Source organism: Pituophis catenifer, unplaced genomic scaffold, assembly GCF_029215685.1.
Source record: "Pituophis catenifer annectens isolate HBS135680 unplaced genomic scaffold, rPitCat1.0.hap2 SCAF_2, whole genome shotgun sequence".
In the NCBI taxonomy this organism is placed as follows: Eukaryota; Metazoa; Chordata; class Lepidosauria; order Squamata; family Colubridae; genus Pituophis; species Pituophis catenifer.
Genome location: NW_027256882.1, coordinates 77,237,302 through 77,381,480, shown reverse-complemented (window position 1 = coordinate 77,381,480; position 144,179 = coordinate 77,237,302). Strand labels below are relative to the sequence as shown.

The window sequence follows — 144,179 nt, the reverse complement described above, 5'->3', positions numbered from 1 at the left end:
CTGCAGAGGTAGTGCCGCAACAACAGCCCGACCAGGTCGACCACCACCAACCAGACGGGGTAGACCAACGCCAGCCCGACCTAGCAGGCCAACACCACCCCTGCGAGGTCGGACAACGCAACACAAGCCAGCACCACCCGCAGCTGGCGGGCCGGTCCAGAGGGCACCAAACAGAACCACCACCCACCCGGCACCAGGCCGAACCGCAACCGAACCGCAGCGCCCGGGAGACCAGGGAGGAGCAAACGATGGACTTACCGAGACTCAGACGCTCTTCCCGGGTCGGAACCGAGCCACCGAGACGAGGCGACAGATCCACAGGCCAGGAAGAAGACCATCAGAACCAGCCATCCAAGGTTTGCGGTCCGGCCGGAGGCGCTGGGGGTGACCCCGCTCACTCGACAGCCGAACCAAGCCCGGTTCCGGAGAGGGAGCCGGGAGACGACAGAGCCCCGTCCATCCAGGTCGGAGACGGAGAACAAGTGAGACTGCGCAGGTCAGCTAGGGTGCCGAGGCGTCCGACGTACCTGCGCGATTACGTGACTTTTGTGGACGAGATTTGACAGTCCAGACTAAGGGGGGAGGAGTGTTATGTCCTTATAAGGACATCCGCCCTGATTGGCTGCCAGCCATCGGGCGGGAGATTTGAATCCCTGTCTAGGGGCGGTGCGTCTGCCACGAGCAAATATAAGGAGAGCTCCGGCAGCGCGCCAGCAGTCTTCTTTTACTTGTTACATTGTAAATAAAGCTGTTACATGTATCGAGCTGGTCACGTCTTCTGTTCCTGCGCCTGATCTAACAATAAAGCTTAATGATTACCTTTCAACCTTCTCCTCTTGCTCACATTTTAAATACACATGGAATAAAGCTGCAATAATAGGCAACATTCTGCCAAAGCCAGAAATGCCATAAAGCCCACTGAAGTACTAGATCAATTTGAAATGTTCTAAAGTGATTTGCAGGCATATTTTTCAGCTCACAGCTTTGCATCTATTTCCAAATTCCAAGTTTCCAATTTCCAGGTTAAGAAATCCACTATGATTCAGAAACGTAATCAACTTGCCTTCACATTGAACCTTTGTGTAGAATTTACATAGCTTTTCTAGGTTAACTAGCTCTTCTAGGTAGATTAGCATTTTATTCTGGCAGGAATCTTTCAGATCTCTATGAGAAGTTCTTAAGATGTGAGTGCAATCTGAATTCCTCCATGAACAATATTAGGAATATTGCCATTGAGACAGTGGTGGGTTGCCCCCGGTTTGCACCGGTTCCATAGAACTGATAGTAAAACCGGTGGGAGGCTCCGCCCACCAACCCCGACATCATCAGAATGCTTCATTCGCGCACGCGGCCCCATTACGAACCGGTAGTAAAAGTAAGTAGAACCCACCCCTGGATTGAGAGGTATGCTGTTTCTGATCTTGGAGCTAATCTATAACCATCATGCCTAATAGAACTTGATATGGTCTATTTTCCTCTTAAAGCGATCCAGATCTACATTTCATTATACTGAATTGTACTTGGCAAAAAATGCTGATGTCTCCTGTGAATAAAAGCAGAATTCCAGAAGCTTATTTCCATACTGAATCTCTCTCTTCATTTATCTTTTATTTACTTACTTACTTACTTACTTAATTACTTACTTACTTACTTAATTACTTACTTACTTACGTTTGATTTTTTAAAATTAGATTTTGAAGCCTTCTGATTCCATAAAATAATTTATAAAAGAATTTAAGAAAGGAATATGATTTCAAGAACAAGAATGTATAATTTAAGAAAGGGTTAATATAACAATAACAAGAGTTTTAAAAATCACCAGTGGCTTCACACACATTCTAACCCAGGGACTGAGAAACAACCATGTTTTAAAGGACTTCCAGAATATTTGAAGGGTTGTAGCCATGGTTATTTCCAGGGGATACTGTTCTAGAGATCAGGAAGCATGACAAAGAAAGCATGTTTGCTCAGTTTAGCAAGAGGACATTTAATTGAAGGGACTTGTAACAGACCAATGCTATCCAATTGTACTGGAAAAGTAGAAAGAGACAGGCTGTGTCTCAAATAACTAGGCCCTATGCCCATGATGGCGAACCTACGGCATGCGTGTCACAGGTGGCACGCAGAGTCATATCTGTTGCCATTCAAGGGTTGCCCTAGCTCAGGTCCAGCGCATATGTGTGTGCCAGCCAGCTGATTTTCAGGCCTTCCGGGCCCACCAGAAGTTGGGAAATGGTCTGTTTCTGGCCTCTGGAGGTCATCCAGGGGGGTGGGGGTGGGAAGGCCGTTTTTGCTCTTCCCGGGCTCCTAGAAAGGCTCTGGAGGGTGAAAAATGGGCTTTCCGGTCCCACCGTGCCATTGCGTGCCAATAGCTGGGGGAACGGAGGGGGTCACGCACACACGCATGGGGGGGCAGGGCACATTGAATTATGGGTGTGGACACACATGCACGTGACCCCCCTGCTCTCCCCCCATTTTTGGCAAGCGATGGCAAAAAGGTTAACCATCACTGCCCTATGCTATAAAGTATCTCTCTATAAGTGATGACCAGCATTTTGAACTGTATCTGGAAGTTATTTTCATGTTTATCATAATAGCTGCAAGGATTTTATATGTTTTTTATTGGAAAAGATGTTTGATCTCTGTGGAAGAATGGTTGATTAATCTATGGGAATATGGTTTGATGTCTAGAACAACTCATATCTAAAGAGTAAATCTGACATACAATTCAATCTTATTTGGAGACCATTTCTGAACTGAATTGTGTCACATCCTATGTACATGATTTTAATCAGGCATATAGTCTACACACTATATAAGGTATTGTTTCATTGTATTATTAGTTATGGCTTTTCTTTTTTGGCATATTGATTCTAATTATGTTAAACAAATATTTCTACAGTTCAGTAAAGATATGCCTAGACTAGAAATTTGGTATGGAATGTCTTATAGTACTCCAAATTGTTAATGGTGTATATTAATATATTAGCTATATGATATTTTAGATCTGATGGTTATTTAACAGTTGTTGGCCAAATATATGGAGAGATATGGAGGAGGTGTTTAAAATAGTTTTCACGATGTTTCTTTTCTCCTCTGTTCAGTTTTAATTTCTTTTACTTACTCTTTCTTACGACTTTCTTACCGCATAATATTGTTTATCCTGAAAGGGAATAACATAATGATCATTTACATGTATATCTAGGTATTTTTTGTTTTGTGTTTTGTTGTCAATGGGAATTCACAGCAAAAGTGTATGTTGCACTTCTTTCACACAAAAAAAGGTTTCCAGCCCCTATGCTTTGGGTGTACCTTTTCAGTAGTACCAAAGTCCTTTTATTTTTCTACCATCCTCAGAGTAACAACATTAGAAACAACATTCCACTCACTGAATATCAGGGAATATTCCATGCTGCTATGACTACTTGATCAAAAGCGAGATGCATCTTACCCCCCCCAATTAATAATTTTTGCCTGTTATACACAGAAAATACAGAATGGAATATGAGACTGAAGAATATAATTTAAATGATAATATAGATCTGGGGGGAATGCAGAACTTACTATCCATTTGCAGAAAGAAGTGAAGGGACCTACTTCTTTGAAGTGAAAACCATTGAGACTATTAATCCCTTTCCTCAGATAAGTTAGGAATCATCCATAACTCATCATGAGACTATATCATTCTCTGTAGTCTCTAATATTACAGTAACAAAATATTCTTATCCCCATTTCCTTCTCCCTCCCTAGAAACGTCATACTTTTCATGTAACAAAGGAATAAAAAGCAATTTATTGTTCAATTTTACTTTTATTTCTAAAGACTTTTTATTTTTGGGTTCATTCATCAGAATTAAGTTCTTCCTTATTTTTTTTTTGGGGGGGGGGGAGGGGGCACATTGAGAGGAAATCTTTCTTATAACACAATACCCAGAATCATCCAACTAAACAATAAACAACATGGGGCAGATTAAAGGAAGTGCTATTTCCTACAGCACATACAGTAATTAATCTATAGAATTTGCTACATCAGAATATAATGATGGCCACCAGTTTAACAATATGTGGATAATAAAGTGCTCCAAGATTGTATATGCTATCTCCAGTAAATATTCTGAATAATCAATTGCTGGAAATGACTGCTATTGCTTTCCTACCTTGTTTAGGCTTCCAACTTGCATCTGATTACTTATGGAGGGAACATAATAGAAGAAAAATCTCGGTTCTTCTCCATTAGGCCCTTATGAATTTGCTATGCAGTTAAGAACACAAGCACACTTAAGCACTGAAAAATCCAACTTGCTTTTTGGTTCAGGAATTAACTAATCTTTTTCCAAAATAGTTTGGTATGAAACAATATCAATCATAATAGCTATCTGACAAGATCAATTAAGTTACCTATGTCAGCTGCAATAGTAGGGTAGAAATGCAAAAAATAGATATCAGGAAGAGCTTTGAGAAAATTTATTTTTCCAAATATCTCTGTTATTGCTATATAATGTAAGTTCTTCCCTCTCCTATTTAGCATTCGTACCAGGGATGAAATTCAACATTTTTCCCTACCGGTTCTGTGGGCGTGGGCATGGCAGGGAAATCATATTGCAAAATCTCCATTCCCACCCCACTCTGGAGCCAGCCAGAGGTGGTATTAGCTAGTTCTCTGAACTACTCAAAATTTCCACTACCGGTTCTCCAGAACCTGTTACAACCTGCTGGATTTCACCCCTGATCCACACACATCCACATCCACAAATATGTATTTAATGAACTTCATGTAAGAGATTATCAAGCTTAGTCCGAGGGCAGGGTCAAACATGTCATTAGTTTGGAGTCATTACCCTCCCATAAGAAACCTAAGACAAGCCCATCTGTGACTCTTTTCTAGCACCAATTTCCATTGACTGTTAGTAAATAAGATTCTTGTGTATAGGTAGCATGAAATAAACTCATAGTACTTGTGAACTCTATTCTACCTCCTGGTTTCTTGCACCTGACAAACAATATTATGGATTTAAGCTTAGATTTTGATTCAAGTCCCACCTATAGGACATTCTGCAAAGTCCCTTAAGCTCCTCTGGAAGGGGGAAGGAAATCTACATTCTCCTTCCAAAAGCAACAATCTCAACAGGATAAAATGCCCTTGCACATTTTTTTTTTTAAAAATCCTTCTTTTCTTAGAATGGAAATTCTGGGTCAACACATTAATGTGCACATTTATTTTCATTAAACTCATATCTATATATTTGTTACTAACAATTCTAGTACTTCTGGATTATCTACTGTGAACCAGAACATTTCCATAATCTATTTCACTTTTTGTTGTTGTTTTAATTTTCATAGATTTCAAACACACTTCTACTTAATAGATTCTGTTGGAGAAGAGCTGAGTTAGTTTGTGGTCTGCTAATATCTTTTCCAGCTAATGCTTTTTATAAAAAAAGTATAAAGATCTTTAGGAAGTGAACTGAGTTAATCAATGATAGCAAACAGGAATCTTTTGAAGTGAGCTGCAGCTCACAAAAGCTTATACCTTTTAGCAAAAGGTGTTACCAGACTTCTTCTGATTTTTGCACTTAATAGTTAACCCCAGTGTATGCATTTCCTGTATACTCTAGTTTTATGTCTGCTTTTTATTCTCCGAGCGTCCTTGTTCTCGCTTCACTTTAATCTTCTCTTGCAGCTGTTTGCAATGTAACATTCCCCTCCAGGTGTCTCTCACTTTCTCTCAAGTGAAAGCCTTCCTAAATTTCATTTAACGTAGCTTTTATTCCTGACTCCATTGCCAGCAGTAATAAAACTGCCCCTTTAGAGCTTAAAATTGCAGTAGTACAAGAAGACACTTCACAGGACTATACTATTCTGTTTTTTGTTTGTTTGTTTAAAATAACATAGGTTTTTTTTAAAAAAATATTTATATCCAGAGTTTGAAAAAGTATTCTGAGAAAAGCTTTGCATATTAGGGTAGTCATAGGGGCAATAATGCTGGGCGTACAGTGAATAATGTTGGTGTAATATCCTGGGTATGAGGTATTTTTCTGTAGGGAAGAATGTATAAAATATTGTTTTCTGATCCTACTAGGTTCCTTGTATAGCAGTTCAGTCAATGGAGAAGCGGTCCTTATTTAAAGCCAGAGGTGGGTTTTGGCAGGTTCTGACCAGTTCTGGAGAACCAGTGGCGGAAATTTTGAGTAGTTCGGAGAACCGGTAGTAAAAATTCTGAGTGGCCCCACCCCCATCTATTCTCTGCCTCCCAAGTCCCAGCTGATTGGGAGGAAATGGGGATTTTGCAGTAACCTTCCCCTGGAATGGGGTGGGAATGGAGATTTTATAGTATCCTTCCCCTGCCACACCCACCAAGCCACGCCAACCAAGCCATGCCATGCCCACCAAACCACACCCACAGAACCGGTAGTAAAAAAATTTGAAACCCACCACTGTTTAAAACGTAAGATATTTAACCATGACTTGTTGAACAAGGAACATGACTACTTCTGCCTTTGTCATTTTTATTGTTTGTTTTAGATCTTCAAACCAATTGCCAAGATGGTCTATAATAACACAATTCCTAATATAGTAAAAACTACAAGAATTGGACTAGTCATAAAACCAATAGAAAAATAGAAAAAAAACTATTCAGGTGTAGTCTTCAACATACAACCACAACTGACCTCAAAATTTAAATTTGCTAAGTAAGGTGATTGTTAAATAAGTTTTGCTCCATTTTACAAGTCAGGATTCCAAGTAACACCCCCAACCATAAAAGATTCTGGGGCTTGAGATTCCTCAAAGTTCCAATTTATTAGAGATGTTGTATTGGCACATCTGGGAAAACCTGAATCTGAACATTTCCAGGTTTTCCCCACCCAAGTGAAAGTTCAAGTCCCTGCCCAGCACCCACATGTCCAACACATGGTCCAATCATCCACCATCCAAACTGGAGACACCTCCCAGTCATCCGACTCCAGGTGCCAGGGCAAGGTGTCCTTGACTCTCTGAGAAAGGAATGTTATTATGACTATATATCACCCATACTCCATACAATCCCATTTTCCCACAGTAAAAAATGAGGCAGGCCTGAAGGCCCAACGTAAAAGGTGGCTCCTTTCCTTAGTAACCATACTCCTGACCTGACAAGGTTGAAAAATTTAGAGACTCCTCTTTTAAAAGCAACACGTAATATACAGGTAATCCTCAATTTACAACTGTAACTGTGCCTGGAATTATGATTGTAAATCATGCTGATCTTTAAATGGGTCTTCATGTGACCCTGCCCAGTTTGGATGCCAGCGACATTTACAAGTTGATAATTTCTAGCAGATGAGTGACTTGGTCAAAGTATGCATTACAAAGGAAAAGGGCTTTGTAATCAATGGCCACATTTACCATTTTAGCACCTTTATCTCTCTCCATCACTTCAAATGCTCCTGGTTTACTCATTCTATATGGAAAAATTTGGAGACCTATAAACAGACGGTCAACATATCTGAATTCTGAGAGAATTCTACAACTAAGCAAGTTGATAGATATTTGAAAGGAATTTAAATTTTGTTTTGCTTCACCAATCTTAGAATATTGTTAATTGCTGATTTTTATTGTTAATTAGGGGTCAGGGAAGGCAAACAAATTATTTAAATAATCCTATTGATCTATGATGCAATAGAAAATATTCAGAAATTTAAAAAAAAAAACTTCAACAATATCTTTAATTTATTCATTAGAATGGAAGTCTTGGTGAGTTTATACATCCACCAAATTGTTACAGTACTTCGAATATGATTCATTCATTAGAATGGAAGTCTTGGTGAGTTTATACATCCACCAAATTATTACAGTACTTCGAATATGATTGACCTTCAACCCACTTTAAGACCCTCATATTAGCTTGTAGAATAGTTAGCATGCATGCAGAATTAGGACAAAAGTTTTATGAACATCCAGATGATGACATTTATTTAAATGTATTTTTTTCTTTTACAATTTCCACAACTGAAGGAGCTGCTATTAATTTTTAGATTCCACCAAACTGACAAAAAAATAATCTATGGTCCTGTTGGTGCTTTCTTTTGTTGCAAATTAGAGGGAGGTAAAGGAGAATTAACCATATCAGAGGCACATGGTATTTCCCTGCTCATATTACAACACAAAATCTGGGCAGTTCCTTTGGACAGGGTTGGGAAAAAGAATTTGTGAGCAGAAAGGAGGCAGAACAGCAGTAAGATGATTGGAGACAAAGGTTATAAGAAGCTAACTACATTTACAGGTCTGTAAATCTACATGTTAGTTGCAGCTAAATATTTCTGGTGACTAAGCATGCTTATAGTTGGTTTAACTTTAGTTTTCTAAAGTGTGCTTTGCTGGTTTTGATTCTATCTTTGATTCTGTTCTCAAGGTTTAACTCTCAGCTTTTCAAATTAGTAGTAGTTTTATCTTTGGCTTGACAAAATTTTAAAACTGGATGTAACAGGATTTAAGCAGGACACTTAAAAGTACTGAGCTCAAACTGCAGCTATGTTACACAAAGTTTCCTTGCAGAATATTTAAGGTTTTTTTTCTTGAAAAATGTATTATTACATGTCTCTCAAGGAACTGCTTTAGCTCTTTGCAAATGGAAAACATTTTTTTGCAGATGCTGCTTCTGGCTTTTTAACTCATGAATTAAGGAACATTTTTACCTCTCAACTTTAGCTAAAAAGTTTGTTATTCTTAGGACAGATCAGGAGGGAATTGTGATTCAATGTGGCAAGTTGAATGCAAGCCATATGAGGCTGTTCAGAGTTAAACCTCTATTCAAGCTGATGGTATGTGTTACAGAATATTAGGGAATAATATAAAGTCTATACCAAAGTTTTCCTCCCTGCACAAACTTCTTTTCAGTTTCCTTATCTTATGTGATGGAAAAATGCCTAGTAAGCTTTATATGCAATACATGCAGAATTTTCAGATCTCTTAAGGATTTTTGCAAACTATAAAATGTTTAATGAGCAAATTTTTATTGTTTGCTGTACAGTTAATTATAGAAACCATTGCCCCTAACTTCTTAATTGGTTCAAATAAACAGTGTTTTAAAATGATATATACAGATGATCCCCACCCAACAGATAATAGGTCTATTTTTTTTTTTAAAAAAAGAAAGAACGTGAGCTGTGTTTTGCTCCAAGCATCTGTCGTCTTTTAATAAAGGATTACATTTTTTCTATGCATGTGATAGAATGTAATTTCCACAACTCCTATTAACAGTACTGTACTAATAAAAAATGCATGCTCATTTGGCTGAACAGTTGGTCCTAAGCAGATTGCAGTCTTACTCTTGCTTTTGGGCAAGATCTTTTGGTTTTTCTTTTTTTAAGGAATATTTTGATGAATAGATTCTTTCCAACCTTATACTTCTGTTTTGGAACAGAGGTTCTGTCTCCCCACCCCTTGGCTATATAGAAGACAAATGAAAGCCATAAGAGAATTGTTTAGTGAGTCCTATTGTCAGTAAATTATGATGTCCCTGAGATAAATTTAAAATGCATCTGAACACATTTTTGTTTCCATACTTACCTAATTGATACAATCTGCTTAGGAGTGATGACTGATGAAGTTTTTATGTACACAGTGAAGAAAAAGTGCAAAGTGGGTATTTTGTTCATCCAGATGTAGTTTTTAAACATTTAATATCACAATATAAAGTGATTAATGACATCATGATAATGGAGATGATAATACTGAAACTGCCCTAGATTTAAAAGTAGTTTCTGCTGGCTATAGGTTCTCCAGATGTTCCTGGAAGATCTCTGTTTCTTTTGGAGGAAAGCAAAAAATGAAGATTGAAAGGCATCCTTAGGGCAGTAGTTCAGACAATTGTGGGTCTAGGAAGAACTTAGAATAAAGATAAGAGAGCAGAGGTTTCTACAGGATAGCGGGACTATGATGAGAGCACCCTTGCCCCTTTTGTATATGCATTAAGACATTGCATGGACCTATGAAAGAGATAGTGCTTGAGTCATAATAGTGTGATGTTATTTCATGATGTTGATGTGAACCTTTGGTCCTTTGGGTATCTCTACAATATAGATAAGCCCAGGGGTGAAATCTAAAAATTTTCGCTACTGGTTCTGTGGGTATGGCTTAATTAGTGGGCATGGCTTGTTGGTCAGGTGACTGGTGGGGGTGGCTTGTTGGTCAGGTGGGTGTGGCCAAGTTGATGTCACTTCTTTGACCCTTTTTAACCTACAAAACACAACACAACACAACAGGCTCACCCACAATGTAAAAGCAGTTGTGCTAGACCCAAAATAGCCCCTGCAACAAGCAGGAACCTCACACAGGCACAAAAAGTCCAAAAAAACCAACTTTCACACTTACCACACACAAAATTCCACATACAGCTTTGTGAGATTTTGTGTGTTTGTGTAGTTAGAGTGAAACACTACAGAAACACACAAAATCTCAGAAAGCTGCACAAATATTATTTTATTTTTTTATTTTTTTTATATAAAAGCAGCTAAATTTAAATGGCTAGATCTAAAAAAAGAACAACTAAAAAAAACCCCAATTAACTATTTTTTTAAAGCTCCCAAAGGGGAAAAAACATTACCCAATTGAAGGGACAAGGCAGGCAGATAGATAGAGCTGCTCACCGGTGAGCTTGATTGCAGGCAGGGAGATTCAGTTGCTTGCTGATGCAATGGATTGCAGGGATTACAGCAAGTGAAGCAAGGCAGGCGTTGCAACTAGCAGCTCAGGATTCGGTCCGAAGAGCGAAGGTAAGCAAGTTGGAGGCTGGGGGGGAAGGGTTTTTTCTACCGGTTCTCCAAACTGCTCGCCGCCATCGCTACCTACTCGCCCGAGCCAGTCCAAACCGGGAGCATTTCACCCCTGGATAAGCCTCAAAGAAAAATCTGGAAAAGAGAATAATACCAGTAGTAAAAAGATATGCACAAGATCCCATATATTATTCTGAAATGCACAGCCAATTTTAGGTATCAATGTTTAACTAAGGATTCAAATTGTAGCTCTTATTATAGATGGATTTTTATAATAGTAGCAGAATGTAATTCCAAAATCAGTAGCCAGCACAAAAGATACCAGAATGGGCAGGCTTTAATAATAATAAAAATGGCAGAATGAGGCACAGAATGGGCCCAGACGTAATCTTCTCACATCACAGAGGTCACTTCTTTAATCCTAAAACAAGATACAATTTAACTCAAACATAAAGATATCTCCTGTTTCAGGTACTGCTTCCTGAAGACCATTCCATCAGAAGATCCTATTATTAGATTTCAAATATTGTCCCTTACCTTATAATTATAGCAGAGGTGGTATTCAGCAGGTTCTGACCAGTTCTGGAGAACCAGTAGCAGAAATTTTGAGTAGTTTGGAGAACCGGTAATACCACCTCTGACTGGTCCCACTCCCATCTATTCTCTGCCTCCCGAGTCCCAGGGAAGAAATGGGGATTTTGCAGTAACCTTCCTCCCCGCCATGCCACCAACCCATGCCCACAGAACCAGTGATAAAAATTATTGAATCCCACCACTGAGTTATAGTTGAGGAAATTGTCTAAACTAAATTCTACTCTTTATTTATGTTATGTGAAATGGTTTCTGGTATTACTATTACTCTTTCAGAAACATGGTAGTTTAGAAAAATTTTTGGTTTGAGATGAAACGTTCTCAATCTTAGACAGGTCACATCTGTAAGGAAGATTTAGTAATTCTATGAAATAAATTAAATCTAATTAGAAGAATTTGAGTTCTGTTGTTTACAAACAAACAAAAACAACTAAATTAGAATTGTTCAGGATACAATATAGTCAGGGAATTCAGATTGTATACCCCAACTTTTTTCAACAGGCACGGTGAATATTAGAGGTGTTGCTTTTGTCAGCTAGGTGAAAACATCAGGTAATCAAGGACTGGAATGCTAATTGTTGAGAGTAAAGGGTAATGACTGCAAAAAGCTGACATCTGCCACCAATAAAAGGAAGATGTCTCTTTTTATACAAATACTACCTAATGAACAAGCACCAAGTGTGATCTGGGCCAAGCCAATCTTGGCTAGAATTTATGACCATCCTCATAAAAATTAAGAAAGGTGACAATATTTGTTCAATTCACAGTCCTCACTGTTTTGCATTCCTACAAACAAAGCGCTAATTGAAACAGAGTAATTGTAGTTGAATTTTTTGTCAGATGGCTGTGGCAGCTGGCACTCATCAGAGAGGTTGGAATAGAGGGCTAAATATCTCTTGGAGGAATTAATGGTTTGCTACTAATTTTACTTTACAGTAACATGTAAAAGTATTCAGAGGTGTTGGGATTAGCCAACTAGCCATATCTATCCAGGACCTCTGCTGCTCTGCAATTTTACACCAAGCACATCTGAATGGTTGGAGGGGCTGCCTTTCTATGCTTCTCAAGATGAGTTCATTGCTCAAAATAGGCCAAGTCACCTTCCGACTCAAAATGCAAAACAAAATTAGCAGAAGGATGAAAAGATGTACAGTATATAGCCAAACAGGAGAGGGAAAAACAGTTGCATTATGTTGGAAGCTGGCTGAGGTTTCAATGTAACATTATTAACTGTGACTGCTTAATTAAGGTACTTCAAATTGTCCTTTCCAATGTCTAAATTGAAAAAAAAACCCTTCAAAATGAAGTAGGACTCTCTTAAATGTTTATATAGAGCATAAAAAACATACTGATAAGGTTTTTAAAACAAACCTTGATTCAGAACATAGAATATGTGTTTTCCCAAAAGATGGAATTTCTAAAAATCCATAAAATAATAACATAGGAAACAAAGATGATTTAAAAATTATTTTATTTTTTAAAATTTCCAAAGAAGACATCCTGAATGTGTGTCATCAGCACATTTTTGTATCCCTGTTTTGCATGATAGTCTGTACTAGATTAGAGATCCTGGGGTGAACCCACTTGAGGTAAAAGTGTGCTTTGCCTTTGGGGCCATAATGGGTAGTAGAGGCCAATATCTACCAGCTGGAGATGATTGTGATTTAAGGAAGATTGTGACTTGGAATATGACAAAAGTAATTGATAAAGGGAGGAAGGAAGAGAGAGAAGATTGTGTGAAAGTAAGGGGAAGAGGAAGAATGTAACAGATCACCTGACCTTTAGAAATGGAATTTCCTACAGGGAAAAGAAGGTATAAATTCCATTATGAATGGAAGTGCTAAAACACATACAGTATGAAAAACAATGGATTGGTGCCATATAGGCTGTTGTGGGTTTGTAAAACAAATAGGTTGTTGATAAGTGCATGTTTACTCCAAAGAAGACCAATTCATACTCCCATGAATTGTGAAAATCGAAATAAGTTGGGAATAAAATATTCTATTTTCTAACAAATGTGATCCAGAAGAAAAATATTACTGTATTAGTCAACATAAACAGGTGGGTAAGACTGAGAAAAAGTTATTAAGTAATTCATAGACCCAAGAATGAATGAGAATGGTAATTAATGTATAATCTGATTAGAAAAAGGTATTTTTTCCCCAGATAAGGGTTTAAACATGTCTATTCATTCATACAGATGGTAAAGAAACTGAATGACACATAGTTAATTTTTTGTTATGAAAAATTAGAGAATGTAATGAAGAGTACAAAGGTGTAATAAGAGATGCTGACTGTGGGGCAGATAATTTTTTGCTAGCCCCAAGAAGCAAGTACTTTGATGTGCTTTCGTTATATAGTTCTAACTACAAAATAAATACATTAGGCGTATGCAGTAAACTAGGATTATTTCAGGTGCTCTTATATGTATTGTGTAATTCCATTTTTGAGAAAAAGTCCTAGGATGAATTTCCTATGTGATCATGAATTCTTACATGATTTTCATGACCCAAAATCCAATTTCAGCAAATGGGAAAACTCTTGTAACCATATGCAAAACATTATTTGTGAACATGATGTCTGAAATAGTATAATCTTAAAGGTTTCTTTATATCTGTACAAATATTTTCTAGATGCTTATTTCTACCGCATGACTACAGGTAATCCTTGACTTACAACAGTTCATTTAGTGATGGTTCAAAGTTAAAATGGCACAGAAAAAAGATGACTATTATTTTCACAATTACACTTATACTTACACACACTTTTACAACCATTGCAGTATCTCCGTGGTCATGTGATCAAAATTCAGATGCTTGGCAACTGGAGCAAGAAAGGTAGCAAAATGGGGCAAAATTCATGTAACAACTGTCTCACTAAGCAACATAAATGTTGGGCTCAATTGTGGTTGTAAATTGAGGATAACCTTTATTTTCTTCAATTTACGACTACAATTTACCCCAACATTTCTGTTCCTAAATGAGACCATTGTTAAGTGAATTTCACCCTTTTTTTACCACTTTTCTTGCTACAGTTGTTAAATGAATTTCTTTATTTATTAAATTAGTAGCCCAGTTGTTAAGTAAATCTGGCCTCCCCATTAATTTTGCTTGTCAGAAGGTCACAAAAGATGATCACATGACCCCAGGACAGTCAGGACACTGCAATTGTCATAAATATGAACCAGGTGCCAAGCATCCAAATTTTGATCTCATGACAATGGGGACGCTACAATGGTTGTAAGTGTGAAAAAGCATAGTCAGTTTTTTTCAGTGCCGTTGTAACGTTGAACAATCACTAAACAATTGGTTGTAAATCGAAGAATATGTTTATTCATTTTTTTTAATTAGTCATATTTCTATGACGCCCACTCTACGAGGACTCTCGGAGGCTTAACCAAAGACAGTATACTAAATAGCATATTGCCCCCTAACAATCTGGGTCCTCATTTTACCCACCTTGGAAGGATGGAAGGCTGAGTCAACCTTGAGCCGGTGAGATTTGATCCGCTGATCTGCTGAACTAGCAGTCAGCTGAAGTAGCTGCAGTACTGCACCCTAACCACTGCGCCACCTCGGCTCTTAATTTGCATTATCTTCTGTTAATGGATTATGCATAACATGCAGATGGGTTGATCATTAGCACATCTTGTAATAAATTATATGTTCTCTTGCCTAATTCATCTGTATTTATAATTTTCATTTTCTAGAAAATAATTAAGAGTAGCTTGTTTTCAAGTGGAAGAAGAATGGGCAAAAGAAAAAGATTCGTGTACAGGACTACTATGTTTGTATAACAAATATTTATTTTATTTTATTATTTTATTTATTTAATTTTATTATTTAATTTTTTATTATTTTATTTCATAAAATGGAAATGCTTTAGGACTCAACAAAACCTGTACCTGGGTTCAACAAAATTCAAGATATTTATCAAGATGAAGGATGTGCTGCTTATACTGTATATTTATGAAGATGTGCTGGTTTATATATTATCTCATATGTAGAAAGATAAAATGTTCACTGATGGTGATAATAATAAGTACATTTGGAAGAGTCATATCCAATCAATATTCTGAAAAGAATGAAGTTTATATATTTAAAAGTCAGAGATTAGGATTTTAAATTATTGAAGGACAAGATCAAGGAAAGTATAGGTGACTATATGGTTTTGGAAGGCTCTTTGGTTCTAAAAAGAGGAAACTCTCAGCATGGCCAAGTAAATACGGTAGTCAAGCTTTTGGTGACCACTTGTCAAATGATAGGTAAAAGTGGTAATATTTGCTTAGATAATGAGAAATATGTGATTTTTTTCTGAAATTTATCAAGAATTACTGCCTTGAGAATTGGATTTTTCTAGAAAACAGTAGCTTGTTTTTAAGTGGAAGAAGAATGGGAAAAAGGAAAAGATTCATGTACAGGAAAACAGGTTTTTTAAGTTTAAGTGCCAGTTTTTTGTCTTTTAATAAATTTGTCTTGTCTCCACTTGAACAGGCAAATAATACATATAATTTATATCCTTGAAGCTAACCACACTGATAAAATATTTGCAGAATTAGACCACAGCTTTATCCTTTATTTATTTAAAACCATCTTGATACAGAATTAGTTTATACACCACAAATTATTATAGAAAAGACCACAGTAATTTGTGGTAAAAAAGAGAATATAATCTGTAATTACCAAAAGAAACCAAAACAGGCATTCTAACATGATTCTGGGTTACAATGGAAACAAACTCCAAGGTCATTAATAACTTACCACACATATAACTCAAAGGCATCATCTGACTATGTGTTATCTGACTGCTCACCTGAAAGGCTACTATTTGAAGATAAGTGCTTATAAATGGAATTAAAGCTACAATCAACTCACTTATGTCTCTTATCATCCAAAATCTGGTGAATTTAGAACAAGACTGAAACTTTCTGCTTTTCTTCAATCTGTATTTTCTAGTTGAATCCATCACTTATTTGCTTATCATATTCAAGCATAAAATTTCCCCAGCATATGACAATCCGCTTTGAAAACTGAATCAACTTTAATAATCTGTTTATTTTATACAAAGCCTGCTGTTTAAACAAAAGCAAAAGTTAATCTTGTTTTCTATTTTCAAATCCTAAAGTGTTGTAGATTAGATTATAATTCAGTCTGCAATTGGTATCCCATTAAATACACCTGATGATTTAGCATAATAAATCTTCTCATTGTATGCTTACTTTTTTTGTCTATAGAGGTGAAAATTTTGCTGCATCTTATTTTATGAAATGGCACCTTATTTGACATTCCATTCAAGTTTTCAAGGTACTACCGTATCTGTGTTAGCTCAATCCTTTATTCATCTTTCCTTAGGAACATTTTTGAATTCGTAACAAAGCATAGAATATTTTCAATATTTCCTGATTTGGAAGTTTTTCAAAGGCAGCTTAAATCACATTTTTTTGCCAGATGATGCATATATTGTGATTTTAAGAATACACTCCAGTCCTGAGATAGTTCTTAACACCTCCTATGTTGAAATGGTGCCAAAGTAGGAAATTTGGATGCATGGAACAATTTCATCATACAACGTTTGAACAAAGGGTGCTAAGACCACACTTGGAATACTGCATCCAGTTTTGGTCACCACAATATAAAAAAAGATATTGAAACTCTGGAAAGAGTGCAGAGAAGAGTGACAAAAATGATTGAGGAGTTGAAGGCTAAAACCTATGCAGACCAGGTGCAGGAATTGGGTACGGCTAGTCTGGTAAAAAGAAGGACTAGGGATGACATGATAGCAGTGTTCCAAAAATTGAGAGGCTGCCACAAAGAAAAGGGAGTCAACCTATTTTCCAAAGCACCAGAAGGCAAGACGTGAAGCAATGGATGGAAACTGAAGAAAGAGAGAAGCAACCTAGAATGAAGGAGAAATTTCCTGACAGTAAGAACAACCAACCAGTGGGAAACTTGCCTTCAGAATTTGTGGGATGTCCAACAATGGATGCTTTTAAGAAGGGACTGGACAATCATGGTATAGGGTCTCCTGCTTGAGCAGGAGGTTGAACTAAAGACCTCCAAAGTCCCTTCCAACTCTGTTGTTCTGTATTCAGTTCTGCTGTCTTCATAATTATGTTATTTAGATAACAGTAAGAAACAGCTATGAAATAGAATAACTTCATGAAGTTTCTGATTTGAATTCTTTCTTTGGCACCTTTGGTATTTAAAGGAACATCTAAATAATCCAGCAAGTCCAGACAATATGCAATTCAGGAAATGACCAAAAATACAGTTTCAAAATGTTACACTTCTGTTGCCCTTTATCATATCAAAAATGGACATCATAAAAATCTAGTTACTCTAAGGTGGAAGTTACTGTAGGGTGGAAAGAACGTGCCAGTTCAAGGCTTGCTGAGGCATTAATTCATTCTGCTATCAACACTATAATTGAGCCTTATATTGAAATGTATCTTCTTTGTTCTCTGCATTGCAAGGAAGCATCCATGTTTTCATCCAATGAGATATTTTACAACAGATAAATATGTGGATACTCTGTTGGATCTTATCTCTTTTCTCCCAGGAGGGATATCTGATTCATTATTGACAGCTGACCATCTGACTGCTAAATGTAACAAATACAAGTAGGCTGAGGAATAAATCAGTTTCTTCTACAGTTGAATTGCTCTGAAAAGTGTTATTTGTCACTCAGGAAAGCTCACTTGTGAACTACAAAGGGAAGACAAAGAGGGTGGTACAATGAGGGATTACATTTTTAAAAGTGCCTTATGTACCCTTGCTGCATTACAAGATTACCAACAAATTTGAGAACAGGTATGATTGGCAGACCTTCCTCAGGAAATTGAATTTTGTTCAATAGTCTGAGTATTTGGAAGATCAAAGGCTAAAATACATTTATAGGAGAACATTATCAGTAGTGATCAATTTTGTGCTCTCAAAAATATGGAAACTGATAGAAACAGCTGGAACTAAACTGTTGGAGGCTGATATGGAGGAAACAAAATATGGCCCAACTGACATGTTACTGGATTGGCACAGCATTTAACTATTCATCAAAAAATTATGTTGCTTGGGTAATTTATTTTCCCCCACATAGACTCTTAAACTAAAATTTATTGTGACACAAATGTTCTATGATCTCTTCAGAATTTATTTTCAGCCTTGTATAAATCCTGTGCATTGTTTTGGAGATCTGACTAAAATAACACATGAATTCACTAGGTTTAATTGTAAATTCAGAGGAGACAGAAAAGAATAACCTTGAACTGGAGAGCTTCTATATATCCGTGTTAGATTTAGATTATTCTGTTTTAATTTAGTTTATGCTAGCATAAAGCTTAACAAATTTAGGAATACATTTTTAGTTTGAAACAACAACAACAACAAACAGATATATAGGCAGCAATGGCAAAATAACAGTTGTATTCACAATATAAAGTTTGATCAAAGTTAAGCAAGAGTGATTATCATATATACTTATAATGTATGATGCAGCATGGTAAATATAATCAGTTTGGCCTTTAGGAAGATCTTTAGAATATTAATTTAATTTATCAGCATTATATATCATCTAATACATAAGACATTTTGATACATATTTGATATATGTATCAAAATAACATACTGTGTAACTTTCAGAACAATATAATAATATATATAACTCTTCCACCTCTTTGTTCCAATAATTTAATCAATTTGATTTTTGTGTAGTTCATCTGGTGACACGTGTGTGTGTATATGCGTGTGTGTGTACATACACACACTACACACTACATACACACATACTGTACGTCATTGGGTTGCTTGAAAGATGTGTTAGCAATGAAGAAATCATTGGATTGGCAAAAATGGATAACTAATTCTCCAAATTATTTCTGTTTTCTAGGCAGAACAGAGCAACCTTTTTAGAATTTGCAATGTTAGCATTCCATTCTCCAACCACAAGCAGCATAAATGTGGATAACTGTCATATTAAAGGGTTATCCATGGCCCAATTGACCAATTTTTGGTCATTGATTATACTATATCCAAATACTACCTTTGCTGTATTTTTTCTGGCTATGAAAGCAATGGTATTTTTCTTAATTTTTCATGCCCTGAATAGTAAACAGTTTTATCTTCTGAGTGAAACTATCCAATTCCAGTCCATTTCAATTCACTGATGCCCAGGATGTCAATGCACAGTGAATTAATCGTTCACTGTGTTTCCTGTGTTCAAGCTTTATTATTTCCCATGTTCTTTAATTCTGTCTTTGCACTTTGGGACTTTCCTTTCCTGCACTGCAATATCAGCAACTAGACTTCCCAAAGGCTTTAATTTAACTGGATCATAAATGCCATTAATACTCTGAAAAACTCAGTACTTTCTCAATAACAAGTTGAGTTCCATCTGACCTAAGGGGCCTATCATCCAGTGCAATGTTGTCAATCACTTTTATCTTGTCTATATATGTGGCATCTTGCTAAAACCCAAGAATGTTTACTGTTGCTTTCTTCCACTCAGCATGAAACAATGCCTTTACCATTGTCACTAAAGTGATCATCTGCCTCTAGCATCTTTCTACATCCCAATTGCCCAGTATAATATTTTAGCTGTGCATCTGAGATGATCTTCAAGCCTTGGGTGATCCTGACAGAGTATATATCATTGGCATGTGCTTCTTTGCTTTTCCCTCCAAGGAACACCCCTCCCTTTCCCAGCACCTCAGGACTTGAAGAAGGATCCAAATACATCCACAGTTAAATCCTCACCAGCTTCTATGGATTTTATATGAGAAGGCTATCAAGTCTTTGTTTTATAGCTGCAATTTGCTCTTTCTGTCAACAATCTCATTCTTTTTGCTTTCCCCAAATTGTACTCTGCGGTCTCATTTGTGGTGCACTCAAACTTTTTGCTGAGAGGATTTATAGCTTGGGCAATTTTATTCACTTCAGGAAGAATACACCAGGTAACTATCAGAAGAGAATAATGGTGAGGATAAGAGAAGGGGCATGCGAGTCTTGGGCCCAGTTCAAGACTACATCTGATTTTCCATCATTGGAAATATGTATTTAATTTGAACAGTGTAAAGGAGAGGAAAGGAAGGTTCTCATGAGAACTGCCCAGATGTATGATCTTTCCAGTGACACCTTCCCCCAACCAGACTTTGTAAAACAACTGGCTATTCATAGAGCCTGGGGTAACATTCAAATGTATTACTAAGAAGCACTAAAAAAGAAGAAATGATTTATTTAATACAGCTCAGTCCAAAAGACAATATTTCTAATGGCATAAGAAAGCTATTCATTTTATTTGCATGCTTTCCATTCTCTTCCAAAGATTATAGCAAAGAAAGCCCATTGTAGACTGAAAGCATGGAAGGCCATTGCACAGAGATGAATCAATCTTGCAGCCTTCCAGAAAACAGATACAAAGGCAAATTCTTCAAGAGGTTAGTTTGATGCCTGTCAAAGTTATCAAATCACTTAGGGTTCATGTTCTAAATCAGGGGTGTAAAACTTGCATCATCATGGTGGCATCACGTGATGTATCGGGACTTCCCCCCCTTTGCTAAACCAGGCATGGGCGTGGCCAGCGCGTGACACATCTGGCCCGTGGGCCGGAAGTTTGACAGCCCTGTTCTAAATACACACAGGAACACATGAAATACTGCAAAAATAACTGTGCTGAACTCTGTTTCTTTTACTCAGTTCTGAAAAATCAACATGGAAAGATTTGTAAATTAAGGCATAGAGAGAGAAGGGGGGACAACATCATGTTTAATGGTTTTTCATGGTTGCTAGTGGTGATATTTTCTATTTTTTATGATGCCATTACCAACCAGCATCTGGTGAGCATCAGATTACAAAAGATGAATGTTTTCCATTTTCATCCCCATTGTAACTGAATGGTTGCTAAATGAAAGAGTTTCTGGTGCAAAGTAGTGTCATTAAGTAAGGACTACCTGTATTGTAAATCATTGGGAATATGTATAAATGCAATAAATGAAGATGTGATTATTAACAGTTAATTAATATTATTTAGCAATAGCAGTTAAGGCTTGGAAGAGGGAGAGCCAGGTTCTAGTCCATTGTCAGCCATGGAAGCCATCTGGAGACTCTGCACCACACATTCTCTTAGCCCAAAATGCGTGTGGGAAGAGTAGGGAAGGCTATCTCTTTAGCTGCCCAGTAAAAGAAAAAGTGTGAATCTAACAGACAAATAAGTAGTCAGATAAGCCTGAGCTCCAGAATATATGGAGACACACTAGATGTTAGTAAAGTTATCAGGATCTTTTTGCTATCATCTGTCATCTGGAGTTTAGAGTCCATATTTGACAGCCCTACTATTAATAGCAAGTTATTGTTAAATAGTGTTTTGACTGCTCAAGTTCAGGGTAATTGGGAAAAATATTTAATACTTTTCTTAAGGGATACTGTGCCAGTTATCCCACAATTACGAGAGGCAGCAATTCAGTGTAAGATCAAACTTCAACTACAACTCTGTTCTCTGGTAGTGAGATCAGAGAAATAAACTTGGAACAAATTATGCCACATCTGTTCAAATAACTGGGTTTCAATGCAGTGCAATTCCTATCAGATGCCTGGTCAATTGGGGTTCCTAAGGCTTCATCAATACGGCTTTTAACAATCATGTTCATTTTTCCGGGCTCTCCTCCAAATCGGTGCGGTTGCTGTGCCCAGCATTTCAGTTGTAACTGAACTTTGATATTTTGGAAGGATGTTTTAGCTTTCACAGGAGATTAGGTTTTGTTAATGCTTTTTTTTTCCTGATTGCTTGCTTGTGGTAAGATCAGATTTTAACTCTATAAAGCAAATGCTTATTTGTGTTGCAGTTTTGATGCACATGGCTTTAAGAAGAGAACAAAGCTTGTGACAGAGTCCCTCAGTTTGACAAAAATTTGGCCCAAATGATTTTACAGTATTTCATTTTGTCTGGCACAAGTGATTCTGGCTGGTGAACACAGTTGCAAACATCATACAACAATGTTTTATTGCTTGTTTTTGATCATTGACCAGCCTTGAAAGTTTTAACAGAATTCTTTAGCTACAACGGTTTTCAAACCAAAGCAGGGATCTGTTTCAAAGCAACAGGTTGAAGCAGATGGCTGCAAAGTGTTTTCTGGCATTTCAAAGAGGGTTATCAATTGAATGGCTTTTTGTCTGCTTCTGGGATTGTTAACAAAACTGCTGCCATTTTATTTCTATATATGGAGAAAGAGCAGGGAAGGCTGAATGGTATAAGGAGCTTGCTGATGAGTGGTGGGTAGTAAATTTTGTCACTATATTAGACTCTTCGTCTGCCAGAGTGCTAGGTTAATACAGCTGGGAGTCTACTTTGCAAGCTCTTTACTTTCTCAATGTTATCAGCCTTAAACCTGGTTAGAAAAAATGTAGTAAGAGAAAGGTTTTGTTTGTTTATTCACTTACTTCTGCATTAGTGTTGCCAGTGCATTGGGAATTCACCTTAGCTTTCTGTACATTGAATAAAGACACAAAGTGGACTAATCCGGGAACCACTCTTGGATTAACTGTTTCAAATGTGCATGAACGGGCAGCTTTAAAAGTCTCAAAAAATGAGAAAATGGCTGCTAGGCCAACACCTAGAAGTGCCAGGCCAAATTTTATAAATAATAGGCAATATCAGACTTATAAACTCCCTTTTTTTCTATGCCAGCCTCTTTCCCCATGACTTGGCACTCAGTGTTATTGTATTTATACGAGAGACTGCCACCTCTGCTACTATAAGTTATCTGTTGGAGAATATTATCAGTAAACTATACTACTGAAATACTCGGGTCTTGCTAGTATGCCAGGGATAGGGTTATCAGACCTCTGGCAAAAGGTGGATATGTCTTCTTACTCCTCATGTCCTCCTTTCAGAAAGCATAGCTTTAAAATCAAATATTGTCTGGCTGAGTGTGTGTTTTAGTGTCTAACAAACTTACTCTTCCTGAGCAGCTTTGCTCTGTGTGGAGCAGCACTTTTTTAAGTGCTAACCATAAGTTAACAAGCTCTGCTCTGTGTCTTTAATTAGTTGATTAGTAGCCTCCAGCCAGCTTGTCCTGCTGCATGAAAGGACAAGACCTTAATCAGTTGCAGACTGAAAGCTTTTGCATCTTAACTGGCTCTAGCACATTCCTGCAATTGAAAAACCAGTCTTTCTAATGCTGGTAAAAGGAATCTCATATGTATGTAGGCTTAAGTACATTTTGTTTGCAGCTTTCTACTGTAACTTGTGGATGTGGATGCCAAGAAACTTAAACAGTTTATGCTTCCTTCCCCTCATTTATTCTGCTTTCTAATTGTCTTTGTTTTACTTTGCCTGTTCAAACATCTGATAACCCAAACCAGGGGGTACTTTCCAAGATTGCCAGTCAGATGTGCCCACCCTCTTGTTACTCCACAACACAACTTGTGGACCACAACTTGAGAACCACTACTATAAAGGATTACATATATTTATTTATTTTGTCAAGTACGTATTAGATAATATAAATATAAGCATGAATTGAATATATAAAATGAATACAAATAAAGGGAACATTAGGATAGGGATGGTAGGCATGCTGGTGCTCTTATGCACGCCCCTTACAGACCTCTAAGGCATGGGGTGAGGTCAACAATAGCCAGTCTAAGGTTAACATTTTTGGGGTTTGGGGATGAAAACCCACAGAGTCAGGTAGTGCATTCCAGACATTGACCACTCTGTTGCTGAAGACATATTTTCTGCAATCGAGTTTGAAGCAGTTCACTTTAAGTTTGTATCTATTGTGTGTTCATGTATTGTTGTGGTTGAAGCTGAAGTAGTCATTGACAGGTAGGACATTGTAGCAGATAATTTTATGAGCTACGCTTAAGTCATACCGAAGGCGGCGTAGTTCTAAGTTTTCTAAGCCTAGAATTTCAAGTCTGGTGGCATAAGGTATTTTATTATATACTAATCCATTCCTGATATTTTTACCTCATCCTGTAAAAAATGAGGTTTTCTAGCTAATTCTAGCTAATGAACAAATATTCAAATCAAAGCTTGAAGTAGCTCAAATGAAACTCTTTTGCCCATTTTCAATTTTGTAGCTATGTATCTAATCAGGATTGATTTACAGAGACCTAATACATTATCAAGTGACATCTTTTATATCATAAAAGCATATTTTAAATAACTGCTGTTATACTACACCATCTTCAGAACAAACTTAAGAGTTAGGTCCATAATTGCTATACCAGATATACTTGGGTATAAGCTCATCCATGGATAAGATGATCCTTGAGTTTTTAACCAAAATTGTAAAAAATGTATCACTTGTAAATAAATTGAACCTTTGCATGTTTTAATTTGCACAATAAGATTGCCCATGGGTAATCCACAGATTATCATCTTCATGATATTTTGAGGGTCAATTTATTTGTAGATGAGCCTATACATGAATATATATAGGATATACATATTAAAAAATAATTGCTTTATAAACTCTCGGATAAACTGTCGGATATACAGGTACTTAAAAAAAGAGAGCTTTATAAACTCTCACAGGTAAGATCAATCCAATTTTGGGGGTGCATTTTGGTACATCAAGTTCTCAGGTTTTTGAGAGTATATGTAGAAGTGATATTTTTAACAGATCACTGTAATTGGGGTTTAAATCATTTCACAACCATGCATGGGAAATCTTTTGTTTATGACAAAAGAAACCTTCCTGTCCTTAGATGTCATAGGGTTTTGTTTTTAAAAAATAACATTGTAATATCATGAATAAAATAAGTTGAAATGTATTAATTGCATGTACAATTCAGTTCAAGGACTACTAAGTTTAATGAGAGATACCAGAAAATGGGAGAAGATAGATATTTCCTGAAAAAGCTTGCTACCGTCCTAGCTGAACCTTTGTGTACAATTTTTGAAGTATCATTTCGAACTAGTTCCCTGTCTGATCTATGATCATCAGCTATAGTTATACCAATTTTTAGTTCAGTCGAAAATTATAGACCAATTTCTTTGAGCTGTGTTACATGCAAAATTATGGGATCAATTATAAACCAATCCATCATTCACCACTTAGAGACAAATAATTTGCTATCTGAAAAACAGTTTGGCTTTAGGAAAATCTCATCCTGTAATTTACAACTTTTGCACTGTAAAAACATCTGGACTACAAGTCTTGATCAAGGTAAAGCTGTTGATGCAATTTACATAGATTTTTTGTAAGGCTTTTGATACAGTAGTACATGATAAACTGCTGTTGAAATTAAACGCTTACGGCATTTCTGGACCTTTGCACAAGTGGATTGCTGCTTTCTTGTCTAATAGACTGCAGAAAGTCAAAATAGGGAACTTGCTGTCTAATCTTGCATCAGTTAACAGTGGTCTTCCGCAAGGCAGCGTTTTAGGTCCCACACTTTCTTTGCTCTATATCAACGATTTATCTGATCAACTTAAAAGCAATTGCATTCTTTTTGCCAATGATGTAAAATTATTCAATTCTACAGATAATTCTGTTGTTTTGCAAAGTGATCTCGACTATGTGTCTGAATGGTCATCTATTTGGCAACTTCAAATTTCAATTAATAAATGCTCTGTCTTAATATTGGTAAACGTAATCAGAATGTCAAGTATAAGCTAGGTGGCATTGATCTAGCAGATGACTCTACATTTGTTAAGGACCTAGGTGTACTTATCTCTGACAATTTACGCTCCAAAGCTCACTGTAACAGCGTTGCTAAAAAATGAAGAGTTGTAAACTTAATTTTGCGAAGCTTTTTTTCTGGAAACATTGTATTGCTAACTAGAGCTTATAAAACTTAAGCTAGACCAATTTTAGAGTATTGTTCAACTGTTTGAAATCCCCACCATATAGCTGACATCGGTACAAATGAGCAGGTTCAGAAGTACTTCATGAGAAAAACCTTGCACGCTTCTGTACATAATAGAATTCCCTATGCTACTAGGCTTGAAATTCTTGGTTTGGATAACTTAGAATTGCGTCACTTGCGGTCAGACCTAGGTATTGCATACAAAATTATGCATAGTAATGTTTTACGTGTAAATGACTCTTTCTGTTTTAATCGCAGTAGTAGGCGTGCGAACAACTGCTTTAAACTCAATGTAAATCATTCTAAACTTGATTGTAAAAAATATGATTTCTGTAATAGAGTTGTCAACGTCTGGAATGCCCTACCTGATTCAGTTGTCTCAGGTACAAATTTTTACAGTTTCAGTCACAAATTGACTTCCGTGGACCTTACTTCATACTTAAGTGGTCAGTAGAGGGGGCATGCATAAGTACACTAACGTTCCTATGGTCCCTGTCATTGTATTTTTATTCTCTTATTCTTCTTCTTATTTTTGCTTGACAAATTCCAATAAAATAAAATAAATAAATAAATAGAAGTATTGTAAACATGTCAATGTGCGGATTTTGCTATGAGATTACCTTCATATATTCTTCATATGACTTTCAGAGAAGGACAGTGGTTGATATTGGTATAGCTGAGATTATGACTCTTGAATTCAGCCATCCTGGGTCTTTAGATCAACTAATGCTATCTAGACTTGGTGTCCAATTGTCCATGGAGATTTTCCATAGAATCCAGGTCATAGCTGAACTTTTTTTTTTTTTAAGCTTCACTTCTTATCCAAGTTCTGAACTGAAGAAGCTTTTTGGATGAGACATAAAACATTTCAAAACAAAACAAAATCACCCCAAGAAAGTCCAGTTGCCTTTTGGAAAAGCACCTTTGGGACAACCAATCCAATTTAAACAAAATTTGAGGGCATCCGGTTGAGAAACTTGTGCTGGAATGATCAGTGAATGGATGCCCTTTTGATGCCAAGTGTACCAATTCAATTCTTTTATATCGTCTTTATATCAATTTTGGTTTAACATGTTGATTTGGAAGGGGCTTAAGCCAGTATGTATCATCAGTACCTTCATGTACAAAAGTACATGCTAGAAAATTTTTGCTGTCACCATCTGAATTGTATTATCAGTTTTCTTTTTAACTCAGATTTTAATTTTTGCTTTTGTAATGCCATATTAGATGTACATACATATCTAATAAAAAACAGAAGTCTTTAAAGCAAACCAAAGTTGTTTGGTGGTATGTAAGGTTTGTGTGTGCATTTGAAGCTAGATGAATGTTCTTAGGTGGGTGTCCGATGTTTGAAAAGTGAAAGTTAAAAAAAATTATTGTTGCAAAGAATTTTAATAGTAAGTTTATATATTTTATGCGTGATAAAGGAAAGCAGTTCAGACATAGCCACTGTGTTCTCCAGAGCTAATATGCAGTGGAGCCAATCTTTCCTACAGGGATGTCCAGAACCATGAGGGTCAGGATTTTCATTTTCAACATCATAGCAGAAGTAGGTAGACAGAAATAATTTGTTTCCCTGACTCTACATGACATTTTGACCTCCTATTGAGATGTGTTGCTGTATGGTCATTTACTTTATTCTTCGGGTATCACAGGAAATAATAACAAATGTTCTGAGTAAGAACATAACAGTACCCAGATCTTTATAAATATAGTGATATTCCACTTGACCTACAAGATTGAGAAAGGACTCAAAGAAATGCTTTGTGTTCAACACTAAAGACAAATGATTTTTAGACCAAGCCAAATGAACTTTTGCTCTTCTGTGCTCCCAATAATACTTTAGTGATAAAGACTCATGTTAGGTGCAATAACATTGAGAAAATAGTTTCCTGATTTCTAATATCCCTACTTTCATTGCAGGTCTTTCTTATGGTTCCTGGTGACCACACATTGTCCCATTCTTGCTCATTGCAGCAGTTAGTGCTTCACAGAGGTCCTGCAATGGACATTTACTGCAAGTAAGTTAAATTGGAGGTGAGAAAAATTATTTTGGTGGAATGCAACTTTCTAAGTTGAAGTCAGACTTTATTGGGCCCAAATTCAAAACTAATTCGAATTAATATTTTGATGCTATTTTGCCATTCATACGTCCATCAGAAAACAGAACGCGATATAATGCTAAAACACATTCAGACTGTATCAGTATGAGAAAGAATTGTCTTTTTTTGTCAATAATTATTTTAAAAGTTAGAACTAAGAAAAATACACCCAAGAATATTAAATCTGTAAAAAGAAGTACCTCAAAAAAAACCTTGCTTTTTAATTTTACTTGGTGTTTATTTTATAAATAGATAAAAAGACACTTCTTAAATGCTTTTTTTTTAAAAGTAAGAGTAAGAAATTTAAGAAAGTAAGAGAATAAATTTTAAAAATGTAGTCTGAAGTTTGGTGTCTACACTTGGATGTGGGTTATGATTAATTTTATGTCGGTCTCCAGATGTTGGAGCTTTATCCATTTTTAAAAAATATCTCTAATGTTTACCAGGATATGTGTGAAGTATAGTCTTTAACAAAGTTCTCTTTCATAAACTTAGGCTCTAGTTCCAAAACAGAATCCAGGGAAATATTTCTGACCAAGAGCTGGATGAACAAGAAGTTCAAGGGAGTAGTAAAGAAAGGAAAAGAAGCCCATTAAAGATTAGAAAAACTGAATGCTTGCCAAAGATATTTAGGAAGATTATGGATAGGCACCAAATGTTCCATTTACATTGTATGAACACTGTCCTTTTGGTGCTTATTTGGACTGGCATTGCAACAGCACAGAAGGATTGTACAGGTGTGGAGTGTAAGCAGCCAGAAAATTGCATTGAAGAAGTTCTAGAGCCTGGAGAATGCTGCGCCTCTTGTCTGCACAATGGCTGTACTTGCGAAGGATACCAGTACTATGATTGTGTGAACGTAGGCTTTGTCAATGGAAAAGTGCCTGAAGGACAGTCCTATTTGGTCGACTTTGGAAGCACAGAATGTTCTTGTCCCAAAGGTGGAGGTAAAATCAGCTGCCAGTTTATGTTATGTCCAGATCTTCCACAAAACTGCATTGATGCTGTGCTACCAGCAGATGGATGTCCCGAATGTGGAAGAATAGGCTGTGTCCACGAAGACCAGAAATATGCTGCAGGACATACATTCCACATGCCTACATGCAAAGTGTGCCATTGCCCTAATTCTGGTGGTGACCTCATGTGCTATCAGCTCCCAGATTGTAATGAATCCACATTAACCTCCCCTAATCCATCTGATACCATGGAAGTAGAGCAGCACTATGATGATCCCTACAGTTATGACCAAGAGGCACCAGAAGGGGACACCACTCAGGTGGAGCCACCCAAAAAGTACTACAGTTATTCAACACAATTGGAACAAGAGAGCATAGGCCAAGAACAAAGTGAGGATTATGATTATCTTGCAAGCAGTGTTACTCCACCTTCACTGACTCAGTCTGTTTCAGACCCAGCATTGCCACAACAAACCAGCACAAATATCCCTCTCCTAAATCATCCAGAAAACAGGAGCAACAATGAAAATAGCAAGGTCAGGATGAATACAAGCACAGGATCAACAACTGAAGCACCACAAAGATATAAGATGACCACTACAAATAGTGTGTTAAAGGAAGAAGTCATGGCAACAACAGAGACACCCCGGAATGGGGCCGAAGTGGAGAGACAAAATGCGATCAACCATGAGAGAATTGAGCAAGGAGAAAATCCTCATTTTAGAATCAAACTAAACATGAAAAAAGACCAGAAATTAAAAGTACCCAAGTCATTGGATTTCAAGGAATCCAAAAGAGATAACTTCCCTGAAGTCAAATTTAATCCGACACCATCATCGCTGATTGCCTTGAAAGAAGACCGTAATTGGATAGCCCCCAAACAGTCTCAAACACTTTATCATTACCAGCCTGATGAAGACGTGGATCCCAACTCTGTTCATACATCCTCCAAATTATCAGAAGGTAAGATGTTGGTTTCAGTGCCTTAATGTTAAATTAATAATAAAATATACAGGTAGTCCTCAGCTTACAACACTTCATTTAGTGACTGTTCAAAGTTACAACAGCACTGAAAAAAGTGACTTATGATCATTTTTCACACTTACATCCATTGCAGGATCCTCATGGTCATGTGATCAAACTTCAGATGCTTAGCAGCTGGTTTATATCTATGATGGCTGCAGTCGTGATCTTGTGACCTTCTGACAAGCAAAGTCAATGGGAAAGCCAGATTCACGTAACAACTATATTACTAATTTAACAACTGAAATGATTCACTTAACAACTATGGCAAGAAAGGTCGTAAATGGGGCAAAGCTCACTTAATAAATGTCTGACTTAGCAACATAAATTTTAAGGTCAATTGGGGTCATAAGTTGAGGACTACCTCTAGTCTAACTAACACTTGCAGAGTCAAGGGGTCACAAAAAATTCTTAGCTCTTTATAGAATAGTGATGCATAGTTTTAGTGAAAGTGAGTGGATAGCTGGTCAGCTGTAATGCAATTTCCCATTTTTTCTCTTTCTTTGAGTTAGTTATCTAACATTTGGACTTTTTAACCATTTATGTGATGGAAAAGAAGCAATGTTTGGATTCTTTTTCTCCTAAAGAAAAAAAAATGGATGAAATTTTCATGATTGGGATGTGGGCACTTTGAATTTACATTAGTTCTGATTAAGAAAGGAGTGTGAGTATTTTGCTATCTTTTATTGCATAATTATTAAGGTTTTTCACCTTTCTAGCATTGCATAATCCCAAAACAAGATATTATAAGAATACTCCTTCTATGGAGAAGTAGAGGTAGCCAGGGATGAGCAATTAGCATTTTCTACAAATTACAAAGAGTTCATAACCACCCCCAAATCTCAGGAATTTCCCCCACCCTTTTTAATGAAAGCATACTGTTACTGTGAATACAACAACCAGGTAGCCTTTTCACAGATGAAGATACTTTTACAGGATTGTTAACATATCATAATAGAAATGTTAACATATCATAAAAATGCTATTGCTATCTATTTTACTTTAATTCATATATCTTCATTAAATATATTTGATTTGACTTACTTGCCATTGAAAAAGGAAAATTATAGTTTGAATTCAAGTGGCTTTAAATATTTGATGAAAATATCAGATTATCTTTATTGAAAAATTTAAGCACATAAATGTTTGGGCAATGTTAAGTAAATGTCTAATCCATATTTGTTACTGACAAAATTAAATATTAGTTAAATTTTGACCCAACTGACCTCAGTAACTCCTGCATATATTATGTAACATTAGCTCAAAAAGCAATGTGACCTGGTTTATGACCTGTGCTGAAAATGAAGCTGCTTGCTGCTTTGAAAGATAAATTCTTTGTTAATAATGGCTTTGCTAAATGAGCAGTGTTTATGTTAAATCCCTCTGTGCATTAATAAAAATATTAGTCCATCTCTTAGGACAATCTTTGTAGATTTGCTTGCTGTAGATTTGCTTTGTCATGTTAACAATCTTGAAATTGAAACAGAGGAATGATCAATGTTTCCACCTAATCAATGGGTACTTCCAGTGAGCCAGTCACCCATTGCCATAAGGACACTGAGGTTATGCTCTCATGGAAAAATTGGCCAGATGCGTCCATCCTATATGCATGAACTGAGTTAATACAATGTTATGTCAGTCTATGTTATGGAAACTCTAGAAGTGATATATCTATGGAGATTCTCAGCAATCCAGGTCATGGTTGTCCCAAAGGTGTTTCTTCAAAAGGCAATTGGACTTTGTTTTTTACTTGAAGATATTTTGCTTCTCATCCAAGAAGCTTCTTCAGTTCTGACTGAATGGTGGCGGATGGAAGGATTTCTATTCCTTGTGGTCATCTGGTTGTTAGCACTCTTTCTGAGAGTCGTTAAGCCCACTTGGAGATTTATCTGTGCCCTCAGGGTCACCTGAATAATGCAAATGAGTGTGGAACCTTCTTGGAACTGCTGAAAGGACTGTGTTGTAAACAGAAGATAGCTGGTGTCTTAAGAAGCTGGAAACATTGATCATGGCACACCCATTTGCACTATTGAGGACCACTGAAAAGAAAGAGTGCTAGCGACCAGATGACTTCAAGGAATATAAATCCTGTCATCCTCCACCATTCAGTCAAAACTAGAGAAGCTTCTTGGAGGAGAAGTAAAACATCTTCAAGGAAAAACAAAGTCCAGTTGCCTTTTGAAAAAGCACCTTTGGGTGTAGAAGTGACAAGAATGAGATTGCAGTTAGAGTAATTAAAAGACCACTATAGGACTATGGCGTTCCCGTTATAGTTACACTACTTATTTTCAGACAAATTGATATAACTTTTCTGGCATGAAAATATTTTAATATGCTGACCATCATATTCAATTATGCCCATGCCACATATCTGCAAAAACGTACAGGAAACCCTGATTGTTAAGGAGCTTGACTTTTGTTACATTTCTTCTCTATAACAATGAGCCATGAAATGATCCCTTCCTGTTCCCATTGTGATAAGATGAGAAGTGAGATCAGATCATAATGGATGTTGCCCAAAATAAACCATGCTTGTGATCTAAAGATTGCTGGGCTTGCCTCTCCCTTTCCTGTCACTCAGAGAGCCTCCATGCTTGCATTTCTCATGTGTTTTATTGCCAGGTCTAACTTAACTGGTCATGCTTGCCACCCTAATCAGAGGGAACCCTTATGGGTTTGTATTTCATTAAAATAATATCCTGACTCAGGTTAGAAAAAAGTCCAGTGCCAAAAGATAAAATCCATTTATTTGTACAGTAAATAGGCTAAATTCCTGGCTGCTGAGCATTAAAGTTGGGAAGCTGCCATCTCATGACCTAAAGCACACATGCAGAAGAAGAAGATATCTATGGAGAAAGAAAAAGAAATTATTCTGCATATCGGCATCATTAAACTCCCAGTGGAGTGAGCAATCGGTTCTTCCATTGTGGAAGGCATGTGGAAATAATTTCACAAGATAGCAACCCTTGGTTTTGAGAAAGAAGACTCTTGAGCAAGATATCCTCAGTGATTCTCCCTTCTCTTGACAAATCAACTCCCTGACAAAGTTTTCAGTAGTAATTCAGTCACTCTTGCTATTCAGAACAAGCAGGGGTGTCAAGCACCAGGGAAATCAAGCAGTTCAAACGTGTATAAAGATTTATTGTAAGCTTAAGCTCTCTACAAGAATCTGAACTAGTAATGGGAGTTAAGGATAGAAAGGAATTCAAGGTGCGTGTGACTTAGATCTCTTATGGGCGTGCAGGGACTCATGACTGATGATGCATTTGACCCATCCCTCGGGCTCAGCCTGGTTATCTCCTACAATGGGGAAACCATGGCCCTCCAGAGCTACATCTTTAAGCAAGCTTGGCCAGCAAGGCCAATGATGAGTACTGGTGGAAGTTGAACTCAGCAACAATTTCTCCATACTTTCTGTAAACCATACCTTCACTGATAGAAGAAGTAGTTGTTTGCTTTTGCCCCCTTTATTAATTCTGCCTTAAATAAGAGAAAGAATGTCTGGAGCAAGGAATATTAGAATTGAGGGCTTTGGTGACCAACAGATTCTGTCCTGGGCTGGGATACAAGCCTAAATCCTTTCAAGAAAACACACCTAATACATGTTCTGTATCCTAGGATAGATTGATGCTTTACCATGTATTGGTGCTTCCAGTCAGACTAGTTGAAACATTGTTTGTGACAAAGCTGGAACAAAATATAATAAAATACAAGTTGGCTGCTAGTAAAAGCAACTTTACATATCCTTCTGCTTCTCTTCTCAATGGCAATAGGAAAGCTGTGATGTCACTATACTGTGTCCGGTTTTGGCAAGTAGCATCCACTGATTATGATGGCATAATGATATGTATTACTAGAGGTTTATGTGTAGAGATGTTGAAAAGAGACCACAGTAGTTTTCATGGGCAGTTTGGCATCTTTTATCCTGCCTAAGAGAGCCACTGGAAATTCCTAGGCCTAAGCCACAGAGATCAACACCAAATCAAAGATCAGAGCTCAAATCAAAGCTAGAGAACAAGCTAAAAGTCATTAAAAAGGTAAAAATTTGTGAGGAATTACTTTTACAACTTAAACTAAGAATCCTTTATGTTTTTTTGGAAATTATATACATCTCCAACAAGAAAGTTTCTCACAGGGTTGTTGTTTTGGAGAAAAAGGAGGAAGGAATATTGGGTAAATTTGCTGTTTTGAGTTATTTATAAAAATAGTAAAGGGATATAAATAAATAAATTTGGCAAAAAAGCAATACTCATACATGCAAAATGTAAATAAATAAATAAATAAATAAGTAAATAAGTAAGATGTTAGAAGCATGTCACAATGGAAGGTTCTCCCTTTTTGTATTGCATCTTTATTAAGCTACAATTGAACATGAAGTTTTGTAGTAAGTGATGGCACTTAGCCAGCTTTGGACTTGGAAGAAAAGTAAGTGAAGGCGGCTTCTCAGACAGGAAGTAGGCTAAATTAGGAAGTACACATATCTGCAGTGTTGTCAAGAAACCTTCATGGATGTGTTCACAAAGTCATCAAGAACTTGGCTCAGACTGAAGGAAGGTTTTTTTTTGGTGTGTGTGTGTGTGTGTGTGTGTGTGTGTGTGTGTGTATTTTGTGTATTTTTGTGTGTATGTATTTCATTTGTGACGTATCAGAAGTATTCTGAGATGTGTAAATATGTTTTTAATGAATAAATGATTGTACTTCTTGCAATTATAAACCTTACTTGCACACTCATATTTAGAGGTTACTGAAATAGTTCTCAGTACTGTTTTAGGTGCTACTCAATTTCTTTAGTCTTTTCAATTATTTCATACTAAAGATCCCAGTGAAGGCACTGTGAGGATATTTGGCATAATTAAAAAGGTTGGCAAAAGTCTGTTGATGTTGGACTGAATAAAGTTTTGCAGTTGTACTAGTGAATTTTCTAAGCTATAGATTAACCATTTAGGCTCCAATGAGAGAAATACAGAAATAGCTAGTACCTCCAGAAATAATAATACAGATTTTTAGATCATGATGATACCTTTCCCCAATTCTGTCCTTCTAATGCTTAATTTCATTGCATCCTGAGCAATGGTCCCAATTCCACAATAAAATTTCAATTATAAATCCAGAACAGTGGAAATAAGACCCAAATTGGTGATTTAGAAATTAAAAAGAAAATTTTCTATGCATTTAAAAGCTTTTAAAAAAAAAAAAATCCACCCCTCATTAATCTCAAATTGGGTTATATTGATTAAAATAATTACGTAATTTCTGGAGTGAATCCACTTTTAAGAGCCTAAGTAACATATGAGAATTAGTTTTTAAAAAGGCCAATGTTTAAAATATACAGAAAGGCCGGAAAGTGACCTTAGCATCTGGCTGGATGAGGTGGAAGAAAGTAGTTAGGTTCTGGGCTCCAGGGAAGCAATTTTGAAAGGCCCCCTCTCTTAACATTTCAACTATTGCCCTCTGGAACAGCTGCAATTTTCAGGCCTACTTCAAAGGCAGCCCCAGGTAGATAAATGCTAGCAGTTGTCTGAATGGAGTTCTTGGAGCAAAGATAAGCTTGATTAGACTTGTTCTTGTTTGTATATCAGTAGATATGTGGCAACAATACAATGGTGTACATAATCAGGACTGCATACATTTCAGGATTAAAGCATTTGTGTTATATTTTCTTACAAAAACAGGTGATTTGAACACTTTATTTTTCAAAACAGGAATGTTACAAAGAATGTCATCATTAGGATTGCTTTTTCTCATTGTTGGGAGTGGAATCAGATTACAAGCCTGGTGATGCTTGTTCCTTTCCTTGGAAGTAATAGTGACTCATTTGACTGTATCCATATGTGTTTCATGATTAAACGCACATGTCAATGTTTCTTTCTTTGCAATTCCTTGAACCAGCACAATTGATAGCTGCTGCAAGAAGGAAAAATCAGTGGGACAGAATGGTCAGATGCTTTTCTTTCGGTGACATTTTGAGTGCAAGATAGAGGAAATGCTTTAAAAAAAGTGCTTTGTGGTGCTTTAGAAATCCAGAGTGATTATCCTTGCTGACAAGGAATGAAATTATCTTTTTAAAGGGTCAGTTGCTAAGTGCACTACTCCCTCTGTCTCTCACCTTTCCCAGTTTTGGCTTAAGTAAGGTGAAAGTGGTTAGCCATTTCCAGCTTAACAGGCCCTGACATTCCTGAAAAAGCAATCTCCTGAGTAAATTAATTCCCTTTTTTGACAGTTTAGAATTCTTACTTGGATTCTTATTGAGCCCAGCTAAAGAGGGCAATGCATTTCCAAAGCGGTAGACTTTTCTCAAATTCACAGGGTTTAAGGAAAGGTATTTAGCTCTGAATTACACTGGGCACAGCTTCTCCTGGATATATACTGACAAACTAAAAGCCACAACAAAACAGCTATTTAATAACATGACACTCTTTAGCTGAAAATGAAGAAAATTTGCAAGAGCTCATAAGAGCAGGAGAAAAAAAAAAGGGGGGGGGGAACCCCTAAGTCTAAAGAAGAGAAAAGCAATGCTAGGCAACATGAATGTTCATTATTTATTTAGCATAAGACATGATTAGTGAATGTGTGCTCGACAGGGAAGAATTGAAGGTGGTAGATACTTCTCTTTTCTCGGACTCAAGAACAATTAAAGATGAGGTGTTTCTTATTTCTTATTGCTCTGCTTATTTTTTTTAAATGAATAATAAAAGAGAAAAGCTGTAACAATGTTAGGATCAACAGATAAGAATTTTTTCAATAGTTCAGAATAGTTAAAACAATGGACTTTCCGATTGGTAAGGCATGTCTGTGAAAGCCACATATTAAAAAAGAAAGAAGACTGACTGTCTCCCTGAGGCAATTATTAGCATTCAGTTAGTGACCGTTCGAAGTTACAATGGCACTGAAAAAAAGTGACTTATGGCTGTTTTTTTCACACTTATGACGGTAGCAGCAATCCCCATGGTCACATGATCAAAATTTAGATGCTGGGCAACAGACTCGTCATGCGACCTTCTGACAAGCAAAGTCAGTGGGGGAGCCAGATTCACTTAACAACCGTGTTATTACCTTAACAACTGCAGTGATTCACTGAACAACTGTGGCAAGAAAGTTGGTAAAATCGGGCAAAAGTCACTTGAACAACTGTCTTCATTACCAATGGAAATTTTGGGTTCAGTTGTGGTTGTAAGTCGAGAATTACCTGTATTTGTTTAAGTTTCCTAGCCTCCTCAGCATCCAATCAGATGTGATTAGTAACATCGTGTCTTTAAACATCTGCTTGCATTTTCTTATGTCTTTTTACTGCCTGGTGTTCAAATTTTAGCTTCTGAAATGTGTAAGCTTTTAACTCATGAAGTTTCACATAATAATGTTGAATTTGTGTAGGGGTGGGTTTTTTGGTAGTTTCTATGATTTCCATTTTTCATTTGATTTTATAATTTTGCATTTCTTGGAAAGAATAACACTGAAGGGCATGGAATAACTTAAGATAATTACTAGAGGAACATTTTCTAACAATGTAAGCGTGATGCAAACTTTGAGTGTTACAACCCTTCAGGAAACTAATCATAGGAGCCAAAGAATGCAAATTGCCCTTTGTTAGTTCAGGTGGGCTAATCTGAAACAGACACCAGTCAAAGTGATTTATAATGAGTGGACTCTACTTTATAATTAAGTGGAATTAAAAGTTACTGCTTTTAATGCCAAGAAAGATGAACTATAGTCTATACATTTCAGAATAATAACTTATTGGTAGAGATACGAAAGGCTATATGATAACCCAACATCTTTTCAATGTTTATGCTTTTTGTCATCTTTACTAAGCAAGGATAGTGCATGTTGATTCTACCTTTCCATGGTTTGGCTTTATCATGTTGAATAGTCAGGTGTAAAGGCAGCACCTCTTCAGATCAGGTTTACAGTAGTGAGAATAAAATCTTCTGCCCAATCAGGAATACTTAACAATAACAGAATAACAGAGTTGGAAGGAACCTTAGAGGCTTTCTGGTTGAGTAAAGCTCCCTTCATTGAGAGACGAGGGGTATATGAAAGAAAAGTCACTCATGCTTTACTTGTTCAGGATTATTACATTTTTTTTAGCCTTGAAGAACAAAAACACTGTTATTTTTCAGTGTATACAGAAAAATAATTGCATTTAATTCAATACTTTTGAACTACACAAAGTAAAGGATTATTTTATTAGATTCAGATGCATACACATCAAAACTGGATTTATATATCACTCAAAAAGCATGGTTGATTGTGTAAGGGAAAATTGATAGCATTGTTTCAGTTTTTATACACAAATGTAGTCTTTATTCCAGAGGTGGTATTCAGCAGGTTCTGACCAGTTCTGGAGAACCGGTAGTGGAAATTTTGAGTAGTTCGGAGAACCGGTAAATATCACCTCTGACTGGCCCCGCCCCCATCTATTTTCTGCCTCCCGAGTCCCAGCTGGGAGGAAATGGGGACTTTGCAGTAACCTTCCCCTAAAGTGGATAGGGAATGGAGATTTTACAGTATCCTTCCCCTGCCGCACTCACCAAGCCACGCCCACCAAGCTACACCCACAGAACCAGTAGTAAAAAAATTTGAATCTCACCACTGCTTCATTCACATAACAAGTCACACAGCCACTGCAAAACAAATAATATTTATAGCATTTCTCTAATTAAACTATTTAAACCTGACTTTCAACATTTTCTTTTTTTTTTTAATTAAATTTTATTAACATAAACAAACGTAAAACACAAATACATGTAAACACTTATACATTAACAAAAAGTCAATCGACTAACTTCTAGAAAACCTTCGCATCGGTGATTAATGTCCATTTAACCAATTTTCCTTAATCATACTATTTACAAATTTACTTGCTTATACCTTAATACATTCATTGAAGTTCAGCAGTATCTTTCTACAATCATATTAACCATTTATTTATACAATCCTACGGCTCATCTCATGTATCTATTTCTACAATTCTTGAGTTATGTTCTCCTAATGTCCTATGTTGTTGGCCCTATCCTTCTTTCTAACCATGTGTACCATTTTTGCCAAACTAAATAAAAGTCAGTGTTCTCTTTATCTTGGAGCTCTTTTGTGAGCCTATCCATCTCTGCGCATTCATTTATTTTTGTTATTATTTTTTCTTCTGTTGGTATTATCTCGGATTTCCAATTCTGAGCGTACACTATACGTGCCGCTGTCAATATGTGGATGGTAAGATATTTTATCTCCTTGGTACACTGTGGTGTAGTCATTCCAAATAGAAAGAATTCTGGTTTCATTTCTACACTTTGCCTCGTTGTTTCTTCAATTATTCTCTTAATCTCTTGCCAGTAGCATTGTGCCTTCCTGCAAGACCACCAGAGATGGTAATATGTCCCCATTTGTGTCTTGCACTTCCAACACATTGGTGATGTGTTTGGAAACATTTTAGCCAAACGTGCCGGAGGAAGGTGCCATCTATAAAATATCTTGTATAAATTTTCTTTGTATGGAATCGACAGTGTCATCTTATAATTTTCTGCCCATAGCTTGTCCCATCTGTCCAACTCTATATTGTGACCTATATTTCTTGCCCAGCTTACCATGTTTTCTTTCACTGTTTCCTCCTCTAATTTATACCTTATTAAATATCCATAAATTTTAGATATTATTTTCTCATCTGTGCCTTTTAAAATTTTATCTAGTTCACTTGGTTGGCTTTGAAAATCATAATGTCTCCGGTCTGCTGTATATTTTGACTCAATTTGAAGGTATGGCCACCAATCAATCATAATGCCTCGTCTTTCCAGTTCTTGTCTCGTAAGTAGGTCTCCCTCACTACTCAACAATTCTTGATATTTCCGCATCTTTCTTATTTCTATAGTATTTGGATAAATTAGCGTCTCCATAGGCGACAACCATCGTGGGATTTTACTATAGTGTTGCCTTCTGATACCTTGCCACGTTTTATATAGTGCACCTCTTATTACATGTCTCTGGAAGTACGGATGTTGCTTGTCTGTGCCTTCCCACAGAAAGGCATGCCAACCTCGACTCAGATCAAATCCCTCTAAGTATAGCGTTCTCCTATTTGATAGATCTATCCAATTCAATGCCGCCGCCTTGTAATATAGCTCCCAGTCTGGTAGACCTAGGCCTACCTTCTCCTTTGTGTCCTGTAAGCATCTTATTTTAATTCTAGCTTTCTTTCCTTGCCAGATGTATTTCATTATTGTCTTGTTGAGATCCTTAAAGAAATCTTTTCCCGGACCAATTGGTATCACTTGGAAGAGATATAGGAGTCTTGGTAATATGTTCATCTTTACAGACGCTATTCTGCCAAGAAATGACAGTTGTACCTTATTCCATCTTTCCAAGTCTTTTCTAATTTGCTTCTAATTTTACAGTATCCTTCCCCTGCCGCACTCACCAAGCCACGCCCACCAAGCTACACCCACAGAACCAGTAGTAAAAAAATTTGAATCTCACCACTGCTTCATTCACATAACAAGTCACACAGCCACTGCAAAACAAATAATATTTATAGCATTTCTCTAATTAAACTATTTAAACCTGACTTTTTCAACATTTTCACAGCAGTTATTTTCTTTTCATTATTTTTCTTAGACACTAATATTCATAGCATTAGTTTCCAATTCACTTTTAAACATAGTCTCTGTCACTGAAATTTTCCAACATTTTCGTTCAACATTTACATTGAAAGTAATTTTCTTTGCATGGTGGCTCACAAGATTAGAACTTTGGATTGACGATTGACAGCCTCGCATTCAAGACCTGTTGCTGCCACGGGGCGGGGTGAGCTCCTGGCATATGTTCCACTTCCCACCTAGCTGGTGGTTTGAAAGCGGGTGATTGCAAATAGATAGATGGGTACCACTTTGGTGGGCAACTTCATGGGGATGCAAAGGAGCATCCTCCAGGCAATAGTGATGTCACTGGCAAATCCTTTCACCATGGAAGGTGCTTTTGACACAGAAGCATTAGTATTCCATTCAGTTTTCTGCTGGCTTCTAATTTAGCCCATTGATTTTCAGAACCATGTTTTAATTCCATGAAAACCACCTGGTCTTTTTTATTTTTTGGTCCTTTTTAATTTAGCTATGCAGTGTTTGGTTCTGAGGTTGAAAAGGAGTTGGTGTAGGCATATATACCATACCTCTTGATGCTTTCTTGAACTTGTATCTTTTCCTCCTCTTTCTCTACCCTGGGCTCTTATGATAGCTACACAATCCTAGGTAGACACTTGACCAAAGGTATGCCTAATAACCGATAAAATTATTCTGCTGAATAATTGGCGGAATTGTAATTCTGAATGTGTAACTATGGTCATCTGCTGAGCTGTCATGTTTTTTTCCAAGAAATCTTCAAGACTGTAATCATGTAGCCGCCGTTAGGTATGGTTCATTTATATCCTATTAAATAGATGAGATTTGTGGCTCATAATTTATTATAGGAACATTTATTCTGGATGAACAAAATATTTCAGGCCTTTCTGTAGATAACATATCTTAACTCTTTAGGGATTTTAAATAGCAAGTCAAAAGAAATTAATAGTTTACAATGATTTTTCAGGTGGAGGAGTATTTTATATTATATTGACTTTCACCAAGCTACTCTTACCAAGGTGATTTGTCACTCACTATTTTTTAGTTGAAGCCCTTCAGAGGTGTAAAAGCTATTATATTATCATTAAAATTAGCAGAGCTCAATAACATGTTGACCCTTCCTGCCTCTGTCAAGAAGTCTTAAGAAATCATTTTTTAGAGCATTTTTAAAAATCTCTGTTAATGGATTGCATGCTTGAAGTCTTTCATTATAGATTTAACACACACATACAGATAGAGACAAGGATTCGAAAACTCAAACTTGGCTTGCATTTTGCATTGTGGCTGCATAAATTATAAGGAGGAATGATAAATACTTTTTATGATTCAAGGACTTCCTAGCTTTCTGAGTGGAAAATTGAAATAAAGTGTTTGAAGGGAAATTTGTTGTGCCGATGAATTTGGTTCGCTTGACTGTGATGTTTCAGGTTGCCTTTTTCCCCCACTTTATCAACCACTTCAGTTTTCTAAGCTAAATTTTGAATGATAATTTGAATTTATAAGATTCAAACTAATATATAAAACACATGGAATGAATCCAAAATGAAAGACAGCTGCATTAATAATAATAGAAAATCCAAACAAGGCAAAACTTGTATTAGACCTACTCAAAGTCACAAACATATTCAGTGAGCTACTTAAAGCATCAGACTAGATGAAGTTTTTGTCAGGCTCCAAAAACCAAGAAAGACTCATTGAGATTTTTCTGAGCAGTTTTCTTTACTGTTCCTCATCTATAGACAGAAATAGGCTGACTACTTGCACCATACAACATGTACTCTGGGGACATGTTAGGAGGAATCATCTTCACCTTCTTTCTGTCACACCAGCTATTTAAACTGTGTTGTTTCTTGCTCCTCTGGAATTCACTCCCTCCCTCCTGGAAATCCAGACCAACATTCACAGTTTTTAAAAAAGATTAACAAATTTTTCATACAAAAAAAAGGATGCTAAAAAAAAAAGTGCTAATATTGAATTTGAGGTGACTGCATTGTCAGAGCCCAGGATAAATGTGGGAAGAAACAGCAGACCCTCAAGTTAGATGTCTCTGTAATGATTTTCAGATTGCAGACAAGATTGTTAACATATTTTCTACAATGAAAAAAGTGCCAAGTTGTCTTTAAAAACACAGCCAAAACAAACTAGGATGACTTAAAACCTAATCACCCAAGCACAGTGGTTTTGTACCTAAGGAGATGGGACATACAGTAGTGTATAATGTTATTTTGAAAAATAATAAAGTTGCATATAATTTGGACTTCCTGGATTCGTTTATAGATAAGAGGTGGGATATGGGAAGAACATTTTTTGTATTTTAAGAGAAATTGATAATTAAATTGTTTATACTTGTGATGAAGAGGGAAATCACTTCTTCAGATTTTTTTTTACTATGTTATTTTTTCTTTCTTTTCTACATCTGATTTTTTTTTTCAGAGCTGCACATATGATGGCATTGTAAAATGGTGATACAATGAATCATATCTGAGCTTTTCATTAAAATCACTAACGATATTATGGCCAAATACCAAGCTGTTTTTCATTGAAATCATTACAACGGCAGGTAATGTTTGATTCAACTGATAATATTTATGTTTTTCTTGGTTCAAAACCAAAACATGTGAATATGTGGAAATTATAACAGTTTAATTCAAGAGAGACATAAGAAACCTGAAAATCTGCCAAGTTTTTAAAGTCATGAATTGCAGATGTGAGTGAATATTGCAGTTATCTATACGGACCTAACTTAAGTTGTCATTTGCGCTCTAATACTGTTCTGCAAGCTCATATTTTATCTATGTGTAGCATTATTAAGATTTTATTGTCAAACACTTGATCACCGATAATAATCAGAGAAAGATGGAGATGATCCTATCCTGTTATTCACTATTAGTAACAGGTTAAATTTCTGTTAAAATATATTTTGAGCAATATATTAAGACCCACAGCGGCACAGTGGTTAGAGTGTGGTACTGTAGGTTACTTCTGCTGACTGCCAAGCTGCCTGCACTTGGCAGTTTGAATCTAACCAGGCTCAAGGTTGGCTCAGTCTTCCATCCTTCCGAGGTCAGTAAAATGAGGACTCAAATTGTTGGGGGCAATATTCTGACTCTATAAACCACTTAGAGAGGGCTGTAAAGCACTGTGAAGTGGTATATAAGTCTAAATGATATTGCTATATTTGGCATTACAAAATAAAGAAAAGGAAAAAGTTGTCAGGATTAACGAAAAAGTGGATATTTTATTATTGTAATGATATGTACAATATATTAGGACAAATATAGCAAAAATATCTAAGACCTATCTAGCAAAACAGTCAGCCAACCCCACTCACCCTCACACTGATAATCTTACCTAGCCTGGAAATGGAACATCTGCAAAAAAACAACAAAACTCAAAATCAATAACTACGTGAATAACTGAAGCAATACATTAAATTATACAAGGACGAACTGAAAGATACAATAAAGGAACTCAGCCTTTTTGTCAGGTTAATAAAGCATGAAGTCCAAAGATTTAAAATGGAAAGAAAAGGGTTTTACTATTTATCTAGGGCAAAAGAGTCCACATTTTCAGCAGTGCTATCGAGAATTCTTTTTCTTCTGTTCAATTCTAGTACAGATATGATCTTTATCGATGGTTTCTGAAAGAACATTGTATTTCTATGTGGAGCATGATTCTTCAGGATTTACATTATCATTTCTGAAGTGATCAGCATAGCAATTTCTCTGCAACTAAGTAGTTGAAAATTATGGTTCATAGGAGCAGCTATTCCTGTAAAGTTATGTACCGGTTCTGCCCAGCCACGGATCCCAAAGACCATAGTACACACAAACACTGAACAGAACTTAGTTTATTCAAATAATGCAGTTTTAGCAAATGCTGGCTGTTAATAAGCGTTCTTAACAGCCTGCCAGAATTCCACAGATAAGATAGTCAGAGTCTTACTGGTGTTGGCCAAAAGCCCAGAAACCAGATTGCAGAGAAATCCCAACGCGATGATTAGCGAACTAAAGTTGTTTCCTGCAGCTTGTTGCAAGCTGCATCCTTTCTTAAATAGACTAAGGGAGTGGCCAATTAGTCCCAAGCCTTAGTCTCGAGGAGACCTCCTTCTGAGGAACCACTCCTGCCTTTTGGCAGCTCTGCGTGCCCATGCATTGAGAAGAGGCTATTCCTCTTCATCCTCTGTACTTAAAAGAGTCTCTGGAGGTTCTGAAGGTCCTGACTGCATCCCTGCCTCTGGCACCATATCTTCTTCAGCCTCCTCGCTGTCCGACTCGAGCGCCGGGATCAGCAACAATCCACGCAGGCCGCTGGCGGGCCACAACAGTACCTGAGTGAAGGATGGGCATGCTTTTTTTTAAAAAAAGTTAAAGATATAGTTAAAGAATCTCCTACATATGCACATGCAGAGGAACAGTGTTCTTAATGGAACTCTCTAATATGCTAAAAGTCAAATTGTGGTCTCCATAAATTCTAAGCTGGGAGTGTCAAACTCAAGGCCTGCAGGCTGGATCCAGCCCACAGGGGGCTTAGATCTGGCCCGTGAAGCCACTCTGGAAACAGCGAAGGATTGGTCCATGGTGCCTCTGCCAGCAAAAACAGAGCTCAGTGTGGACGCGCTCTGTTTTCACTGGCAGAGGGCTAGCAAAACAAACTAAAAGCAAACTAAAACAAAAGAAGAAATGTTTTCCCTTTTGCAGGTGCCCCCAACACGAGTGATGTCAAGCTGGCCATGGTCCCCCAGCCAGGCCCCCCTTGCTTATTTTCAAGTAAGGTCTCCATCAAGATTAAAATTATTGACTTCCGGTTGATGTTGCGGCGAGAACAGCTGGAAAATAGTGGAGCTGCGCTGGGCTGGGTAAAATGCAGCTGGCAACTGCTTGCTGGGAGACCCTACAGGGTTAAGCCTCCCTAGAGGGGAGGTAAAGAAAGGAGAGGCCCTTTGTCGATCACGAGGAAAACACAATTTCCTCGCTGATCCAAAGAAAGCTGTCCTGAACAGCAGCAGGGACGACAGCCATTTTTGGCCAGTCACAAGCTGCGACAACCGGGATTACTAAAATTTTATGCTGGAGCGGTGTGTGGACAGAGCAGTGAAACTAGGTGAGAAAATTTTCAACTATTACCTTAGAGACTAGACTTAAAGTTCAAAAAATGATCTCCAAACACTAAAAAAGCAGTGATTGGATTTATGGAGAAAAATTAAAAGACTAAAAACTAAAGAGAAAGATTAAAGATTTAGAAGTAAAAGAAAAACCTAAAGGATGATTTAAAACATAGAAAGCCTGGAAAAGCCAAACAACGTTGTTAAAAGTGACTATTGGGAGAAATTTCTTTTTTAAACTTTATCTCTAACTCCCCTGACTGGATGACAATCTGTTGTTTCTGGTTTTTTATATTCTATGGAATGCTGGAATTGGGACCATGGGAGCCATCTATTGGAGGAAGAAGATTACTGCAATATGTACAAAATCCAAAAGGAAATGAAGAGAAAGTAAATAACATCTGGAAAACTATCTGACCTTGACTTTATCTAGTAGGCAATTGGAATGCTGGGAAATATTTACTGAGCTTGAAGATTCAGAAGGCAAATTAAATTAAACACAAACTCTACTGGAACAATACATTGTTTGTGGCTGAAGCTATTCCAGGCTGTTATTTACACACACACACACACACACACACCTATTTTTCTTCCACTTTTCCTGGGTCCTTGAGAAAGGAATGGTATTTATTTATTTATTTATTTATTTATTTATTTATTTATTTATTTATTTATTTATTTTATATGCCGCCCTTCTCCCAGAAGGATTCAGGGCAGTGTACAGCCAGAATAAAACACACAAATATAAAATTTAAAAAACAATTTAAAAAATATTAAATAGTTTGGCCCATAACTAATTAAAATAAAACTACCCATTTTGGACATTTAAAAATTAAGAATTAACAATTAAAAAATTTTAAAAATTAGGCCAGCCCAGCTTGTTGGAATAAAAGCGTCTTGAGGGCCCAGCGGAAGGTGTGTAAGTCAGGAATCCTCCGTATCTCAGGGGGCAATTCGTTCCAGAGGGCAGGAGCCCCCACAGAGAAGGCTCTCCCCCTGGGGGTCGCCAGCCGACATTGCTTGGCCGACGGCACCCGGAGGAGACCCTCTCTGTGGGAGAGAATTGGCCGGTGGGAGGCTATTGGTAGCAGAAGGCGGTCTTGTAAATACCCAGGTCCTAAGCCATGGAGTGCTCTGAAGGTGGTAACCAATACCTTGAATCGCACCCGGAGGACCACCGGAAGCCAGTGCAGCTCGCGCAGGAGAGGTGTTACATGGGAGCGCCAAGACGCTCCCATAATCACCCGCGCGGCCACATTCTGGACCAGTTGGAGCCTCCAGGTGCTCTTTAAGGGAAACCCCACCCCCATCTTTAATAATCAGGACTTTGCACCAGTGCGAAATTTAAGCACACATTTTGTGGAGTGTCTGTCTTCCCCCACATAGAAAAAAAAAACAGGATTCAGAAACATGAGCCAGGAAACCCAGGGGGGGAGTCCCCTCTGGACTTGGGGGAGGAGAGAGAGAGAGAGAGAGAGAGAGAGAGGGAGAGGGAGAGGGAGAGAGAGAAAGAGAAGGTCGGAGGGCTACCAGTCTGAGAACTTGGTGTGTCTGGAGCTGCTGCTGCATTTTATGCCTGCTGCCTCCAACCAAGGCCCTTCACTTCCCCACGGAAAATGCTATGAAGTGGGTGGGAAGGCAAAGAGCTGGTTGATACCAGGGAGGGGGTTCTCTATCCACTTCCCCTCACAGCCTTTTAGCTACTATTGTCCCACCTTGCTTCCCCCTCCTCTTAAAATGAGCCTAAGAAAGAAAGCCAGGAGAGGGGAAATCTAAGGTGGAGGGAAGAAGAGACCCAGGCAGATCCCTCTCTGAATAGCCTCCTGCCCAGATTTCAACCGACTTCCTCTCCGATCCTCTGATGAACAGACCCCACCCCACTTTTTGGACTCTAGACCGCCTGGCCTTTATTTTCCCCATTTATTGGGAGAAATTGGATTTTATTGGGTTTTTCCCCCACCCCATGCCAAAAGGAAAGCCAGCTGGGCTTCTCCTTCTAGAAGCCCCCTATCCTTCCCCCTGCTCCCTGCTCCCTTCGGGACAGAGGAGCACACACTGGAAATGTGTGTTGGGCTGATGTGGGAGCATGCCTTCAGACCCCACGATGCTTGGCCTGCAAGTCTCTGCGCTCCTCCAGGCCCGGTTTGCTGAGGAGGGGGAGCAGCCCTGTGCCTCCACTGCCCCCCCATGGCCCCATCCATCAGTGCCTGGCTTCCTCAAAGGCATGGCACATTTCAAAAGTGGCAGCTCACATCTGGAGGTGCCAACAGTGTCTCACTGTGAGAGCCGGCCAGGCCTTTCCATTGTCCGACTCGCCAATGGAGGCACTTCTGCTGGGACAGCCACCTCTCCCGCTGGGCTTTTGTGCTCAGCATTTGGCTGGGGGAGGGGAGCACTTCCCCACGCCACTCCCTTCTTTCTCTTGGCCCTGCTGACAAGGGAGGAGGAAGGCCAGGCTTGGGGGATGGCCCCCACCCCATAAGATCTGCCCCTGCTGTTCTCTCCCAGCCCTCTTTGCTGATGGCAACAACAAATTTACGGTGATGAAGGTGGAATGCTGTTACTGCACAAAGGCAAGTGCAGACACGTTTCACTCCCACACTAAGGCTCCGGCCATTGCCACCACTCCGACGGGGGCAACAGCTCTTTCAACCCTCTGCTGTGACAGGACGACAGGGAGCCGCAGCAAAGGGGTGAAAGAGCTGCATGGGTCACATTGTGGCTCTGTGTCATAATGAGCTACAGGATGAGGGGACCCCGACTCCCCCATTGTGAAGCGTGCAAGTGAAAAAGTTCACCCAATCAATTCCAACTTCACAACAGCTTTTTCTTTTGCGAGAAGTTGAAATTGGTTGAGTGAAACACGATGGAGAAACATGATTGGAGCTGGGCTGGGATCACGGCGTGTGTGCCCACAGAGAATGCTCTGTGTGCCACATCTGGCACACGTGCCATAGGTTTGCCATCACAAGCCTATAAGGATTTTAAATCCAGGGGATTTAGAGATACAAACTTGGGACTGATTATATCTTACTGATAATTGATTTTAATGGCGTTTATAGAAAGCTGAGATATTGAAAATGTAGTGGAACACTGAGTGACATCTATAATATCAAAATGTTAAGAGTTAATATAAAAGAATATATTACAATTATAACGAGCACATTATGATTAGAAGTTGGAAGATGAAAATTTTGTATATGTAATTGTATTATTACTGTGAACACTGTGTGAAAAGTATGTTAGCCCAGTCATTACATTGTCCACAAAAAAATGTCGGTTGTTAAAGAAAAACTGCAAATAAAACTTATACAAAAAAAAAAGATTAAAATTATTAAAGAGATGCATTCTTGCAAGTAAATTATATCATTCTTTCTTCTAATCAAAGTTAGGGTTATCTCTAAGGCTTCAAGGTTCTGGTTACCACCTTTAAGGCGCTCCATGGCTTAGGACCTGGTTACTTACGGGACCGCCTACTACCATCAACAGCCTCCCACCGACCAGTACGCTCCCACAGAGAGGGGCTCCTCCAGGTGCCGTCGGCCAAACAATGTCGGCTGTCGGCCCCTAGGGGGAGAGCCTTCTCTGTGGGGGCACCGACGATCTGGAATGAGCTCCCCCCAGAGATACGGAGGATTCCGGATCTGCGCACCTTCCGCCGCGAGCTGAAGACGCTTTTATTTCATCAAGCTGGCCTCGCCTAAATCTTCTCCCTTCTAAGTGTAAATTTTAAATTTTTAATGTATTTTAAAATATGGGTATTTTAAATTATGGGTATTAATTCAGCCAAATTTATTTAATTCATTTTATTCGATTTTAAATTTTGTATATCTATGTGTTTTATTTCATGGCTGTGCACCGCCCTGAGTCCTTCGGGAGTAGGGCGGTATAGAAATTCAATAAAATAAATAAATAAATAAATAAATCTTTCTGAGTGTGGAAGGAAAACATGAGCATGTTTTGGGTTGAACATAAAAAGCTCTTCCAAAAAAATCTAGTTGCCACAAATTAATTCTGCTTTAGGGACTTTGAATATTTGGCTGCTAAGTACATGTTTGGAATTTTTACTGTGAATGTTACTGTGGTGTGATGACATTTTCAATGATTCCTGGCAATTGTTCACTTGGATAAGCAAATAATGTTTTGTTTTATTTGTTTCTCTAATAGTAACAGTTGCAAAGGATATATGCATGAATCTGTCTTAAAATGTCAGTTACACAACTTGTGGTCCTCCAGATGTTGCTGAGTTACAATCTCTGGAATCCTTTGCTATTAGCTGGGGTCATTGGGAACGATGCTTCCGTTTATGGCTTTCTGAAAAAAACAAATTAGCATTTCTTAATGTTGTCAACTTTAAGAAGTATGGACCACAACTCCCAGAATTCCCCACCCAGCATGGGTTTTGCTGGGTTGAAATCCATGCCTCTTAAAGTTGACAGTTCTTGAAAATGAAGGTCATGATTCTTAAAGCTGACAAGATTGACAAGCACTGCTATAGACCATGACATTCACATGAGTCTCAAGCTAAAATAAATTTTCTGAGATTTCCAATAGGTAATCTAGGATATAGATCATCTGGGCAGTTGAAGTAGGCATCATTGACATGCTAATGACACTCTGTTCCTTTTTTCATGTTTATCTAATCCTGGAATTGTAGTTTAGAGATTGTCTCTAAACTTTAGAGATCTAGACAACTCTGGGTATGTTGGGGATGACAATCTATTTGATACTGAATTGGTGCTTGTCTTACCTTAAGCAGCAAGTTTATTGTTTGAAGGGAAAATGAATAACTTTTCACCAGCTTTTATTTAGTATAAAGTTGTGACCTTGCATTGGAAAGCAGTAGTTAATATCATCCAAGAATATGGCAGTCTCTTTTTCATCAAAGTTATGTCCCTGCTTTCCCCCCCAGTTTATTCACCAAGTCAGAGTGCAGATGTTCACCTTTAAAACCTTATCTCTACAAAAAGTAGAGGTTTTTTGTTGTTGTTATGGACTGTATTACCACAGTGGTAATTCTGATGAAGCACATGCCAGTTGGACAGCTGAAGTGGACAAAAAATGAGTAAAGACAGATTCAAGCAAATGCACCACCACCGGTTCGCAGTGGTTCTATAGAACTGATAGTAAAACCGGTGGGAGGCTCCACCCACCGACCCTGACATCATCAGAACACTTCTGCGCATGCGCAGAAGAGCACACACATGAGCGAAGTAAGCGTGCACGCACAGCCCCGTTGCAAACTGGTAGTAAAAGTAAGTAGAACCCACCCTTGAAATGCACCCTCATGTCTTCTCATCCTCTTCCCTTTCCAGTCAGTGACAGCAGCAGACTGTCAAGGAAGGACAAAGGCTCTGAGTTGATCATTTGCAGAAGGCAGTTGAAATTAGCTCAAAATCTATGTGAAATTAGGTTGAAGACTGCATGGATTGCCTATCCTTTTTCCAGCACTGTCAATGGTCTGGTTCAAGTTACAGCTTCTCCTATATTAATCTGTTTGGAACATATTTGTGTTGTGTTTCAAAGACTGGAAGTCAGTTCACCAAAATTACTGACCTATCTTATAATTCATTAACCCCCGACCGAGATCTTGTACAAAAAGTCTTTGTCAAAAATAATGTAGGAGGCAGCAGCTGTAGAAGTTGGACTATCTTCTTCTAAATTAAGTCTGAAGGGCTTTCTTTCTTTTTAATGGCAAAAATCAATCTTGGTTCATCACAATTCTGAGTGATATTATTATACCTTATTTGACTTCTTTTATTGTAACAGAACTTTGTTTATTATTTTATTCTCCAGCTTGCACATACGGTTATATTAATTGGAACTGAGGTTGCAATCTTCAGCAAGCATTAACCTCAGTGGGAGGTGCTTGTGTTCTTAAAGACAGACACATGTTTTTAGACTTCTTTGGGTTTACATTTTCATAGAAAGCCAGGATGTAAATATTTTTATCTTTCTCTGTTTGCACACAAGTATATCTGGGCATATATGCACACAGGTTTGTAGCCTGTTTTTCAGAGCTGGCATCAGTCAAAAACATCAGCATGGAATTTCAGTGATTGTGTTGCTCTGGACGTAGATTTGCCAATTGACACAAGTCAGAATGCTGGCCCTTGAACTGTATAGTCTGCCTTTTATAATTTATTTCCTTTCCAGTTTTTCCCTTGGTAGGTGGTACAGAATAGGCATTTAATCAGTTGCAGGCTGCAGACGCCAGTCCAGCCCCTCGGATTGTTTATGTTTCAGAGCCAGACTGAATTTGGAATGTACTGTGTGGTTGACTGTATTTGAGCCTCTATAGATTTCTTAGCTTGCATTTACGAGATGATAGCCATCTTCTCTGCTGCACTGAGAAAACTATTATTCACTTCCAAATAGTGGACATTACTGTTAATTGTATGGTCATAAAATCCTTGGAATGATACAGTTTCTTGAATTTACTTTAGGGAATGGCTGTATAGATTTGCTTCACATCTTTCTGGCTTTACATATTCTATAGCCAAGTTTTAATGCCAAGCCAAGTCTGTTTCCATGCCATTATCAGTGTGCTGTGGTGCATATATGAAGAAGACATTCTGACTATTTCCAATCCCTAAGGCTGCAAACAGTTGAAATGCAGTGTTGTATACAGAAGGAATGATTCAAATGCTTCCACATTTTAGCCTAGAAAATGGTTACCCAGAGAGCTGTTTGATGAGACTCTTGGATAAAATCCTGACTAATAGTGTATACTATATGCACCATGACTTGCTCTTAATTTATAATTCTTGGGCATAGTAAGGGTAAAACCATTTTAAAGATTACTGCTCCAATCAATGTACAAATTAAACTCCTTCCTTAAGAAGTAAACAAAAATCATTCTGAAACTAATTGTGTATAGTCAAGTGACTTCCTATGCTTCCTATTACGTCTTGCCTTCAGTAATAATTCAGTTCTGTTCCAAGAAGTTTCTAATAAATTCCTTGATATTATATCTCCACTTATTCATGGTCTTCCTATTCTTCTACTTTGCTCAACCGTGCCGGGCATACCCACTTTTTCTAGTCCCATTGCACCGTAATACCTAAAATCTGTAAATTCTGCTGGTCATCCCTTTTATTTAGTCACCTTAATTCAAAGGCATTTATCTTCTTGTTTCACTTTTTCTTGATGTCCAACTTGCTGTAGGTTGTTACTGGAAAGAAATATTGCTTAAATGATTCAATTCATTGTTGTCTTCCAAATATCCTTAACCTTCATGGCCTTGTTTAAACTTGTCACTATCTTATTTGCTTTGATTAATCGTTTCTTTACTTCTTCAGCATATTACATCTCTTCTTGAGCCCAAAGATCAAAACTGTCTACCAATTCTTTGAATCAACAATATATTCATTAAGCATGCAGGTTGATATTACTTTTGACTTCTTCATATTTCATATTAACTGGGATTTTTCACTTTACATTTTTTATTTCCTCTAGGTCTTTTCCTTCAGCTAATAAAGTGACACCATTAAGGAAAACATTTATAAATCTGTGGCAGTACAGAAAGAATTCTCTTTGTTTTATAGCTTAGAAGGTATGACAGTAAAGGAGTGGCTCTTAATAAATATTATATAAGATTACATTCATTTTCCTGACTATGGTCATATTAATAATGGATTAAAGTGGGGAATTTTTTGTTCTGCCTTTTGCTACAAATTGCTCCTTTCCTGTAGCTGTTTCTGGAAACTTTGGCTTGATTTGCCTATTTGTTTTATTTATAGTGTTCTTTCATTGCATATGTTGCACTGTAATTTGACCTGTAAACAACGACTCATCCAAAACAGTTTGTTGCCTTAGGGAAAGGAAAGAATAATAGTTCCTTCACTTCGTAGGGAAAAGCATGAGGTATCTTATATTTTCTAAATAAATTGTTAACACTGGTAACAGATAAAAGAATAGTATCTTCCATATCACTAGACTTGACAATGACCAATATCTAAGAGAATATCAGATGACTGGACTAAAAGGAGAGAGAGGTAGATACTAGGACTAAGAGCTAGGATGAGAGGTGGGCAACTGTCAGAGTAGTATAGCTTATTGCCCTATATGCTCTCTTTATTAGGTAGCTGTCCTCTTGTAAATAGGATGCTGTCTATTACTTTGAAGCAAGATTCGTTTAACAAAATGGTCCACTTTTGTATGTGGAATGGGATAACCATTTTGCTTCTTTTCTTAAGCAACAAATTTCAACCCTCCTCCTCCTCCTCCTCTTTCTCCTCTTCCTCCTCTTCCTCCTCCTCCATTTTCCATCCAGGTAACTGCCTCATAAGTTGGGTAATAAGGCCAAAGGTTACTGATCTCTGTGTGGCAGTACATGAAAGTTTATTTTCCTTTAACTCTGAACTTTTATATGTATAGTTTGAGGAATAGAAGGGGATAATGTGGAAGGGTCTTGGGAGTTCAGAAAAAAATGGATTTTTTTTTAGAAGTCGCAGTAATGGTTATATCTGCACCACCAAACTATTTTGCCTTCATATCAGAAATACAACAAAAACCCAGAAATTAGCCAAACAGAACTTGAAGTTCTTGGTTTAGCACGCTTTCAAGGAAAAGAAATATTTCAGTGGGATATAAATTGGATGAGAGAGAGAGAGAGAGAGAGAATGGACACCAAGTACAATTGTGAGATTTTGGATTTTAATCACACATAACAATGAGACTTAAATAAAACGAAAAGACTTCTGTTCTCTAACTCTGTCTTTTTTCAAAATGTTGTGCAACCTTTTGACTTTGGTTTTCTTCATGTGCATCATACACTCACTTGAGAATTGACATAGAATTAGAGGGAGCATAAATCTGAGTCCTATACAAGAACAGCTATTCTGTATTTTTCTATATTGCTTTTAGGCACAATCCATCAGGAAAGCAATCATAGAAAACATAATCATTTTTAATGAAAATATTTGAAATTTAATCCATCCAATGCTGAAAACACTTACTTTCCATTTATTAAAAAAAAAAAAAAAACATTTGCGGAGCCATGGACTTTTGAGCAGATTGATAAACTAGCACTGTGTGCTTGTAAGGATAAAATGAGTCTAAATCTAATAAAATATGATGTTTAAATTCATAGAAATAGAGAACTTCGACTACATGATTGGAAAAGGATCATACTACATAGATTTAATTCATTTATTTAATTCACTTCTATTTAAATAGAAAATAAGTAAGCCCCTCAAAGGCCAGGGATAAATGTGGGAAGGGATAACTTCTTTTTTAAAAAAGTGTACAGATAGTGAGATAATTCATTAAATATACAGATATCCCTACCAACCTGAGTGGCTTAGAAGATGGCAGTCTCACTTTTCGAAGGATAAAGTGACAATGACTTTTACCTAAAGATTCTATATTGGTTAAAAAAGACAACATAGCAATTCTTGGGGAACAGTGGACGGCTTTCTAATGCAAGCATGTTCTGTTTGTGGCTTCACAATGCCATCAGGCTACAAGCTGATTCAAATGTCTTCCAATTCAGCAGAGTTTGTAATACTTTATAGGAAAAGGAAATATTATTTAAATCATGTATATTTTTGAGATAGAATCAGTGGTGGGATTCAGCCATTTCTGTCCGGATCATGTGAACTGGTAGCAGCGACTGTGGGAGGCTCCACCCACCTGCCCGGATGTATTGCGCGACTACTGCACACGTGCAGAAGGCCATGCACATGCACAAGCAAAGTGAGCATGTTCATGTGTGCGCTCACATTTGCGAACCGGTAGGGAAGGTAAGTGAATCCCACCTCTGGATAGAATATACAGAAAGATATATTCATTTTCACCGTTATCTATTCTAAAACACTAAAGAAAGTCAAAGGGTTAGGGTTAGGGATGGCTCAGTGGTTAAAGATGCTGAGCTTGTCATCTGGAAAGCCTGAGTTCAAGACCCAAGTGTCGCATCAAAGGGTGAGCTCCTATTAATTGCCTCAGCTCCACTCAGCAGTTTGAAAGCATGCAAATGCAAGTAGATAAATAGGTATCACTTGGATGGGAAGGTAACAGTATTCTGTGCAACTTGACGTATAGTAATCCTGGCCACATGACCACAGAAATGTCTTTGGACAACAGTGGCTTTTTTGCCTAAGCATCTCACCCCCTAGAGTCAGAAGTGATTGGATAGGGGAAACATTTACCTTTACCTTTAAAGAATGCCATATTTGTTCATTGACACATTGCTGACCTAAACAGAAAACATGGCAATCAATCCAAGCAAAAGTTGTGCACAATTCAGTTCCAGACACTTACATCTATCCTTTCAATTGACTTGTGATATCAAATCCCATCTCACTGGTTTCAAGGTGTCATTCTTTTGGAGTTGAATATAGTAGTACCATTCTGGAATCATCCACAAGGCCATGCGTTATTGAACTCTAGGAAAAATTACCCCAGAGCTGGCTGTATATAGAGCTATTTTTTGCAGGTGACTTATGCTTCAATTTCTGAGCATTTTTCCATTTTTTAAGCTTTTACATTCTTTAAAGATAAATAAGGTATCAAATTTAAAAAAGTAAAATACAAGCTCTGATATGTACCACACTAGGGTCTCTTGGGTTTTGTTTTGTTTTGTTTTGCATAGAATAATATTTGATTTGCTGTTATGCATGTTTGACATTTCATTAAGGAAGACAAGAGTGCCTCCAGAACTGAATAATAGATGTGAGGTCACTTCTTATCTCATGCTTGCCTTCATTCCAAAGCTGCAGATTCAAGCACATATTGCAATTCTCTTGCAAGACTCTTAGTGAAATGTTCTTAATAGGTGGCAAGTTTATGTATTTGTAAGATCACCATGGTGACACAGCATCTGTTTAAACAGAACTGTCTCCTAGAGTATCTGACAGCCAACTCTACCTCCACTTCCCATTTGCAAGTGCCTATTCCCAAAATTTTCACCCTATGAATGAGATGCATAGAATATTTCACCCTCATGTTTTGCTTTTTACCCTTAGGTACCAAAGAATGCATATTAACTGGAAAAAGGAATAGTGGCTATTTTATGTAGCCATTTTTTAGTTACCATTCAAAACCATCATTTGATTGAAAACAGCTCATAGATGCATACTCATAGCACACAAAAAACCTTTAAATTGACAGATGCACTTGTACAACAGTATCTAAGTTATATAGTGCCAGACATTTCAAAAAGAATATTTATATGCAATTTTTCTAAAAAAATCTTAGATTTGCCATGGCTATATCTGTAACATTATTTGGAGTTTTTTTTTTTTGTTCAGTTAATCCAATAAAAATGTAAATGCTTTCATAGAGTCCATGAGGATAAGATAAATTGCACAAATTAATAAATATTACATCTAATTATATTACAAGTTTCTATAACCATTGTGAATACAACGTGTAAGATGCCTTCTCCCCTCCATTCCCGCAAACATACATCATGAGATTTTATAGTGGTAGTATAGCTATAAAACAATTAAAAAATAATTAAAATATTTGAACATTTAAAAAGACTACAGAGATTAGAATATTGTTAAAAACTGTACTAAAATTGAAATTAAGCAGGCTGAGAGGCAGATGGGACAGGGATGAGGTCTTCCTATGCCATCAGTCACCTCCAGCAGTGAACACCCGCCATGGCCCCCCGGCCAATTGGCAAAGCCAGGTTTTAATACACTTCCAGAAGGCCAAAAGGGAGGAGGCAGTTCTTACCTCTGGCGGTAGATTGTTCTATCAAGATGGAGGTCACAGATCTTCTTGAACTTGCCTCATTCCTCAGCAGATGAGATCCGTAGGAGGCGTCTTCTGCTGGCCCAAATGATATGGGCTCGTCCTATTGGGGAGAGCTGGTGTTGTGGCCCGCCAGCTGCCAGCAGAACTGGCGGCAGACTCAGATGATGAGGAGGTTGGGGAGGAATTTTGGGCCAGTCCTGGAGTCTGAGGAAGGCTCTGATGGATGCTCTGCCTCCGACATTTCCCAGCTGCCTTTGGAGTCAGAGATAAGTGGGAAGAAGAACAGTTGGGGCCTGTTCCAGATGCGCGTATACACAGAGCTGTCAGGACAGGAGAACAACTGAGACACAGGAATTGACTCGGGAAGAAAGACACAATGTGGACGCTGAATGGCCCCTCCCTGGATGGGAAATAAATAGAAGCAAAAGGGGAGTGGTGGTTGCAGGACACAACAGTTCGTATTTCTTTGCTTATTGTGGTTCCTGCCTCCGAGACTTCTTGCCAGGAATTAATTTACAGCTTTGCAACTGGAAGCTCTTGGCCTGGAAATTATCCAAGGACTGATAAGGTCTGTTATTGTAATTAACCCTATTGTAATTCCATGAATTCACAGTAGCTAAATAAAGAGGGGTGGTTTTTTTTTTGGAACAAGGAGTCTGTTTCCTGGTTCTGCTAAGGCTGGGTCAGAACAGCTGGCTCCTCAGTGATATATTCTACATCTAGGAAAAATGTGTCTAAGATGCTAAGTCAGGATTGCAGAGACCGCTATAAGATCCTGATCTCATGATGGAACAATAAGATAAACCAGTTGCAAATGAGCAATTTATTCTAACCAAAACCTTGTCAATGCATCCCTCCCTATTAGGCTCCAGTTGCATGAGATTATGACAAATAATCAAAAAGTTATGAAACTTTTTAGATAGGAAAGTTTCCTTATTCCCCAGGTACTTCTTTCTGATACAGTCTTTCTTAATGTTGGAAGTGCTCACTTTTGGATCATGCCTCCATCCTTTTGCAAATACTTAGAAGACTTTTTTTTTTTGCCAAGCAGCAAATATGCTTTCATTCAGAGATAATTTAATTATATCTTTAATTATATTATGTTTATGGTTACCTGATTTGAGTACCATTCTTGAAAAGTGGCATATATACAAAATTAATTCAAATATTTTAAAGTAGAATCTACCCTACCTCATAAAAGCAATCCTTTTCTTTTGAATAAGACCTAATAGAAGTACTGTCTTGGTAGAAGTACTTTGGTTGCATAAATTAATGAACCCAACCTTCATTTTAGAAAAAATATCTTAGGTTATTATTAACTGGTCTGAAGTCAGAATACTTGAAGATGTACCTCAGCCTACCTAGAAAGTGCTGGGCCTATGACAACTCAATGTGGTCAACTTGGTATGTCCAACTCATTGCAGCCAACTTGTTGTGGCCAACTTGCAATGGCCAATTGTTGAAATATCGGGCAGCAAGTTATCTTGCAGTGAACTGGCCACAGCACATTGTACTGCAGCAAGTTGGCTGTGCTGAGTTGGCCATGCCAAGTTGACCACGGCAAGTTGGCTGCACCAAATTGTTCCATTCTGGAACATACCAGAGTGTATATGGCATTCTCTATATATATTTTATTAAGGCTGTGTAAGCAATGATTGTATAAATATACAATGTGTATATATACACATACACACACATGTACATTTTCTCTATTTACTTATAATTTCTTTACTTTGTCTATAACTAACAGGCCTTCCAGTTCAGACCACAATATTGAATTTTAAGGAGAACAAAAATCAACAAAAATGTGTTGATTACTTCCATCTCTCCTAGCCATCCCTCTCACATGAAGTCTAATAGCAATTACAGCTCAAGCCACAATGATTTCCTGGGGATTTAAGAGCTCTCCTAGTTAAAAGAATCAAAGAACAACTTAAGGCTCTCAACTTTTTCATTAATCCAGAAACTATTCCCAAAATCGTGCACAAACATTGATTACAGGAGCTAATAAACAGAGAAAGCTTCAGTAGTTAGCTGGTATTGATTTTATGTTTATTTGCTTTAGTGTAGAATGAACATGTACCATGTCTATACCTTTGAACTGAACCTAAGCAATGCCTGCTTTTTAGTTTGTACTGTTGAAGAAAGTTTGACATCTTCTTCAGTTCTGTTTAGAAACTGCTGCTTTGATGCCTCAAACAGTGACCTTGGGACAATCATTGTCTCAAAACATATTTTTAATGAAATGTACTGGCCTTCAGGGGTTCCTGGGCTTTGTAAGTAAATATTTTCTCATTGCACCACATCAACCTGATTTTGATTTTGTTTCCCATCAACAAACTCACAAATGCTGAGACTACAGTTTGAGGCCTTGCTATATATTACATATTTCTAAGAATGAGACAAAAAAGATTTTATCTTCTGTCTAAATCAGAGGTGGGTTTCAGCAGGTTCTGGAGAACCGGTAGCAGGTTCTGGAGAACCGGTAGCGGAAATTTTGAGCGGTTCGGAGAAGTGGTAGTAAAAATTCTGACTGGCCCTGCCCCCATCTATTCTCTGCCTCCAGAGTCCCAGCTGATCAGGAGGAAATGGGGATTTTGCAGTAACCTTCCCCTGGATTGGGGAGGGAATGGAGATTTTACAGTATCCTTCCCCTGCCACGCCCACCAAGCCACACCCACAGAACCGGTAGTAAAAAAAATTGAAACCTAAATCATGGGTGCTTGGCCTTTTGGCTTGCTTGGGCCACATTGAGTAAAGAGGATTTGTCTTCTGCTGCATATAAAATACATAATGTATTTCATATATGTAAATCACATAATCTTGTGGGGCTGTTTTACTAGCCATCCAGGATAACATGTGGCCCGTGGGCTATGGGTTGAACATGCTGGTCTTGCCAGGAATTAATATACAGCTTTGCTACTGGAAGCTGTAGGCCTGGCAATTATCCAAGGACTGATAAGGTCTGTTATTGCAATTAACCCTTGGAAGGAGTATTTTCTGTGTGTGAATTCCATGAATTCACAATAGTTAAATAAAGAGGGTTTTTTTGGGACAAGGAAAGGCTGGATCAGAACACTAGGTGAAAAATTTGTTAAGTGAGTTTTGCCCCATTTTTATGACTTTTCTTATTACATTTGTTAAGTGAATCACTGCAGTTGTTAAATTAGTAACATGGTTATTAAATGCATCTGGCTTCCCCATTGACTTTGCTTGTCAGAAGGTCGCAAAAATGATCTCATGACCAACATTCTTGCAATGCAGAAAAGTAAATGCTATTAGTGCAAAATTGACATTTCTAAAAGAAACCTCTATATAAAGCACAGGATGGACATTATGGAGAATGAGAAGAAGATAATCAGGTAATTGACTGTCCAGTCATGGGAAAAGGTTCATTGGCACTGGGCTTTGGAGGCAGCATTCTATGTCTATAGGACATAGAACACTCACAGCTACTAATCCCCACCAAAACAGGACTTTGACCATTGCAAAGAACTCTGAACAACCATAAAAAGGTTATAAGGAACATCTTGAAATTAAAATACTTGCCATGGTAAGTATAAACTATTTCATGCATTTGTGGGAACTATCCCAGGTTTTGGGTAACTAGCAAGTTTTCTAGTAAATGTTAGTTAATGCTGTATGAATAAAAAAACCCAAACGAAAAATCCAACCCATACCACATATATTTATTTCTCTGAATGCTTATTAAAGGGTTTTGGATTATTTTTATTCATTTTTCTCTCCACTGTATAATCAGATTTGCAGTATGGAACTCTTGCTTTAAAAAAAACCCCAAACCCTTACATTGTTCACCTGCAGCATTGTTAAATGTTGGGGTGCCATTCAGTATCAGCAGACAGCCCTATTCTGAGTAAGATTAGAATGAAGTAAAAAAATAAATAAACTCCTCGGGGTATTCGAAAAGTATTTATAAAGTGACATTTCACATGCTATTGTTTATCTGTGGCTGTAATGCATCCAGCTGAGGACTGCATTGTTTCCTTCTCTAAGCAAAACCAAAACAAGAATGCTGAAATCCCATTTATTTCATTGCAAGGTAAGCATGACTAACATATGAGCCTAGTTATTCCTTTTCCTGTTGAAGCTTTTCATAGTTGATGCCACAAAGAAATTCTTGGCCTCCAGCTGCATTTCAGCATCGCCTTGTTGTTTGTGATATTAGCTAAAGGGTAGATTGCCACATATACCACTGTTTACCAATAACCCCAAGGCTGGAGATATTTCAGGAGCGTGAGACAATTATTAACTCCCAAGACAAGTTAACAATGACTAATGTCTTTTCTGCACAACAGGCAGGCAGGCAGGCAGGCAAGCAGGTAGGCAGGCTGTTTTCCTTTTATCTCCCCTTTGTTATAAAACTTTAGACATAAATAGGTGATCCAAGTAATTAGGAGGGAGATAATTCTTTCATACTTATTAGAAATTCACACTTAAGCCTTAGGCATATATCAGAAGAAAATACTTAATAGAAAAGTGCAGCTTGCCTTCAGAAATTATGGGTGCTTCATCACTGGAGGTTTTTAAGAAGAGACTGGTCAGTCACTTGTCTGAAATGGTATAGGTTTTATTTTATTTATTTTAAATTTCTATACCGCCCTTCTCCCTGAGGACTCAGGGCGGTGTACAGCCAAAATTAAAAAACATGCAGTACAAATATTAAAAAGCAATTAAAAGATATATAAATTTGGCCCAATTAAAACTCACTACCAATTAAAACATTTAAAAATTTCTTCTTAAGCCAGCCCGGCTTGCTTAAAAAAATGGGTTTTAAGGGCACGGCGGAAGGCACTGAGGTCTTGGATTCTCCTTATCTCTGGGGGCAGCTGATTCCAGAGGGTAGGTGCCCCCACAGAGAAGGCCCTCCCCCTGGGGGTCACCAGCCTCCACTGTTTGGCTGATGACACCCCGAGGAGGCCCTCTCTGTGGGAGCGCACGGGTCGATGGGAGGTCATCGGTAGCAGCAGGCGGTCTCGAAGATAGTTAGGCCCTATGCCATGGAGTGCTTTAAAGGTGATAACCAACACCTTGAAGCGCACCCAGAAGACCACCGGGAGCCAGTGCAGCTCACGCAGGAGCAGTGTTACATGGGAGCGCCATGCTGCTCCCGTCACTACCCGCGCTGCTGCGTTCTGGACCAGCTGGAGCCTCTGGGTGCTCCTCAAGGGGAGCCCCATGTAGAGAGCGTTGCAGTAGTCAAGGCGAGAGGTGACGAGGCATGAGTGACTGTGCAAGGGAATCCCGATCAAGAAAGGGCCGCAACTGGCGAATCAGGCGAACCTGACAAAAGGTCCCCCTGGTTACAGCCATCAGATGTTCCTCCAAGGACAGCTGCATATCCAGGAGGACTCCCAGATTGCGAGCCCTCTCTGTGGGGGCCAACGACTTGCCCCCAATAGTCAGTGATGGAATCAACTGACTATATCGGGATGCCGGGAGCCACAGCCACTCAGTCTTGGAAGGGTTGAGCTTGAGCCTGTTCCTCCCCATCCTGATCAAGCAGGTTCTCCTGCTTGATCAGGGGGCTGGACTAGAAGACCTCCAAAGTCCCTCCAAGGTCCCTCCAAGGTCTCTTCCAGTTCTATTCTAGAGTAATAAAATGCAGAAAACAGGAAATCAGAGGGTAAGAAAGGATGCATTTGGAAAATAAACAACAACAAGCAAATATACATAGAGGAGAATGATTACTGTAAGATGAGGATGAGAGGCATTATGCAACATGTATTCACAGGAAAAGATAGTTACAAAAACATAATGAAACTGAACAAGAAACAATTAAGATCAACAGATGCAGAGAAAATGTGACTTTGGAACGTGTTTTGGAATGAGTGAATTCTAATGATTGTAGATGACTAAACAAGGAACCTCCACAGAGTGAAAAGAATTTAAAGAAATAAAACTGATGAAACTAAATTTGGGATGAAACTAAAGAAACTGTGACAGGAATGCTTTGCAGATTTGTATGGGACTGATGAGAATATGTTCAAAGAGTGGAGTTAAAACAAATGCTAGAAATATTTGTGTTCAAGACAAAATTGATGAAGTCATATGTGCTGTGACAATTTTGAAAAATTGTAGATTTGCAGAGGTAGGACATATATTTATTTATTTATTTAATTTATTTGGGGAATTTATATTGTCGCCTATTCGCACATGGCAACTCAAGGCGGTTTACAGAATATAAAACCTCATATAAAAACAATAAAACTAATAAAAGAGTCATATAATAAATTAATATAATAAAATAATCCCCCGCCCCTATGACAACACCTCACAGGAGCCATTTAATGGGCTCCATCCTGCTCTGGGTTCCCCAGGCCCGCTGGCAGAACCAGGTCTTCAGCGCCATCTGGAAGAGTGCTATAGTGGGGGCCATTCTAATCTCTGGAGGAATGATGTTCCAGAGAGAGAGGGCCACCATGGAGAAGGCCCTTCTGGGTCCCACCAGGTGTATTTCCTTGGGGATGGGACCTACAATATTTTCTGCCTCCCCGCTCTGATGGGTCGGGTAGATGTTACCGGCAAGAGATGGTCCCTCAGATAACCTGGTCCCAAGCCATTAAGGGCTTTAAAGGTAATAACCTGCACCTTGAATTGTACCCAGAAGCAAGTTGGCAGCCAATGCAGCTCCCGCAGGAGAGGTGATACATGTGCACACTGAGGTCTTCACAAACCATGCAGGCCGCTGCATTTTGCACCAACTAGAGTTTCCAGATGCTTTTCAAGGGCAGCCCCATGTAAAGCACATTGCAATAGTCAAGACGGGAAGTGACTAGAGCATGAGTGACTGTGAGTAGGGATTGTTGGTCCAGGAAAGGGCATAACTGGTGCACAACCCACAGTTGTTCAAAGGCCCTTGCCATGACTACCACCTGCTCTATATAACTTCAGAAATTGAAAAATATGAGTACAGTTAACATGGAGTGGCTGTGCAACTTACTTAACTTATGTGAAAGCTAATGATTGTAAGTATGCTGTTACCATTTTCCTATACAAAAGAAATAACAACCAGAGTGAATGCAAATTAAGTTGGCCCGGGAAGGTGATTGATTGAAAAGTGATAATGAGTAGAATTTGTAAAGGGAAAGGGGGGGAGCATAAGCCGGGTGGGAGCCGTACAGACCAAGTTCTGCTTTTCAGCAGGATACTGAGAAATGCATGGATGTGAGAGAGAAAGTTTTAGAGATAGTACATGACAAAGTGAATTGGACTGAATTGTTATAATGTTATTCAATGTTCTGTGTGAGTATGTAATTGAAAGTGGCAGAACATAATACAATTGGTAAATGAAAGCATTGTGAGAAAAAACTAAATGTTTGATGAATAATTCAACTTTGAAGTGGGAGGGTAAGAAAGGATGTGGAATGCCCCTTGGTTTAGTTATTTATAGATAAATATTATTGTATTGTTGGCTTAGAACTTGAATGATTTTTCAGGAAATGTTAGATAAACTGTATGAGGCAATGAAGACTATGAATGTGAGCATCAATGTATCAAATAAGAATGAATGATTGCAGTTTACGTGCAAATGGTGAACAATTGAACATATACAGTAGATGAAACTATGTACTGCATAGAACAATGACTAAAGATGGGGGAGTATAAAAAAAGGAGCAAATGTAAAGAGGTAATATATGGTTTGTTGCAAGCAATGAATGTTTGTCAAAAGAAGCAAAACTGGTTGGGTTTAAGAGCCTATTTTGTTATGTGGAAGTAATAGTTTTGTACATCAGGAAAAACATAAAAGTAAATTGAAAACAGTGGAAATGGGATACTTAAGAAATTTTGTTACACAATGTGATTGAGTCTAGAATGTATGACTGCTGAATGACGGAGGACTGAATACAAAAGTGAACAAACAATATATGGGAAAAAGTACACTGAGGTGGTTTGTCATTTGGAGAGAGTGAATGAGGCTTGAATTGCACAGCAGATACGAGAAGGAAGAGTAAATGAGTTGAAAAGAAAAGAAAGACCAGGAAAGTTGGATGTGGTTGGATGGAGTTGAGAAGAACCTAGAAAAGAGGTTAGTACTTTAAAATACAAAACACAATATATGAATTTGTGGATGGAAATAGTGAAATTTAGGATGGTTTGCAAGGATGGAACAATATGGAGCAGTAAACAGTAGTGAATAGTGTGTGTAAATAAACATTCTTAGCTCACATCTTAGTTCACATCTCTTAGCTCACATCTCTATTTGTTGAGTTACTATCTTACCTTTTTTGTGCTCTACATAACAATGCTTATCATGTGATTGTCATGAATGCATGTCTTGTGATTGTCATGTCTTGTGTCAGTTTTGGAAGCCATATTAGGTCGGAAGCTTCATGCTGCCACCTTCTCATGTGTGGGAAAGTAGGAAGGGGGATTTAGTAGAGGGGTTGTCTGCAGACATAATAGCATTCTTCTTGTTGGTCAAGGTCAGGGCGATCCTGCATCTGGAGAAGGAGTGGTCAGAATGCTGTCTCAAGATGGGACGGCGGTTGTTTGGAGCATGTGATCAACTGAGGACTGAGGGATGGTTTGGGGGGTTTTGATTTACTGAGGGAAAACCCACATCTGGGTTTTCCCAGATGTGTCAGTTTACCTATTCTAGTAAATAGAACTTTAAAAATGCTTCCTTCAGAGCCTTTACTTGGAGCTGGGGGGTTTTCTGGAATGCTGACACCTTGTATGTATGTAAACTTTCTAAATGATACTAAATTGTTGGAGATATATAAAACAGGGTAGATTGGTTTAGGAATGAAAACAAAAATGTCTCCTTCCTATTTTTGGATGTTGGGTGGAACAAAAAAAATGCCATGCAATGTCTTTTATGATAGGAGATGACGTTGGACAAGTTTTTGTTAAAAAGGATAGATATTCCTGGCACTTTTCGTACATCAAATGATATCCTGGTTTTGTATTTGAGAGTTGTGGCAACTCTCAAACTATGTGGCATTCAGGGTTCATTATGAAAACCAGCTAGCTTGATCAAGGATACTTGTGTTTTTGAAGTACTAAACAGAGGAAAGCCTGTTTAGTATCCTCAGAACCACAATACAGAAACAGTAAGTTGGGCAGTGATTCAAATCTCCTGAGGAATGACTGCATGTGGTTATTTACCTCTTTTGTTCACTTTCCATTAATGTTTAAATACGAATGGGTTTCTAATCTTTCTGGCATTGCTGTTGCTAATATTTAGGTTGCTGGAGAGTAGCAGTAGCTGCATTAATATCAGACTAGACAAGGTAACAAATTATGTTCCACATGAATCAAAATGTTCATTGATGGGCTAAATGAGACAGCAGAAAATATTTTCAGTGAAACCATAATTGATAAAAATCTATTTTTTAGGATAAACTTTCAAAATTACTTCCATGGATTGTTGCATAAGTTTATAAGCAATAAAAAGAATGGTGCATCAAAAAGCAGAAAGTATATCTAAACTCCAGGGCTACTTAGAATGAACAATGACTTAAATATAAACTAGAAGTTTGATATTCCTATCAGAAGGAATGCCATTGTTAGTGGCATGAAAACTAAGCATAATGACAATGTTCCACAAACATAAGGGTTTGACTTCATACATTGTTTTCTCATCCCATTTTAAAAACATTCAGAAGTTGTTTCCTTAGGCAACAGGTTAAAAAAAAGGAACTGAGGTCACATGATCCTACTAGCTGGCCCCATCTTATCTGGAACCAATTTAGCAGTATTTATGAATGGAGCTCTGTAAGCAGAAATCTTTATTTCTTTAAAAGCCAACGGTGATGCAGTTTCTCTGCCAAAGTAAGTCCTAAAGGAATGGAAATGAATTATTGCTCATGTATGGTCTCTCAGTCAAGTGCCTGTTAGTACTTAAATAGGAAACCACCAAAAATACCACGACTTTTAGTTTGATTGGGAAAGTGATGAAAACATCCCCAAAGATAGCAGTAGGAGATATCAAGCAAATAATGTGGATATGTTCTTGAAATCACCAGGAATTGAATTATACTTGAAATATGCTTTTTTAAACCTGAGGATAGAAGAAAAATTGAAGTACTTTGGAATATCTGTAGAGTCTTCCTTCTCTTCCATTCAAGCTTAGCATTAAAAACCATTGTCTCATGAAAATGTAAACTAAACGGTATTTTTCGGAGTATAAAACACATTCCCCTCCCCCTAAAAGAGGCTGAAAATTTGGGTGCATCTTATACTCTGAATGTCGCTTTTTCGAAACTTTTTTTCAGCCCTAAAAAGGCGCTAATGAGGCACTAGTGAGTGAAGCGATCTCCATGCTCTGACTCTCAGCTGTTCTTTAGAAGCTTTTTTTCAGCCCTAACTAGGCGCTAGCCGAGTGAAGCGATCTCCCCCCCACCCATGCTTTGCCTGCTTTTCTCATTGCTGCTTCCTCTCAGCTGTGCCTTAGAAGCTGATTTTTAATCACCAAGCAGGGGATAAAAAACCAGCAAACTAATGTGCTGAAGCTGACCAGACTAAGGACCCTAGCCAAATGAATATCTGGTAGGGAGATTTTTTTCCCCTTGTTTTCCTTCCCAAAAACTAAGCTGCGTTTTATACTCCAGTGCATCTTATACTCTGAAAAATATGGTATCTAAATTAGCTGACTTCTGTCCCAGATAATTCAAAGTATTCAAAGTATTCATTGCTATAGTCCAAGAGAATATTAAATGTTCATTTGTTTTAGGAAGAAAGTCAATCAAATAATACAGCCTGATGCTTATTCTATTCTGCACATGAGATAAGGAGATACATCTATTTGTCCCATTTTGGCACTGCAGATTTTGAATTTAAAAAGCTAAGCATAGATGAATTATTTATTGAACAGAGATTAATTTAGAAGTTCCTATTACTGGAAACAGAGCAAAGATCTAAAAGATTGATTCTAGGAGGAAGCAATGTATGAAAGCATGAATTTTGAAGGATATACCACAAGAAATTTACAAAAAGGGCGAAAAAAATGTGAAAAGGAAATTGGTACATAAATATTTATATGTGTAATTGGGGCTACATACGCAAAGTTCAAACCAAGGTATTTGTCATTTTGCCTTCATGTTAAGCCTGTAATCTTGAATTTGGTGCCCAGGATCCTATATGTTGCAAAATGTAGTGCCAACCCCCATTAACTTTATACTCAAGAATGACTTTGAATCCCACATGGATTCTAGAACTTTGCCTTTAAAAAAATAACCAAGAATGAATAACTACAGATCAAGGCTTTCTCTGGAAGTATGCCCACCTGCCTAAAGGACAAAGTCTGGCAAGTTTGTATGGAGCATGTAGGACTGGAAGATGCCAGTAGAATAAGTATAGCTAGCATTTTATGAAAGTGGTACTTTGCAATTGGTTATGTTCCTGATGGCTGATTTGTGAAAGCATCCATAAAATGTTATCAGAATCTCAAACTCAAATTTCTAAAATATTGAAGCTCTTCAAAGTTAGTTATACAATTTAAAAAACATGAGATACAGGTTATAATAGCAGTTGCTTACAAATAGATGGGGAATATCATCACTGAAGATTTGGAAGATCAGATAATAAATGGAATGAAATATCAAGGAAAACTCTCTCTAGACACAATTCAGACCAGGGCCACTGACAGACTAAACTATCTGATTTGTTTGAACTATTCTTCTCTTGTGGGGATGTTCTACAATTTCAATCAATTATTCTTTGAATATAACAGATGTTAAGCATTTGTATTTGTCCAGTCACTTCATTGTGTTGTTCATATAGCACTTCATGCTAGAATCATCTACAATTTAATTATTTCAGTACCAGGTTGTGATCTTTCAACTAGAAAGTAACACCTAGTGATCTAAGCTGATCCCAGAAGCTAAAAAATTCAGGCCTAGTTAACATTTGGGTGAGAAACCACCAAGAAGGTGGGATATGCTTTTGGACTAGAAAGTCAAAAGCATATCCCAGAAGAAGACTGACAATAACAATTCATTTTCATGGTATTGTTAAGAAAATTTTGAGTGTGTGTTCAATAGTTATCATTAATTAAGGGTGATTGATCAGAGATCTTTACAAAGCTATTGTCAGCACTGGAATGAATGTAGTTTGAAGTGCTGACATCGAAACCTGACAGCTATAATCAATTATTAGGCCATCAAATTTTGCAATGTCCCTAAATTTCAGTGTTTGATTCAAATACTTGAACATTAGAATTACCTGGTGTTTGAAGAAGAAATCCAGTCAGATTTGACTTCAGAATTTGGATGTGATTTTATTCATTCATTTATATGTATCCCACCTTTATTATTTTTATCAATAACTCAAGGTGGTGAAAATACCTACTATTCCTTCCTCCACCTATTCCATGTCTGTTGCCTATATGATGTTCAGTTTTCTGCATCACAGTGGAAGATGAATAGTCTAATGAGGGAAAAGATCCATCTTAATTCAATAATGTTAATCTTAAACTTAGAAAAGTAAGCCTTAGGTAACACATTTTTGTTCTGTGTGTACTGTGTTTGACTTCAGAATGAAAATAAAAAATCCAGTGTGGGAACAAAAATGATATGGTCATCAGGATTATTTAAACATTCTTGGTCCTCTTTCTCTGGCCTCACATCAAGTAATATCTCCTGTCACAATATTCCATTTCGGAGAAAGTTTAGAGTAGAATATTTTCATAGCAATAAATTAGACAAGGTAATGTAAGCATCTCTCTGATTCTGCTTTCTATTTTTTTTTTCAAATTCTTCCTTAATTCCTAAACTAATTAAAATGTTTTCACTTATTTCAGATAAATTTCACTTATTTCAGATATCTCCCATCACAATAGTCCATTTTAGAGTAGATCTAATCAGTCCTTGCCCTTTCCATTTTATTTATAAGTATGTGCAGAAGGACCTTCATCTGGATCATGGCTCTCATTCAGAGAGGGGGGAAATTTGATTATCTGCTACTTTATCATTATCTTTTATTTTTCATAAGCTGTACGTGTCAGATTCAGAACATACATTTTTTCTATTCTCTTTCCAGATTTTCCTTTGGAGCACAAATTAAAACTGTAGGAATTTTTAAAAATGCTATTATTTTGATGAAATCTAGCACTAGGAGCAAATTTATCAGTGACTATATGGCTATGTTTTTTAAACCTAGGTATCCTATGGTTTCAGACAATAATGCTATAGAATATTTAGAATAATTTCGGCATTCTTCGGCAACAAAATATATGTGAATGAATGTTTGTCAACTGTAATTTGTTCTACTTGGTGACACTAATTAGCCTTTCATTAATACCTCATTTATATTTTGTGCGTGTACCTATCTTGGCTTACCTTGGATGTTAATATGGCATTTATATCTGTTTTGCTGATAGATTGAACTCTTGAGTGGCTCATCAGCTCCAAGCATTTCTGCAACTGGACAGCTAATATAGTATGCCTCAAATTATGGACCATAAACTACTTAATATATATCCTATTAACCTTCTGTATTGAGCACAGAAAGTCTATAGATCAGCAAAGTTCAGACTTTATCAAATTAGAGGATTTCATCACCCCAAGAGAATTTCCTTTTCAACTAATATTTGACAGTGATGCCTTATGTAATATTTTTGAACAATGATTTAAAAAAAGACAAACCATTCTTAGATAGTTGGACAATATTGGGCCAGTATAATACATTTTTATTCATATCATTAGGTAAAACAGGTTAATTCAACTAGGTTTTATTTGTAAAATGACCTAGAAAGCTTCAAAAATATGCTTTAAAGAATTTGTGAAACTTTCTAGGTCATTTTGCAAATAAAACCATTCTTGAGAAAAAAATATCACTGTTCTTCAATCATATAGATCAGTGGTGGGATTAAAAAAAAATACTACCGGTTCTGTGAGCGTGGATTGGTGGGCATGGCGTGGTTTGGTGAACATGGCTTGGTGGGCATAGCAGGGGAAAGATACTGTAAAATCTCCATTCCCTCCCCACTCCAGGAAGGTTAATGCAAAATCCCCATTTCCTCCTGATCAGCTGGGACTCAGGAGGCAGAGAATAGATCGAGGCGGGACCAGTCAGAGGTGGTATTTACCAGTTCTCCAAACTACTCAAAATTTCCACTACCGGTTCTCCAGAACTGATCAGAACCAACTGAATACCACCTCTGATATAGATTGATTCTTTTTTTGGGGGGGGGAAGTCAGATTTTAAAAAGGTTGCTTTTAGAAAGTTTTGAATCTGAAATGTTTCTTGTGCTACCATTGACAATACTGTCTACTGTGGCATAATTTCTTTTCTTGTGTGTTATCAGAAGTAGTGTTTTCCAAGCACTCTTAGGAAAACACTATTGTAAGTCTATGTAGATGGAAATGAATGTGCAACCTTGTTTTAGAAGGGGCAGGGAATGGCAGGTGTACTGTAAAAATGTGTTGACTAAAAAAGTCAAAGGCTTTATTAGATTTCAATTCTAATTTTCATCCTATTTTTCAAGGCAGTTTCATATGGTATTTCTTTGTCCAATTTTATCCCCACTGTTTCAATCCTCTGAGACAGGTTGGGCTGAAAGATTAAGTTATACTCCAAAAAGCTTCTGGTGAGTTTCTGTACCTGAGTATGAATTTAAAATGGTTATCTTCAGTCTTAGTCTAATACCTTAGCTATTACATACCGTGTGTAGTATGTACTACATCTAAATGGAATCTAAAACAAAATTCAGACTGTATGGAGGGCTTTCATCCTTTTTCTAGGATATAATATTTCATCTCTCCTCTGTGCATTTTTGTTCCTTCCCTTGTTCAGCAGTCAGCCAATATTCTGTGGTCACTGCACATGATTCTCACTATGTTCATTTGGAATCTATTTCCATATAAAAATTGTTTTTGAAATACTGATGTTTTCATAAGCTTGCTGATCCCTATTTCTTGTGAGTGGATAGTACCATTTTAGAATGGGAGAGTGATGCTGTGTCTATTTAGAAATTAGACATTTTCAATATGGGTTCCATATTGGTCTGGGTTCCAAGTAACACCCCCCAACCAATGAAGACTCCAAGATCAGCAGTTCCTCAAAATTCAGTTTTATTAGAGATGTCATATTGGCACATCTGGGAAAACCCCGAATCTGAAAGCTCCCAGGTTTTCCCCACCCAAAGGAAAGTCAAAGTCCCTTCCCCTGTACCCACATGTCCGTCACATGGTCCAATCAATCCACTGTCCCAATTGGAAATGCCTCCCAGTCACGCCAATCCAGGTGCAGGTTGAACGTCCTTGACTCCCAGAGAAAAGAACATTGTTATGGCTAAATACTTCTACCAACTCCATGCAAACCCCCCTCCCATTTTCCCCAGACTAAGTGTGGTAGCCCTGAAGATTCAAAAGTAAAGATGGCTTCCAGGGCTGACAAAGGTTTGATTTCTAGAATTGGTGCAATGATTGAAGCCTAAATCATATTGTTAAAGTCTACTGACGTATATCATTGGGAATCTGCACTAGCCATCTTCATCTTTTGGGAGCAAGAGGAAAAAAGAATCAGATTCAATCTAATTATTGAGAAGCTTTCATAATTATCTGGCACTGTGTTCACACATAAGAGAATGGTATTAGTAGACTTGAAAATCCTAAATTTTCAAAGATTTAAGTTTGGGGAGGGAATAGAAATCCAAGCTTCCAATCTTAATTCAAAGTGTTAATATAGAACCTCAATAATTTGAGAGCATTCCACTCATCCAAGTATTAAGATCAACTAAGAGGTTCTTTTCTAAGAAGTTCTCTCATTATTGGGAGAAATACTTTATAAAGAATTACTGATTCCATTGATATTCTTTACCATGATATCTATGATATAGGCTAGGTAAGTGTTTTTCCAAACATATATGCATAAAAAAGCCCAATGTTGATTGAGCATGTTCAGGGTTCTTGGAATTCTAATTGTTTACAGAAGGATTATTACATCCAAGAAATCTAGGATGGAGGAAGGGGAATAGAAAGGAATGTCCAGAATCCTTTACAATGGTACCCCAAACAATCATATTTTGTTACAGGTGTTATCAATCTGCTCTGATGTCCGAAACATTTTTCATGTAACTATATAACTGCTATTTTTCAGATTCAACAAAAGATTTAATTGAAACTTGCTGTGCTGCTGGACAACAATGGGCTATTGATAACAATGAATGTATGGAAATTCCAATAAGTGGAACAAGTGGTGATATTTGCAGGTAGGTAAAATAAAGTTTAAAAACAAAGCAAAACCCCAAGCACAAAAATTTGAGTTTACAAATATCCTGCACCCTATAATGTAATCAACTTGCTATTCTTTATGTCAGGTTGATACTAGGTGACACTACTGTCAGATATATTGTTTAGATTATTATTATGAAGCTTTTCAGATATTTTCTAATGATATTTGGGTTTAATGTGGCAGATATACTTAAATGTTACACTCTAAACATCCCAGATTTCTCAAATCTGTCCACATCATATTATGATAACTCTGGAAGAGGATTGTGCATTGTCAAATCTCCATGAATAATGTTTTTTCCCCCTATGCAACCATCTGCATCTTATCTTTTACAACATACTAGCTGTCATGTGAAGGCACAGGATCCTTTTGTGCAAATTTTAAAAAGGCGTCCTTGAAATGGAGAGAGTTTGATGGCTCCCTGTGCCACCCTGCTAGCAAACAGTCTTCTCAGGGACACGCTGGGCCACTCAAATGTCTATGCTATTTGCTGAGCCACTCAAATGTCCTTCTTTCCAACGGAGGTGGTAGACCACTTTTTTGGTTTTTTATGTATGTATGTACATACATACATACATACATACATACATACATACATACACCACCGGTTCTGTGGGTGTGGCTTGGTGGGCATGGCATGCTTTGGTGGCTGTGGCTTGGTGGGCGTGGCAGGGGAAGGATACTGTAAAATATCCATTCCCACCCCACTCCAGGGGAAGGTTACTGCAAAATCCCATTTCCTCCCGATCAGCTGGGACTTGGGAGGCAGAGAATAGATGGGGGCAGGGCCAGTCAGAATTTTTACTACCGGTTCTCCGAACTCAAAATTTCCACTACCGGTTCTCCAGAACTGGTCAGAACCTGCTGAAACCCACCTCTGATACGCACATATACACATATACAGTAAATATATTTCATATGAATATATATGAAGGAACAGAACTCTTGATCTAAAACAATAGAGGTATTTCAGTAAAGAAAAAGAAATCTAATTATTCTAGCTGTGAAGAGACAAAACAAAACACCACAGTCTAGCACAATGGGATTAAATTAAATTGTTGAAGTTCACATTTAAAATGTTGCCCTAGTAAAAGAGGTGTAGTATTTTAATGGATCTTTATTTTCATTTCATATGCCAGTGTCAGGCTGAATGCCTGCTCCTAAAATTCTGTTAATTTCAAAGCAGCTCACTGTAACATAATTTACATTAAAACATAGCTAGTCTTTATATTGTGACTTTGCAGAAGAACGTGTCTTGTGATAAAAACATGGCACTCAGTCCTATGACAGAATGGAGAGAATAAATACCATCTGCCATTCTGTCATGTGATCTTCCAACCATACAAACTATTTGTGATAACGGGAGGTAGGAAAAGAGCTTGGGACACACAAACAGTTTCAGGGGTTAAGAATCTGGCAGGGAGTTAGCTGTGTTGAGCTTTGAAGGGAAGAAGAAATAAAATGACTCGTGAATAAAGATGCCATTTGGCAGTCTTGGGCTGCTGAACAAACACAGATTCCAGGATGATTTTGGCATACAAATTGCTATCCAGGGAGGAGATTGACAGGACATGGGAACTATCTAGTTGGCTCAGATTTTCAGAGACAGAAAAATTCAATTCAGCCTAAAGAAGATCAAGGTTGTTGTAGCCATTGGAGATGGCTAGCAGTCAGGCTCTAGACATTTGGTTGCCCTAGGCAAAATGACCACCTGGCACCCTTTATGTTTTGGCTCATCTTCCAATTTTATTAGAAATTTCAAAAAGGCACTTCCTTATTTCTTTTTTTCTTTGAGTTTTTGAGCTTTATACTTCTGATTTTCAGCCCCAGATATATTTTCTTCATGACATTTTCACCCTATTTACACAGCAAATAGTTTTAATTAATTAGCATCTATTGTTGTCATTGTTGTTTGTCATTGTACTGATTCCTCTGTCAAAAATCCTGAACAAGTCGGGCCATTCAAACCTCACAAACATCTGCCAAGCTATCTCACTTCCTTTACATGGATGATTTTACAGCTCTGTGGGAAAACATTATCTAAAATGGCGTCCTTGAATGTATCATTTTTTTCTGCTCTTTTTCGTATCTATGAGCTTTATCATAAAATGTAAATGGTACATGTTTGGGTTATAGCTTAAGGAGATATAAGGAGTTATATCTTCCAAACTCAGTAGTTTTGTATAGGTTTGATTTCTTCTCCATTTTTAGTGCTAACCACTGGCATTTTTATGCCTAAAGCAAGACAGAAATTTGATTGTACTGACTCATAAAAAATATGGAAAAAGAACACTTTGGCAGAAATTGTAACTAAGTAAAATATATTTGGATATGATAAGTTGTATAAGATATGATATGGTCAATACTCTGTTTCATAAAATATGTGGGTGTGTATGGGGGGGGGGACCAATAAAACTTGATTCCCCCCCAAAATTGATTGTACTGACTCATATATAACATCTTCCTGCACCATTTAGGTACAAATTTCTGTGGTTGTGCTCTGTTCTATTTATTCAGAGAATTCTAACCACCTGCTAGGTAGTTTATGTTAAGCAAAATGATATAAATAGAAACTGCCAGTTGTAAGACTTGGTATAAATATTCATTTAAATTTGAGATGACATATTTTAAACCTATACTGCTTGTATCCTATGCCTTCCATCTTCACTGTGTAAGAGTATTTGCCAGTAGCAGCCTGTCTCATGAAAGCAGTATATTTTTTTTATTTGTTGCAGAATTGCTCAAAAGCAGTGCTGTGTCTCGTATTTAAAGGAGAATAGCTGCATTGCTGGCATGATTGCTGCCAGAGAAGGTGATTTATGTGGATCAGATGAAAGCGATACCTGTGGAGGATCATTTTATAAGGCAAGATATTCTGCTGAATCTTTGTGGCATCCTTGCTAATACAAACCAGCTTACGCTTGGACCATTTTAAATTTAAATATATATATATATATATATCCTGAATTTTACTCAATTGCAGAGCATCATGGGTAGGAAATGATTTTAAAAAGTTACTTAGCTAAGCAGTTTGGCTGTTAGCCTCTATTTCAGAGCTTAGGCCAGATGTACAATTTATCTAGCTGATAAGAATTTCATTAGCGCTTTGCTTAAGCAGTCTGTCTCCACTATTATAGTTAACAGCATGACAGGATTTTTTTTTTAAAAAAAATGATCACATTATAGATAAATTGTTGAGTTCCATGTGTGGTTAGACATATATATTGGCTTAAAAGTAAACCGAGCAATTAAACTAATTTAAACTTTAAAAATATTTTATCTGATTATATTATTCTTTGTAAAGGTGGTGTCTGGCAAAATCTGCAATACAGCTTAGTTTCTGCAAATCAAGGTCTGACTCCTTACGTGTGAAACCTTTTCTTCCAGATCTTAACCATATTTAAGATTTCAAAATTAATACTGAGCACAGAATAATTTTGATTGATTACAGTTGGTGTTGACTCTTAGTGACCATTTACCCTGTTTCCCCCAAAATAAGACCTATCCGGAAAATAAGCCCTATGACGCTTTTAACGCATGTGGCTAATATAAGCCCTACCCTTGAAATAAGCCCCACTTAATTGCCTGTGCAGCCGCCCGTCTGTCCATTCTGTCTGGTTGCTTGTGGTGCCACTGACATGAGGTCAGGTGGAGGGAGGTGGAGCTTCCCCACATGCCCCACACCGACTTATCTCAGGGCCCCCACAGCCAGGCCATCCAAGCTCTGACAGCTGCCTTTTGGTTGCGGCACTGGTATGTTCCTTGGCCTCCTGTTCCATTGGGGTTGTGAGCAAGCAGAAGTGGGCCAGCGGCCACATGGTATTCTGCTAGACAGGGCTGCCAGAGCCGCTGCTATGAGGCAAGGCAGGTGTCGGGCATGGGTGGTCTGGCTGTGGGAGCCCTGAGGTAAGCTGGTGCAGGGCATGTGGGGCAGCTCCACCCCTTGCCTTGTGGCAGCAGCACTTGAACACCATGTGGCCTCCTGCCCCACCACAAAACAAGCAGAATATGGGCTTCCCATACATGAGAAAAAGTAAGACATCCCCAAAAATAAGTCCTAGTGCTTATTTCGGTGCCCAAAAGAAAATAAGACTAGGTCTTATTTTTGGGAAAACACAGGTAGATTTTTTTCCCATCAGGATCCTGTCCCTGGTCCCTAATACTTTGCAATGGTGTACTTATTGTTACTTTTATTGAGTCCATCCACCTGGCTGCTGGTTATCTTCTTTTTTCCTTCATTTCACCTTTCTCAATGTTAGAGCCTGTTTGGGAGACCTAGGGCTTTGCATAATGTGTCCAAAGTAGGATATTTTGATTCTGACAGTATATTTAGTCATTTGATTCTCACAAATATATTTTGCATAGCCTTATCAAGATATGCATTAACTCTGCCTCATTAGGTAATATCCAAATATCTTGCAAATACATTTATCAGAATGAAATTTATATACACTGGTTCATGGGGCAATTCAAGCTGTAATTACTGAATGATTTATTGAAAATATTATTTAATGTTTTCTGAAACATGAACAAATAGTAAAGCTATAGATATCCATATGGGGCCAAGGATGAAATGTGCTTTGTGACCTTCGAATGGAAGCTCCATCTTTGATGTATGTGGGTGTGATGTCCTGATGCAAGTCTGAAAGAGTGGGGCTGTGCTATGGTCACAATGCATGTTTTGCCTATTTGAGATTATGGTGGTTATGGATGGATGCCTAGAATCGAATCGAATCGAATAAAATAGAATAGAATAGAATAGAATAGAATAGAATAGAATAGAATAGAATAGAATAGAATAGAATAGAATTTTTTATTGGCCAAGTGTGATTGGACACACAAAGAATTTGTCTTAGTGCATACGCTCTTGGGTACATAAAAGAAAAGATACATTCATCAAGAATCATAAGGTACAACACTTAATGATAGTCATAGGGAAACAGTCAATATAAATCTTAAGGATACCAGCAACAAGGTTAGTCATACAGCCATAAGTGGGAGGAGATGGGTGATAGGAATGATGAGAAGATTAATAGTAATGCAGACTTAGTAACTAGTTTGACAGTGTTGAGAGAATTATTTGTTTAGCAGAGTGATGGCGTTCGGGGTGTCTAGTTGTTCTGATGTGCAATGCTCTATAGCGTCATTTTGAGGGTAGGAGTTGAAACTATTTATGTCTAGGATGCGAGGGGTCTGTAAATATTTTCACAGCCCTCTTTTTGATTCGTGCAGTATACAGTTCCTCAATGGAAGGCAGGTTGGTAGTAATTGTTTTTTCTGCAGTTCTAATTATCCTCTGAAGTCTGTGTCGATCTTGTTGGGTTGCAGAACCAAACCAGACAGTTATAGAGGTGCAGATGACAGACTCAGTAATTCCTCTGTAGAACTGTATCAGCAGCTCCTTGGGCAGTTTGAGCTTCCTGAGTTGGCGCAGAAATAACATTCTTTGTTGTGCTTTTTTGATGACGTTTTTGATGTTAGGTGTCCATTTTAAGTCGTGAGATATGATAGAACCTAGAAATTTGAAGGTCTCTACTGTTGATACTGTGCTGTCTAGTATTTAAGAGGTGGTAGAATGGGAAGGTTTCTCCTAAAATCCACCACCATTTCTACGGTTTTGAGTGTGTTCTGTTCCAGATTGCTCTGGTCGCACCACGAGCTAGTTGTTCAACCTCCCGTCTGTATGCGGGTCATCATTGTCTCAAATGAGACTGACACTGTTGTGTCATCTGCGAACTTCAGTAGTTTAACAGATGAATCATTTGAGATGAAGTCATTGGTATATAGAGAGAAGAGAAGTGGGGAGAGCACACAGTCTTGTGAGGCCTCTGTGCTAATTGTACAGATATCTGATGTGATTCTGCTTAGCTTCACCTGATGCTTCCTGTCTGTTAGGAAGCTTATGATCCATTTACAAGTGTGTTCAGGTACCGCTAGCTGGTTTAGCTTAGTTAGAAGAATGTATGGAATGATGGTGTTGAATGTTGAACTAAAGTCTACAAAGAGGACCCTTGCGTAGGTCTTTGGAGATTCAAGATGTTGTAGGACGTAGTGCAGAGCCATATTAACAGCATCATCTGTTGATCTATTTGCTCAGTATGCAAATTGCAGAGGGTCTAACAGTGGATCCGTGATGGTTTTCAGGTGAGACAGCGCTAGCCTTTCAAAGGTTTTCATAACTACAGATGTTAGAGCAACTGGTCTGTAGTTGTTCAGTTCCTTGATGGTGGGCTTCTTTGGCACTGGGGTGATAGTAGAGTGTTTGAAGCAAGAAGGAACATAGCACATCTCTAGCGATTTATTGAAGATGCGGGTGAAGATGGGGACCAACTGGTCAGCACAGACTTTTAAGCAAGGAGTTATCTTGTCTGGGACTGGAGCTTTTCCTTGCTTTTGACTGTGAAATGATGATTTAGAGTAGAAGTCATTGTGATACAAATATATATTAAGCATGAAATAAAAAAGTGAACTCTCTTTCATTTGTATTTGGAGTACCTCAGATGTCAGATAATTATATGAAGCCTTTAGTATATTGATTTATTGTAACCTTCCCATCTTTGCCCTTAAAATAAGTTTCTACTACCCACATCAGTGATGTGAAGATTGGGATGATGGAACCCAAAATACATGAAGAAAAAAGAAAGATTAAATAATGATTTTTGTTGTTCTAATGCATTTATATCTAATTATCTCTTAAATAATACTTCGCAATATGAAGTGCATTTTAGTATTTCTCTTAGCATTTATCATTCTGTGGTTGTTAGGAAAACATATTATGGGACCCGGGGCAATTTAATTTAATTATTCCATTTCAAATGCTTAAATTTGAAAGAGCCTTGGTGGCGCAGCAGACTAAAGTGCTGTTAAATAGCACCAGCTGCCTGCAATTACTGCAAGTTCAAATCTCACCAGGCTCAAGGTTGACTCAGCCTTCCATCCTTTTGAGGTAGGTAAAATGAGGACCCGGATTGTGAGGGCAATAAGTGACTTTGTATAAAAAGAACACTGCTTAGGGGCCCCCCGAAAGCCCTATATACAAAAATATGAAGGCTATTGCTTAACGCATTGTAAGCCACCCTGAGTCTCCGGAGAAGGGCAGCATATAAATCGAACCAATAAATAAATAAATATGCAAGCATTGGCCTTTCCATCAGTTAGAGTCCTGAGCCTGTGTGACACCAAGGTATATCAACCTCTTAAGCAATGCTTCATCTTCATAGGGTCTGAAAAAAAGATTTCCTCATCTTCATAAACTGCAACCATGTACGTACTAACATATGTAAGTCGTCGTATATAATGTTTGTGTCTCAGATGTAAGATCTGGATATGGAGAGAGATTTCTATTTTCCCTTTGCAATATTCAGACCAGGTTCTGATTGCTTTCTGGTCTGTGATCTGCAACCTCCACAGAAGTGCCATTCAGATGCTCTATTCTAGGCACCTGATGGATCCAGCAGGTTCCCAAAGGATACTTGGGGAGTTCCATAGTATGCAGTTCTGTAGGCAGTTCTGATTGAATGAGCCACTGACAATGAGAGGCAAACCAAGCTCTGGACAAGATTGCCCCAAGCAATCTCTTTCTGCTGGCCTCTTTTAATAGACTCTTTAATTTACTGAGAACTTCTGGGAAATAAAGTACCAGAAAGGATACCTAGAGTGTTAGTGGAGAAAGATGAGAAAATATCTGATTAAACACAAGTTTACACTCATATTCGGTGATGAGAGAAGTGAATCACTTTTACTTTTCTTTTCTTGTTGTGTCATAGGGCCATTGTCTAATACAGTAGTTCTCAACCTGTGGGTCGGGACCCCTTTGTGGGTCAAATGACCCTTCACAGGGGTCACCTAAGACCATCCGAAAACACATATTTTCAATGATTTTAGGAATAATTTTATAGTTGGGGGTCACCACAACATGAGGAACTGTATTAAAGGGTCGCGGCATTAGGAAGGTTGAGACCCACTGGTCTAATAGCTTTGCTTTGGTTGAACAACTCTCTACTAAGAAATAATTAAGACCAATTTGCACCACCTTTTGCTGATATAGTTGTTCAGATTTGCCAGAATCTCAGTGCTTACTTCTGTCAAGACCTAGATGCGGATAGTATGACTCTCCTGATCCTTTTATATAGCTCAATAGTTTTTGATACTATTAACTGCAATATTTTATTGGACAGCCTTATCAAGTTGTAACTGGAAGCACTGTTTTGCAATGGTTCTATTTCCTTCTCACTGGGCAGTCTCAAGCAGTTGTGGTGAGGGAAGAGAGGTCATCCTCTCTAGTGGCACAGTGGTTAGAATGAAGTATTGCAGGCTGAATCTGCTGACTGCCAGCAGTTTGATTCTCACTGGCTCAAGGTTGACTCAGCCTTCCATTCTTTCAAAGTCGGTAAAATGAGGACCCAGAGTGTTGAGGTCAATATGACGATTCTGTAAACCACTTAGTGAGGGCTGTAAAGCACCGTGAACATGCTTTTCAACATGCTAAGCCAACATGCCATTGCTGTCCTGGTGGCCCCTACATCAGGGTGGCCCACATAAGGGTCAGTCCTGTCTCTATTATTGTTTAACATTTCTATGAAGCCAGTGAGTGAGATTTTCCAACATCATCATCACAAGATATACTGATGCTGTATCCCAGTGCCCAGGGGTTGTTAGAATCTAGATAGGACAGAAAAGACTGACTCAATCCTGACCCCTGTGGCTCCTTTCATGTCCTTGCCAAGAAGCTGGAACCAATGACAGGAGCTCACCTTGCCACACAACAGCACTCAGATCCCAAATATGGGCTTGCTAACTTCCAACCTGGTGTCCTAACCACCTCACTCCCATTTCCACTGGTGAATTGATTTTATGAAATAATATCCCTGAAGATTTCTCTCTTGTGCCACTGCAGAATATGTTTTAAATATTTCCTGCTCAAATTCAGTTTTAAATCGTTACGTGCCAACTTATTCGGGGAAGAGAAATATATTTATGTACATTTTGTCTTTATGCTATTTATTCTTGTTTCATGTACTGTTTTATTCTTTTAACATCTTTGCAATCTATGCAAGTATATTTCTTTTTTTAAAAAACTTTTATTAATTTAAGAAACCAAAAAATACATTTATAAATAAACCACCAGCGCGGATTTCTAAAATGTTTCCCAGTACATCTTCACTCTGCTGGAAATGTAAAGCACAAAAAGGAACATACTACCACATGTGGTGGTCATGTCCTAAAGCTAAACAATTCTGGATCAATATTAAAATGCAATTGGAACAAATAACAACTCAAAAAGTACCATTAAATCCGGAAACATACTTATTAGGAATACCTACACATAAATATGAAAAAGAAATAATATATTTAATAACACATATCTTGACTGCATCAAGAATTGCATATGCACAAAATTGGAAACAAGAAGAAGTCCCAACTCAAGATAGAATAGTATCTAAAATTATGGAATGTGCTGAGATGGATAGACTCACTAAGGAAATTCAAGGAAAGGAAGAATCTGAATATTATTTGGTCTGGCAAAGGTGGTATCAATGGTTAGAGGAAAAAAAAGAAAGAAAGAAAAATCAAATAAAAGGAAGATCTCAAAAGAGTAAAATAAATTTCTATATCAAATGAAATTTAATAAAGAAATACCAGATATCAATAAAATAATATCATTATATAAGGTGAGAGAAAGAATATATACTGAAGAATATAGGTTATTGATATTGTAATAATTCAGACATTACATTTAGATGTCATTAAGATGATGCTTGTTGTATATTGTTTTACTTGTATTTATGCAAGTATATTTCTAATTGGGTAAATTTTTAAAAAGTAACATTTCCAATTATTTTCAAAATTGTTTTTAGTTGCTGAATTAGTATTTTAGGTAGCAACCAAATCATAACTTGCCTTGTGATATAGATAAATGAAACAGTTTGCCTTTTTGAGAAAATAAATTCCATTTCTTCACATATATGATACTGATTCAATAAAGATATAAATAAAATATGGCCATAGTATAAAATAAATAGATATTTTTGTTATAAATTGATTTTATATTTGTTGCTATCTTATTTATAACATTATTAAATCAATATTCCTTATGAAGAAAACAGTAAATGAAAAATAAAATGAAATGCCAAGTATTTAATTCCTATTTTTATAAAAACTTTAGTTCTACATAGCACACCTGTACTACACACAGACAAAACTCAGCAAAGAAGCTTTATCTAGAAATGCGATTCCTTGTCCTCCATCTTCAGCAAAATATTTATTGTATATAGGGATGTGTTCCAGTTATGGAGAGTCAGTCAAATTCTCATTCAGCCATAAAGTTGACTGTAAATTTAATCTTGCTTTCATAATTGTTAAGTTAAAATGGTATAAGGAGAAAATCTCCATTCACACTGAACTTTCTGGAAGAAGGATAACATATAAAGCATTACATGAATACATAATTTGATTCTCTGATATAATTTAAGACAATGTTTTGTACCTGTTCTGGTATTAGATGTTGTTTTGTTCTGTAGTCAGCATGTAATGGATTTATATAATGTTTCCCATGGCAACAGTAATAAACCATAGTATACTGTTTCATGAATCAACATAATAAGCTGTAGTGTAATTTCAGCCAAAAACATATGTTCTGGGTTAGCATGGTCTCTTTTGTCTTCTATATGCGCCTCATGTAAAAGTGTGTGTGTGTGTGGAATTGTGTGTATGTTTTTCACTCTAAATGAAAGAAACTTAAAATCCATTCTATAAAGAACCGTTCTGATGATTTATTTCTTCTCTAAGGTTATACTAGAAGGACCTCTGAAACCTCCCAACTCAGCATATGTCATGTCAGAATCAAAAGTGTGCTCATGGACAATACAATGGACAGTCCTGCAAGTATTTTGTAATATTTCCCCCCCCCCTAAATCTCTAAATTCTAAAGCCTTATGGAATAATTTGTGGTTTACAGTGATGTACAATAGAATGGAACTTCAGTGAAAACAGTATAGTCAAAACCCTCCCTATAGAGATAATGGCACTATTGCACAGATAATATCTAAAAAAAAAAGAAGAAGACCAATAAGTTTGAATTTAGCTCTTTGGAAAAGCCCACAGAGTTATCTTGGCCAGAATATGGAAATGGTTTATTGCTGTCTTGAGTGATGTTTTTTGAATTCCAAGTAATCTAGAACTGTTTTTTTTTTCCTGGGTATCCAAGCAGTAGCTAGGTTTGACAATGCTTAGTTTTTCCTAGCCAAGGTCAACTAGGAAGACAGAGAGAGAGATGCATTTTGTTGCCAGAAAATACTATGAAAACCTACTTTTAAATATTCAGGAATTTCTGTATAATTGGTTGGTTTGCAATTTTGTGCAGTAAAATGTTTAATTGATTATTACTGTGGCCCTCTAAGCAAAACAACCATATTGTTAGGGTTCCAGGTAATAGATTCATTGCAAGCAAGAACTCCGAGGCAGGTGGATTCTTCAAAGAATAGCTTTATTGGAAATATCAAATTGGCACATATCTGGTGAAAACCAACTCTGGGAGACCCCTTGGTTTTCACCTAATTAAAAGTAAAAGTTTTCCCTCTCAACTCAAATAATCAGTCACATGGCCCAATCAAGGCAATGTCTGCAGGTCTGGTGACACCACTCCACCTTTTTCCGGCCAGGTGTTAGAACGTCCTTGGTTCCCAGGGAAAAATATTTTATTTTGACTACACAACCTCAGCTATCTCTAATACTCGCTCCAGTATGGCAACACTGAAGCTCCAAAATGGCTTTGGCCAGATCATTTTCAGGGTTGACACCTATTATAATCATTATAAAGAAGAGTGCTAATAATATTTTTTATTTTATTTTTCAAACAAACAGACAGACACTATTTTTTGGGAAAAGACAACTGAACAAAACTTTTAGGACTCTTGGAAAAGATCAGCAGATTGACCCAATGAAGTTTTCCTAGAACAAAGTCATGAAGTAGATCTTACATAACTTTTGGAATACTGGTAATGTTTGATGCACAAACTACCGTACATGGTTTCAAAACACTGTTTCTTAGGGATGTGCTTATAAGAAGAATTGGGGCCAAATGGTTTCTGGGTCAATGGTGATGTTAGTTTTTAAAAGAGTAGAGCTTGGAATTAAATTGAGACATGTTACAACCTGTCGTGTGTGTTTTCTTAACTTAATTCAGTTGCAGACATGGTGAGAAATGCAGCAAAATATGCTCATGGTTGAGTATCTGATTTAAATATTTATTATGCCCTTTCCTCATTAACCATGTAACCAGTAAAGCCATTAGGGGAGAGAGCTATGGGAATAAAAAAAAATATTCTGACTGAAGCAGTTTGGAAGAAGAATGTCTGAAGAATTCAGATTAAATGGCTTTTTATTTTTTTTATTTTTTTTCTTTCCACATGTTTTTATTATTTGACACTGCTTCTACATATAATTGTGTCATTGTGAAAAGTTTTGTGTTTAAAATAAGGAGACTGCCACCAAATCCTTGACTGCAGTGCTCAACTGATCTTCATGGGTGTTTCTGTATTCTGGAGTTACATTCCCCATATTAACTGAATTATTTACCACTTTGAAGAGCCAGGGGAGATGAGTAATTGGCTGTAGCTTTAGTTGATATTAATTCTGGTGCTGTCAAGCTCCTTAATATTTAAGTGTCCTCATCTGGGCCTCCATGCGTTTATACCTCTCTGCACGATCCACATCGCGCTGCCAAGCCCTCCTCATAATTTCATATCTATAGAACGCATTTCCGATTCCAAAGAGGGTTGTTGCTATGATGGTATAGAGAGTTTTGTTGTGCCACCATGCATAGCTAGAGGTGACCATTTGTCTGCAAGGTTGTCCTTCTGAGGGAGCCTTCCATTGCTGAAAGAGGCCTGGCCCGTCCAGGAAACGTGCCCTTGGGCCTGCAGCAGGGTGGCTCCCAAGCGGGACATGATGATGACGATGACGACGGGGGTGGCAAAACAGGGCCCTCACGACCTCCTCAGCGGCTCTTTTAAGTTTGCCTGGGATGTATATGTATGGAAATATCGTCTTGCAAATGTTTTATTTCATTGAATATGTGAAAGATTTTGGAATAAGTTGGTACAGTTTTGCTCCTTTGCATTTTTTTTGAGAAATAAATGTCTCTCCTCCCCTCCCGCCCCATGCCCCAATCTTTATATCACAGATTAGGTAATAGCTTCTATTAGTCTTTGTGGTGATAGTTGTATTTTGGAGATTGCATGCATTCTTCCTATTTGCTTCAGCTTGATTTAACAATTTGCAAATAGAATTTATAAATTGAATATCTTGGGGGTAAATATAATTACCTGATGAGATACATTAACTTTCTCAGTAAGAGATAACAGGTCTATTAGAGGCAAGTTGCAAATTATTACACTAACAATAAAGTAACTATGGATGACCTCAAGGACAGATGCAGCTGTGGAAAATCAGACCACCAGAAAGGTTTAGCTAGGGAAGCCCACAGATTGGACATGAATAGAATAGTTCAGGTATCTCTGAACAATTTTCTTGGCGGCAGAATGGAACCCATTTGTTAGTGCCTTATTCTGAGATGGCTTTGACTTCACAGTCTAGCCTAAAGCCCAGTATTCTCTTATGATCTTCTATCCAAGTATTAACCAACCCTGTTAGCTTAGAGACCCAGAGAACATCAACTTGAGGTTGCTGAGATGTAGCTCTTTAAAAATCAGTGATATACTCTACTTGAACCTTCAAATTCTTTATTTTTTTTTCTCTACTAGTATCAGTGGCAAAATGAATGAGATGTAGTAAAAGATAGAATGGAAAATTCATTTCATGTTTTATACCAGGGATCATATGTGATTACTTATTTCATTTTCTATGGTTTGTATAGGCTCTGGGATTTCTTTTCCTCAAGCAATAGGTTTGATTGCCTTATACACAGTGACCTTTTGCTACAGAACTTCTGCCTCTTCTGAAGGTTTCTATATTGCTCTCAAACAACAAACAAACAAAACAAAACAAAAACTTTCATCATCAGCTTTATTGAAATGGACCAAAAAAGTGAGGAGGAATAGCCTCATTTCATTTTTTTTCTGTTACATGCTGGCTGGATTAGATATTCTAGAAGTCCAATTTATCAGGAAGAAGCCTGATTGGCAAAGACTTGCTTAGGTTCATTTCCTTCCTTCCTTCCTTCCTTCCTTCCTTCCTTCCTTCCTTCCTTCCTTCCTTCCTTCCTTCCTTCCTATCTATCATCTTTCTATTATCTCCTGCCATTTTTATTCACAAACTGCGTTTCACCCCCCCCCAATATACTGTATGCATATGTTTGTCTAGTATTGAATGCCAAAATAAATATAAAATTATAAAACAGGAAAATCTTGGGAGATTTTCCATTAAATAAAAGTTAGGTATTCTTGCTCAAAAATGGCACACCAAAAATCTCACAGATCATTTAATAATTGAAAAATAATTATTCTTATTTAATATTAGGGCTATCTAGGGGAGGTATCTGTATCTATCTGCCCTATGGGCAGCTTCTAAATTTGATAAATAAATTTTAAGATCCCATAGGCACTTTTTTTGCTAACCCTTACTTTATATGGTAGCACTCAAAATTGTCAGTGATAATATAATGGTCAGTACAAAGAAGATTTGGGAACCAATTTTCTAAAGCCTCTAATGTATAAATATTAAAAATCCCTCCAAAGAAAAAACACTATCAAAATGATGAAATAATTTTCCTTTGAGATATGGTATGTCAAAGTTAATATGTAAAACAGAAACAAAGTAAGGCATAAAGAAAAAAAAAACAGCAACCAACAGAATATTGCCATTGTTGTTTATTTGTTTATTTCCTTTGGCTGTTTCTCAAACAATGTTTGACAAAGAGTGAGTCTGACTTGAGTGCAAGTAAGAACCTGTATTAAGGAATACCTTGTGGCAATAAGGACAGTGAAATCTGCTTATTTCTTCATCATTGTTGTATAGTATTTACTGATAGTTACCTTGTGGCTCTGATTTGGATGATTCTGGATTCCTTGCAGGTTTGTCATAAGTATTTCACTAGACATCTTTTAGATGGCTCATGCTGGTTCTATGGAGATGATGGAGGTCAGTCTTGTCTGGTTATCTGATGGAATTTGATTTGATTACCCTTGAGGAAGTGAACAGGGTCCTTAGAATGCTGAATCCTGCCACCTGTGTGTTAGATCCATGTCCTCCTAATAATTAGAGTTTTTATCCATCCACCTTGCATTTTGGAAAAGCTTGTGGAAAAGATGATATGGGCCTATGGCTTCAGAGATTGCTTGTCCCATTGCTGTCAGGGTTCATGCTTGCATAGAGCTCCAAGGCAATTGATTGAATTTGTGGATGATCTCTGACGGCTTGGGAAATATAAAGCAATCATGTTGTTGCTTCAGAAAGAAAAATCCTAGACCTATACAAGCTACTGAAGAAGAAATAGCATATGAATCCTTAATACAAACCATGAGATTCAATTCCCATTATGTCTAACTACAATTATATTAATTTTGCATATGACATGAAAGATTATCTATTTGTTTTTTTTTTGTTTTTTAAAGAGTATTTGAATATGATTTTCTGATACAGGCAAAATGAATCAATTAAGGCAGGGAATTTGAAAAATTGCTTCTCTTCGTATAAAACATGACTATGAGTGGCAGGAGTTTTGAGGACTACAGTTTGGAGAATAAGTTTTAACCAGATTAGGTACAATAAAGCACACCAGAGGCTCCACGTAGGGCTGTCAAACAGCAAAAATGCTAATAAAATGTCCATTTGTTTTATATGGATGATCTGAAGCTTTAGAGTTAATCAGAAATTGAAATCCAGTTATTGACAAACACTTTAAGAATTTTTAGCACTGGAATTTGGTCTAGAAAAATACGCTATATTACCAATAAATTGGGGTAAAATCACTATTAATAATTGATTTTAAATGCCAAGTGACCATTCCATTAGGTACCATCCAGATGAAGCCTACACACAATTAGGCATTTTGATGTTAAATAACATCAAACATGGACAAGCAAAGAATATATCCAAAGAGTTAAAAAGAGTTTTAAAAAAATTATTTAAGGCAAAAATGAATGATGGGAACATGATCAGTACCTTGCCCATACCTCTAATATTGAATAGTATATCCCCATAGTGATATTGCTAGATTACACTTACCCTGTAGAAATGGAGACAAAGGTTTACTTTATGTTAAACAAACTGTTGAAGAAGAAAAGAATAAATTGGTTGATTATGTAAAAGACAGAGCAAACATTGATGCAAGTTAAAAATTGGAACTTATTGAATGCACGGGAAACAAAATATGAATACTGAAATAATGCAGTAAACCAAGAACAGAATACTGGCAATGAAAAGAATTACATGGTCATTTTCTACAAAAGAAAGGGAAAGTGGATAAAGATAAAACCTGGCAATGGCTTACAACTGGAACATTCAAAAAAGAAACTGGAGGCTTGATTTTGGCTGCTCGTGAGCAAGCTATTGAACCAATTCAGTCAAGGCTAGATTTTTTAAAAATCATCAAATGATCCAAAGGGCAGATTATGCAAAGAAACAGAAGAAGAAATAAATCATATATTTGGCTTATTGCAAGAAGATTGCACAAACTAATTATAAACAATGACATAACCCAGTTGCCAAAATGATTCACTGGAACATCTGTAAAATGTAATGAAAATTGGTAAGAATGTGTAGTTGAAAAAGTGGTTAAAAATGTGCAGGCTGTAATACAATATAACCTGATAAAGTCTTGGCTCATAACACACAAGATTTAAATGTGGTTGAAAAGAAGAATGTGTGGATAATTGACGTGGCAATGCTAGGGGATAGTAGTATAGAAGTATAGTGGTGTAGAACACAAAGAATTGGAGAAAGTCCCAAAGATCAGAAAATCAAAGTTGAAAGATTATGACGTAAGCTGCCTATGGTGGCCCCATTTGCACACTGGATGAAAAATTCTTGGACAGCACTTAGAAAATCTGCATATTGACAAAGTTTCCTTCTGTCAATTGCAAAAGACCACACTGATGGAATCTGCACATATTTTATCTTGATACATTATGATCACCTAGGTTTTTTGGGAAGAACTTGATGCATATGAAGGCCAATATCACTAAAGAACTGATAGCTGTTATTTCATATTGTTATTTATATAATAATATATACAAGAATTCCTCGAATAACAACCATTCATTTAGTGTCCATACAAAATTACAACAGCACTAAAAAAAGTGACTTATGACCGATTTTCACACTTGCGACCATTGTAGCATCCCCCTAGTCACATGATCAAATTTCAGATGCTTGGCAACTGGCATGTATTTATAACAGTTGGACTCTCCAAGGATCATATGGTCATCATTTGTAACCTTCCCAACTGGCTTCCAATGAACAAAGTCAATGGGAGAAGCTATATTTGCTTAACAACTAATGATTCACTTAACTGCAGTGAGTCATTTAACAACTATGGCAAAAAAAGATCATACAATGGGGCAAAGTTCACTTAACAATTCCCTTGCCTAGCAATGGAAATTTTGGCCTCAGCTGTGGTAGTAAGTCAAAGACTACTTGTAATAATTTCTACATTTAAACATTGTAATGTCAGGGATCCTGAAGCATCAGATATATGAATTTGAGGGCTTTGTGAGAACTGTAGATTTGCTATGTCAGGTTTTATAGGCTCTTCTTTATGTTCCTCCATCCATTTTGTCTTGGTCAAAACACAAAATAAAGTTTGATTTGTGGTCAGTTCTGGAATTTTCTTTCTAAGACTGGACTAAGTTCTTCTTTGTTTATTTTTAGGTGAATTATCAAAACTTTATTTCTTCTGACTTCTGAGTGGTTTTTTTTTTAAAAAAATATGACTTTAAAGTACTATTAAAGTACTTAATTTTTGCAGTTTGCAAATACGTAAATAGTATTAGATTCTGTGTCGCCCTGGCTTCTCTTTGGCTGGAAAGATGATTCAGAAATAAATTTATAAATTAATTAATAATCCCTATGGATTCTCTATGAGTTTGTGAGTTTGTGAGAGCAGTGTTTATAATACTTCCACACACTACCATTTTGTGACATCCATATACTTCAATCAGCTTAAAGCATTTTGACAGTACTAAATTACACTAACATCATTGCTGTGTTAATGGCACCTTTCTCTTTCAGCAATGTTGTGATTGCTGCATGTTGGGCCAACAAGTAAAAAATGAGGGTCAAATCTGTGAGTCGAACCCAAATCTTGGCTATCCTTGCAACCATGTGATGCTTTCCTGTTGTGATGGAGAAGACCATCTTATTTCTCCAGAACTGAAGAGACAGCCTGAACCATTGTCAACAGTGACACCTGAAAAATGTAAGAGCATTGTTTGTTTGTTTGTTTGTTTGTTTGTTTGTTTGTTTGTTTGTTTGTTTGTTTGTTTGTTTGTCAACAAGTCCAAGGAAACAAGTAACAGTATAGACATAGACATGGACACATGAAAATTTTTTGACACAAATAAAAGGAAATAAATAAGCAAAACATAGCCATAAACACATAAAATGAGTACATATAAATGGGAACAGGAGGACAGGGACGGTAGGCATTCTGGTGCGCTTATGCACACCCCCTTAGGGACCTCTTAAAAAACATGAAAGGCCCACAGTAGACAGTTTAAGGTAAAAGGTATGGGGATTAGAGAGACTAACAACAGGATTAGGTAAAGTGTTCCAGACATTTACTACTCTATTGCAGAAGTCATATTTCCTACAATCAAGATTAGAGCAAATTACATTGAGTTTGAATCTATTGATAGCCCTTGTTTAAGTTTAAGTTTTATTAAATTTCTATACTGCCCTTCTCCCGAGGGACTCAGGGTAGTGTACAGCCATATTAAAACACATGAATTTATAAAATTTAAAACCAATTAAAATCAAATATATGAAATTTGCCCATCAATTTAAAACATACATACACCCATTGTGTTACTGCAGTTGTAATTAAAGTACTCATTTACAGGTAGGATGTTTTGGTAAATAATCTTATGAACTAAGCTTAGGTTGGAACGTAGATGGCCTAGTTTGAGGCTATCGAGGCCTAAAATTTCAAGCCTGGTGGTATAGGGAATTTTATTTCGAGGAGAGGATTTGAGTACTTTTCTAGTAAAATATCTCTGGACCCTCTCTAATGTATTGATGTCTGAAATACAGTGAGGGTTCCAGGCAAGTGAGCAGTATTCAAGGAGAGATGCCATTGCTGTTGACAAAGAACTGAAAAAATGTTGAAGAGATTAGTTTTAATGGCATCATCATTACAATCTTCACCATTTGGCCCTTTTAGAGGTGGGATGGTTTTTGAGTCTTTACATTTGGCTGCATTACATTATTGTCTACAACAGGGGAAGGTAATTATTTTTTTCAACAGGCTACATGAGAAACTGGGACTATTGTGGAAGGCTAAACCAATAGGCTGAAATTGGCACCCATATGTTGAGGGAGGAGGAAATGAGGAGCCTCACCTCACTTCACCTCACCTCAGCCTGACTGCTGTTGTTCTACTGCAGATGCAGAAAAGTTCTCCCCTCCAACCCACCATTAAAAATAGACAAACCTGAAGGTACACAAAATACTGCATTTGTTACCAAAGCAACCTGTTTTCTTTTTGGCAAATCAGATCCCAGAAATACAGGTGACTTTTAACTTCTATAGCAATGTTTCTTTGTGCAAAATGTGATTCTGTTTCTATTTCTTCTAAATGGTTTTTGAAAGACACTTATGGAGAAGTCAGCAAGTTTTTAACAAAAAAGTCAGGGCAATGTATATAATCCTATTTGTTTCATGATGCAATTGTTATCCTATATCATGTGCTGCCCATATATACTAGGGAGCTTGCTGAGGTTGGATTCTTCTGAAATCAAAGAGATATTAAAACATATAAATATATACAGTAGGTATTATGTGATAGAGATGGTTCCATATTTGATATGGAGACTTCTACATAAAGAATGCTTACTTAAATAAAGTTCATGATTTTCCTTTCGTAGAGTATATACTGTATTATTTGGAGTATAAGATACACCTTTTCCCCCCCAAAAAGAGGGTGAAAATCTGGGTGCATTTTATATTCCGAATGTAGCCGCACCCAGCCTCTCAAATGGGTTCTGAAGCCTCTGAAACTGAACTTCAGAAAAAAAAGCCTCTGAATAAAAGCTTCAGAAAAAAAGCCTCTGAAATGGAGGTTCAGAAAAAAAAACCTCTGAATTGGAGGTTTCAGAGGCTGAAAAAGCAAGGCGCAGAGCTCACAACCAACGAACCTGTTGCTAAAATTCACCTCTGGGAACAGCTGATTGGGGGTATTCTGGGAGGCCGATCTACCCGCCAATCAGCTTATTTTTCTTATTTTCTTCCCCAAAAACTAAGGTGCATCTTATACTCTGGTGCGTCTTATAGTCTGAAAAATATGGATACATCAAATGGAAAAAAATCTTGATAAAGGCAAGATATTTGCACCTCTCTTTTTCAAGATATTTATTAGCAAATGGCAGTTTTGAATTTTATAACAAAATCATTAAGAACAGAAACACATCTTTTAAAAAAAGAAGCAACCTTCCAAAGAAGACAGTAGGTACGCCCTGGCCTTTTTCATTATTAATTAGAAAATTATGCAGGTGAATGCATAATCGAAAAGAGTTTTAAAGTTGAAGTGTACCTTATAGCCATGCATGATATACTTTTCTTGTTAAACAGAAAGATGTTCAATTAGTTTGTAAAGCTAGATAATATAAAAACATATATCCAATGTGCTCAGATATAATAGTATTTTTAAAAAGTTCTTAATCCATTTTACTACACTGAATGTAGGGAAAAACCTATCATAGGACAGATATGGATAGTATAATTTTTATAGTGTAGTCACTAACATGGAATTAATAGAGCAGGACAATATAATATTTTAAAGTGTCATTTTTATCATAAAATGAATCTAAATTTAAGAAACACGCTTTCCTTGGTACAGTTGAAAGAAGAAAGGGGGATTCTGCATAACATCCATCACTTATGGATGGTGATCCTATTACAGAAGAAGACCATAGCACCATATTGGCATGCTGGGTGTATCAAATTATTTTCCGCACTTTGAGGATGCTATAATACATGATCCATCTGGCTTTTAGACTCAGTGGCCGGCATTTCACCAGTATAGTAATTTTGTTACATGGCTAAAACATAGCCATAGAAGTTCTTATGAAGTCAATAGAACCTTCAAAGTAGACCCTCTCGGGCTGTTCTCAGTTGAGAAATAACTATTATTTCTAGTAACTGCAGCCAATTTCTTTCCTGACTGGACATAGCAACAATTGCATACAAATAAAGAATACATATTTGGCATCTTTTAATTATTCAATCCATGGGGGAAATACACATTTGCCTTATGTGTGGATCTGAGTCACCAATGGATTATTTCTGGGTTTAATAAGTGGAAAGATGTCATTATTTTGTGTCAAATTACATCCGCTATGATAAATGATAGATGTAGTCTTTTCAATAGTTACAACAGAAGATTGGAACATGCCCATTTTTCCTATAGAGGTTATATGGGTATAATTAAATTATTTTACATGAATGTTCCATAAATTATATTTCTAGAGGTAGACAATAATTAATGAAGTACATTATTGTTTTTGACATTTAATTAGGTTTTAAATAAAACAGGACCCAGTCATGTAATATAGAAAAATCTATTCCAGAAATAATGTTGTAGAAAGAATTATGCATTTCATTTTTTAAAGAGAGTGAGCTAGCGTATAGAAAAACTGGAAGGCTTAAAATAAAGTTACTTTAAATGTGTGTGTCATTTTCATGGTAAATATACCTACTAACAAAATAAGCTCCTAAATGAATGTGATGAAATTCAAGAAAAGGGAGTCACTTATGCTATGGAAAATCAAAGGTACATGAAAGAAAAATAGAGCTATTGCAGTTTGGAAAGAAACAACAGCTATGCTGAAGTTTTTTTTCTTTTACATACCAGACTTTGTGGATTAACTATAAATAGGCATTTGCACATTGTCTGAAAACCAAAAATTAAGGGGAAATACTGAAATATCTGCATGTACTACATATGGAGTATTTTGAGAATTTAAGTTAGTATTGACTCCTGGCAATTGTATGAATTAGTCCTGGCAATTTTCTTGACAAGATTTTTTAAAAATAGTTTGCCATTGCATCCTTCCTAGAGCTGAGAGAAAGTGACTGGCCTAAAGTCCACACACACACCCCGCCCCCAAACTGGCTTTGTGTCTAAGGTGGGAATGGAAATCTCTGTCTCTAGACCAGTGCTTTAACCACTGCACCAAGCTGGCTCTTATATGGAGTATGGTGGGAAGAATTTCATCCTTAGTTATTTCTCATTTCCTCTATGCATGCACTATTTTGATTCCTATATCATTGTCCCTCAAATTAAGGGATAATCCAAAAAACCATATGACCTGCACAGAGGAATTGCATCTAGGGAGAGAGAAACATTTGGTTGGCAGTCATCCAGAACTTTGTGGGAGCTATTTGAAGTGAAAAGGTACAGCTAAGGAGTAGGCTCCTATAGAAACTGGATAGAAATCTGAGCAGAAATGACTTTTGCTATAATGTCATTTTAAGCCAAGACATGATATATCATTGAATCGAGACAGGTATCCAAATTCCAAGAAACAAGATTTCATTGGATTCCTCTTGCTTCAACTTTCTTTTAAAATATATTGAATATTTTTTATCCCAGTCTCAAAAAGTTCATTTTTCCCTCAAGGCTTCTATTTTTTTTATATAATTAACTATGAAATTTAAGAAACACCACAAACCAAAAGCACAACCAACAAAAAAGTAGAGCTGTAAAAGTATTCAAGCATGAATTCCATTAGGAGCAAATTTAGCTGTTCAGTTTCCACTGGACTTCTCAGTGGCTTAGATGTTTGCATCAAATGAAATCTGATAGGGTTCATCTTTCCCTAATTAAAAATCTGCAAACACTCTCCAATTAAATGAAACTGAACTAAATTAAATTAAATTAAAACATGGTAATTGAAAGTTGCACGCAAACAGCAGCCATTATGTATTTTTAAAAGCTAAGATAGTAAAAGACTATTGGCTGAAAGTATGAACTGTGATCTATATTGTGATTGCTTATCTGGAATTGAGGCAAGATACCTACATGGATAAGTTCAGAATCCTTTTGCTGGTTCACCAGCAAATGGAACTTGCCTAGATTCGAAGTAATGAGAAACAGGACCTTTTTGTTAGCTGTGTCATATTTGCCCTGGGATGCCTTGTCCTTATACCAAAAATACAAGAATTATTTTGATTCTGTTGCTTATTGCTTATTAATATTGCTTACTGCTTTGATTTATTCAATGTTTGGGGGGTGACTGATGGTGGAGTTTACGCTCTAGGCAAAAATACTCCTTTGTGGGTTGTTTTGGGTAAATGGTGGTCTAGAAAAATTAGTAAATTGTCATGTTACTCATTTTTTTTTAAAAAAGATTGTTTTTCTGTTTCTAATAATAAACCAGGTAGTTTTTGACATGAAGTCATAAGAATGACTTTTGAGCAGAGGGAACAGTGCTAGATTAACCTTGGGTTTTTATGGGTGGGTCCCTCTATTTCATATTCTTCATGATTTGAGCAAACTTTTTTTTTAAAAAAATCAGAGCTTTATCTGCTTTCGTTATTTCCACCAGCAGTTCTGTCTTAGCTCATGTCATCTACGCTAATTACTTTCTTGACCAATGAAGACAGAAGTTGTATTACAACACATCTAGATTACATCAATTCAGGGTAGTGTGATATAAAAGCTTTAAAAGAAAGCATCACTTTTTTTATGTCAGAGACAACCTGAAGCTCCAAGGCTTTTTGCTATCTTTGAAAACTTTGGGGCTCCTCTTAGAAGTATCACAAAACTATACTTCTTAGTGAGACAGAAATGTAAAATTATGAAATATGCAATAGAGAGTAATCATTATATTTTTTGATAAATAAAATTGAGTATACTCCCCGGTATACTAATCATAGATCAAATGCAGCTACCAACCATCTGGAAAAAATTGTGAACCTTTCCATGACACCCTTGCATACGCATGTACACATGGATAGGAACACAAACACAAAACAGCTGTGAGTTCTTATCATTTATAAACTCACTTGTTTTAAATCTGAAAAGCAAAAGTACAATCAGCTCAATCAGAAGATGGTGAAATTTCTATGGGCCACTGCCTGTTGTGTATGACCAGAGGAAAATCAATTTTCCTTCTTCCGTTTGCCCTCTGTATTTGCTGGCCAAATGAACTGTGTACTTAGAACTGAAGCAATTGCTTTTAATCAATGGGCATTTTAAAGTTCAGCTCTCCTCTCTGAGTTTTTCTTCCTGCCGGTTTACTAGATCAATAATGCTTACCCTTTAGTTTCCCTTCCCCCTCCAACTCATAGCAATGAAAACAGAAGAGCTAATTTATCCCATGTGTTAATGTTTCGGCATGTTTTGAGCTTGTCCAGAGCTTGCAAGCTTGTAACCTGAACTTGAAAAAAAAAGATGTTTACCATTAAAAGCAAAACTTTTTTTTCCTCCATATATATTTCATTTTTTCTGTTCTGCCTCTGTTGCAAGTGAAGCTAATTTTGGAAATCACTGTTACATGTTATATAATTCATTGAATATGAACCTTTTTTTTTTTTTTTACAAACTGACCTCTGCTTTGTGATTATCTTAATAATCTTTATTTGTAAACCATGGTACAGGTGGTGTAGAAATTTTATGGCTCTCTAGCTCTCTAGTAAGACGGATAGATAAATGACAGATAGATAAAGTTGTTCTGTATGCATAAAACCTCTGACCTCTTGCAAATCTTAATTCATGCGTCAGTGTCTTATCCTACACCTTTGCCTATCATGTAGCATTTTTGCAATATGGGGTGCCACAAATAAGAACTCTTGGGATCCATCACTTGGCTGTCTAGCAGGCCTCCTGCATCCTTCTTATCCTCTGCAGGCTTATATGGGTAGGCTCAGTAAGATAAAATGACAGGGCTGACAGTGATTATTTGCCTTGGGAGTGGGGGCATTGTCAAGGAAAAAGCTGCCCCAGGGCACTCAGGAGGAGGCAAGAGCTGTTGACAAGAATCTTCAACTGGATGAAGATCAAATTATCTATGCCCATTGAGAATCCCCTGTCATCTGTAGTACTGTGTCCATTATTATTCAGAGGTATCTTAAACCATCCTGTAGAAGAAGTTATTTTTTTGTTATCATAGTCCCCTACACATAGTCATATAATATGCATAGACTGTTTTCCATGAATTCTCATCTCAGTTGATAACTAAGGAATGTTGTCAGTGACAGAGAGAGAGGATCGCCATGAAGCCTTGTCAATTAGTCATGAAGCTGAAATGTCAAACAGCCTGCCTGGGGATGACCAGGATGAGTGCCTTGCCTACCCAGGAGAGCTTTGTCAACACCTCTGCATCAACACTGTGGGGTCCTACAAGTGCTCATGTTTCCCAAGCTTTACTTTGCAAGATGATGGACTCAGCTGCAATCCAGGTGAGAATATAAACCCAGGTAAGAATATGTATGTTGGACCTAACTATAACAACATTACTTTCATAGTTAGTGTTCCTTCATTAATGAAGTACCCGTTTGTTTCTAAACATATTCATAATTTAGCGACTTAAGTATTTGGTGAACTTTGATCCTGAACACTTTTTTGTTTGTGTGTTTTATCACCTTTATCTTTGCTCTTACAAAGATGAGATATTACATAATGCTTCAAATATCACAGGTAGCCCTCAACTTACAACAATCAGAAGCTGGCTGGGAGACTTGCATATGGCAATAAACACATACTGGTCATAAATACATGCCAATTGCCAAATGCTGTAATTTTGATCATGTGACCATGGGTATGCTGCTAAATGATCAGTCATAGGTTCCTTTTTTCAGTGCTTTTGCAATTTTGAATGGTCACTAAACAAATGGTTGTTAAGCGGAGGACTACCTGTATATCTTCCAAATTTAATTCACATTTATAGATATTTCCAATGTTCTAAATGTAAATCCAGTGGCGGGATTCAGCAAGTTCGCACCTATTCAGGAGAACCAGTTGTTAACTTTCTAAGCAGTTCGGAGAACTGGTTGTTGGAAGAAATCTTATTTTGTTTTTTTTCCCACTTTACAGGGCTAATCCTGTAAGGAAGGCAGGAAGGAAACATTCTGGTGTTGTTTCTAGCCTAATCTTTATTGCCCTGCTTACAGAAACTGCCTCTCTGGTTAACCCTTATTACATTGTAACAGCTAAGGTGAAGCACCCATCAATGTCAACGATGTTGAGCTGGCCACACCCACACAGTCACATGACCACCGAGCCATGCCTACCAGCTGATCATTAGGGCAGAGAACCAGTTGTTAAATTATTAGAATCCCACCACTGTGTAAATCTTTATAAATCCTACCTTTATACATCTTATCTTTATAAAGTAGAATAAGTAGATAGTTCACTTTCTGCACTGTGAGGCACAAATTATCACTTTTCCCCTTCTGAGTGTTTCTGATTTTTTTTTTTTAAGGAAAAAACTGCATGACAATTTGTATTTTCAATTTGTCAGGCCTCATAATATTTATATGCTTTTCCTAATACAAATAGTTTTACAAGCAGCTCCCTGCAATAATATATTTTATAGTGTATGGTATTTTGTACAACTTATGTATAACTTTACATATCTTTTTAAAACTATATATTTTATATATGCTTTAAAAATCAGAGATCTACATTTCAAAAGCTGTAGAAGTGCAAGAGCAAATTATAACTGCATTCTGGTTTATGTTGTAATTTGCAGGATGCAAATTGGGTAGATAAATATTAAAATGAGAACCAAGTAAAATTCTCCCCCAATCCTGCTGAAAGTATGCAAATAATCACATTGGTAAAAAAGTAAAGTCCAAAACACATGAGCATTTCCAGGACAACCATCAGGCTCATATATAAGCTGATAAAGAGTTTAAATTGACACTTCAAATGTCTTTTTTCTCCCAACTAATAGAGAAATAAACACAGCATATGTCATGAGATTATTGAATTGTGCATTAGTAATCTCAGCTAAGCATCATCGTACTGCTTCAGTATGGTGCTCCACTGAACATGGAAATTAAAAAAGGGGGAAAGAAACATGGAAATGGAAGAACTATATATTTCATGTAGCCTAGGTCTGCAAATGGATTAGTTTCTTTTGAGTTTTTCTGTTAGTAAATAGCACAAGGAGAAAGGAGGTATTAAAAATGCTATGGAGTGAATGAGAGATTCTATTCAGAGTCAATCAGAACCTAACCAAACCATATTTAAGCTTAGCATGTTGAACAGATTCTATCCCATGAATATATTGAGCACAAACACAAACCCTCAAAATTAACCCAGTAGAAATAATTAAGGGTAAGAGAATCCTTACTTATGAAGTCACTTGTGCAAATACTGTTGAAAAGTAGAATCCACCTGAAAACTCTGTACCTTGTTCAATGCAATGATTTCAATCCTTTTTCAGAGAAGAGAAGAAAATATAGGAAAGTACTATCTTAAACCTCTGCTTTCCTTCCACTGAATTTGTAGAGATGGGATAGAATGGTAAAAATAAGATGCAACACATGGCTAACAGACTGTCCATTTTGCACTGAATCAAAATCTTGCTAATTATTCTTCACTTTTCCAATTTTGTGCAAATACAATTCTAGCTGCAGTTAATATTCCTAATGTAATGTCTTTGAAAGGAACCATGTATTTTATTTTTCCGATACCACAAGAAGGCATGCCAGCTCAATTGCAAATCATGCCTCTCCAAAGTCAATAGTCTTATATGCCTCAATACAATCCATTCTTTCACCCATGTGAGTACCGCAGTACAAGTCCCAATTGGGTAGCCCAAAGCCTCCTCTATTTCTCGAATCCTGCAACGTTTTTAGGTTTATTCTGGCTTTTTTTCCCTTGCCAGATATATTTTAATATTACATTATTGAGTTCCTTGAAATATTTTTTCCCCAATTCTATCAGAATTGTTTGAAATAGGTATAGTAATCTCAGTAATATAGTAGTTAACAGAGGAATGGAAAAATCCAAAGCTATCACCACCATGTATAACCTGTTTATTCATCCCCTGTTGTGCTATGCTAACCCCACACTTCATTCCTCCAGTTTTATCAGTGTTGGGAGCTATAGGAAGGACCTGCAGTGGGAGCCTCCCCAATTACTTGATTCAGTATCCAGCAGCAGATACCAAACCAAGTGGACAAAGTTTGCAAAAAAAAAAAAAAAAAAGTAGAAAAGGTCCTGGGCTTGACCTGCCTGGAACAGGAATGTACTTAACACAGTGTGTCACCTCCATTTGGAAAAGGGGGGGAATGACACTAATCGCAAGAACCTTGATTTTGGGAGGATCACATTGGGCAGATTGGAGGAGCAGCAGAAGGTGTTGCTCCAAGCACAAAGTCTATTAAAGGACCGCCCCACCCCTAGCTATGTGTTCTAACAGTGATTCAGTTTTGTATGGCTTTTGCTTTGCTCCTGCTCTGCCTGGACAGCTAACAGAGGGACCCCATCTAACAGCAGGAGTCCTACTAAAGATATGATCTGATATGATCTTTTATTCTGTGACCTTTTATTCACTGGGGTATGTCAGATCATTTCTTATGGTTAGAATGGCATGGCAGACAAAGTTTGGGAACTCTTGGTCTTTCCTATCTGTAAAAAAATTGGAGAACATTAGATGGTAGCAGGAGGTTAGAGTTCTTTGTATCTCTTTGTTCCCATCAATATTTTGGCATTCCAGTTCTGATTGTCCTAGCACAAACAGCAAAATGGTCTTTGGCACAAGTTGATGCTGTGAATGGAAACTGTCCAAGAAAATTGATTGTTCTTAAATTGTTTCAATGGGACTTGCACAAGACTGTTTCCCACTATAGTAATATTCATTTTTATTGTAGCTATTCTTTTAAGATGATGTTGGATAACCATTTGTCTGAAGTGGTGTAGGTTTTCCTGCGTGGGCAGGTGGTTGGACTAGAAGATCTCCAAGGTCCCTTCCAACTCTGTTATTCTATTCTATTCTATTCTATTCTATTCTATTCTATTCTATTCTATTCTATTCTATTCTATTCTATTCTATTCTATTCCAGTCTAGTCTAGTCTAGTCTAGTCTAGTCTAGTCTAGTCTAGTCCTATCAGTGATAATTGCAGATTTTTCCATTTCTCCAAATCTGCTTTAATTTGTTGCATCAGTTTATAATAATTATCTTCCTTAATAGTTACACATCTTGTGGTCAGATTTAGTTTTTATTCTGGAAGATCCAGAAGTAGCAGGATTGAAATTAAATAAAGAGCAAACTAAGATATTAGTTAAAAATGTTACAGACATGCAGAAAAAAGAGTTAATGAAGAGAATAGTTATCCAGATTACTAAGAAAGTAAAATTCTTAGGGTGTCAACTCATAAAGCATTCCAGGCATCCGTCGGAACCCTGACATAGGGATCTATCTGACAGCAAGATGTGTAACTATTAAGGAAGATAATGCCTGTAGTTTATATTTTTCCTTTTTTATTTCCATACCTTTTATCTCAATATCTTGTCTAATATTTCTGTTTAATACTCCCAGTGTCAATATGAATAATAGGGGAGACAAGGGGCATCCTTGTCTTGTACCTTTTTAAATGTTAACCTTCTCAGTCATATCTCCATTTACCTTCAACTTTGCTGTTTGCTTATAATACAGTGCCTTAATCATGTTAATAAATCTCTCCCCAAAATCCATATCTTTTGATTGTGCTAGCATAAATTGCCATTTCACATTGTCAAATGCTTTCTGTGCATCTAGAAAAACATTTGGTTCCCTGGATATGCTTCGTAGTACTCCAGTGTATTTAAAATTATTCTCATATTGTCTTTAATTTGTCTCTTAGGTAAAAATCCATTTTGTTCTGAATGTATAAATTGATTTAGGAACCTTTTTAGTCTTTCTGCAATTATTGAGGCATATATTTTATAGTCAGCATTCAATAAGGATATCAGTCTGTAGTTTTTTATCTGTTGTAAGTCTGAAACTTCTTTCAGTATGAGAGTGATATATGCTTTTCTTGTTCACATTTCCAACATAAATTTGAAGTGCCTTTATACACTAGACAATTTCTCTAGTGATATGTATCAATGTCCTTTGCATCTTGTAACATCTGGTATTTAACTCATGGTTTTTTTCCCTTGCCATACAAACTTAGATATATCCTTTTGGCACTGTCTAAATCATAGAAATTATCCCCAGCAAATGACAGTTGTAGTTTCTCCCATCTTAACATTTTAATTTCATTCCATCTCTTACCATAGTTATTTTGAAATAGCACAACAATTAGAGTTGGATATGACTGGACAGGGGAAACATTTACCTTTTAAAATATTTGTCATGGTGATACTTGCCTATTTTATTTTCTTCTCCATCTGAAAATCTGTTTTATTCAACAATTCTGTTCAATTCCTTATTTTCATATTTTTGTTAAAATGTTCATTTTTTTGTTTATAAATTTTAAAACCAGCTGGTGTACCAACTTCTTTTAATTTTCCCTTTAATGTTCCAATTTCCCTTAAAGGATCTTCCAAAATCAAGACCAAGTCATCTGCAAGAGCCCTTGACTTATAAATTTATTTTTAAAACTTTACACCCATATCCCACTTCTTTTCTTATATTTAATATTTCAAGGATCAAAATGAACAAGAGATGAGACAGTAGGCATCCTGTCTTATTTCTTTGTGTATCTCACAAGGTGGGAGAGTTTAATTACTATGTTTCCCAATAAACTATAGAGTTATTTGTATATTCCAAAGAAAACCTTTTTTGGAAATATAAAGATATAAAAGAATGTAATTAAAATATTTCTGTAATATATACTTTTTTAGATTTTGAAGATGATGCACAAAATACTGCCTTAGAGGAGAAAGCCACTCCAGCTCCAGAAGCTTTAAATATTCAACCTGCAACCAACAACACTTTACAAGTAGAACAAGATAAATGTAAAGGTATGTCTAATTGAGAACAGGAGATAAGTATTATCTATCTACCCTGTTTCTCCAAAATAAGACATCCCCTGATAATAAGCCCAATCAGGCTTTTGAGCGCATGGCAATAAGGCTGAGCACTTATTTCAGGGTTCAAAGAAATATAAGACAGGGTCTTATTTTAGGGGAAACATGGTATCTATCTATCTATCTATCTATCTATCTATCTATCTATCTATCTATCTATCTATCTATCTATCTATCATCTAATTTACTGTACATAGCCACCCATTTCATAGAACAAACAACTCTATATATTGTTTTTCATGTGTTTGAAAATCATTAAAAGCTTCCTTGGCCATTTTTATTTCAATGCTAGTCCAAACAGCTTCCAGTAGGTTGACAAAAAAGGAAAAAAGAAGCTCATAGGATAATGTGCTGCATAATTGGAGGTTAACTTGAAAACTCAAGGTTATTTAATATTAGCTGTTTAGAGTTGTTTGTGCAACACAGCTGTGTGTAGTAATTTCAGCCTCATAGATAAGCTTAGCTCAGGTGTGCTTACCAAAAAAGAAAGATTCTAAAGAATGATTCAGCATATGAGGGTATGTGGTTTATTTGCATATTTTCTTTCTGAGGTGATGACCAGGATATAATTATAATATAAAAGGAATTCACTTTAATTGTTTTTAACGTGTTTTGAAATATTGTGTTTCCCAGATAATGGTCCCTGCAAGCACATTTGTAATATGGTGGAAGGGGAAATTGTGTGTTCTTGTTCACTTGGCTTTGTTCTCCTGTCAGATGGTGTTTCCTGTGAAGGTAAGTTTGTTGAAATCAAAATCCTTACTTCTACCTACTGAAGGAACTTTAGACACTGTCAGAATGGTTCTATTATTTTATTTACTCGAAAAGATAAATATCCCTATAAAGCTTACATATTATATCTCTAAATCAGTTGTTGGTCTATTTGTTTTACAAATAGTTGTAAAACAATTCAAGCATATGCTTTATCTTCACTTACAATTCTCCGGATGCATTGCATATTCTAACTGGTCACACTATGAAAGTTAGTTCCTTCACTGGGCAAAATATTCAATTCAATTTTGCATAATTCGTAGGGTGCTTCCATATGGCCGTCTCCTAGCATAGCTCATGGAAAGGCAAGAAACACTTATTCCATGTATCTGTCCTTAATGGATATTGTGTAATAAGAAAACATGGGAAGGTTTCAGTTGCAAGAAAGGGTTAATTAAACTCCTCTTTGAATGGGCAGGTTTCATCTTCTTAAAAGCCTGTGGAAGAGCTACTTTTCATCTTCACTCCCAACGTATCCGTACATGGGATTTGGCTATAAATGTACTGAAAATGTAAAATATGACATTAAAATCAATGTAATATTGTACTTCTGCTAAAGTTTCTTCTTGGTAATTCTTTGGAACAGCAACACTCCCACCAACACTCATAGGGCAAGCTACTATATATAAACAGATAGCAAACCCCACTCCCTTTTAGCACATGTAATGTTACCTAGTTTGGTAATGAAACATCAGCAAAAAAAAATCCCCAACAACATCCAAGCGGTTTTATTTACACAATTTTACTTTTCCTGCTTTTAATGTTAAAAGTGTACATATCCATAGATACATTATAAAACTTGGACTAACTTTGTGGTACTTTAACTCTTGTTCTGACAGTTTAATAGTATTAGTAAAATCTCATAACATTTCTGGCTTATGTTAACATTATTGGTGTTCTTGGTTTATGGCTCTGTGCTACAAGGTAATTTTGAAATGTGGAAATGGTTCCTATATTGTATTGTTATTTATTACATTATCCTGCTTTTCAGCCAATGAAGCTCAGTGTAGCAGATAGCTAATACCAGTATGATTCCTGCTGCAGGGTGGGAGAATCGGTGTACTTGTTATGTCAACGAAAGCTATTATACATTTCCTTGGTGTAGAAACTGTTTGCATTTAGCATCAGTATACTGGTTGTCTATAATTTTGGTTCTGGTGACCGAATAGCTAAAGGAAGTAGTTAGTCAGGCTTTTAGGCAATAGCAATTGTGAACCATTGGCTCTGGACTGCAAATAATTTAGGCCAACCCAAGAGAGGCAATAGACCTGCAAGTGTCTGGAGAAATTAAATTCTTAAAGAACACTGAGATCCCAAAGGGTTGCTCTTTCCTTGACCATTCCATTTGCTTTCAGTAATTAACAAAACCCTCAGATGGAATTCCTGTTAATAGGAGGCATTTCTATGCAGGCATAATTGAGTTGCCAACTGTGAGCAAAATTTATAGATGGAGGGAGGGAGTTAGCCTATTTTAAGATTTGTAAACTAGATTTTATTTTTTTGCCCCATACGTTTTTGGGCCATTGCTTCTGTGAAGTGCAGGAATGAAATTCTACATATTGCCTAAAGAGCAACGTAATTGTCTTTCTTCCATTCCATGCCCCATTTTGCCCTATAGGTGGTTGCTTGCAAGAGACTTCTAAAATCTCCAGGGCAGGACTTTGCTAGGGTTTTGCTAGGGCAGGACTTCTTTGCCTGGCCACTTCGCTTCCCAAACCAGGACTGGAAAGAAGCTAATGACGATCAGCCTTGATGTCCATTTATCCCATTAAAGAGTAACACACGCGAATTGGTACAAAACAACTGTAGGATTTTTATTCTCCACAATCTCTTTCTGATTGGCACTTGTCCACTTCTTGGGCAGTGCAAGTTCAGGTATTTAAAGCTTCTTTCAATCTAGAGCCTGACATTATCTATTAAGAATGAACTTCAAGCAAGAATACATAGTTCATAGTAATGGTTTTCTCCAAAAAAACAAAGCAAAGTAGCCCAAATATGCATAAGCAAGGTATGCTTTTATAAAGATTGGATCAGGGTACTAAAGGGTGTACTTTTCACATATCAAAAGAGAAAGCCAAATGGCAACCACAGACTACAACTCATCTAAGTAGAGAGGTCTTGAAGCAACCACTCCCATTTGCATGATGCTCTGTGTACATGAGGACCTTTACCATCTTACTGGATAGTTTACAGGGAATGTGTTCTTCACATTAATAGTTAAACTACCTTCCCCACATCCTTCTTTTTAGTTTTAATTTAACATGTGATAGGCTTCCTATATTTGTGACAAATCACATTATTGTGTGTTTATCTCTGTTGTATGTGTTGTGGCACATGGAATACATTTGTTATTCTTCATCCTTATTTAATTTTTTGGGTGTGTAGTAAACCACAAATGGATGATGTGTACTAATAGTCCAAGTTGCTGTCACAGACTCTTGTCTCCATAATTCATCATTTTAGAAGTTTATTGTTCTTTCCTTTTTCTGGGTTAAATTGTTAAAAGATTTAAATTCTAGTAGCATTCACTAATAGATTTATTGAATTTCTGATTTACTGAATTTCTGATTGAAGCAAATCTGTTGGAAAAGTCATCCTCTCTTTGTGCAATATATAAATATCTCTTTTGCATCCTTAGAATGCTCTTAAGCATTCAAAGGACTTATCCTTTGAATAAGTCCTTGCTATGGGATTTTTGGAAACTTTGGGTATACCATAGATAACCATTCATTCTGTAGGGTTGTGTTTGCAGGTGTCCCTGTGTGTTCTATATCATTCTGCTCAAATGATATAGAACAAAGCACCCTATTGACTTCTCTTTGTGAGATTCATTCACATTTTTTGGGAAAAGACTGTGGTTTGAGGCAGATGATACATTATGCTTACAGAAGATTGCAAGAGCTAAGAGACAGGTAAAGTGGTGGAGCTTTGTCTAAGAATCTGAAGAAATGTTGCTAGTCCAAGAGTCCAGCTAGATCAGAGTTTTTCAACCTTGGCATCTTTATCTATGGACTTCAGTTCCCAAAATCTGGGAACTGACATCCACATATCTTAAAGTTGCCAAGGTAGAGAAACTCACAGCTAAATAAACAAAGGTTTTGATATTTGGCATAGGCAGTAGGCACTATTAATTCTGGAAAGTGTCAAGTGAAATTTGTTTATTTGTTTGCTTATAAGATTTCTGTCCTATATTTCCTTCAGGAGATGCTTTCAAGTTTACATATGCCTCTCCTATTAAACCTATCATTCTATCTACTGTAACTGAAGAATAGTCAGTTGATATATAAAGCAAAAGAAATAACTGCAGAGGTTTGATCCTTTGATCCATCTAGCCTAACACCTTTCTACAGTAAGTTTCTCTTTAAGTGAGAATTCAGAGTGGACTCAAAGCACATCTTTCTATCACCATATTCTGGAGTCACCAGAGTAAAGTTGTTTGCTTACCACCTCATCGTTAACCATGTATGTTGCAAATGTATGTATGATAGAATGGCTCGGCTAGAACATGACAACATTAATTCCTCCATATGAGATAGTTTCAAAGAAATGATAGGGACAGTTTTGTTCTGGACTGCAATGTACTTATTGCAGAAAACTACCTGTACAACATATTTCTACCCTTTTCCCAATCTATAAGAAGTAAACTGAGAGGAACCAGCAGTGATAAAAAAACTTTAGGAAAGTGCATATATGTTAAAATTGGCCAAGAATTGATTCCAGAATATGCAGTGGAAAAGCTTACTATGAGTCTATCTCTAATTCATAATTGAATAAAACCCATTAGAGAAAGTGAAATAAATATGTGTAAGAGATTCCTGCAAGTACTCAGAAACAGTTTCATTGATATTTCTCTTGATTATCCAGATGTTTATAGGGTGCAGTGTTTAAAGGATGCAGAGTGGGTCTTAGAAAAACTATTTATTTAATATCTAAAAAGGGTCAATTTAAAATCTCTGCTCGGGTTTCAAAATATTAGCAGAACTATTAGTTAATTTATAGAAAGGAATATGGGAGATTTATCATAGAATCTTAAAGTTGGAAGGGCCTAAGAGGTCCAACCCAGTTCTGGCACCTTGTGAAACTTATTACACCTTCTCCAATAGATTATTATCTAGCCTCTGTTAGAAAACCTCCAGGAAAAGAAAGAAACCACTCTGATCAATAATCTCTTACACTAATTGATAGTTCTTGCTGTCAAGTTCTTCCTAGTGTGTATCTGTGTCCTTGAAACTTCATCACCTTAGTTCTAATCTTACTCCTTGGAGCAAGTGAGAATAAATCTGAACCCTCAGCAATGTGACAGCCCTCCAGTAATTTGATGGCAACCCACCATTTCCCTCTTAACTTTCTCTTTTGCAAGCTAAACATATCTAGGTCTTTTAGCCATTCCTTGTAAGACTTGGTTTCAAGAATGATAGAACAGAATAACAGAGTTGGAAGTTACCTTAGAGGTCTTCAAATTAACCCCCTGCTCAAACAGGAAACCTTATACCTTTCCAGACAAATGGTTGTCCAATATCTAAACTCTTCCAGTGTTGGAGCCTCTACAACTTCTAGAGGCAAGTCATTCACTGTCCTTTCACCATCTTGGTAACCTGTCTCTAGACTTGCTCCAGTTTATTTTAAATTGGAGTGAGTAGAACTGAACCTAATACTTGAAGTAAGGATTATTATTGCAAAACTAGGCCTTCTCCAATCTTCTGGGTGCTTGGCTGTTCTTCAGAAGTTTTCAGAGGTGCTGTCCTAAGTGGTAAATCAGTGATACTTCATTTGTAACTATAACAATATTTGAAGGAAGTTGTAACTATAAGTGATTAAGATATAATTCTATTATGAGCTCTGTTGAGTCAGCAGGCATAGAATCAAGACTAGAAACTAACTTTTCTCTAAACGTTTAATTAAACTTTTATTTTCCCAAGTATTTCATAATTTGCTTCTGCTTGCATTACTGGAAATGTTGTATGCTCATTTTACACTGAAGATATGGAAAAATGTTCCTCATAGAGATGTTTGTGGTTTTTATTTTCCTTTCTGCTGAAGACAAGTTCATATTTTGCATTTCCTCTCTCCAGCCAAGACCCTGCATTCAGCTGAAATCAATCAACATGCAAGTAAAACCTGTGAAATTGCTTTGACGTGTACATTTTTCCCAGGAGAAACTATTTATAAATCTTTCAGATGCAGAAAATAATTGGACACGTCTCTGTTTTCTTGTTTCCATATCGTTTGAGTTTTGATTAAATATTCAAGGTCACTTAGGGATTCACTGTACATTCTATTTTCTTTTACCTGTAATCTCTGAAGATTTTTGACAAATACCGTGGCTTGTGGAGGATAGTCTTATAGGTCAACCTTTCCCTGCTTGGTACTTTCCAGATACTTTGACATTGCAGTTCAGCTGGTTGAGTACTAATGGGAATCAAAATTCTAATAGACTTGAAAGACAACAGAATGGAGAAAGATCCTTTCCTTGGGGCAGGAAATCCAAGTGTCAGGATGCCTCTCCATTGTTTGAAGAGCTCTAGCAAGAAAGGGCAATAATCATCAGATAATTGTTTCTATTATCCAGCTACTTCTTACTCTGCAATGTTTTGCTCTATTTAGCTGAAATCTGTTATTCTTGCTTAAAGATTCTCTGTTTTCTTGTATGGTCATTCATAGAATTACAGGATGTTTCTTCTGCCCTGGTATCTTTTCTTGATTGCAGTGTTTGATTGCCTATTTTATTCCTTGCTGCTAAATGAGATTTCTACTACTTTTCTGCCTTTAACTTTATCTTACAGATACACGTTGTTGGACTGAGCCACAATTATTCTATCTGTGAAATTGCTGTTGGATGCACAGTTTGTTTGAGGAGAAGGCATAATCAGCTACATTATGTTTCCTTCTCAGGCCCATACTTTTGGTGTGTCCATTGTAGCATGTGAAGTATATATTAAATTGATTGAGGGTTTAGAAATGAAAGGGAAAGAACTGAAAAGTTTCTCTGACCCAGCCTTCTTCTGTTCCTACCCTTATATATCAAATTGTGCTATATATGTATTACAAATTAAGGTCCTTCATGTGTAGACATGGTGAGAGCTTGACATTTGAAATGGAACCTAATCATTGCCATAATTTTGAATTAGATTGTATATCCACCATGCGGGCATACTTCATGCCCAGCATGTAATGATAACAATAAAACATTTCTAGGATTGCAAATTATACAGGAAGCTGGAAAAATAAAATGTGAAATATATAAGGATCCATACAACCTAATAACTCATATGCTGCCAGCCACACTATGATCACAGACAAAGTTCATTTATCATTAACACATGCTGGGCATGAAACATACTACTGTAGACATACTATCTAATTCAAAATTATGGCAATGCTTAGGCTCCATTTCAAATGTCAAGCTTTCACTACAGTTCCTACTTGAGCATATAACACAAGCTATTCTTATGAGCTTCAAAACATAATTTTTCCTTCCTACTCATTCCTGTGGTTCTTCCTTGGTTGCTTTGTTACATTATTCATATATATCTTTTGTGTCCTGTGGTGACCAAGTGATTGCTTCTCTTGTGAAATTGAATTATATTTGCTATATAAATTAGGAATATTCTATATCCATGATGGTGAACCTATGGCACATGTGCCACAGGTGGCACATGGAGCCATATTGGTGGGCACACGAGCATTGCCCTAACTCAGCTCCAGCGTGCATGCACGTGCTGGCCATCTGATTTTTGGGCCTTCTGGGCCCACCGGAAGTCGAGAAACAGGCTGTTTCTGGCCTCCAGAAGGCCTCCAGGGAGGTGAAAAAGGCCCATTTTTTTGCACTCCCCAGGTTCTAAAGGCTTTCTAGGAGCCTGGGGAGGGAAACAACAGCTTTCACCCCCACCCCCCACCCCTCGGAGGCCTTCCAGAGGCCAGAAACAGCCCATTTCCCAACTTCTGGTGGGCCTGGAAGGCCCGTTTTTCGGAAACGGGCCATTTCCAGCCTCCGGAGGGCCTCCAGAGGGCTATGGGGAAGACCATTTTCACCCTCCCCAAGAAAGCCGCTGGAGCCTAGAGAGGGCGAAAAACAGGCCTATTGGGCCCACCATGCCATCCTGTGCCAAAGGCGGGGTTGCGTGCGCATGCATGGGGTGCATTGCATTATGGGTGTGGGCACATGTGCATGCTCCCCCCCATGCTCCCCCTGCTTTTGGCATGCGACAGCAAAAAGGTTAGCCATCACTGTTCTATATGTAATATGTGTGCTTGCATTCATACTTTTTAAAATTCTGTGTCCAATTGCAGTAGGCAATTACATAATGACCTTGACTGAATGCTTCACTCAAAGCAAAATTAAAGGTAGAACACCTCCTAGAGTTCCCTATAAATTAAAATAGTGTAAATATCTGTAAAATTGGCAAGAAATTTTAAAAATGCAATCATATAAACTTTTCTTTCTGGACAAATAATTTCTGCTATATCTTTATGGGGTTTCCCCTCATGCTGTAGTAAATTTGAAAAGGTCTATTCCTTGCGATATGATATGCTGGCATGTGGTCTTTTCACAGATATTAATGAATGCGTATCAGATACTCATACTTGCAAGAGAGGAGAACATTGTATCAATACAATTGGATCATTTACGTGTCTTCAACAACTCAGCTGCCAATCAGGATATGAATTTAGGGATGGTGAATGTGTTGGTAAGATTAGAATTTATTTTTGCATGAATAGCACTGCTTTTTCAAGCAGTTTGTAAACTTATTTGTCAAAATCTTGAGCTGAAGTACATACAGATTTTGAAGAAATGAAATTTAAAGTTATAGTTAAATTTATTGTTTTCGTGAAATTAAATGAATTATTTTGTGTAATACCCCCCCCAAAAAAACACAATCTTGTAAAAGAAATGAATTGTTAAATAAAACAATATAAAGCAGTCTGTGATCCCAGAACAGGATTTACACAATTTATGGTTGTGAAAGAGATATTCCTCACAATATTGCGGTAGCAGTTGAATATTCATTGTTGACGCTTTGATAATAATACAGGGAAAAACCATTCACTCAATTTTAGCTTGTAATTTTGTTTGATATTTTCCAGACAAAGTGGAAAATGCATCTATTTACCTCACTGAGTACACGTTACCAAATTTTGGGAAGTACTGATTGTGCTTTTATAAATTTTCCATGCTTCCACTACAGAATTGCTTTGTAATTATCAATTCTTATATAGTACAACAGGGATTGTAAATTCTTAGACATTAATTCAGAATACTCAAAACATTTGTGATACTATTCTCATAGTGTAAACAAAGAAGGAACGATCATAATAGCTACCTACTTGTTGCAATGCTTTCAATTGTCTTTGTATGCAAGAAGACCCAACTGGTGAGAGTGATTTACTTTGTTGAAAATTCAAGCTTTCTCAGGAAACAAAAATTGCTACCCCTTCTTTAAGTTAACTCAATGGCCTGAATAAAGGCACAGCTAGGTAATTTTAGAATTAGACTTAATGGGTATTATCTCAATTGTGAAGCATACAATTAATGTTGTGTATATAAATTAACACACAGCCCACCTTGGAGAAAGACTGGTGGGGCCAATTACCTGTATGCTATTCCCTTCCATGTTTGATCAAACATTTTGAAGCAACAATGAGAAGAAATACTCAAACTATTTCTTGCTACTTCAGATACTTGCAAATATTGTGGGATGGTTTTTTTTAAGTATTTTAATCATTCCCAGCAGTGGGTACTGATTTTGTTTAGAGATGTTGAGAAGGTAGTTTGACCCCTGATTTTGTTACATTCACATTTTCCATATAAGTATTGGAATAATATAAGTATTATTAGAGGACAAAAGTTATATTTGAGAGTGGTCAGCATTCCAAAGCTTTTTTTAAAAAAATACATTTTGACAACTCTGACATACAGATTTCCTATGTGCAAGTAATCCTCATTTAGCAACTATCTCAGACAATGACCACTAATAGTTACAATGGGGATGAAAAAAATAACTTTGTGACCAATCCTGCATTTATGACGTTCACAGGTGTTCAAAGCAAAGGAAAACTTGAAGTAAGAGCACAGTCACAGTTTCATTTAGCAACCATTTTGCTTAATGGCTTGAGTTGCCACTCCCAATTGTGGTTGCTAAATGATGACTACCTTATTTATAAGCATCCAGCAGTCATTTTTCATATCCTACTTGATTTTAAGTCTAGCATATTAAAAATGACACAGCAGGTTTCTGTGTGGTTTTCCAGTTAACTCCTGGACTCTGAGTCTGTAATAAGCAATCATTATATTACATTAAGCGATTTCTAATTATTTGCTGTCACATCCATGCTTTTGCTTCTGGTGTGTGATATTATCATATTAAACTATGATTATGTGCGATCAAGTCAGCATCATTTCTCTACAACCCTACAGATGAATAATCCCCATGATGTTCTGTCCCTGAAAAGAAGAAGAGCTGGAAGATGGGTTGCTGATTAAATTAAAGACCAATAGCAATGTATTGATATTCAATCCACTGACATTAATGAATGTATGAGTCAGGGGTGGGTTCCACTTACCTTTACTACTGGTTCACAGCGGGTGCGAACTTCTGCACACGTGCAGATCACCGATGATGATGTGGTGGTGGGTGGGCAGAGCCTCCCACCAGTTTTACTATCTGTTCTATAGAACCGGACAGAACCGTAAGCAACTCACCACTGATATGAGTGCACCTTTCACCATTGAATCCAATTGAATCCATCCATCTTGTTGCGGGTTGTCCTCTTCTTGTTCCTTCTACCTTTCCTAGAATTAGAATCCTTCCAGAGACCTATTCTCAAAGTAGGATCATTTGAGCTTGGATATTAAGTATAAAAGGGTATTTGTTCATCCTTTATTTTTTTTACCAAGGATATCTGGAAATTTGAATAACAAACAAAAGAATTCAAGTATGACTAGTATTTAAGTGCAAAAAGTATCTGACTTTGGATTTCTGCATCCACATTTGACTATAAATGTAGAAGGCTGGTTTCCTATTTTGTTGAATTCCCTTAAATGGATTGCATATAATTTTCCAGGGTTTTTACAGATCAGTATGGCAGATATTGTTTCCAAATGGAGTCAAGCTAGAAAAGGAATGATTGCTGCCTTAAAGTATCTTACATTTACTATTAGATGTTAATAGCATCTTGCATTGTAGCATTGCTCTCTATAAACATTACACATGTACATGAATCAAAAGATGCCACAGGAGTATTAGAAATGGTATAGCTAAATTGTTTCATTTTTTTTTTCAAAAGATATTGATGAATGTGAAAGAGGAACTCACAGCTGCAAGATAAACTTTGCATGTCAAAATACAAAAGGATCATTTTACTGTGAATCAAAGCAACGATGCATGGAAGGATTTTTACAAGATCCGGAGGGAAATTGTGTTGGTGAGTATTTCTATTCCTCAATTAATGAGTTCCAGATGCTATTCTATCACCTGCGGTACATTTAATTACATTCAGTCATCTTTAATGTTATACTGTTTTCCCACTCTTAAATTAATTTCCTTTTAAAATACAATAAACTAAAAAATAAATATTAGATTTTTGAAATATTGCAATTTTAACCATGGGCTAAATAAAACCCTATCAGTCTGGAATTTATTGCACAATAAATCAAGACCAAATGAACAGGAAAGGAAGAACAGATGGAAAATGGGTTGCTGATTAAGTTAAAGACTGATAGCAATATATTAATATTTGTAAAGGATATTGTTGTTGTTATTCCACAGACATTAATGAATGTACATCACTTCCTGAGCCATGTAAGGCTGGATTCAATTGCATCAATACTGTTGGGTCTTACACTTGTCAGAAGAATCTCTTAATATGCAGCAGGGGGTATCATTCAAGTGAAGATGGAACCAGATGTGTTGGTAAGAGTCAGATTAAAGAACCTGTCTGTAGATACGGTTAGATTAACCATCTCTCTTTAATCTCATTTTCAAAGATACATTTCTGTAAACATGCATGTTCTGAATTCCAATCAACACATAAAAGTATCTGTTGCAAATCTCTGTGGTGCTGGTAGAGGTACATTCAAAGTTCTATGGCTTGCAATGGATGGCCTTAGTTGCCATCCAAAAGAAATTGAGTTATATACAGTGCCTACCTGCTAATCTTAAAATAGACCTCAACAGGTGAGAAACACAAGTCTGCCAAATTCTTGGCAGTGAACAGTGTTACTGATTGCTGTTGCTTTTCACTAGGCAATGTTATTCATCAGGAAATGTTGACATTTATACTAGTGTTTGCCAAAATAATTACTCTTGTCTTTGTTAATGCCAACAAGGGAAATAAAATCTAAAATAATTATTTTGTATGAATTAATATAAGACACATACATGCATCAATAGTATAGATGTTTTAGTGATTCATGCTTCTTCTGTTCCTTGTGATTTCTAAAAACTGAAGCAAGCATAATTCAGTCATACACTGGATAATGGAAAATGCCCTTTTATGGAACAGTAAATTTTATTATAGAACACAGAGAATGGGAATAAAATAAAAGGTGTTTTTTTTAAATGGATGTATATAAAAAGGTCATTGAGGAACATGGACTCCAAATCATATATGAACAATGAGAGATAAACTTTGCAAGTAACATAAAGTGAATATGGTGTGTTCCAAAACAATCGTTTTAAACAATGATACGAGACATTAGCATGAAAACAAGATTTGGTGCAATTCATTTTACAGTGAAGTACACTGGGACAAAAAGCTATCTATGTGTATTTGTAAGTACATCCCAAACATTAAATCTTTCCTCATTAGTCTGTTTTCTTAGATCATTCTGCAATTCTCTAGTGCAGGGCTGTCAAACTTGCATCGTTACGTGTCGTCATGTGATTTATCGCGATTTTCTCCTTTTCTAAACTGGGCATGGGCGTGGCCAGTGCGTGATGCATTCGGCCTGTGGGCTGCTCTAATGCTTCAATATCTTTCTGGAGATACTGTCTGTGACAGAACTTTACACAATCTTTCAAATATGGACACACCACACACTTAAATAAAACTATTAATAATGTGTGAATAATTTCCAATTTAGGATTTGTTTTTTCACCATATTCATCCAATGGAGTAGTATCAACTACAATATTGAAACTCCTTTCTTCAGCTCAGATCCATATCCACATTTGGAATAGTCTGTATTGTTCTGTTCATCACTTCTTTTCCATCCTTTTTTTGCATATTTTTAAAAATTTCATTATAAGATAAATGGATAGATGAAACAAAAGGTTTAAAAAAGAAAGAGAAAGATGCAAAGAGAGAAGAAAAAAATGATGACTTCTGTCTTTCTTCAGTGCAACAGAAATAATACAATACTAACCTTTTGCTTTACATTTCACATTTTAAGCCATTTCTATAAACTCCATCACCTTTACCATCTATTCTTCCATTGTGGGAACTAGTGTATCTTTCCATCTTGGTGCAAATAAAATTCTCACTGTTGTCAATTTATATAGTAATAATGTTCCCGATTTTCTTTTCAATCCATCAAACTTAAAAGGAAAACTTTTGCTTTCAGTTTTACATTTATCTTAAGAATCTGCTGAAATAAAGTAGAAATCTGATCTCAGTAGTTCTTGGCTATATATCAAGTCCATCAGAGATTATTAAAAACTACTCTCTTTGTAGTTCATTTCTAACACACATTTGAAATTTCCTTATGCATTTTTGACAATTTGTCTGGTTTTAAATACAATGGCATCGTCTTATAGAAGTTTTTCTTAAAATTATAATTCAATGTGAATTTCAACCCATTAGAGTACATCTTTTCCCATTGTCCGATCATTATGCTTTAACCAAAGTTCTTTGCCCATTGGATCATACAGTCTCTAACATGTTGGATAACCATTTGTCTGAAGTGGTGTAAGGTTTCCTGCCTGGGCAGGGGGTTGGACTAGAAGACCTCCAAGGTCCCTTTCAATTCTGTTATTCTATTTCTATATTCATTCCCTCCCTCCACCCCACTTTAAATGAGCAATTCCAAGAAATGAAAATAATCAATAAACTGGACAAACTGTCTAAAATAATAGAAATAAAATTATGCATGATTTAGAAAAAATAGATATTCCTTCTTTATATCTCTGAAAAGCAGGTTTATCTAATAGTTAGATCAAGTTATATTTAGGCTAGAGAAAAGAAGGTGCTTCTTTACACTGTCTCAACCTACAAAAGTCTCAGCTTTAGAACAAGATTAGTCAGATTCATCTGATCCTAAAACTCTTGTGCCTATTTGATTGTTTGTAACCCTGAATTGGGTGAAATGATGTATCATATCATAGGGAACAATTTTTGCTAAAATCAATTAGCTTACAGAATGCATCCAAAATCCAGGACTGAACTGAAATTGGGCAAAACTGTGGCTGTTTCAGTGCTGGAAATTGCTAGGGCTTCAAATTCAAATGTAATCTCATTAAATTAAATGAATGAATAAAAGCTATTTGGTATTCTATTAAATCCCTCAGTGAATATTGATTAGGCAGTAGTGATGGTGGTTTAATGCAAGTAGAAAAAGTATACGACATAATTTGTATGTAATAAATCATATAGCTTTCTTCAGTGGTTGATGTTGGGTTTTAAACAGCAGTTCAGTTGAGTAATAACAATGTGTTATTTTGGGAGAGTCTTGACTTAAAGGGAAATTAAGAACAGCTTGGCCAACCATCATTAACCAGTCTAGGAATAGAACAGTGCTTTGAAAAATAGCTCTGCTATACTAAAGTAGTGGAATGCTGATGTTGATGTGAAATTCTTCATCTTGCTCATTTACCCTATCAACTACCTAATTTGGTTAGCACTAGTAAGACTTCTTTAGAAACTTTCGAACTTATAGAAATTAGAGCTTTGTTGTATCTAGAAATGTCATAGTTCATTGTAATATTAGTAATGAAAACATTGTGCCTCTGGCCTTGTAAGTATACTCCTATGCTTAGACTTTAAGCACTCTAATGCTTGTATATGTGTCTGTGTCTGTGTTAATAAGAGTAAAAGCATAAGTCACCAAATAAAAAGTCATTGTGGTTCTATTTTTTTTTTCTTTTGCAAGAAAGAATACAATGGATAATTAAATTTTAGATTGGATAAACTTATGGTTCTAGAAATAGATCATTGGGACAGGTTATGCAGAATAATGGAATTGTGGTTGCTTCTTTTTGCTTAGAGAATTCTCAACAAATTTATTCTTTTTAATACAATAGAGTGGTTAGCAGCAGTTTCTTCCAACATTTAGCTGGAAAACACTGTAACTGTCATGAAATGGGATGCTCTTTTGACAGAATAATGTACTGAAAGTAATTAAAAGCAGAAGTGATTGGAATGCACAATTTCAGAGAAAACTAATCAAAGACTTGAACAAATGAATTAAAGGCAACTTATGTTGTTAATTGGCAGATTTAAATCATTATTAAAATTAACATTTTAATGCTTGCTGTAAAGTGAACAGAGATGCAAAGACATGGTGCTTTAATTTTTAAAAAGTCACTTTTAGATTCAAGATATATTGCTAGGCTCATTGAAAATAAGAGTGATTAAACATAGATTAAAAGAGAATCTTTCTAACCAAACTCAGGTTTTGTAAATTTATAGTACTATACAGTGGTGGGTTGCCCCCGGTTCGGACCGGTTCTATAGAACCGGTAGTAAAATCAGCGGGAGGCTCCACCCACTGACCCTAATGTCACCAAAAGTGATCTGCGCATGCGCAGAAGCAAGGTGCGTGTGTGAGCGAAGCGAGTACCTGTGCACGGTCCCGTTGCAAACTGGTAGTAAAGGTAAGTAGAATCCATCCCTGGTACTATAGATGTATATGCCATTTATTTATAGTATTGGCCATAAAAATGGTATTTGAAATTTATTTATTTATCTCCAAATAAAGTTGTCTACAAGTAAATCCAAGGATCCCAAAGGTAATAAAAATTATTATCCATGCTCATGATATTATATGCTACTGCCTAGTGGGATGCTAACACCTGTACTGAGAGCCAATATTATATAGTAGTTAAGATATTAGACTGGAATGGAGGTCATATGAATTCAAGTATACTTCACCATGGAAATCTACTGAGTAGAATTAGCTCTGTCTTTTCCAGTTCAATTTATTTCATATGATTGCTATTGCAACCAGTAAAAATAGGAGAAGGAAGTGCTATATACCTTACCTTTAGTTCTTGAACGAAAGGCCAGATGTAAATCAATCAATCAATCAAACAAACAAACAAACAGTAAATTAATTTTAAAAATGTAAGGTATTTGTTGGGCACATGTGAATGGATGAAAAGTATTATCAGTCCTCAGAGTATATGACAATTGCTTGATTGGTATGGAAAGAGATCAAAGAAAGATTTCAATTTGTAATGAAATTTAACTCCGCCTTTATTATTTTACATAACTGAATTTGTTTCCTATTATCTGAAAATGCTGGTTTAATAACAGAACAGAATAATAGAATAACAGAGCTGGAAGGGCATTGGAGGTCTTTTAGTCCAACTCCCTGCTCAAGCAGGAAACCCTATACCATTTCAGACAAATTGTTGTTCAGTCTCTTCTTAAAAACTTCCAGTATTGGAGGACCCAAAACATCCACGGATTAATTGTTCCAACTATTAGGAATTTTTTCTTAGTTCTAGGTTAGTTCTAGGAGAACTAAGTTCTAGATCTTAGTTTCTCCGTGATTACTTTCCATCCATTGTTTCTTGCCTGTGCTGAGGACATTCCAAACAATTTAGGAGAATTAAGAATGTAGCTGTTTCTGTATTCAATATATGTCAAGAAAAAAATTAAAAGGAAACTAATGTTCGTTTGGATCCAAAATAGAGTGCTCGCCAAGGCTTTGCAACTTGAATTTCTATTTTATTTTAAATTATAGGGTTTGTCTGTGAGAACCACAGATCTGCAGGAGGCCAGCTTTGGCAAAGGGAATTGTAATCACTAATCACCGTACCTGCAGTTTCTGGGAAAAATTAACCCACTTCTGCTCCTGCTGCATGCTCAGGCTGCAAGCATTTTCATTCCACACATTTGCTGAAAATTGTGATACAAAAGGAGAGTGGCCATCAACTGGCTCATGGTGGTTAGAGTAATTGCTACTTTTTGCTTCTATAGATGTTGATGAATGTCAGTCTGCCACACACCGCTGTGGAGAAGGACAGATTTGTCACAATCTACCTGGAGCCTACCGCTGTGATTGCAAGATGGGATATCAGTATGATTCATTCAGCAGAACTTGCATTGGTAAGTATGACACAGGGGAATTGGTATTGCTGATTGTTGAAATATGGACCCTCTGGTCCGATTTTATATGCCATTGATTTCAGCATAAGTATTAATTCCACTGTACTGAAGCTCAAATAAGATAGCATGATTGCTTCTGAAGTACCCTTCATTCACATGGACTAATTTGTCTGTTTGATAATTACATGCTCCATTTTTATTTCAAGTATAGCAATAGATTGAAATTAACCTAAGCCAGTACTTATTGATGAGCTAAAAAGGATCCAGCTCTCTGTTTTGCTAAGTATCTGCACACTTGCAAAGAAAATAGGTCCTGAGTGATTTGGATGCTAGGTAATAATCTACCAGCTATTCAATTTCTGAGTTGATGCTATAACCCAGTCAGTGCAAGTAGGTGCTATAGTCTCCTTATGACACATTTCAAGTCATTTAATTAGACAAAAATGAATGGCAGATTGTTGTAAAACTTTGTGCACACTCACACACACTCACACAGTATAATTGTTTAAGCTTAGCTTGGAAGGTTGCCTGGAATGAGAAAGAATGGTATGAACATTTCTTCCCTTCCCCAGCTTTCTTTCCCAAGGTAGCATTGAAGTCAAAATGAGTTTTGAAAAAGATGACCATGGAGATATGCTTGAAGATTTTGACCTTTGCAAATTCCTATACACAATGCATGTTATAGATTATACCTCGCTACAAGAACTTCTGGATGTTATAAATAAGTGAATGAAACTGGCAATCTCAGAAACAATCAGCCAGTTTGTGCTCCTTTGAGATTCCAATTTCAGAAAATTAGAAGAAGGGAGGGCAGAGCACTCTTACTTTGCAGAATTGCTTGTAAACCTCTAGATCACTATAATGATAATCTCCCCTCCTGGTCTGTTTCTACTCCAGGTTGGCTATGCTCTGGATTCTAAATGATTTCAGCTGAAGCAGAATATCTAAGAGAACTGATTTATTCACATTTATCATGATTGGGAAAATGTACATGAATGGAATCTTAAGAATGCTGATTTGGAACAAAAAGATTTAAAGGTTGTGAGGCTTAGAGTCTGGAAGAAAAAACAGAGAGAGGAGTTGGAGCTTACATAGCTTCAGGATGCTGAGCCAAAGAATGTCTTCTAACAGTAGTACAAGTAGATTGACATTGCTGGGACAGGGCTTTGATGGGATAGAAATTGTAAGAGATTGACAGTTGAAAAAGGAGGTTGTGTCCCTAACTTTAGCTAATGAATTACCTTGCTTACCAAGAAATTAAAATTCATGAACTGTCAGTCTAAAATTCTCTAATTATAGAGAAAAAAGAATATGACATTGACAGAGATATGCAAGCTCCATTGCCAAAGTAACAAGGCCTAAAACTTACTTTAAGTCCACAACAGTCAGATAATACTGAGAAGCAACTCAGATAGATGCTTCCCTAAAGTATAAGTAGGAAGAGGAGTCATCAGACTTGCATGAAAGTAATTTTAATCTTCCTGTGCAATTCATTTCTTGGTCTGGTCCTATCTAATAGGATACATCCATTGGTATAACTCAAGGGTCTGCAGCCTTAAACACTCAAAGAGCCATTTGGACTTGTTTCCCACAGAAAAGAAAACACCGGGAGCCACAAAACCCTTTTGACTGACTATTTCTTGAGCGGCCACAAAACTAGCATATGTAGTTGACTTAAATGTTCTGTTTTCTTCTGAAACTTTTCTTTTCTTGGATTTATCCATGGTTGGCCTACCAGGGGTTGAATAGCTAAATAAATCATGTGCCAGCAGGTGTCGCACATTGGCAGTTGTTTGAGTGACAGGGAGCCACAGCAGAAGGGTGAAAGAGCCACATGCGGCTCCAGAGCCGCAGGTTGCTGACCCCTGATATAACTTCATATTCTGGAGGTTTCCAAAACCATTCTATGTGCTATAAGTGATTTGGTAAGTCAAAAACATAGAATATAAATATAGAAAATTTTGCAAAAATGAAGTGGTAGTTTCTTTGATAAGGTGGTAGCTGCATTTCTATACTTCTTTATTTCACTATACTGATAAGCAAAAAAAGTAAGGAAATGTAAACATCCAAGATGGAAATAATTGCACAAATCTTCCTCTAACACCTTTGCCCTTTTACTGCCTTGCAATTTCCCAGGTGTATTTTATGGTTATCAGTTTTGTTTTTGTTTTGCAATAGACATAAATGAATGCTGGAATTATCCAGGCCGACTCTGCCAGCATTCGTGTGAAAACACTCCTGGATCCTATCACTGCTCATGTTCTTCTGGATTTCGCTTGGCTTATGACGGGAAACATTGTGAAGGTATTTGTAGATGAAGCTATCTCAAAAAAAAAAAAAAAAGTCAGTGGAGTTGGATTGCACAGTGATAAATGTCTTGCAGAAATCAACACATTTCTAAACGCAGGTTTTGAAATTCTTATGCTTTCTTTTATATTATTCTATCCTTTACTTGTCACAATTAGCATCCCAGTTTTCCAATGTATAATATATAATATACAGTAGATACAGTGGTGGGTTCCTCCCGGTTCGATCCGGTTCAGCCGAGCTGGTAGCGGTGACGATATGACGTCACCGAACTGGTTCTCCCCCCCGCCCTCCCACCCCCCCACCCACCTACGTTATTCTTACCTTTTATTTGGTCCCACCCCCAATCTATTGCTGCCTCCTGAGTCCCAGCTGATGACTAGAGAGAAAAAAACTGTTTAAACTCTTGCTGCGGGACTTCAGAGGGCCGTCCTACAGCTGATCAGTGTTAAAAGCAAACAAATGAGTCGGGTCGTAAGTGCGAGGACTGGTCGTAAGTACGAGGACCTTCCAGAAATGACTCTGACCAGCTAGCCATGCCCACCTAGTCACATGACCTCCAAGCCACACCCACAAAATAAGCCACGCCCACAGAACCGGTTATAAAAAAAATTAGAACCCACCCCTGAGTAGATAGATAGATAGATAGATAGATAGATAGATAGATAGATAGATAGATAGATAGATAGATAGATGATAGTATAGTATAATATAATATAAAATGAAACCCTGCCATAACTGCCATTGGGTCCTTTTTTCATGTATTTGTATTTCACTGAAAATGAATAACTATAGTCTAATTTAACTTGCATTACAGTCAATTGTTTTCAATAACATTACAATGATACAATGAGTTGTGTTATAACTTTATAACTGTTAAGTCAAAGGTGGAGAATGAGAGGCCCAGGTCTGTGTGCAGACTGTTAGCATTTGTTTGGGTCCTAGAGCCTCTTTTTCCTGTACTGCAATGCCATATTGACAGCATCACCCGCTAATCTATTTGCTCGTAGACAAAGTGCAAGTAGCTTTTGAATAGACATTAGACTTGGCAGCCATTAAATGAGAATTGTCTGTACTTTGCATATGTTTATATGTAAAGTTTAAGACTTTCAGTGAAACTTAAACTTCCTGAAAACGTCCTGGCTCCATCTCTTTCTGGATTGTGTGATACAACTTTCTATAAACCTCGAGATACCACAAATGATCCCACCCACATCTAAATTACAGTTACAATCACCTATGACTTTCAAATGCTTATTAATATTACCTAAATTTAGTAATTTAGTATTTTAATCAAATATATTTCCTGCATGTATAAACCACCCTCCGTCATACTGTATCTTCAGGCTTAAACATGCTCCATGTTTGTTTTTTTTAAAAGGCAATCCATTTAGTTAAGGGATTTTTCTCTTCAATGACAGATATGTGGCAGCAACTGATTTTAATGTCTCTTTGATACTCATTTTTCAACACAGATGTCAATGAATGTGACAATAATCCATGCAGTCAAGAATGTGCTAATATTTATGGTTCCTATCAGTGTTACTGCAGGCAAGGCTACCAATTAGCAGAAGACAGCCATTCCTGTAAAGGTACATCCGATTTGTTCCATTGTGGTACTAGTGTACATTTCTCTGGGACAATAAAACCATTGCCCTCACATGTTTGCTAATGTACCAATTCCAGATATTGATGAATGTGCCCAAAGTGCAGGCATCCTGTGTACTTTCCGCTGTCTCAATGTGCCGGGCAGTTATCAATGCGCTTGCCCCGATCAAGGATATACAATGGCCGCCAACGGAAGGACTTGTCGTGGTAAGAATGAGATTGCAGAATGGAGAAAATTGTTTCTTGCCATTAGGTCATGATGAATTGACCTAATTTTCATTTACCATCACTGTATGTGAATAAAACCTTCATTTTTTAAAAAAATGCAATAAAGGATAGGAAGTTAAACATGAAGTAGGAAAGTGTGTGTAAATGAACTTTGCATATACAGACTAAGTATTGGGGATAATCACTTATTTAAAAGTACATATGTTAGGTGAAAAATGTTGAAATACAATTTTAGGGAATCTTCTATCTATAGCATCATAAAAGTGCATGTATTGGAAATTGTGCACAAAAATACATGTAGAAGTTAATGCAGACATTTAAAAATGTACACCTAAAATTGTTCAGCAATGGAATCAAAAGATTGGGAAAATGATAAACTTAAAAAATTAAACTTATGTAGATTTTTCTGTAGAAAAATACTATTATCTGGGTAATTGTTTCACAGTATTTATTATAATTATTAAAATTGCAATAAAAGCAAACACAGTCACTCAGTGGCAGTCCTTGAAAATAAGTATCTAAGTAGAGATGCAATCCCCCCCCCCTCCAACTTCGGCTTATTAGGGGATGAATGTGATTCTTTCCTAGCAGGATAGATGGTTGTAGCAGCCAAAAAGATTTAGGGTGAAGAAGAACTGAGTCAGCATTTTCAACATTGCTTTTTGTTGCCCTACTGGAAGAAATGTAATTGGTCAAATCGAGACCATATTAGCCAAATGTTGAAATAAAGTTTCATAAGTTCATTATTCCTTTAATTTGGTATCAATACATGCGGGAGTCAGCTAGCATCAATTCCCAACACAATCAGTTTTTATATAGTATAAAGTCAGTCCGAGGTGCTACTCCATAAAGGAGATCACTGGTGCTTGTCTCTGATACTTTTTCAAATAATAAGGAAGGAAGGAACAGATTTAAGTCTAGGTAATAAGCAGATTGGGGGCTTTTGGCTCCAAATCATACCTCATATATGGTATTCCTTATATGGCCCTGACAGACTGCCTTGGTGCTTCCCCAGCTGGCCTACTCTTCCAATACTACCTACGATGTTGGCACTTTGGTGGGGATACAACAGCCTTGCAATCCCTTTGCACTTACTCAAAAGGAAAAAAAAGGGAGGGATATCTCCAGTCAGTGGTGGGATTCAACCGGTTCGCACCACTTCGGCCAAACCAGTTGTTAAATTGCTGACTGGCCCCTCCTGTCCCCATCCTGCCCCTTCCAGAAGTCCCCATGTGCCCCATTTTGGCTCCCAGGTAAGTGCAGGAAGGCCTACTAGACCCAAAACTGGGCACGGGGGGGGGGGGGGGTTGCGGCACAGCCCCCCTGCGGCCCATTTTTGCTCCCAGGGGGGTGCAGGAGGCTGAGTGCTGCCTCTGGCCATGCCCACCATGGTCACACCCACCCACCCAGTCATTAGGGTAGAGAACCAGTTGTTAAATTATCCCACCACTTGATATCTCCCAGTTTCCCATTCATCCTTTTGCTTTTTCTATGGTGGCACTAGCTTTACAATCATTAGGGATTCAGATTCTCTATTCATATGGTATCCTATATCTTGGCTCCTATTCAGCTTTGAAAAGCAGAAGGGAAAAACTTGTAGAAATTATAATTATTAATGAGGGGAGACAAAAGTAGCACCCAAGGTTTACCAACCAAGGGCAACTTCCATTTGCATTACAATCAAGACTAATATATGAATTATTTGAGTTAAGCACTGAAAAGTTTTCTTTGGTACTGGATTTCAATAAATAATCTGAACAAAAATGCTGTTTCTCAATTTTCAGTGATCAGTATCTTAAAGAATCATACACATTTTTGTGTGCCAAAATAGCAATAATGGAGATATATCTCTTTAAGGCTGCTTGGGTAATTCTATAAAGGATCTATGTTGATCTATATATTACACGATGATCTATATATTACACGATGGCTTCTAGTGTGAATCATATCACTTGCCCATTCATGCTACCTTCCCCAACATGGTATTCTTCAGGATACTTGGAATTCCCAGTCTGACCAGTACTGCAGTGGCTGGCGCATGTGAAATTGTATTCCCCAACAATACATTTGAGATACCAAATCAATTGCTCATGTGTCCTAGTGGCACATCAAGGCTGGGGTTTTGTTTTGACTAAAATGATTACCTATACTGTTGGTAGCTGTAGTCACTTTCTTCCTCCCTCAGAGACCTGCTTGTACACATGCTACCCAACAGTTGTGGTATTGTAACTGCCCACTGGCTATCCATGTGTGTCTCAAGAGTAGGATATCATATGAATAAAGAATCTGCATCCCTAATTATTGTAAAACTAGTGCCACCATAGAAGAAGCAAAAAGGTGAATGGGAGACTGGGAGATATTTCATGATCAATTCTGAGGTTCTATGGAGACAATGAGTACATTAATTTATGTATTAGGGAATTTTGGCATATATTATTTGCGACATTTAAATGCTGTACCATTTGTGGCCTTTGGAAATGTTGAACCTAGGACAAGATTGGGAAAATATATCTTACACCCCTAATATATATAACAAAAAGTATTATATATACCAGGAAAAAATCTTTGTTTTTCTCCCTTTCCACTTCCTTCAGGGCCATTGTATGCCTTAGTGAATTAGAACTACCATAGTACAACACTATCATATTATGTTATGGATTGTTGTTTTCAAAACTCTGTGGTAACGCTTCAGAGAGTAGTAAATCTTTTTGTAACATCGAATTCCATGTGGGAACAATTTACCTTTTCACCTAATTTTATGAATCAATGAGGAGGGAGTTAAATTATTTTAATTCATTTTTTTATTCCCCATATAATTTCTTATGCCTTTAAACAAGCCACACTCCATGAAAGAGTGATGTTGATTTAGGAGACTGTCTTCTCTGGAAAAAACTGGCAGATTTCACTCATGGATTGCTCATGGATTGTTTAGCCTTTATTTTAGTGGCAAACCTCTGAATGCTGTCTAGACATTTGAGGGTTTTTTTTTTTTTTTTTAATGGCTAAAGAGTTAAGCCAGGATTTCCTTCCCTGTCTTTTGCAGTCATCACAAATCAACAAATGGTTATTTTGTTATCTTGCTCTTCAAAGATTTTCTTGTAGGATTTTCCTTCTTATCTTAAGTATCCTATGTAGAAATAAATTATTGTATCCCTCAAACACAATGACACAACTGGAATTGATGAAATGTTGGTCTTAAAACAAAAATCTGCAAGCCTCCCAACCATATAGAGAAGTATATATGCAGTGAGGATTCTGCAACCATTTTATCAACATGCTTCCACAGCAGTTGGCATTCCAGAAATGGGGAAATCAAGATATATTTAGATCCATCCTTAAAAGCAATCCTATTCAGTCATGTAATTAAAAAGTCCTGCAGATTGCAGACAGAAATGGAAACTGATTTGTGTCTGCCTGCCTCCTGATGCTTCCACATAGAGCTTTGGTACTACTTCTGCAGGGACACATGTCCCATGTGATTGTACATTTTCATCTCCTTTTGAGAGTTGAGCTAACTCTTCTGGCTGTAGTGCTACAATTTGCAGCTTATGATTTGTGATGCTTGTAGTCTGCAGAAATTGGAAGAGTGCTACTTTTTGCCTTATCTTGCCTTACCCCATCTGCACTCAGAGATCTCCAGAAGATGTCACAGTTGAATTTATTAATTTATCCAGGCTTATTCTCTCTAGTAAACTTTGCTAGTTTCATAATTCCTGCTTTAAAAAACCTGTTCAGTTTAATATTTTCAGCTTAGGTAAGCATCATATACTGAACTATTTTCTTTATCTCACTTGCACGATCTGGGCTCAGGCAAACCCTTCTTCTCTACCCAAAAGTATACCATAGAGGTCCTACATAACAACTTACATCTATGAATGCATCTTTGGGGAAGAGCTCCTGGTTGCAAAAGAGCGATGCTAGGCTTTCAATGGGAATTTATATAAATAAATAAAAAAATATCCTCTTGACAGCTACCAAAACTTTCCCCTAATCAGAGGTTCTGGAGTTACCGAGAGAAATGCATATTAGATGTTCTGAAATGTGTTTGTATAGGTGGGATGAGGCAATTCATTTTCTCTCCTTCTATGTGAAATGAGGGGACATTTATGTCTATGGAGATTATCAATAATCCAAGTCATGATTGTCCCAAAGGTGCTTTTTCAAAAGGCGACTGGACTTTCTGGTTTTTCTTTGAAGACGTTTCGCTTCTCATCCAAGAAGCTTCTTCAGCTGTGACTGGAGAAGTCCACTTCATTCCCCATCATCCAGTCAGAGCTGAAGAAACTTCTTGGACGAGAAGTGAAACATCTTCAAAGAAAAACCAGAAAGTCCAGTTGCATCTTGAAAAAGCACCTTTGGGACGAGGCGATATTTACTGCTCCTAAACCTGTAGAAATTTAGAGACCTGGGAACTATTTAAAAAACAACAACAACATTCAGCTTGTTAATTGGAGGGGGTGTTGATTTGTCTTTTTTTTTTTAGCAGCTGGGATTGCCTGTAGTGAAGACCAATATCATAGATGACTACAAAGTGCTTAAGAGGGACTGGGTCAGATGTGAAAGTGCCTATTTTCCTGACCTGTTTCTTTAACTATTTCACTTTATTTAGTGAAATTCAGTGTATTCAGTGAAAAACAACTTAGAATTATCAGAGGATATGGCTTTTGGTTCAGTCGAAATAGGAGTGCCCAATCTAACCCATACATCTCCTTAGACTTTCCTGGATACCAACAGAGAGAAGAAATCCTGTCTCAAATTTCCTACCCTGGCTATTTCTCTGACTTTGGACAGGAAAATTTAACTACGTTTATGATTCACGGCTATCCCAGAGATGATAGGAGTACAATCTTTGTGTGTGGAAAAAGTACTGGCTTGGAGTGGTCGGATTTATTTATTTGACTTCTTAATTGCTAAGTATTACCAAATACTGATATTAAGGTAACTCAGACAAGGTGCCTACATTCTTGCCTTAAGCAGTTTATAAAACGAGCCCATAACTTACAATCTGTTTAAATAATTTAACTGAAACCTTCAGCATGGTGAGGTGAATGCATGCATTCTTTCTTTTTATTAATAGAAATGAGTCGTTATGATTGATTTTCCTACATGTAACTCAGTGGAGTTGGTATGATTTGTCCACTTGTGGAAGAAGAAGGATGCTACTAAATTGCCATTTTTGTGTGTGCTTCATCCTCAGATATTGATGAATGTGCAATGGGAACCCACAACTGTTCATCAGCAGAATCTTGCTATAATATTCAAGGCAACTTCCGATGCCTTTTAATTGAGTGTCCACCGAACTACAGAAAAGTGTCTGACATGTAAGTGTAATAATTGACCTTCAAATTCTTCTACATGGGAGCTAATTACATTAATACTCAGAGCTTTTAATAATTAATAATAGCCCTAGTTTCACTAGAAAAGAACTCATGGTGACTTTCTCAATATCAAACATACATTTTACTTACATGAATACACATTGTTGTGGCCCATCAGCGGCCAGTGCAGTTAGTAGCTGATTCTGACAGCAAGGAGGCTGGTATGGTACTGCGCCAGCAGCCTGTGTAGTTGGCACTCGAGTCAGACAATGAGGAGGCTGGAGAAGATGTGGTGCCAGAGGCGGGGATTCAGCCAGGGCCTTCAGAACCTCCAGAAGCTCCCTTAAGTGAAGAGGAAGAAGAGGAGGAGCCTCTTCTCAATGCACAAGCGTGCAGAGCTGTGAAAAGGCAGGAGTGGCTCCTCAGGAGGAGGTCTTCTCGAGAGTAAGGCTTGGGGCTAATTGGCCACTCCCCTAGCCTATTTAAGGAAGGACGACGACTGATGCAATTTGCAGGAAACAACTTCGTTCACATTCCTTCGCGTCTTGATTCGGCTCTTGTTTTTATCTTATCAGTTTTCCTGCAAATTGCTTCTAGGCATTCTGCCAACCACAGTCAGATTACAGTTATCTGAAATATTGTGCCTCAGATTCTTGTCAGCTGTTAATGAAGTTAAATTAACAGCCTTTGTTCAGAAAAGACTGATTTAAATTAGTAAACTAAGGTTTGTATGGACTTTGTGTGTGCTGTGTTCTTTGGGGTCTGTAGCTGGGGCAGAACACATGTACACACCAGTCTCATTTATACTTACTCCATTTTCTCATGTGAATATACTCCCTACGCCAGGGGTGAAATGCTCTCAGTTTGGACCGGATCGCCCAATCCAGTAGTGATGGTGGTGGGTGGTTCGGAGAACCAGTAACAAAAATCCCTGCGACATCCCCCCCATGCCCAGCTGAGCTGCGTGATCATCAGAGGCTTTTTTTCTTACTTTTTAAAGCATTTTTTCCTACAACCTCTTCTGCTGAAAAAATGCTTTTAAAAGTAAAAAAAAAAAAAACCCCTCTGATGATTGCGCAGCTCAGCTGGGATCGTCAGAGCCTTTTAAAAGCATTTTTTTTTACAACCTCTTCAGCTGAAGAGGTTGTAGAAAAAATGCTTTTAAAAGTAAAAAAAAAAAAAAAAAAGTTGGCCATGCCCACCCAGTCACATTATCCCACCACCACCAAGCCACGGCCACAGAACAGGTAGTAACAAATTTTACATTTCACCATTGCCGTATGCTTATCCATATTCTTGCGTTTCCAAACTAAACTTCAGCAATTCCAGTAACAAAAATGTAATAAATATTACCATGAAAATTTTCTAGAAGCCTGTTTGCAGTCAGGACATTACATTTGTATATCATAAAAGGCTTAGATAAAATTGAACTAGATACATTTAGTTATTCTGATAAACAGGCCACAGCCTCTTATGGCCATGGTTTTCTTTTCTTTTTTTTAACAGTCTTAACCATTTTTTGATAGTTGAATTCCATGCTGATTTTTTTATTTTAAAAAAAAAAGGTGCTGTAAGAGCTATGACATTAAAAGCTATGCAGGTGCTCTAAGGGACAAAATGTGAAGGTAATTTTATCCCCAGGTGACTAGGAATGAATGAGGATCCAAGGCATGTTCCCGTTACATGAAAGTTTTAGAAACAAATGGCACAGTATTCACAATAAATGATCTATGGATCTTATATTACTCCTCAGTTAATGAGAGAGAACATAGTCTTACAGAAAATGAGAAGCTGGAAAGTGACATTAGGGAGACACTGGGTAATCCATTTTTTCTAAATCAGAAAGTTACCAAATAACTAATGGGAGAATATCTTTGATATACAATGACCTTAAGGAAAAGGAAGAGGATGAACAGCACATTGGAGAAAGCAAGATTTAGGGCCAGAAGGCAAAAAAAAAAAGTTCTTCTTAACAGTATCGGCACCAGTGATGGGAGCAGGGAGAGAGCAAGGAGAGAGAAGGGTCCGAAGTTAAAAGGAGCAGAGAAGGAGGGACTGCAAGCAATGAGTTTTTACTGGAGAAAATTATTTTTTGGAGGAAACCATGTATTCAGAGTGTAGAAAAAGACACAGAAATTCATCATCCAGAATTATGTGCAAGGAAAGCATTGCACAATTGCACAGTGGTTGGGATTTTCAGACATAGTTCATCTGATAGTAATCTACAACTTTTAAAAGAGGACCATCATTTCTCTCCACCCCTCTGAATAAGCCATTTAGAATTATGGTGGAAATATAATGGTGTGTTGTTGTTTTTTTACTGTTTTGAAGGAGGCAAAAACTAAGGTTTCTGCCATTTAGAACATCAGTCTCTCTGAGATTAGACTAATCCCGACCTCGCTGGCCCTTTTAAGAATCTGGAAACTGGGTTTTGTAACCCTGAGTATGTGATCAGGTCCATCCCTTGGCTTTGCTGATTGTTGTTTTTATGATATTATGTTGCTATGAGTTTTTATTTTTATATTGTATATTTTATCTGTTTATTGTAAGCTACAGTCACATATATGAGATGGGTGGCTATATAAATTGAATAAATAAACATTTAGAAAATCAGATATAATGTATAAAGGATATAAATGTTAATTCCTCAGTAAAACCTGAAAGCTACTGTTTGTTACATCTTAAGAAAACTTCACTTTATTTCCAGTTGCTGAAATTAAAAAAAAGAAATTGCTATTGTTACACAAATCTTTACCAGATAAGCACAGATCTTAGAATATCTGTTGTATGCCAGTGGTTATCCTAGCCTAGGAAAGTAGATGGATTCAATTTATAGAAGGTTAAGAGTACAAAAAGAAAAATTACTCAAATTATAGAACTATTCAATGACTTTAGTTTATGAGAGCCATATAATTTAAACAGGATATAAGTACCTGGCTTTAAGAAAGTACCACTGATCCCCATAGAAATGAAGAAACCTTAATGGAGATCTTTTAGGTTTGCAAAGATGCGTGGTAATAAGGTAAAGAAGGTGCAAAAAAAGGCCCAGGTCAAAACATAAAGATCAATACTCACATAATAAAAGCATTATTTGCAAAACCTGCTATCAATACAGCACTTTAATAAATTCTAGGAACAATAGGATCAGTACAGTGATGGGTTTCAATTTTTTTTCCTACTGGTTCTGTGGGCGTGGCTAGCTTGGTGGGTGTGGCTTGGTGGTCATGTGACTGAGTGGGCATGGCCAACTTGACATCACTCACAGACACTCAGTCAAATGACTCTCCCACCTAGCCACGCCCACAGAAAAAGGTAGGAAAATTTTTTGAATTTCTACCTATCTACCTATTTTCTTCCCAGGCCTGGCCTAATCTATCAAAGGCCTCCTCCTACATGCCTCCCCGCCCTCCCTTCGCCAGTTGCACACATCACCCCATTTCCCCTCCTTCAGCAGCTCCAGCCCTAGTCCTGCTTCCTCCCCCACCACCGCCTCTTTCTTCCGGATGCTTACCTTCCTCCTGCAGCAACTGGTCTGGAGTTCAGAAGGCAAATTGCCAGGAAGCGGCTGGCAAAAAGGCAGCAGCAGGGAGGCTTCTCGCAGTCGCATCAAAAAAGAAAAAGCCCCCTGCAGGCTGCTGAAAACTACCGGAGGTCGCCGAAAAAGTCGCTGCCATTGCCGCTCTGTTCTTCGCACCAGCCACGCATGTACATCCCATTGCCTGCTATGTCGCTCTCAGACTAACGCAGCAAGCAATGGGATCCATCAGTCTGAGCGCTACGCAGCAGGCAATGGGATGCGATGGTACGGCAGCAGCTTTTTCTTTTTCGATGTGACTGTGAGAAGCCTCCTAGCCGCTGCCTCTTTGCCAGCCGCTTCCCAGCAGTTGTACGGGTGAGCGGGACAAGCGAACGGCAACCAGGCTACCAGTTCGGGAGCATGGCCAGCCAGTGGTTGCTACCAGTTCGGCGACCCAGGCCAAATTACCATTACTGGTTCACCCAAGCTGGTGGGAACTGGTAGAAACCCACCACTGGATCAGAATTGATTATTTACTAGTATTTACAGGTACATTATTTACTATAACTTACATGCTGTCCATTTCCAGAATCAGACTAGTTTACTGTATTCATGTCAGCAGTTTAAAAACAAAGAACATTTCTTACAATTATATCAGTTCAGGTCCACGTGCCACTCTGTATTATGTTATTGATTCCTAAATGCCTCTCTGAAGAGCTGTGTTACAGCTCTGGGAATGTAGTGCTTACTTTACATGCACAACAGAGTACCATGAAGGAACCATCACCGCAACTTTCATAAGGTGGAAATGATGCTAACTTTGTAAGCAGGAGTTCCAGGGATTTCATGTGGCCTGATCAGAATACTGTGACTGGATGAATCTCACCGGTCATTTCCAGACTAACCTGTGCAGAGTAATTTTCTAAGCATTCCTTTAAATTCATTGCAGTTTCCAGGAGATGTTTTCAGGTTCATGACGTTTTGATAATTGGCTGTTACCTTGATAGTTGCATTGTCATAGTGAGGGTTATATAAGAATAGCAAGCAGCTGCTAATTGTACAGTCAGTAATATTCAACCCTGCCATGTATTGCTTAACACCAGAGACAGGTTTCCTGGAACTCTGCACGCTGTCCAAGAGCTGGCCTTCACAATCCCAGCTACTAAAGTCCTAAATATTTCCAATTTCTCTTCTCTCAGGAGATGTGAACGTATCAACTGCTTCAACTATTTGGATTGCCAAAACACTCCGCTCCGCATTACTTATTATCAGCTTAATTTCCAAACAAACATTGTTGTTCCAGCTCATATTTTCCGAATTGGTCCCTCGCCTGCTTATGCCGGAGACAACATAATCCTTACAATCAACAAAGGAAATGAAGAAAACTACTTCAATACCAGAAAGCTTAATTCCTATACCGGTATAGTGTATCTTCAGAGGCAAGTGAGGGAACCCAAAGACTTCTTCCTAGATGTTGAAATGAAGCTTTGGCGTCAAGGAACCTACACAACTTTTCTGGCCAAAATTTATATTTTTATTACATCTCATGCATACTAAGATGGATGTATTACTGTTGAAGCTCATTGGTGCTATTTTTTTTTAAAAAAAATCTTTCCTGCCAAAGCTTGTGGTAATAGAGGAAAAAACTGATAGAAAAATATAACCTTTCGTATTTTTTCTAGCTCCTAAAATACCTTTGTTTTTGTAAAATTAACTTAAAATGTATTAACCTGTTTCTCTTTTAACTCTGAAATGTTTATCTGACCAAAATAAGGTTGTTGAGCTTTGATGCAAATGTGTACAGTCGTTATGCTGTCCTTTAAAAGTTATTTTGATATTGCACCGATGACAACCTCAGAATTAGTTACCAAGGTTGGGGGCATGATCTAGCCAAACTTAAATAGTCCAGATAAGATGGATTTCAAAGGGAAAATAAATATGTAGCCGTTAAAATCAATTGTATTTAAAAGATGCTTAAGTGCAATTCAGTTGCGCTGATGAGAGGGCAGAAGGCCAATTCCCAGTCTTTAAAACAACTTAAAGAAAAGAAAGAAATTGCATGTCAGACAGTGATTTTTTTTTTCATTTAGTGACAATTACACAATGTAGTTTTAAAGAGACAAAAATCTTCCTTTGCTGAAGATGCCCATAATATGTGATGAGATCTTGCTGTGCCAGTCAAATTCTGTTCTTATCCCTCCATCCTTAGTGGAGGGATAAGAACAGTGACTTAGTGAATCAGATGTTGATCTGACCGTGTGTTCTCCCTTCACTGATACCCCACCCAGTTAACTAAAGCTGTTGCCTCCTCTGTTTACGTTGGAAATTATGGCTGCAGTGCAGAGAAACAAATAAGTGACCAGGAATAAGTCTGACCAAACTTAATATGCATATAGGCCTCACAGTTAATTCACCTGAAAAAAACACCTCCTCATATACGTAGTATTTATATAATCAATATTTACTTTTCCCATATCTTAGCAAATGTCACTGTGAGACATTTCCATAGAGTTACCTTTTCATCTTATTCAAAGTTATTGGTGTTCTAATACCATAGGATGTGAAGGCTACCCCGTAACGTCTGAGACTTGCTACTTGCTGTGCTTCTCGTGTAAATTCTTGGGACTGTCCATGCCAGGAGGTATAGATGTATATCCTCCTTTTTACTATGTTCATGCCAGCACTATAGGTAGACCTCGACTTACGACTATAATTGACCTCAACATTTCTGTTGCTGAGTGAGACATTTGTTCAGTGAGTTTTGCCCCATTTAACGACTTTTCTTGTCATACTTTTTAAGCGAATCACTGCAAATTTTAAATTAGTAAATTTGTTACTAATTTGTGCTTGTTAAGTGAATCTGGTTTCCCCATTGACTTTGCTTGTCAGAAGATGGCAAAAGATGGTCACATGACCCCAGGACACTGCAACCGTCATAAATATGAATCAGTTGCCAAACATCTGAATTTTGATCATGTGACCATGAGGATGACGCAATGCTCGTAAAGGTGAAAAACGGTCATAAATCACTTTTTTCAGTGTCCTTGTAACTTTGAACAGTCACTAATTGAGCTGTTGTAAGTCGACGACTATCAGTATAAAACTGTTACCACACTTTGTTGGCCAATAAAATTGTTGCATAAATCTCTCTTTGCTCCAAGAAATACATGAAGGCTGAACATCTATGTCAATGAATAACATAGAGCAGGGGTGTCAAACTCAAGCTGGAGGCTCCCAAGGGCCTTCTCAGCAAATGCTGAGTCCAGGGCCCTGTGCCTCATGATGGAGACATGTGGTTTTCTTGCTGTAGCAGCTTGCTTTCTGAAAGAAGCCTCATGAAAGATACATACAGTAGGCATCATCCTTTGAATCCAAACAAGTCCTGGCATTTAATTCCTTGGGTGTACTGGGCTAGCTTTAAAAGAATGGCTCTTCTTAGCTACTCAAGTTGCATAGTACTGATGCTACAAGCAACCAGATGACTGTTAGAGAGAATGTCAGACAGACCCTAACCCTAACCAATGTGATTATTTACTCAGAGTAATTTCTTTATTGTTGCTCACCCATAGAAAGAATCTTGCCAGATTAAAGCACAATCTGCATAATTATCAGACATGCCCTGTAAATATCTAGGGAGGGTCCACTCTGGGCCTCCTGCATACCAAGGATTCCAGGCTGATTTGCCTCTTAGCTCCTCCTGAAAGAACCCTTTCCCTCCAACAACTCTTTACCAGACTCTATCACGTACAAGAGAACGAGAATGGGTGATGCGTCCTTTATGCTGCCATCTAGTAGTTCAGAGTTTGGCACTCCTTTGACCTTTCTTAAGAATTTTTTCCCCTCCCTTGTTATTCTGTGCTGGGGAACCATGGCTGCCTGGAAAGAAAGAATAGCCATGCATTTAACTATTTTCCTATGCCTCTCAGGAGGATCCTTACCTCCAAAGGCCATAGTGAGGCATGTTGTATGCAAGCGTATCCGTCTGTGTAACTTGTCTTATAAATAGCAATTTCTATCTCGTTCTAGACAACTCTTCAGGATAGAAAACCCATATCTGATCTTGCACTCAACACAGATGAACATCTCTTAAGTGGTCCATATTGTGATAGACCACAGGCACAATGAGCCTGTAACTTAAATCCCATTTATTTGGAAATTAGTCCCATTCAGTACAAACTTGAATTATTTCTGAATAATATAAAGCAGATTTGACCTGAGGGCCAAATCTGGCCCACGGGGTGCTTAGATCTGGCAATCAGGGCTGTCCTGCAAACAGTGGAGGACTAGCTCATGGTGCCTCTGCCAGCGAAAACAGAGCTCGGGGTGGGGGGGCGCACATGTCCTAACCCTACCCAGGTCTGTTTTCACTGGCAGAAAGCTGCAGGAGGCAGTTGCAGCTGAAAATGGACATCAAGCTGGCCACTCTCCCCGCCCCCCAGCCCTTGAGGTCAAACACAACCTTGATGTGGCCCTCAATGAAATTGAGTTTAACACCTCTGACATAGAGGATAGCTCTGTCATTCACCCACTATTACATTTTTTTTCTTCCCCTTGAAAGTGATGCACGCTTAACAGACAATCTTTAATTTAAAATTAAATAAGAACTTAACACCAAGAGGCACTTGGTGATCTACACTTAAAGTGAAGTAATTTCAGGTCAAAAGAAAACAATGGATGCACGGTGCTTTCTTGTTGAAATATAGCTTGCTAATTGGAGCATTTGCTTGGCTTGGTTTTTAAATTCTATTCTGAAGGGACACTTTATTTTCCAGGAATGTTAGATTCAGACAAGATGTATTATAATTTTTCAAGGAAATATCAAAGATGAACAATGCCAAACCAAGAGACTAAAATGTTACAGTATTGAATACCTGATTGTATTGCATGGCTAGCCAATTAAGATAAACTTGAAGTAGAGCGATAGGTATGTTTTCTACTTTTCTAGCTTGAATTGCCCAACAAAACTGGAAGAATATTTGGCAGTGTATGTAGACTATATCACATACTAATAGCCCAATGCAAAATGTACATTTTTATATTGCTCTTACTCTATAAAAATAACTGAATGAGATTGAAATCTATAGCCCATATGAGCTAATAGATACCTTAATCAAAAGATTTGTAGAAATTTACAAATGAACAGTGATTGTTAAAAATAAATATTTGGGTTTTTTAGATAAAATAGTTTCTAGGATTCAACTTCTATTCGAATATTCATTAACTTGGTTATGTAAAAGCTAACTTTTAGCTGTTTGCTAAAAGCATAGCTACAACCCACATCTTCCTGTATTTGTATAGCACCTATTTTTGGTATGATTGAAATCCTTTGGTATGTTTGAAATATTTTCCTAATTGTGAAGACAGTGCCTCCCTCCAACTGATCTTAACCTTTGATAGGTTTGGCCACCTCCATGGAATTTTCTTAGCAAGATAGAATCACAGCCACTTCTGCTTTATTTTTTTAAAACTTTCCAGCCTAATTCACATATTTTCTGGGGGCGTCCTCTTCAAAAATTAATCAGGTCCCTGGTTCATGTTTTCCAAGATATGTTAAGGTCAGCTTGATGCTGTACCTGGTGTGGCTCAGTGCAGGAGTGTCAAACTCGCATCATCACAGCAGCATCATGTGATGTATCACAACTTTTTCCCTCTTTGCTAAAATGGGCGTGGCCTGTGGGCACGTGATACATCCGGTCATGTGCCTACAGGCCAAATGGGCATGTGACACATCCGGTCCGCAGCTGGAAGTTTGACAGCCCTCCTGTAGTGCATCTTAGATACTACGGCTCTTCCTAAGAATTGTTTTGTGACATATTGGAACATGCATGGGGCCCCACTTTTCAAATCATTACAGTAAGCACAACATTTGTAAGGCTTTGTAAGCATTTCTTGGGCTGTCTCCAGATGCAAAGTGGCCAAACAAAAATCTTAGCAGTGCATGAACAATTTGAAAAGAGGCATGGTGCAGTGCTGTTGCACCTCTTTCAAAGACTTTTTCCAGCCCTTTGTACAATAAGTTGCTTCTTTTCAGCACTGTTGTGACTTCAAATGTTGTGACTAAATGAATGGTTGTAAATTGAGGTCTATGTGTACACACAAGACATGGAGTACTCAAAACTGATTCTCATGAAATATCATATGAGGCCCAAAAGAAGAGTTATCGTGAATTCAACTTAAATTCAGGAATTTCAAGCTGGTTACAGCAACCGTAGCATGTTTTTGCTATAGCCCTGCTGTAACACAAAAATCGGTGTCTGTTAATATACTAGAAAAAGTATCCATCTTTCATTCAGGATATTTCGGTGTTCAATATTGTTCGCACATTTCATAAAAGCACTGGTTTTATTGTCATTCTATAAGGTGCCAAAGGATCAATAAAATTATGTGGGGGCATTTGATTTCCAAAGGTAAATGTTACAATCTTTTTCCTCCAATCTTCAGACTTTTAAGTGTAAATAATTAAGAAAATGGAGCACTGTTTAATATGTATTATTTAGCATAGACCAGTGAACTCATGCAAAGGGAAATGAGTCCTTGGTACATTTTTAATGCATTTTGAACAAAAATAGGATGTTCAGCAACTTCTCCCCTCTGCAGGGCATTGGCCTATCAGTCTAAGTACTTGGGTCAAAGGAAGAAAAAGTGGGGAGAAAAAGAGGAAAGCCAACTCTCCCTTCCGTCTTGACCTGTGTAAAATCAGCAGCACACAAGAAATGGCAACACCTCCACAATGGTCTTTCTCCAAGACTCCATAGCACTGTTCTGCTTAGAAAATAGGACAATGTTATTATAGCATGTGGCATTCATAAATTGGTGTCCTGGATTAAACTATCCTGAAGTTGCTAAAGTGATACTATGTTTCCCTGAAAATAAGACCGTGTCTTATATTTTTTTGAACCCTGAAGTAAGCGCTTGGCCTTATTGCCATGCGCTGAAAAGCCCGATTGGGCTTATTATCAGGGGATGTCTTATTTTGGGGAAAACAGGGTAGAATTAGAAGAAAAAGGGAAACCAAGGTCTTATCATGAGTTTTTCCCTAGTAAGGTGTCTTTCAACCTCAAATAAATGAATAAAAAAAATTAAAAAAGGGAAGGTAAAGATTTCTTCAAACTTAGTTTGACACTTTGTGACTTCATGGTTATGTCCATCATATACAAACAAAACAAGTGATGTGCCATTGCCTTTCTTTTACTGTACATGTTGTTTCTCTCTTCTCATTCCGTTACGTTTTCATATTTAAAAGAATGTTTCTTTTAATGTCACTGCAATTTAAATCCATTAACTGTTGTCCTACCCACTGCTGCACCCAAGAACAACTCTGCTGTCTTCCATATGACAATATTTCAAATACTCTCCCTTGGTTCATGTTGAGCAATTTCTTTAAGTCACAACATTATAGACAATTCATATTTAACAATGTTCTTCTTAAAATATGAAATCCAGAACTGGACATAATAATCCTAAAGTGGCTTGGGAATAAAATAACAATTTCTCCCTATAATCTTGATACAAGGATTTTGTTAAAATGTGCTATAGCTTGAAGCCAAACTACATTTTTTTTTTGTAGCAGCATTCCACTTGTGGATTATAATTATCACAATAATACTGTCATTCACTAACCATACGCATGTTTATTGGGAAGTAAGCTCTATTAAATTTAATTGACCTTAATCCAAACTAAATGTGGAAAGGGATGCAGCCTAAGACGCCCAAATGTTTTGCACATGTGTTGCTGCCAAGCCAGCTCATTCTTAGATAATAATGCAGTTACTTTGCCTGTAACATGATTAGCAAAGCACTTCCCTCTTCAGGCACGATCAGCTTTGCCATACTTTAATCCTCAAGACTATGTTCAATTTTTTTTAAAAAAGAAAATGTCACAAGAAGACAGCTTTATTGTTCATTCTTCCATGCCTATCCATTTTTTATAGACAAGCCCTCTATAGTTTAATTGAAGCATGAGAACATGAAATGCCACATTAATTTTCAATTGTTATACCGCACATGGTTGCATTTTGATCTCACTAAATGGTAAACAACAAACTATGTGGCACTTACAGAAAAAGACCACTGCAGTGCTGTTTTCTGGGTTTTTTTAAAAAAAAGCTTATAGAAATTCACTGATTGTGCCTCATCCAATGTGGATTTCTATTTGCTTGATTTCTTATATTTTAACACTTGGTTTACATTTCATTGGTATTTTCCATTTGCTTATATTACAAATTCTTTTTAAACAACACACAGTACAGCCTACGATCAGTTTCTACTATCTGGTCTCTTTTTTTATATTCCCAATCTCTATAAAGAGGATTTCTTGATTGCAGAACTGTGATTTTCACCTTTTCTTGAAACAGCCAAAATATCTCTAGAATGAAATGATTTTAAATCATTTCTGAGATTTTGAGTATTTTTAAAAGTAGTGTGGTTTTTCAAAATTCTTGCAGGATTTACTCCACTAGCACAATGTAGCTTTTCAGACTAGAAAGCAAAAAGTGTGTGTGTGTGTGTGTGTGTGTGTGTGTGTGTGTGTGTGTGTGTGTGTGTGTGTTTTCTTTGTTTGTTTGTTTGCCAAGATTGTACTACAGTTCTGCAGAGCAATGGTCCAAACCAGAGGAAAGTAAATTCTTTTGGAGATCTTGGTACTTGCTGACCTTGATTTTCTTCTTGCAAATGTTTCATTATTAAAGCATTGACAACATTACGTGGTTTGGTAATGAAATGTTTGAAACAAGAAAACCAAACTCAGGAAGCAGCTAGGTCCCAACATTTCAACTCTACACTATATGCATTCTCCATTATTTCCAAAGATAGGTTTGGAAGGAACTATAGACATATATTAAGTGGGCATCCTAAAGTGGTCCAAAGTACCTTTATATTTTTGGATCTGAAACACTGAATAGTCTCCGACTCACCATCAAATGGATTTGGGATCAAAGCTTTAATCTACTAATATTATGGTATTCAAGCAAACATTCCCTGAAGCTATTTAACTGAAACACAATTAAAAATGTAATTAAAATGTTTAAAATTCATAGTAACAAGAAGTATTCTCATCAGACCTACATCTGGGCCAATAAGCATACTTTGGTTTTTCTTAATTTATAGTATTTTTGTCTTGCCCATTGGAAAGACTTTGAGCAGGATACAATAAATGTATCATTGCAGAATCAGTTAAGTAT

At 37.1% G+C, this 144,179-nt stretch overlaps 1 protein-coding gene across 1 annotated transcript; it reads left to right on the top strand.

Moving 5' to 3' along the window:
* Window positions 1-28,854: 28,854 nt before the first annotated feature.
* FBLN2 (fibulin 2) lies at window positions 28,855-136,580 on the top strand. Its single transcript, XM_070933659.1, has 16 exons — window positions 28,855-30,169; window positions 73,703-73,814; window positions 76,573-76,702; window positions 92,027-92,213; window positions 99,209-99,415; window positions 104,797-104,916; window positions 105,616-105,717; window positions 113,307-113,441; window positions 116,038-116,175; window positions 116,520-116,663; window positions 121,894-122,022; window positions 124,201-124,326; window positions 125,805-125,921; window positions 126,016-126,144; window positions 131,363-131,486; window positions 136,200-136,580. The coding sequence occupies exons 1-16, from the start codon at window positions 28,891-28,893 to the stop codon at window positions 136,555-136,557; spliced, it is 3,537 nt and encodes a 1,178-aa protein (XP_070789760.1). The 5' UTR covers window positions 28,855-28,890; the 3' UTR covers window positions 136,558-136,580.
* Window positions 136,581-144,179: the final 7,599 nt, after the last annotated feature.

Coding starts and splice junctions, on each gene's coding strand:
- FBLN2 (XM_070933659.1), top strand. CDS start 28,891: ATGGATAGGCACCAAATGTTCCATTTACATTGTATGAACACTGTCCTT. Junction 30,170..73,702: donor ATCCTCCAAATTATCAGAAG/GTAAGATGTTGG, acceptor GCTATTTTTCAG/ATTCAACAAAAGATTTAATT. Junction 76,703..92,026: donor GTGGAGGATCATTTTATAAG/GCAAGATATTCT, acceptor TTTCTCTTTCAG/CAATGTTGTGATTGCTGCAT.